General features: G+C 46.1%; 3 protein-coding genes and 1 pseudogene across 7 annotated transcripts; 3 read left to right on the forward strand and 1 right to left on the reverse strand.

Moving 5' to 3' along the window:
- Positions 1-28,869: 28,869 nt before the first annotated feature.
- LOC117077772 lies at positions 28,870-30,420 on the forward strand (annotated as a pseudogene).
- Positions 30,421-52,030: 21,610 nt separating this feature from the next.
- Positions 52,031-55,793, forward strand: HSD17B10 (hydroxysteroid 17-beta dehydrogenase 10). The gene is made up of 6 exons (XM_033201808.1): positions 52,031-52,135; positions 52,550-52,714; positions 54,640-54,804; positions 54,935-55,063; positions 55,145-55,253; positions 55,457-55,793. The coding sequence occupies exons 1-6, from the start codon at positions 52,109-52,111 to the stop codon at positions 55,645-55,647; spliced, it is 786 nt and encodes a 261-aa protein (XP_033057699.1). The 5' UTR covers positions 52,031-52,108; the 3' UTR covers positions 55,648-55,793.
- Positions 55,794-55,940: 147 nt separating this feature from the next.
- RIBC1 (RIB43A domain with coiled-coils 1) lies at positions 55,941-66,990 on the reverse strand. 5 transcript variants are annotated; one of them, XM_033201811.1, is made up of 8 exons: positions 66,628-66,990; positions 66,233-66,319; positions 65,984-66,018; positions 61,017-61,133; positions 58,990-59,071; positions 57,087-57,205; positions 56,265-56,659; positions 55,941-56,146 (listed from the first exon to the last, which is right to left on the reverse strand). In XM_033201811.1, exons 4-8 carry the CDS (start codon positions 61,131-61,133, stop codon positions 56,065-56,067), a joined length of 795 nt encoding a protein of 264 aa, XP_033057702.1. In that variant the 5' UTR covers positions 65,984-66,018; positions 66,233-66,319; positions 66,628-66,990; the 3' UTR covers positions 55,941-56,064. The 5 variants fall into 5 exon arrangements, with proteins under 5 accessions (XP_033057702.1, XP_033057704.1, XP_033057701.1 ...); XM_033201813.1 differs by lacking the exon at positions 65,984-66,018 and adding an exon at positions 58,455-58,792 and having other exon boundaries at positions 57,087-57,236; positions 66,628-66,989; XM_033201810.1 differs by having other exon boundaries at positions 65,984-66,074; positions 66,628-66,989.
- On the forward strand, positions 66,909-119,630 carry SMC1A (structural maintenance of chromosomes 1A). The gene is made up of 25 exons (XM_033201814.1): positions 66,909-67,139; positions 74,816-75,004; positions 75,115-75,227; positions 76,847-77,050; positions 77,144-77,382; positions 78,054-78,312; positions 78,406-78,546; positions 80,769-80,851; positions 81,004-81,211; positions 84,241-84,426; positions 84,525-84,704; positions 84,804-84,950; positions 85,064-85,201; positions 86,319-86,435; positions 86,537-86,643; positions 90,410-90,551; positions 94,451-94,602; positions 94,684-94,837; positions 96,155-96,265; positions 110,537-110,693; positions 111,133-111,287; positions 111,410-111,561; positions 112,709-112,778; positions 113,069-113,179; positions 113,611-119,630. The coding sequence occupies exons 1-25, from the start codon at positions 67,031-67,033 to the stop codon at positions 113,692-113,694; spliced, it is 3,708 nt and encodes a 1,235-aa protein (XP_033057705.1). The 5' UTR covers positions 66,909-67,030; the 3' UTR covers positions 113,695-119,630.
- Positions 119,631-142,745: the final 23,115 nt, after the last annotated feature.

Genomic DNA, 142,745 nt, shown 5'->3' on the forward strand with positions numbered 1-142,745 from the left:
ACACAGGCTGGAGTGCAGTGGCGTGATCACGGCTCACTGCAAACTCCGTCACCTGGGCTCAAGCAATCCTCCCGCCTCAGCCTCCCAAGCAGCTGGAACTACAGGTGCACGCCACCACACCTGGCTAACTTTTTTATTTTTTATTTTTTGTAGAGCTGGGGTTTTGCCATGTTTCCCAGGCTGGTCTTGAACTGCTGGGTTCAAGAGATCTGCCGACCTCAGCTTCCAAACTGCTGTAATTGTAGGCGTAAGCTACCACACCTAGCCTTGGAGGCAGCATTTGAGTGTGCTACTTCATTTTTTTTTTTTTTTTTTTTTTTTTTGAGATGAAGTCTTGCTCTGTTGCCCAAGCTGGAGTGTGATGGTGCAATCTCGGCTCACTGCAACCTCCGCCTCCTGGGTTCAAGCGATTCTCCTGCCTCAGCCTCCCAAGTAGCTGGGATTACAGGCACCCACCACCACACCTGGCTAATTTTTGTATTTTTAGTAGAGACAGGGTTTCACCATGTTGGCCAGGCTAGTCTTGAACTCCTGACCTCAAGTGATCCACCCACCTCAGCCTCCCAAAGTGCTGGGATTACAGGTGTGAGCCACCATGCCAGGCCTGAGTGTACTACTTCAAACCCATCTATAGAATCACCCAAGCTTCCCAGTTTTGAATAGAACCAGACAAGAGAAAGCTCTGCAATTCAGACTGCACTACAAGCTGCTCTTCCACTTGACCCAGCAGATCCCATGATACTTGAAGTGTCTGTAACAAATAAGAATATTGTATGGAGTTTGTAGCAAGCACCAACGAGAGAATCACAGGGTAAGCCTCTAGGACTTTAGAGCAAGCATGTGCTCTCTTTCACAGAAAACTATTCTCCTTTCAAGAAACAGCTCTGGCTTACTGCCGGGCCTTTGCAGAGATTGAAACACCTAACCATGAGCTATTAGGTGACCATACAGCCTGAGACTCTCATCATGAACTGGTATCTTCTTTGACTCACATAGCCATAAGCTTAGGCATGCATAGCAGCAATCTATTATTGGATGAAAATGGTACATAAAAGATGAAGTTGAGCAGGTCCAGAAGGTACAAGTAAGTTGCATGAGCAGGTAATTCAGACTCTTTTGACACCAACTCCTGTTGCTTTGCTTCCTCTCCTTCAATCCATGCCTATGATATCATGGAGTGTTCCTATGACCAGTTGACTGAGGAAGGAAAACTGAAGCCTAACTTATATATGGGTCTGCATGTTATACTGCTACCATCCAAAAGTAGACAGATGCAGCACTCCAGCTGTACTCAGGGGTGATTGCATGACAATGGTGAAAAAAAATCCTCTCCAGTGGGCAGAACATTGAACAGTATGTTTAATTGTCCTTTATGTGTCAAATAGAGATGGTCAGAAGTATAGATCTACACTGACATGTGGTTAGGGACTTGAAAAGAACAAGATTGAAAGATTGGTGACAAGGAAGTCTGGGGAAGAGAAATGTGACCAGCCTTCTCTGAATGGGGACAGACTGAAGATATTTGAGTCCTATGTAAATGCCCAGCAAAAGGCATACATTTTATAGGAGACTCTTATGAATCCAGAGGACGAAATGTCTCTGGATTGTCTGTTGATACGCATCAGCCTCTTTCACCAGCCACCCCAGTATTTGCTCAATGGGTCCACAAAGAAATAGGCCATGGTGGTAGGGACGGAGGCTATGCCTGGGCTCAACAACATGGACTTCCCCTTACCAAGGGTTGCATGGTTGCTGAGTGCCTAATCTGCCAACATGATCGACCAAAATTGAGTCCCTGATATGGCACTATTCCCTGTGGGGACCAGCCAACCACCTGGTGACAGGTTGATTACATTGGACGTCTTCCATCATGGAGGGGGACAGAGATTCAGTCTCACAGAAACAGATGTATTTTCTGGATATAGTTTTCCCTACTCTGCCCATAATCCTTGTGCCAGCACTACCATCTGTAGACTCTTCTGCACAGCTTTGCTTCTGGTTCACAGCAAAGCAAGCACAGCAATGGGCTCATGCCTATGGAATTAACTGGTCTTACCACATACCACATCATGTTAAAGCAGCTGGCCTAATTGAAGGGTGAAATGGCTTACTGAAACTTGGTTTTGATGCCAGTTGGGAAATAACATCTTGAAATGATGGGATACTATTTTTTGGAATGTAATATATACTTTGAGCTAGAGACTATTATACAGCACTATCTCTCCCATAGCCAGAATAAATGGGTCCTGAAACCAAGGGGTAGAAGTAGGAGTAGCTCCTCTCATTATTACAACTAATAACCTATTCAGAATTTTTGTTTCCTGTCTCAGCATTTGGAGCTTTGCTAGTTTGGAGATCTTAGTCCTCAAAGGGAGACTGTTTCTTCCAGGGGACACAACAGTAATTCCAGTGAATTGGAAAGTGAAAAATGTGGGACATTTTGGGCCCCTTATGCCAATGAAACCACAAACCAAAAAAAGGGGGTGAGGTAAGACTTAATTACTGGCTCGAGTGATTGATCCTAATTACTAAGTGGAAGTTGAGTTTTTGCTACACAAGGGAGGCAAAGAGGACCATGTCTGCAACCCAGAGAATTATCTGGGGTGCCTCTTAGTACTTCCATGCCTAATAGTAAAGTTTTGTTGTTGTTGTTGTTGTTTGTTCTGTTTTTTGTTTTGAGACGGAGTCTTACTCTGTCACCCAGACTGGAGTACAGTGGCACGATCTTGGCTCACTGCAACCTCCGTCTCCTGGGTTCAAGCGATTATCCTGCCTCAGGCTCCTGAGTAGCTGGGACTACAGGCGCATGCCGCCACGACTGGCTAATTTTTGTATTTTTAGTAGAAACAGGGTTTTGCCATGTTGGTCTCAAACTCTTGACCTTAGGTGATCTGCCTGCCTTGGCCTCCCAAAGTGCTGGCCCCCATAGTAAAGATTAATGGTTAAACTCCATTAAAAGGTTAAACTCCAGTAACTCAAAACAGGCAGGATGATCAAGGACTGAGACCCTTCCAGAATGAAAGTTTGGGCGACTCCTTCAGGTAGAAAAGAGCATCTGAGGTTCTGAATGAAGGTAGAGGAAATACAGATGGGTAACAACAGAAGAAGGAAGCCATAGATGTCAATTATAACCTTGAGATCGATTACAGAAGTGAGTACTATATTACCTTTCTTCATTTGCTTTCTGCTTGCTGTATGTATGTGTTTATTTGCATAATCTAGCCATGTTCTTTTTCTCTTTTTCCCATTTTATTTTATATACAAGAAGTTGGAAGTTAATTTTACAATTTACTCTTTAGGTACTAGGATATCAGTGGGGCCATGGCTAAATTTGAAGAGTAATTAATACAGACAGTGATGTGTCTTCTCATTTGGGTGAAAGGGTAACAACTTCTCTGTAAGAAGGATAGCTATATCTTGTTGGGTAGGAGTAAAGTTGTTTTATTCTCTTTTTTCTGAGACAGAGTCTTGCGCTGTCACCCAGGCTGGAATGCAATGGCGGGATCATAGCTCACTATAACCTCAAACTCCTGGCCTTCAATGATCCTCCCACCTTGCCCAAGTTGTTTTGTTGTACAAGAATTCAAATATGTGCACATGAAATCCAAGAAGTCAAAGGGGTGGACTGTACCACTTACCAATTTTACCTCTCAGCTTCAAATTCACTCTTCATGCCTGCTCTGTGAAAATAGATCTGGTCCCTTCACATGTTTCCTTTGCCACCTGGCACTGATGCTGTGCCAGTAGAGGGCACTGGAGAGACATTTCAAGAAGGAAAAAGGTTTTGCTTCCCAATGCTGGAGTGCCCACTTTGCAGGTTACTGCAGTGTCTGCAGCTTTCGATAGCAACAGGGTCCTACAACTTCTCCAGTGCCTGACTCCCACAGTGCATGGTGACCAGCAGCACCCAGTAGCCAGGAGCCTCCCCCTGGAATTCCCCATCAGATGGGTTAGTAGCAGTTTGCCTCTGGCTCCTGAAGCACTCACAGCTTCTCCATTTTCCAGCTTTTGTAGTGCAGGGCAGCCAACAGCACCCAGTAGCCAGCAACATCCCCTGGCACTCTCCCTCAGGTAGTTTTGTGGCAGAGTGCCTCCGGCGAGACACCTCCCCATGAACAGCTTTCACTGGCACTCTAGATGGTGGATTTCTGGCAAGTTCCAGCAAGCAGATTTCCAGCAAATTCTGCCATTCAATGAGTCACAGCCATATTCTCTCCAACAAGGACTGATCTCAACCCTGAACTAAGGTGGGTGCAGGGACAACAGGGAAGGGTCTTCCTTGGGTGCTCGATTTCAGTCACACTCATGCTTTCCTATGCCTTTTGTTTGTTTTTTTTTCCAGAGAGAGAGAGACAGGGTCTCACTCTGTCACCCAGGCTGGAGTACAGCAGAGCTGTGATAACAGCTCACTGCAGCCTCAAACTCCTGGGATCACATGATCCTCCTGCCTCAGCCTCCTGAGTAGCTAGGACTACAGGCACATGCCACCATTCCCCACTCCTATACCTTCTTGAATGTATGGAATATATTTATAACAGCTGTTTTCATGTCCTTTGTCTACTTATTCTATCATCTGGGTCATTTCTGGTTCATGTTCTATGGATTATTTTTCCCTCCATTATGGGTTGTATTTTCCTATTTCTTTGCACGCTTGATAATTTTTTATTGGGTACCAGATGTAAATGTTGAAACGGGAAAAGTTCCCTATCCCCCTAGCAGGGTGTGAGAGGAGGGTGTGGCTCGTTTCTTTGGTGCACCACTGCTCAAACCTCTAGGGGGAGCATGCAGATGGGCAGGTTGTGGGGATCCGGCCCCATGGCAGTGTCTAGGAGTGAGTGTTTACAGCTGAAGCCCCAGTGGGCATGTGTTACGATGTGCTCTTTTAGTTTTGCTGTCTGTAGGCAGTTTGTGTTAATCAGCTCAATTAGACCCTTTGCCTTATCCCAAGGACAGAGGGCTTTCTATATCCCCGCGTTCTTGCCTTGGTGTACTGGAAGAATCGGATCACATGTGGGCTTGGAGAATGAATGCAAGGTTTTTTATTGAGTGGTGGTAGCTCTCAGCAAGGTAGATGGGGAGGCCAGAAAGGGGATGGAGTGGAAGGTGGTTTTCTCCTGGAGTTGGGCCGCCCAGCGGCCAGACTCTCCTCCAACCCCCTGCCAAACTCCATGTCATTCCACCAGTAAGATGGCCTGCCAGCATCTGACGGTGCCTGTTGGTGTGCTCTTCTGCCAGTGTGCTCTTCTTGATGTCCAGCTCTTTGTGTCTGTGCCCCCTAGGGTCTCGGGTTTTTTTTTTTTTTGAGACGGAGTCTCGCTCTGTCACCGGGGCTGGAGTGCAGTGGCCGGATCTCAGCTCACTGCAAGCCCCGCCTCCCGGGTTCCCGCCATTCTCCTGCCTCAGCAGGAGATGGAATTTCACCATGTTGGCCAAACTGGTCTCAAACTCCTGACCTCGTGGTCCACCCACCTTGACCTCCCAAAGTGTTGAGATTACAGGTGTGAGCCACCACACCCAGCCTGCTTCATTCTTTTGTGGCTTCATTCTTTCGTTGCTTTGTGCGTTTTGTCCAATTCTTTGTGCAAAATGCCAAGAACCTGGTTGACTCCACTTTGTTCAAAATGCCCAATTCTTTCTTCAAAATGCCAAGACCCTCCACTGGTAACACCTGGATTTCAGATAGTTTCCTCATATATGTTTGCTGATCAGAATTCAGCTGAAGACTTGAAGGGAACCCCCTATAGATCTCCAGAGCTTTTTCTCTGTGTACAGCTCTCTCCTCTATGGTACTTTATGCTGCCCTGTGAATTCTGGCTGCTGTCGCTGCCAGAAACTCATTTAACTATGTCATCTAAATTCAGAGAGGCCACAAGTCTCTTTTTTAGTCCTCCTCACTGCCCCGCCCTGCCAACCAACATATGCCTGGAAACTCTCCAGGCCATCATATGGTTCACTCAGTTGTTTCTCTTCTCTCATGGGATCATGGTCCCATGCTTCCTGTTTTCTAATGTCTGGAAACCTTTGTTTCATTATTTGTTCATTATTTGTTTCATGTTGACATTAGACAACAAATTAGGTCCTATTTTACCTGGTTTCTTAGATGTTTAAGGCAGGGGAGTAAATCCAGTCCCTGTTACTCCATCATGGTTGGAAACACAAGTCTTCAAATGCCCTTTTCTGACCCATATCCTTAGACTTTGCCTTCCGGAACTCACACTCAGTCATCAGCAGAATCCATTAGTCTAGAGCTGAAGGATTCTTCTCTGAAGGTTGAGCTTGCCTTCTTGCTCCAATGGGAACATGAGTGGGTCTTCCTTGACAATACTGCAGCACTCTCAAGTAGTGGCCAGTTTTCTCTTCCACAGCTCTCATCACAGTGATTCCAGAGGCATAGGTGTCCTCCATGCACTTCATGCACTCCTCCCAGACCATGGTCCCTCTCTCCTCAGGAACCCCCCTACCTCTAGCTCCTCTGAGGCACAAGCATTAGACTCCACAGCCTTCTACTCATCTTCATCACAGTCATCTACTAAGCCCCTCATCACTCCCCTTTGGTTTATCCCTGGCTCACTGTCACGCTCTCCAATACCTCTCTTGTCCAGGACTCTTGGTGATTTCAAAATACACATTGATAGTGGATTAAGGCCAGGCACGGTGGCTCACACCTGTAATCCCAGCACTTTGGGAGGCTAAGGCAGGAGGATTGCTTGAGTCCAGGAGTTCAAGACCAGCCTGGGCAACATAGCAAGACCTTGTCTCTATTTTTTTTAAAAAATAAAAAATAAAGGCTACTCTGGGCACACTGTCTGTGGGGTAGCCCTGCTTCACAAGGAGCAGTTATTAAAAAAAAATAGGGGATTAAAAATCTACAGTCTGGCGGGCGTGGTGGTTCACGCCTATAATCCCAGTACTTTGGGAGGCTGAGGCAGGTGGATCACTTGAGCCCAGGAGTTTGAGACCAGCCTGGGAAACATGGCAAAACCCCATCTGTACTAAAAATACAAAAAGTAGCCAGGCGTCGTGGTATGCACCTGTAATCCTGGCTACTCAGGAGGCTGAAGCATGAGAATCATTTGAATCCAGGAGGTGAAAGTTGCAGTGAGCTGAGATCACACCACTGCACTCCAGCCTGGGCAACAGAGACAGACTCAGTCTCAAAAAAAAAAGAGTCTAACCCTGGGCTCTTTGTTCTGTGAGCTCTTCTCCACTGATATTGTGCCCACTCCACTTCAGCCACGCACACCACTGTTGTACCATTGACCTTGTGGTTAACAATAGCTGCAGCCTCTCCATAACCTCAATTTCAACATTTTCACTTGTTGACCACTACCTCTTCAACTTCCAGTTCACCTCCCCATTGTATTAGTTAGGATTCTCCAGAAACAGAAACAATAACTTGTAAAGATATATACATGTCCACATATGGGGGGAGATCTATTATAAGCAAGTGGCTCATACAATCATCAAGGCTGACAAGTCCCAGGACCTACAGGGTGAGTTGGCAAACTGGAAACCCAAGAGAGCTGATGTGTATTCAGTCCAAGTCTGAAGGTCTGAAACCCAGGAGAATCAATGGTGTAGTTCAAGCTTAAAGGCCAGCAGGCTTGAGACCCAGGAAGAGTCAATGTTTCAGTTTGAGTCCAAAGGCAGAAAAAAGCCGATGTCCCAATTAGAAATAGTCAGGCAGAATTCTGTCTTTCTCTGGGTAGGGGTGGGGGAGCTGGGGGAGGTGAAGGGTGGTCAGCCTTTTTGTTCTATTCAGGCCTTCAACTGATTGGATGTGCTACCCCACATTAGAGCCAGCAATCTGCTTTACTCAGTTTACTGATTTAACTGTTAATCTCACCCAAAAACATCCTCATAGACACATTCTGAATCACGTCTGACCAAGTATCTAGGCATCCTGTGGCCTAGACAAGTCGACACACAGAATTAACCATCACAATCCATCTCTTACAATGAGACACCTACATACATCCCCTTAAACCATACTTAATCTCCAATAAAGACAATAGCAAGGTCATAATTCCACCTGACATGATACAACTGTCCTGTGCACAATTGAAAAATGCATTAACCCCTTCTCCAAAAGATGTGAAGTCCTGAGCGACATTTATTCTTTTCCTTGATATTGTATAACTTAAATACTATGATGTAAAGTTAATACATCTTATATTACATGATATAAGAATAAGAGAGCGGGCCGGGCGCAGTGGCTCACACCTGTAATCCTAGCACTTTGAGAGGCCCAGGCAGGTGGATCACCTGAGGTCAACCCGCCTCCTGGGTTCAAGCAATTCTCCTGCCTCAGCCTCCCAAGTAGCTGGGATTACAGGCACCCACCACCACGCCTGGCTAATTTTGTATTGTTAGTAGAGACAGTGTTTCACCATATTGGCCAGGCTGGTCTTGAACTCCTGACCTCAAGTGATCTACCTGTCTCAGTCTCCCTAAGTGCTGGGATTACAGGCATGAGCCACTGCGCCCAGCCAAAAATAATTTTTTAGTAAGGAAGAAATACTCATACCAATTACCATCCTCATGTCTGTAACCAGTCATGTGGTCATAGCTGGTGTTCATAACTACCTTCTTCCACTAGCCAGTCCATACTCCCTTGCCTTCAGCAAGCACCTCAGCTGGTTATGGTTCTTGCCTGGTGGGGTGACCCAAACCTTCATTCCTGAAGGGTCTGGGCCATTTGTAGTCCTGCCTGGATTGGGTTGTAGTTTTTCAATGACCTTAATCACAGGGAATGGTAATATTTAGAGATGCCCTAAGGGATCGCCTGCATTCCAGAATACTCTTCTTCCCTCCATTATGGAGTAGTAGTCCAATGTCCCCTTGGTAGGCAGGATGGATCACCCCAGCCAGCATAACTCCCTTCTTTGCCTGTTGATTCAAAGACACAAGGAGACCGGGTGTAGTGGCTCACGCCTAAAATCCCAACATTTTGGGAGGCCAAGGTGGGCAGATCACCTGAGGTCAGGAGTTTGAGATCAGCCTGGCCAACATGGTGAAACTCCCTCTCAACTAAAAATATAAAAATTAGCCGGGCATGGTGGTGCATGCCTGTAGTGCCAGCTACTTGGGAGGCTGAGGCAGGAGAATTACTTGAACCTGGGAGGTGGAGGTTGCAGTGAGCTGAGATTGTGCCACTGCACTGCAGCCTGGGCAACAGAGCGAGACTCTGTCTCAAAAAGAAAAAAAAGAAAGAAAAGAAAAGAAAAGAAAAAACAAAGACACAAGGAGCCCAAAGTAGCCACAGACTGAACTTCTAGTTCAATGGAATCATTGTTGTGTCTCCCGGTGGAAGCCTTCCCTCCTCTGGGATTACCACCTCTAGGCCAGCAGAGGATGAAGTCATAAGAACAAGAAGCACCTTGTGGCCCAGTCAAATTGACAACTAAAATTAACCATCATACCCTTTGACCCCATTAGGACCTACAATTTATTGATCCTACTACCTTTTCAGTGTTTCACACCTCTCTCATGTCCTCATTCCCTCCTTACCCAGCTTAAATTCTAGAGTCCATAATTGTAGTTCCTCTTTTTTCATTGTTCCTCTCTTACTTCATTAACCCAACAGGCAAAACTACAGCTTAGCTTCTTTTTCTGGAGTGCAGTGGTGCAATCATGGCTCACCACAACCTTGAACTCCTGGTCTCAGTGATCCTCCACCTCAGCCTCCCAAGTAGCTGAGACTACAGGCATGCACCACCATGCCCTGTTAACATATATATGTGTATACATATATATATATATATATATATTAGAGACAGGGTCTCACCATGATGCCCAAGATGGTCTTGAAGTCCTGGCCTCAAGCGATCCTCCTGCCCTGGCCTCCCAACATGCTGGGATTACAGGCATGAGCCACTGTGCCCAGCTTCCAACTTGGTTTCTAAAGAAACCCTGGATGTAGCAGTGATCACCAATGGTTGCCACAGACCCAAAAGGAACACTGTGTATCACTGATGTGCATGACTATATTCTCTTCTACAGTACAGTGTGTTTTGGGATAACTTATTTAGCCATGTCTGGGTGGGTGTGAGCCCTGCCTGCATGCCCCTTGCTTTTCAGTACCTCTGCTTGTGTGTGTGTATCTATGTGGCTGCATCTGCACAGGTCTGTGTTTGATATCACTGTATGTCAGTCTGTGTGTGGCTCTGCCCGTGTCTATGCTAATGGACTGTGTGTCTCTATATGGCAGGTGGGTCTCAGTGTGACTTGTGTCTCTTTGTGAGTGACTGATGGTTACTGTACTGGGTATCTCTGAGTGACTGTGCCTGTATATGTCTCTGTTTGCTGCTGCCATATGTCAAAGTGTGTGTGTGTGTTTGTGTCTGTGCTTGTGTGCTGTGGGTTTGTGTGTGTGTATGTGTGTGTGTGGGGGGGGTATTGTATGGTCACTGTATGTAGGTATCTGAGTGACTTAGAGGCTGTGCCTGTGCTGGCTTCTGTCTATGCATCTGTGCCTCTGACTGAAGAGACAGAGAGAGAGCTGGCAAGAACACCTTGATCTAGAATCTTCTCCCCACCTACTCCCACAAGCCAAGACTGCCATCTTGCAGCCTCAGGCATGTGCCACAGGAGTGACCCACTGGGTAAGAGGCACCTGCCACCTGCACCCATGGCTCTCCTCAAAAGCAGGGCTTCCAAGGAGGGAGAGAAGGAAGGAAGGAGGAAGGAGGGAGAGAGAGAAGTGAGGTGGCCCCTTGGGGCTCTCCCAAGGGTTCAGGAAGACCTTACTCTACCTGTCCACCATCCCCTCTCCAGTTCCAACCCTGACTTTCCCAGCCCTCAAGGCATAAATCTATAGTGGCCCCACTCCAGCAGAGTCACCCAAGTGCCATAAACCCATACCTACCTCCTGTGCTCAAGGCCTTTCCTGCTGTCACCTGCACCTGCCCCACTTCAGGAGAGCCTCTCACCTCCCTCCTTTCCCCTTCACCCTGCTCCCCCAGCACAACCAGATTGGGCCAAACTGAAGTGTGTGCCTGGCAAAATCTGAGCCCCAAGTATTTTTGCCTTTATTGGAACTTTGTTACTAGCCAAGTTCATTCCCATCTCAGGACCTTTTCACTGTCCCTGCCTAGAACACCCATCCCCCAGACTGATGCACAGCTGGCTCCTTCAGCTTAAGGTTCCAGTCTCAGGTCATGTGTCACCTCAGTGAGGCCTTCCCTGTTCACCACTGGTGAGTGCCCACCCACCTCAGTCTGCTCCACCTCACCTCCCTGCTTCATTTTCTTCAGGGCATTACTCACTACCTGACATCGTCACTGCTGCCCCCACCAGAATAACAGCTCTCTGAGAGCAGAGATTTATGTCTGTTCTATTCATCATGGAGTCCCCAGAACCCAGGACAGGACACTCAATAAGGAATTGGTTGGATAAGTTAAAAGATCTCCCAGTATTAGATGCAGACTCCAATCTCCCCTCATCCCCGGCTGTTGATCTCGCCATCCATAGCTCCAAGGAAGGTAGGATGGACTGGACTGAAGGTGAAGTCACAGGACCAGTGAGGTCAAGGGCACCGAGCCAGCCTGCACCTGGCAGTTCCCACACCAGGCACCCTCCCTGCGACCACCCCCAGCTTCTAGGAACCTGACACGGGGCAGAGAGGGGCTGGTTAGGGATGTTGCCCTAACTATGCCTGCTCAGGTAGGCAATATGGATATGCTGTTTAGCTGAGAGGAGGCCTTTGCTGGCCTGGGGTAAGGACCAGGACCAGAGTCCCTCCAGAGAGGGTTCTCCTGCTTCCCCCACCCAACACAGACCCTGAAAGTGGCAGGAACGGAGGGACTTCCACCAGAGTTTTCAGATGCCCACCATGACCCTGGGGTAAACAATCATATTCACTTATGGTTTATCCTTCCTGTGTTTCTTTTTGCAAAAATAAGCAGGTATATGTCTATATTCTTATTTCTTCTTCACTACCACAGACTTTCTCTCTCCTCTCCTCTCCTCTCCTCTCCTCTCCTCTCCTCTCCTCTTTCACGGGATCTCACTCTGTCGCCTGGCTGAGTGGAGTGGTGTGATCATGGCTCACTACAGTCTCAACCTCCTAGGCTCAAGCAATCCTCCTACCTCAACCTTGCAAGTAGCTGGGACTATGAGGTGTGCACCACCATCCAGGCTAATTTTTAATTTTTTTTTTTTTTTGTAGAGACGAGGTTTCTCTATATTTGCCCAGGCTGGTCTCGAACTCCTGGTCTCAAATAATCCTCCTGCTTCAGCCTGCAACCTCCACCTCGTGGGTTCAAGCAATTCTCCTGCCTCAGCCTCCCGAGTAACTGGGATTACAGGCACCCACTACCACACCTGGCTAAATTTTGTATTTTTTAGTAGAGATGGGGCTTCACCATGTTGGCCAGGCTGGCCTTGAACTCCTGACCTCGTGATCTGCCCCAGCACTTTCTTTTTAAAACCCAATTGACTAAATGACCAATTCACCAAATCATCAAATCTCCTAGAATCCAAATGATAAAAGCTGACTTGCTACAAAATCAATGTGCTGAATTCTTGAGGATTTGAGGAAACATTGAGTTACCCTTTCAAATTTCGGGTTTCTTTCCCAGGTAGTCCTAAACACATTCAACCAAGTCTACGTTAATTCACTGCAGCTGTTTGGCAGCCAGAGGCAGCATAGTTGACTTGGTCTATTGGTGATTGAGCATCCAGGGGTGGATCCTGGACAGCAGGGTGGCCTAGAGCCAGGGTGGGGCTGGAGGTCAGGAAGTGAAGATGAGCCGTGGCAATGTCCATCTGAAAGTGGAACAAAAATTTTCCAAGCTACTGAGAGCCATGAACTGAACCCCACCCCAAGAAAAGGCTCTAGTAAATTTTCATGCTCTTGGATTGGACAATGGATTCCTAGCTATGACACCAAAAGTACAGACAACAACAACAACAACAAACAGATAAATTGGACTTCATCAAAATTGAAAACTTTTGTGTATCAGAGGACAGTATTAAGAAACTGAAAAGATAACCTCTAGAATAGGAGGAAGTATTTGTAAATCATATATCTGACAAGGGTCATGTATCCAGAATATATAAGGAACTCTTACAACTCAATGACAAAAACAAAAACAACCTGATTTTTTAAATGAGCAAAGGACTTGAATGGATATTTGTTCAAAGAAGATATACAAATGGCTAAGAAGCACATGAAAAGATGCTCAACATCACTAGTCATTAGGGCAAGGCAAATCAAAACCACAATGAGATACCACTTCATCACCACTTGGATGGCTATAATCAGCAAAACAAAATAAGTGTTGGCAAGGATGTTTAGAAACTGGGACCCTCACACATTGCTGGTCGGAATACAAAATGGTTCAGCCACTGTGGAAATAGTTGGGCAATTCCTCTAAAAGGTAACAATAGAGGCCGGGCGTGGTGGCTCACGCCTGTAATCCTAGCACTTTGGGAGGCCGAGGCGGGTGGATCACGAGGTCAGGAGATTGAGACTATCCTGGCTAACATGGTGAAACCCCATCTCTACTAAAAATACAAAAAATTAGCTGGGTGTGGTGGCATGTGCCTGTAGTCCCAGCTACTTGGGAGGCTGAGGCAGGAGAATCGCTTGAACCTGGGAGGCGGAGGTTGCAGTGAGCTGAGATCGCACCACTGCCCTTCAGTCTGGGCGACAGAGCAAGACTCCGTCTCAAAAAAAAAAAAGGTAAACAGAATCATCATATGATCTAGCAATTCCACTCCTAAGTATATACCCAAAATAACTGAAAACTGATACTCAAGTACATCTAACACATGTTCATAGCAGCGGTATTCACAATAGCCAAAAGGTGGAACCAGTCCAAATGTCCATCAACAGATGAATGGCTAAACAAATTGTGGTACAGTTAGAGTATCCCTTATTCAAAATGCTTGGGACCAGAAGTGTTTTACATTTTGGATTTTTTTGGATTTTGGAATATTTATACATACATAATGAGATATCTTGGGGTGGAACTCAAGTCTAAATACGAAATTCATTTATGTTTCACATTCACCTTATACACATAGCCTGAAGGTAATTTTATACCATATATATATGTGTGTGTGTGTGTGTGTGTGTGCATGTTGTTTTTTTTTTTTGAGACATGGTCTTGCTCTGTCACCCAGGCTGGTGTGCAGTAACATGTTCTCAGCTCACTGCAGCCTCAACTTCCTGGGCTCAAGCAATCCTCCCACCTCAGCCTCCCAAGTATCTGGGACAGCAGGCATGCACCACCACACTCAGCTAATTTTTGTCTTTTTTTTTTTTTTTTTTTTTTGAGACGGAGTCTCGCTCTGTCGCCCGGGCTGGAGTGCATTGGCCGGATCTCAGCTCACTGCAAGCTCCGCCTCCCGGGTTTACGCCATTCTCCTGCCTCAGCCTCCCGAGTAGCTGGGACTACAGGCGCCCGCCACCTCGCCCGGCTAGTTTTTTCTATTTTTTAGTAGAGACGGGGGTTCCACAGTGTTAGCCAGGATGGTCTCGATCTCCTGACCTCGTGATCCGCCCGTCTCGGCCTCCCAAAGTGCTGGGATTACAGGCTTGAGCCACCGCGCCCGGCCTAATTTTTGTATTTTTTATAGAGACAGGGTTGGCCATGTTGCCCAGGCTGGTCTTCAACTCCTGAGCTCAAGTGATCCACTCACCTTGGCCTCTCAAAGTGTTTGGCCAGGTGCAGTGGCTCACGCCTGTAATCCCAGCACTTTGGGAAGCTGAGGCAGGTGGATCACCTGAGGTCAGGAGTTTGAGACCAGTCTGGCCAACATGGTGAAACCCTGTCTCTACTAAAAATACAAAAATCTGCCAGATGTGGTGGCGCATGCCTGTGATCCCAGCTACTTGGGAGGCTGAGGCAGGAGAATTGCTTGAACCTGGGAGGCAGAAGTTGCCGTGAGCCAAGATCGGGCACTCCAGCCTGGGTGACAGCAAGAATCTGTCTCAAAAAAAAAAAAAAAAAGGTGCTGGAATTACAGGGATGAGCCACCGTGCCTGGCCAATTTTATACAATATTTTAATAATTCTTTTTTTTTTTTTTTGAGACGGAGTCTCGCTGTGTCTCCCAGACTGGAGTGCAGTGGCGCGATCTCGGCTCACTGCAAGCTCCACCTCCCGGGTTCAGGCCATTCTCCTGCCTCAGCCTCCCGAGTAGCTGGGACTACAGGCGCCCGCCACCACGCCCGGCTAATTTTTTGTATTTTTAGTAGAGATGGGGTTTCACCGTGTTAGCCAGGATGGTCTCGATCTCCTGACCTCGTGATCCACCTGCCTCGGCCTCCCAAAGTGCTGGGATTACAGGCGTGAGCCACCACGCCCGGCCTTATTTTAAATAATTCTGTGCATGAAACAAAGTTTGTCTTAAGTACTTATTTGTGGAATTTTCCAGTGTGGCATCATTTTGGATTTGAAAACATTTTGGAGTTTGAATTTCCAGATAAGGGATGCTCAACTTGTATATACATACAATGGAATATTATTCAGCCACGAAAAAGGAATGAGGTGTATGCTACATGATGCCAAAGATCAACAAAGCCAGATATTAGTTAACAGTGGTGAAACCCAGCCCGGCACGGTGGCTCACGCTTGTAATCCCAGCACTTTGGGAGGCCAAGGTGGGCAGATTGCTTGAGGCCAGGAGTTTGAGACCAGCCTGGTCAACATGGCAAAACCCTGTCTCTACTAAAAATACAAAAATTAGCCGGGCATGGTAGTGCACACTTGTAATTCCAGCTACTCAGGAGGCTGAGGCAGGAGAATCGCTTGAACCCAGGAGGCGGAAGTTGCAGTGAGCTGAGATCACGCCACTGCACTCTAGCTTGGGTGACAAGGGCAAGACTGTCTCAAAAAAAAAAGAAAAAAAGAAAAAAAGAAAGTCACGTATCATATGATCCCTGAATAGGTAAATCCATAAAGACTGAACACAGATGAATGATTGCCAGGGGCTGAGTGGGGCTGGTCTCAGGTAGGTGGTGCAAGAAATGGAGAGCAACTGCTTAGCCAGTATAGGGTTTTTCTTTGGGGCGATGAAAATGTTTCGTAACGAGATAGAAGTAGTGGTTGCACAACATTGTGAATGCACAAATTGCCACTAAATTGTTCACTTTGCAATGGTCAATCTTATGTGGGATTTCACCCCGATTTTTTTTCACCCCGATTTTTTTAAAAAAGAAGAAAAGGATCTAACTCCTTGTAGAGCCTGGGTGAGTGGGTTTTCTTTCAGATTATCACAGTAATTCATGAGCATGGGGATAAGTCCCATATCCTGAGGGGATTTTGATAAAAAGCAAAGTTTCTGCCTGCCCTTCTCAACCCCAGTTCCAGCCCCAGAGACAACCATTTCTACCTGTTCAACCTCTTTCTGATTTTAGTTCTTCCAGAGCTTTCTGTCATAACTCTAGACCAGCACTGTTCAATAAAACATTCAGCAATGATGGAAATGTTCTCTATCTACACTGTACAGTACGTTAGCCACTAGCCACATATGGCTATTGAGTATTTAAAATGTGGCAAATGGGCCGGGTGCAGTGGCTGACACCTGTAATCCCAGCACTTTGGGAGGCCCAGGCGGGCGGATCACCTGAGGTCAGGAGTTTGACACCAGCCTGGCAAACATGATGAAACCCTGTCTCTACTAAAAACACAAAAAAAATTAGCTGGGCATGGTGGCAGGCGCCTGTAATCCCAGCTACTTGGGAGGCTGAGGCAGGAGAATCACTTGAACCCGGGGGACAGAGGTTGCAGTGAGCCGAGACCACGCCGTTGCACTCCAGCCTGGACAACAAGAATGAAACTCTGTCTCAAAAAAATAACAAATAATAAAAATTAAATTAAGAAAAAATTAGCCAGGCGTAGTGGCTCATGCCTGTAGTCCCAGCCACGTGGGAGGCGGAGGCAGGAGAATCGCTTGAACCCAGGAGACAGAGGTTGCAGTGAGCTGAGATCATGCCACTATACTGCAGCCCCTGGGCGACAGAGCAAGACTCCATTTCAACAACAAAAAAGAACATTTGCTTTTTTTTGTTTGTTTTATGAGACAGAGTGAGACTCTGTCTCCCAGACTAGAGTGCAGTGGTGTGGTCTTGGCTCACTGCAACCTCCACCTCCCAGGTTCAAGCAATTCTCCTCCCTCAGCCTCCTGAGTAGCTGGGACTACAGGCATGTGCCAACACTCCCGGCTAATTTTTTGTATTTTTAGTAGAGACAGGGTTTCGCCATGTCGGCCAGGATGGTCATGATCTCTTGACATTGTGATCCGCCTGCCTTGGCCTCCCAAAGTGTTGGGAGTACAGGCATGAGCCACCGCGCCTGGCCGAACATTTGCATTTTTGTGCAACCATCACCACCACATATCTCCAGAACCTTTTCTTCTACCCAACCTGAAACTCATACCTGTTCAGCCATAACTCCCCATTCCCTCCTTCTCCCAGTCCCTGGCAACGACCACTCTACTCTGTCTTTAGGAATTTGACTAAGTAGCTCATATAAGTGAAATCACTTTGTGATTGGCTTATTTCACTTAGCATAAGGTCCTCAAGCTTCATCCATGTTGTAGCTTGTGTTAAATACTTAATCTAATTATTATTTTAAAATAAAGACGGGGTCCCACTCTATCACCCAGGTTGGAGTGCAGTGGCATGATCACAGCTCACTGCAGCCTCAAACTCATGGGCTCAAGCAATCCTCCTGCCTCAGCCTCCTGAGTAGCTAAGACTACAGGCGTGCCCTGCTAATTTTATTTTTTGTGGAGACAGAGTCTCATTTTGTTGCTCAGGCTGGTCTTGACCTCCTGGTCTTAAGCAATCCTCTCGCCTAAGCCTCTCAAAGTGCTGAGATTACAGGCATGAGGCACTGTACTTGACCATAATTTTAATTAATTTAAGTGTAAATAGCCACATGTAGCTAGTGGCTACTATACTGGACAGTGCAGCTCTAGATAATATGCTTTATCATTTTGTGTCAGTTTATCAACATGATATAAACTGTTGCATAGTAGTGAAAAAGGAAATTCTCCAACTGACTTACAGCAACTCAAGTACTGGGAATTTTCCTAGATAATGTTGATAGGATTTTATTTTGCACGCTCCTCCCATGCCACCCCACCTCCAGGAAAAGAAAAACAGAAATCAGCCGGACGCGTTGGCTCACACCTGTAATCCCAGCACTCCAGGAGGCTGAGGCAGGCAGATCACCTGAGGTCAGGAGTTCGAGACCAGCCTGCCCAATGTGGTGAAACCCTGTCTCTACCAAAAATACAAAAATTAGCTGGGCAAGGTGGCCGGTGCCTGTAATCCAAGCTACTCAGGAGGCTGAGGCAGGAGAATTGCTTGAACCTGGGAAGCAGAGGTTGCAGTGAGTGGAGATCATGCCACTCCACTCCAGCCTGGGCGACAGAGTAAGGCTGTGTCTCAAAAAAAGAAAAGAAAAAGAAAGAAAGGAAGGAAGAAAGGAAGGAAGGAAGGAAGGAAGGAAGAAAGGGAAGGAAGGGAAGGAGGAAAGGAGGAAAGGAAGAAAGGAAGGAAAAAGGAAAACAGAAATCATATTTAGGATTGAGGAAGTATGTTTTGGACCAAAATGTGCAAATAGCCTTTGAAGATGAGCTATGAACCTCACTTCTGTCTTAACATCCTGAGTGGAGGGTCTTTGAAATAAGATGCTCACCTGCCTCTGATAGACTGTGTGAGAGAATTATCTTTCTTTTTCATTTCTCTCTCTTCTCTTTTTTTTTTTTTTTTTGAGACAGTGTTTCGCTCTATCACCCAGGATGGAATGCAAAGGCGTGATCACAGCTCACTGCAGCCTCGACCTCCTGGGCTCAAGCTATTGTCCTGCCTTAGCCTCCCAGGTAGCTGGGACCACAGGCATGGGCCACCACACCTGGCAACTCCTGGGCTCAAGCAATCCTCCCACCTCAGCCTCCCAAAGTGCTGGGATTACAGGTGTGAGCCACCACGCCCAGCCTATCTTTTTTTGAGACAGGGTCTCGCTCTGTTGCTCAAGCTGGATTGCAGTGGTGCAATCATGGTTCACTGCAGCCTCCAACTCCTGAGCTCACGAGATCCTCCTACCTCAGCCATCTGAGTAGCTGCAACTGCAGGCACGTGCCACTGCACCCAGTTAATAGAATTATCTTGAGGGCTGAGCTGGGCTGGGGCTACTCCTTTGATATTCTGCCAGATCCATTAATTCATTCATGCATGTATTTATTCCATGGATGTTATGAACTGCTTAGCTCTGTACTAGGCTATGTTCTAGCTGCTGGGGACACAGCAGCACAGCAACGAGACAAGCCTCTGCCTTCATGAATGTCACTTTCTCACAGGACAGAGACAGATAATAACACAATAATACAAATAAGAAACTCAAGACAAGTGTGGTAGCATGTGCCTGTAGTCCCAGCTATTTGGGAGGCTGAAGTATGATGATCGATTGAGCCCAGGAGTTCAAGGCTACAGTGAGCTATGATCATACCACTGCACTCCATCCTAGGTGACAAAGCAAGACCTCATTGATTTAAAAAATAACAAATAAAAAATAAAAATAAGAAGCTCAGACCAGGCACGGTGGCTCACAGCTATAATCCCAGCACTTTGGGAGGGAGAGGTGTGCAGGTCATTTGAGGTTGGAAGTTGGAGACCAGCCTGACCAACATGGTGAAACCCCATCTCTACCAAAACCACAAAAAATTAGCCAGGCGTGGTGGTCCCAGTTACTCAGGAGGCTGAGGCAGGAGGATCACTTGAGCCTGGGAGGTGGGAGTTGCAAGGATCTGGGGTCATACCACTGCACTCCAGCCCAGGCAACAGAGCAAAACTCTGTTTCAGACAACAAAAAACAGGCTGGGTGCGGTGGCTCATGCCTGTAATCCCAGCACTTTGGGAGGCCGAGGCAGGTGGATCACCTGAGGCCAGGAGTTCGAGACCAGTCTGCCCAACATTGTAAAACCCTGTCCCTACTAAAAATAAAAAAAAATTAGCCAGGTGTGGCGGTGTGCGCCTATAGTCCCAGCTACTCAGGAGGCTGAGGTGGGAGAATCACTTGAACCCGGGAGGTGGAGGCTGCAGTGAGCTGAGATCACACCACTGCACTCCAGCCTGGCGACAGTGAGACTCCATCTCAAAAATGTCAAAAAAAAAAAAAAAAAAAAGACCTTTAAAATGACAGAGCCTCCACACTCAGGGACATACCACTCTCAGAATATTAAAACCTGACCATCAGGGAAGGAGGTTCACAAAAGTTGAGAGTCCCATCTCCTGGATAGCAAAAACACAAAAAGCCCAGAGACCTTATACCCAGGTAGAAAATAAAAAACTGACTTGGAGAATTCACAATCTAGAAAAGGGCACCAATAGCTTAGAAACCTCACACCTGGCTGGGCCCTGGCTCACACCTGTAATCCCAGCACTTTGGGAGGCAGAGGTGGGTGGATCACTTGAGCCTAGGAGTTTGAGACCAACCTGGGCAACATAGCAAAATCCTGTCTCTACAAAAAATACAAAAATATTAGCCAGGTGTGGTGGTGCGTGCCTACAGTCCCAACTACTTGGGAGGGTGAGGTGGGAAGATCCCTTGAGTCTGGGAGGTGGAGGTTGCAGTGAGCTGAGATCGTGTCACTGCACACCAGCCTGGGTGACAGAGTAAGACCCTGTCTCAAAACAAAAGGAAAGAAAAGAAAGAAAGAAAGAGAGAGAGGAAGGAAGGAAGGAAGGAAGGAAGGAAGGAAGGAAGGAAGAAGGAAGGAACCCTTACACCTTGACAGAGATTTTCCAAAAGCTAGAGACCTCACACTACGTGACACAAGCCACAAAGAGTTCAGAGATTTCACTCCACGGAACAAAGACCCAAGTAACTCAGATACCACACACCATGGTATAGAGACTCTCAAACAGATTAAAGATATCACAGCCTGGGCAGGTGCGGTGGCTCAAGCCTGTAATCCCAGCACTTGGGAGGCCGAGACGGGGGATCACGAGGTCAGGAGATCGAGACCATCCTGGCTAACATGGTGAAACTCCGTCTCTACTGAAAAATACAAAAACTAGCCGGGCAAGGTGGCGGGCACCTGTAGTCCCAGCTACTCAGGAGGCTGAGGCAGGAGAATGGTGTGAACCGGGAGGCGGAGCTTGCAGTGAGCTGAGATCCGGCCACTGCACTCCAGCCTAGGCGACAGAGCGAGACTCTGTCACAAAAAAAAAAAAAAAAAAAAAGAGATATCACAGCCTGTACAAAGACCCTCAAGCTACTCAGGGACCTGGTACTCTAGCACACAGAATCCCCCAACAGCTAATATCACCACATGATAAAATGCTCCCACCAGTCTTGAGATTTCACAACTGAAATACATACTCCCAAAATTACTTGTATATTTAACATCCTACAAAAAGATACTGAAGAGCTCATTGGCTGGCGCGGTGGCTCACACTTGTAACCCCAGCACTTTGGGAGGCTGAGGCGGGTGGATCACCTGAGGTCAGGAGTTCAAGACCAGCCTGGCCAACACAGTGAAACCCCATCTCTACTAAAAATATGAGAATTAGATGGGCGTCGTGGCAGGTGCCTGTAAACCCAGCTACTCGGGAGGCTGAGGCAGGAGAATTGCTTGAACCTGGGAGGCGGAGGTTGCAGTGAGCTGAGATCAAGCTACTGCACTCCAGCCTGGGTGACAGAGCTAGACTCCATCAAGAAAAAAAAAAAAAAGAAGAAGAAAGAGAAAAAGAAAGAAAGAAAGAGGGAGGGAGGAAGGAAGGAAGGAAGGAAGGAAGGAAGGAAGGGAGGAGCTCATTGACCTCACATTTTGGATATAGTCAATAAATCGGCTCAGAGACCTGGCATGTGGTAAATATGCCTGGAAGAGCAATGTGGCCTCAAACTCAGGAGAGAACCTCAAAAGTTCAGAAATGTCCACAGTCAGGGACACCAATCCTCAAAAATGGTAATCACCTCACAATGATGAAAATGGACCGCAACAAAGAGTTCAGAGAACTCACACATGATAAAAATAAACAGCTTATATGTTGCGGTAAACTGAGGAACAGAGAGACCAATATGGAGTACAGGAGGATTGTTGTTTATTTTAGGTACACACCGGCTCAGCTTTTTGGATATGAATTCACTGAGCCAGTGCGTACCTAAAATAAACAACAATCCTCCTGTACTCCATATTGGTCTTTCCATTCCTCGTTGACTGCAACATTTTTGGCGACCACAAGGACTGGAGAGGGCCCACGGGTCTCGAACCACCCAGAGAGGTTGGTTTACCTAACCACGGAAAGCATTGTCGAAGTAACCACTGAGCTAAAGCCAGCCCCCAGAGGCAAAGGAGACATTTAAAAAACATAATAGGCCGGGCGCGGTGGCTCAAGCCTGTAATCCCAGCACTTTGGGAGGCCGAGACGGGCGGATCACGAGGTCAGCAGATCGAGACCATCCTGGCTAACACAGTGGAACCCCGTCTCTACTAAAAAATAGAAAAAACTAGCCGGGCGAGGTGGCGGGCGCCTGTAGTCCCAGCTACTCGGAGGCTGAGGCAGGAGAATGGAGTGAACCCGGGAGGCGGAGCTTGCAGTGAGCTGAGATCTGGCCACTGCACTCCAGCCTGGGTGACAGAGCGAGACTCCGTCTCAAAAAAAAAAAAAAAAAAAAAACCATAATAATGCTTAAGAAGCCTGGGAAAAGAGTAACAGTAAAAGAATCTGTCTTTCTCTTTTCATTCTTCAACCTTGCTCTGGAAGTTGTGGGGGGTGGGGGTGTCTGGAGCCCATCCCTTTGGCCTTGGGTATTCGGACAGCATTATCTTATAACTGTCCTTGAAGTGAGCTTGCTAGGCAGAGGAAAACTTGTTCTTTTCTTTTTAACCCTTGCCTGCCTGTTACTTTTCTTGGAGTGAATAAATGCAGTACTTATTATTATTTTTATCATTATTTTAAAATTTCTGCCTCACATGGAACTCACATTCAAGGAAGTGTGAGATGTCACATGTTGGGAGGTAGAACCCCAAAGGGTTCAGAAGCCTCAGCCTGGCCTGTAGATCAGAGACCTGGGAAACAGCCTACAGTCTTCACACCCTGAAACTCAGACTCCCAAATATCCCAAGAAATTCATAGTCCGAAAGAAAAATATTTCAGTGACCTCACATCCTGTGACACAGGCTCCTAAACACCTCAGGACCTCATACTATTGGTCAGTAACCTCCAAATACCTCAGAAAGCTCACGCCTTGGAAAAAAATGCAAAGTACTCAAGGTCCTCACATTATTGATATGAAAGGTGTCATATTAGATATTGTGGACTGCTGGCCAGTTCCCACAATAAGGTGGTGAACCCCCTGGACCCAGCTTTCACTATCTTGTGTGTGTCTACTATTTCTCGACCTGTTGATCCACCTAGGAGCAAAGAGAGAGCCCCGTTGCATTGCGGACTACCGTGCACTGAGCCGAGGAACAAAGAAGGCCCACATTGGGCACCAGATATGTGGGAACTGGTCAGCAGCCCACAATACAACAGGGCTCTCTCTTTGCTCCCAGGTGAATCGGCAGGTCAAGAAATAATGGACACACACAAGATAGTGAAAGCTGGGTCCAGGGGTGTCACCGCCTTATTGCGGGAACTGGCCAGCAATCCACAATATCTGGTGCCCCACTTTGGGAGCCAGATATTGCGGGAACTGGCCAGCAGCCCTCAATGCAACAGGGATCTCTCTGCTCCCAGGCGGATCAGCAGGTGGAGAAATAATAGACACACACAAGATAGTGAAATCTGGGTCCAGGGGGGTCCCCGCCTTCTGGTCCCACGGTGCCAACAGTGCACTGGCTATGCCAGCATTTATTATTAAGTTTAGTGAGGGCGAGGGTAGGTTAGTGAGGGATTTAGGGTCATTTGATTATGAGGTGAGATGGTTACATGGGGATGAAGTAACTCTTTAACATGACATCTGTATGTAGAAGTACAGTATACAGAGATAAGAATTGACAATATAGTGTGTGCATCAGTCATTTCTAACAGAGCCTTCAAACAGGAACAGCAGTAACAGTTGTAGCAAAAGCTGGTTACAAACAATTCATAGAAACAGGACGTGAAGTTTAATTTCTAACAGAGCCTTAAAACAGGAACACAGTCTTTCCATAACCTATGATTAGCAAGATATGAATCAGCAGTAATAGTTGCAGCAAACAATTGGTTACAAACAATTCATAGAAATAGGACATGAAGTTAGACAACCGGTTAGACCAGAAATTCTCAGAAGGGAGTATGAACCCTAAAGAGGCCTAGAAGAGCCGTGGCAAGATGAGGGCGTTTATAGCCCTATCTTATCCATATGGACAGACGCCCCTCCATGCACCCGTTTATAGGTTCTCCATGAGGGTTGCATTCCATTCCCAGAGCTATGAACATCTGCTTATCTGGGATAGGAATCCTGGTGATGTGAACCCCCCTGACTGCACGTCCATTCATAGGCTCTCTGCAGGGGGAAGAACATCACGTGCTGTTGGTTCATTCTGGCAGTCCAACCTGGCATTGTCTTTACACAATCCTACATGCAATTTTGTGTTTACAATAATCAGAAGCATTTCATCTTTCATTCCATAGCAATAGTTTCAGGGGGTCTCCCTATAGTAGTGCACACCTGTAATCTCAACTACTTGGGAGGCTGAGGTGGAGGATTGCTTGAGCCCAGGAGTTCAAGACCAGCTTGGGTAACACAGAGAGATCCCATCTCAAAAAAAAAAAGAAAAAAGTCCTGGTGCAGTGGCTCACGCTGTAATTCCAGCACTCCGTGTGGCTGAAGTGGGAGGACTGGTAAAGGCCAGAAGTTCAAGACATTCATGGGCAACATAGCAAGACCCCATCTCTAAAAAAAGTTTTTTTGAGGTAGGGTATCTATCACTCTGTCACCCAGGCTGGAGTGCAGTGGCATGATCACGGCTCACTGCAGGTTGATGCTCAATTGATCCTTCCACCTCAGCCTCCTGAGTAACTGGGGTTACAGGAGTGCACCACCACTCCTGGCAAAAAAAATATATTTAAAAAGAAAAAAATCCCACAATTTTGCACAAAGGCCATTACAACCTTAAGCAAAAAATACTTTGGGGACATCTGCCTAGCAACTGCCTATCCAACTCTGGACTGGCATCACCCTTGTTACTGATCTTTGCGGCCAAGGATAATCATTTGAAAACAATTATGTAACTCTCCTCATTTTTCCTTTAAAAACCTTTGTCTTCCTTTACCTCCCTGAGTATGCACATAGTTTACTATGGCATACATATTCCCATTGCAATGCCCCATCCCTGAATGAATATTTCTCTTTCTTTCTTTCCCTCCCTCCCTCCCTCTCTCCCTTCTTTCTTTCTTTCCTTCTTTCTTTCTTCTTCCTTCCTTCCTTCCTTCCTTCTTTCTTTCTTTCTTTCTTTCTCTTTCTTTCATTTCTTTCTTTCTTTCCTTCCTTCCTTCCTTCCTTCTTTCCTTCCTTCCTTCCTTCCCTCCCTCCCTCCCTCTCTCCCTCCTCCCTCCCTTCCTTCCTTCCTTCCTTCCTTCTTTCTGTCTTCTGTCTTTTTCTTTCTTTCTTTCTTTTTGAGACAGAGTCTCACTCTGTCACCCAGGCTGGAGTGCAATGGCGCGATCTCAGTTCACTGCAACCTCTGCCTCCTGAGTTCAAGTGATTCTCCTGCCTCAGCCTCCAGAGCAGCTGGGACTACCGGCGCCCACCACCATGCCTGGCTAATTTTTGTATTTTTAGTAGAGACGGGGTTTCACCATATTGGCCAGGCTGGTCTCGAACTCCTGACCTTGTGATCCACCTGCCTTGGCCTCCCAAAGTGCTGGGATTACAGGCGTGAGCCACCACAGCCAGCCAAATATCTTTTTCTTTAGAAAGCCTCTCTGTCATTTAGGTTAACCCTGAGAGCAGAACCCCAAATAGTCTGTAGATATCACACCCTAAGACACAGATCCCTAAAGAATTAAGAGATCTCATACCTGAGACATAGTCCCTCAAATAAGCCTTACACTTTCCCCTGTAGATTAAGCCATTTGTTCTGTAAGGGGACAGGCTAGGTGGTCTAGGCAGTGTGGTTACTGTTTCCCTCCTCCAGCCAGCACCACAGGGGGCAAGAAGGAATCTTTCTCCAGATTCTCTCTGTTCATCCAGTGAGAGTCTGGTGAGGTTTCTGGAGTAAAACCTACAAAAGTTAGCCAAGCATGCTGGCTCACACCTGTAATTCCAGCACTTTGGGAGGCCGAGGCAGGTGGATTGCTTGACCCCAGGAGTTCAAGACCAGGCAGAGCAACATAGTGAGACCTTGTCTCTATTATAAATAAATAAATAAATAAATAAATAACAATTTTAGACTGGGCGCAGTGGCTCATGCCTGTAATCCTAGCACTTTGGGAGGCCAAGGCAGGAGGATCACCTGAGGTCAGGAGTTCAAGACTAGCCTGGCCAACACAGTGAAACCCCGTCTCTCTAAAAATACAAAAATTAGCTGGGCGTGGCAGCAAGTTCCTGTAATACCAGCTACTCAGGAGGCTGAGGCAGGAGAATAGCTTGAACCCAGGAGGCAGAGGTTGCAGTGAGCAGAGATTGCGCCATTGCACTCCAAACTGGGCAACAGAGAGAGACTCTGTCTCAATAATAATAATAATAATAATAAATAATAATAATAATTTTAAAACAACCTGCAAAAGGGTGGGAACTCCCCTATGACAGCAGTCCCCAAAAGCTTCACACTCTTTCCGTAGCCTGCACTCAGCCTCCAGAAATTCATCAACATTTCAAGTTCAAACTTCTGTCAGCTCATATAGCATCTGGTGGCTTCAGCCTGGAGTAAGCAAATGCCCTGGTCCTGTGTCTCTCTGCAGGTACTGTGTCTCTCTCCAGATTTCAGGATGGTCACCTGTCCTGTGATCTCAGTTCTCTGATGAGTTCGTGCTGTTGTTCATTTGCTTTCTGCCCAGGTTTTTTCTTGTGAGGTTAGGAGTTCTTTTTCAGTTCTTTTTATGTCCATGTTAAAACCAGAAGCCTTTTTATTTCTTTTTGATCTTAAAATCTTTTCTCCTTTTCCTCTCAAGCCAATATCTGTTGTTTTTATTTGCTCTTATGTTACTTCCAATTTGTTTGTTTTTAGAGAGAGAGTCTCAATCTGTTGCCTAGGCTGGAATGCAGTGGCGCAATCATGGTTCACTGCAGCCTCAAACTCCTGGGCTCAAGTGATCCTTCCACCTCAGCCTCCCAAGTAGTTGGGACTACAGGCACGTGCCACCACACCCAGCTTCCTTCTAGTTTAGTCTGCATTTATGAAATGACTTTTTGTTTGTTCCTAATTCTTTCCCAAATTCTATTCCCCATTTCTGATTTTTTCTCTTTCTGGTTTATGCTGTTCTTTCTTATCTTTTTTAATTTCTTAATCTCTTTGAGCTCATTTGGCAATATTAGGACAGAATTTTCATCTGTTTTGCAGGCACATCTTTCTGGCATTCTCCCATTGTCTGTAGTGAGGTCATTTTGCTCTGTTTTTCTTTTTCTTATAATAACTTTTTAAGGGATTTCACTTCCATCTTTTTATATGACGTTAATTTCTGGTATGTTTAGAAGGAAACCTCTTCTAAGTTCATGGTTATAGCTCCCTCTTCTGTTCTGTGAAGAGCTCAAAATGATGGGAGCTCACTTTCAGAGACAGCCAGGTTCTGTTTTCTCTCACTTTTATATGAACTTTGTTTTTCCTTTATTTATATGTTCCCCCTACTCACGTTGGATTCTATTTCCAGTTTTTCCAGTGTGCCTATTTTGGCAGTTCATGGGACCCAGACATTTCAGCCCTTTCAGAAGTATTCTTTATTTTTGTTTATGTTTTAAAAGTTATATTAATAAGTTATAAAAATCTATATCTGACACACACACATACACAGAGAGAGTGAAAGAATGAAAACACTCGAAGATTACATAATAAATGACTAATAACGACTAACGGTGGGGTGGACACTGGGTAGATGGACTGTGATGGCACGAAGCTTTCCACTGCCCTGTTTGTTTATTTGTTTGTTTGTTTGTTTGTTTTTGAGATGGAGTCTCGCCCTGTCGCCCAGGCTGGAGTGCAGTGGCGCAATCTTGGCTCACTGAACCTCTGCCTCCGTTCAAGTGATTCTCCTGCCTTGGCCTCCCAAGTAGCGGGGATTACAGACGCCCACCACCACCTCTGGCTAATTTTTGCATTTTTAGTAGAGACAAGGTTTCATCAAGTTGGGCAGGCTGGTCTCAAACTCCTGACTTCAGGTGATCCGCCCACCTTGGCCTCCCAAAGTGCTGGGATTATAGGTGTGAGCCACTGTGCCTGGCCCACTGCACTCCTTTTCACCTTTGCTTCTGAAGCATACGCATATCACATATTCAAAAATTAAGTAATTCTTTAAAAATGTGCCCACATACTGGGTATATACCCAAAGGAAAAGAAATCATTCTACCAAAAAGACACATTGCAGCACTAGTCACGATAGCAAACACATGGAATCAGCCTAGATGCCCATCAACAGCAGATTGGATAAAGAAAATGTGTCAGATATACACCATGGAATACTACACAGTCATAAAAAAGAACACAATCATGTCCTTTGCAGCAACATGGATGCAGCTGGAGGCCATTATCCTAAGCAGATTAATACAGGAACAGAAAAAAAAAAAAAAAAAACTACATGTTCTCACTTATAAGTGGAAGCTAAATACTGAATACACATGAATGTAAAGATGGAAAATAGGAGAAGCACGCTTACTTTGCACACCGAGCTCTGCGCTGTGGCCTCTGCTGTCTGCGTGAGGCTAGATGAACCTGGAAAGAAAATCCAGAAGGAGAGTCCAGAAAGGGAGGAAAGCCAGAGGAAAAGATGCTAGAACCATAGGAGAATGGCATGATTAACCTTCTAGATTATGAGCATGTAGAAGATGAAACTTTTCCTCCTTTCCTACCTCCAGCCTCTCCAGAGAGACAAGATGGTGAAGGAGCTGAACCTGATAAAGAATCAGGAAGTGGAGCACTTGTTCCTGTGCCTTCAAAGAGAGCAGTTAAAATAAATATATCCAAGCTGGATGCTCACAGATTAATTTCAGAGAGAGGGCTTCCAGCCTTAAGGCATGTATTTGATAGGGCAAAATTCAAAGGTAAAAGTCATGAGGCTGAAGACTTAAAGATGCTAATTAGACACATGGAACACTGGGCACATAGGTAATTCCCTAAACTGCAGTTTGAGGATTTTATTGACCGAGTTGAATACCTGAGAAATAAAAAGGAAATTCAGACCTGTTTAAAATGAATTTGACTTGATCTCCCTATTTTAAATGAATATGTTGTTAGCAATAATGATGAAGTTGGGGAAAATAATGGACATTGTGTAACTGCTGCTGTATTAGATCCCTTTCTGACAAACTCATCTGAAAGTGAGATGTTTGCTTCTGAGTCAAGTAGAAGCCTAACAGAAGAGCAACAACAAAGGATTGAGAGAAATAAACAACCGACCTCGGAAAGAAGGCAGGCAAAGCTGCTGTTAATAGTCCCTAGGAAATGATAATGTTAATGAATACACCCAGGGTACAGACAATTGAAGAGGTTAATACTGATGAAGATCAAAAGGAGGAGTCAAATGGATTAAACAAAGACATTCTAGACAATCTATGTAATGATGCTCCTGCCAATACTTTAAATGAAGAGAAGGATTTAAAATGAGAGGAAACACAGCTGGACCAGTCTTTTTAAGTGTGCAACAGTGGCCAGGCACGGTGGCTCAAGCCTTAATCCCAGCACTGTGGGAGGCTGAGGTGGACAGATCACCTGAGGTCGGGAGTTCCAGACCAGCCTGACCAACAAGGAGAAACCTCATCTCTACTAAAAATACAAAAATTAGCCGGCGTGGTGGCACATGCCTGTAATCCCAGCCACTCGGGAGGCTGAAGCAGGAGAATAGCTTGAACCCGGAGGCAGAGGTTGCTGTGAGCCAAGATCGCACCATTGCACTCCAGCCTAGGCAACAAGAGTGAAACTCCATCTCAAAACAAAAACAAAACCTGGGCGCAGTGACTCACGCCTGTAATCCCAGCACTTTGGGAGGCCGAGGCAGGCGGATCACGAGGTCAAGAGATTGAGACCATCCTGGCCAATATGGTGAAACCCCGTCTCTACTAAAAATACAAAAATTAGCTGGGCGTGATGGCACGCGCCTGTGGTCCCAGCTACTCGGGAGGCTGAGGCAGGAGAATGGCTTGAACCCAGGAGGCGGAGGTTGTAGTGAGCTGAGATCACACCACTGCACTCCAGCCTGGCTACAGAGACTCCATCTCAAAAAAAAGAAAAAAAAAAAAAAGGGCAACAGTAACTTGATGCTTCATCCAGAAATGTTACTGAAGCTAGATGGGTTTCCATTAAGAGAAAATGTATCTGTTAACTCCCCATTCTGCAAGCTTGGTGTTACTATGTATTTTTTCTCCTTTGAATGAAAATCCTTAGGTAGTAAAACTTTTACAGATTACTATTTAAAATCTGGTAATCTGGTATTTATTTATAATTATGCCTGTCACTTTAGTTGTCTATTCTCTTTAGTGTTTATTTTTATATAGATATGACTTCATAAAATGATTATTAGGTAATAAGCAGTTTCTGCTGCTGGTCTGCCATTGAATGCCTTGTTTTCACTAAATTGGGAGATTTTGTTGTTTTTTACTGCTCCTTACAGAGCAGGACTAACCCATGGACAGTGTGCCCAGAGTAGGCTGGGTGAAGCTTTTTTTGTAGTTTTGTTTTTGTCTTTGTTTTGTTTTTGTTTTTGTTTTTTTTATGAGATGGAGTCTTGCTCTGTTGCCCAGGCTGGAGTGCAGTGGCGCGATCTCAGCTCACTGCAACCTCTGCCTCCCGGGTTCAAGTGATTCTCCTGCCTCAGCCTCTCGAGTAGCTGGATTACAGGCATGTGCCACCATGTCCGACTAATTTTTGTAAACCTGGGTGAAGTTTTAAGGTACACATATATATTGAATATTAATGTCCATTTTTTAAAAGAAGTAAAAATAAAAATTATTGAAAACTAAAACAAACAAAAAAAGATGGGAAAAATAGACACTGGGAACCATTAGACGGGAGAGGGAGAGAGAAGGGCGTGGGCTGAAAAACCACCGTTGGGTACTATGCTTACTGCCTGGGCGATATGATGATTGGGACCCCAAGCCTCAGTGTCATGCAATTTACCCATGTAACAATCTGCGCATGTACCCTTTGATCTATAATAAAAGTTGGAAAAAAATCCACATTTAAATATCAGGATTTTTTTTTTTTTTTTGAGACAGAGTCTCACTGTGTCGCCTAGGCTGGAGTGCAGTGGTGTGATCTCAGCTCACTGCAACCTTCACCTCTTGGGCTCAATCAATCCTCCCACCTCATCCTCCTGAGTAGCTGGGACTACAGGCGCATGCCACCACGCCTGGCTAATACTTTTTGTAGAATGGGGTTTTGACTTGTTGCCAAGGCTGGTCTCAGACTCCTGAGCTCAAGCAATCCACCCGCCTTGGTCTCCCAAAGTGCTGGGATTACAAGCATGAGCCACCACAGCTGACCCTAAAATATCAGGATCTAATTGGGAAAAAAGAAACAAATACTACATGTTCTCACTTACAAGTGGGAGCTAAACATTGGATACACACAGACATAAAGATGGGAACAATAGACACTGGGGTCTCCAAAAGGAGAGAGTGAGGGAAGGGGGCAAAGGTTGAAAAACTACCTATTGTGGCTAGGTGCGGTGGCTCACGCCTGAAATCCCAGAACTTTGGGATGCCAAAGTGGGTGGATCACCTGAGGTCAGGAGTTCGAGACCAGCCTGGGCAACAGGCAAAACCCCGTCTCTACTGAAAATACAAAAATTAACTGGGGTGGTGGCACATGCCTGTAGTCCCAGCTACTTGGGAGGCTGAGGCAGGAGAATCCCTTGAACCCAGAAGGCAAAGGTAACAGTGAGCTGAGATCACGCCACTGCACTCCAGCCTGGGCAACAGAGCAAGGCTTTGTCAAAATAAAAATAAAAAAAAAAGAAAGAAAGAAAAGAAAAAGGAAAAAAGAAAAACTACCTATTGGGTGCTATATTCATTATTCAGGTAACAGGTACAATAGAAGCCCAAACCTCAGCATCATGCAATATACCTATGTAACAAACCTGTACATATACCCCCTGAATCTAAAAATTTTTTAAGTGCCAACATACTGTCATATGCTGCAGGTAGGAATGCAAAACAGTACATCTACAGAGGACAATTTGGCAACACCTATTTAAATTACAAATGCACATCTACCTACCCCTTAACCCAGCAATTTCATTTCTGGGAATATGCAAAATGGCACATAAACAAGATTATTCATTACAGCATTTTGATAGCCAGAAACTGAAACCAATCCAAGATGAAATCAAGTAGGGTACATGCATACAAAGAAATGCTAATGAGCTGTTAAAAAAATGGGGAAGCTCTCTATGTACTGATTTGTAATGATTTTCAGGATACATTGTTCATAAAAGCAAGGCACAGAAGGTGTAAAGAGTATGCTACCTTTTTAGCACATGGCTGTAATCTGAGGCAGAATTGCTTGAACTCAGGGGGCAGAGGTTGCAGTGCGCCAATCATGCCACTCCACTCCAGCCTGGGTGACAGAATGAGACTCCATCTCAAAAAAAAAAAAAAAAAAGACGACGAAGAAGAAGAAGAGTATGCTACCTTTTGTGTAAGAAAGGGGGAAATGTGTATAGGTACTTGCTTTCAGATGCATAAAGAAAAATTCTGGATGAATACACATTAAACTAACAAAGGTGATTACAGAAGAAAAGCCAACATCTTAGCCTGGAATACAAGCCCTTCTAGGATATGCCTTGAAAGTCAGACTGCCACTTTGGCATATGACGTTGCACAAATTATGTTTCCACAGCTCCAACACAAGGATGATGATAGTACCCATCCTCATAGAGTTGTGAGGATTAAATGGATTAATCTACACTAAGTGAATAGTACACAGTTAACATTCAATACGCCAGGCAAGGTGGCTCATGCCTATAATCCTAGCACTTTGGGAGGCTGAGGCAGGAGGATCATTTGAGCTCAGGAATTCCAGACCAGCCTAGGCAACATAGTAAGACTCTAAAATTTAAAAAATTTTTAAAAAATTAGCTAGGCAAGGTGGCACATGCCTATGGTCCCAGCTACTCAGGAGGCTGAGGTGGGAGGCTCACTTAAGCCCAGCTGGTCAAAGTTGCAGTGAGCTGTGATTGCACCAGTGCACTCTAGCCTGGGCAACAGAGACCACGTCTGAAAAAAAAAAAAAAAAAAATCAATAAACATTAGCTAATTTATAGTCACTGGTATCTGGCTCTAGTCGACCTTTCCATCCATGTCCTCAACAGCTCCCCTACAGCTGTGGCTCTCAAGCCCAGCTGCAGATTATGATTACCTGGGGGACTTTTAAAATATACTGATACCAGTATTCCACTACTAGACCATATAAATTAGAATCATCTTGGAGGATGGGAGGGGAGTAGAGGCCAGGGATTGATATTTAATCCTTTTTTCTTTTTAAAATGTATTTATTTATTTATTGAGACAGGGTCTCACCGTGTTGCCCAGGCTGCTCTTGAACTCCTGAGCTCAGGCAATCCTCCTGCCTCGGCCTCCACAAAATGCTGGGATTACAGGCATAAGCCACCGTGCCAGGCTTTTTTTTTTTTTTTTGAGACGGAGTCTCGCTCTGTCGCCCAGGCTGGAGTGCAGTGGCCGGATCTCAGCTCACTGCAAGCTCCGCCTCCCGGGTTCACGCCATTCTCCTGCCTCAGCCTCCCAAGCAGCTGGGACTACAGGCACCTGCCACCTCGCCCCGGCTAGATTTTTGTATTTTTTAGTAGAGGCGGGGTTTCACCGTGTTAGCCAGGATGGTCTTGATCTTCTGACCTCGTGATCCGCCCGTCTCAGCCTCCCAAAGTGCTGGGATTACAGGCTTGAGCCACCACGCCTGGTCATTTTTTTCTTAATTTAAAGTAAGTGTATTAAGAAAGTAAAGAAATAAAAAAAAAGATATTTTGCCCAGGCACAGTGGCTCATGCTTGTAATACCAGCACTCTGGGAGGTCGAGGCAGGTGGATCATTTGAGACCAGGAGTTCAAGACCAGCCTGGCCAATATGGCAAAACCTCATCTCTACTAAAAATACAAAAATTAGCCAGGTGTGGTGGCACATGCCTGTAGTCCCAGTTACTCGGGAGGCTGAGGCAGGAGAATCAATTCAACCCGTAGGTGGAGGTTGCAGTGAGCCGAGATCACACCACTGCACTCCAGCCTGGGTGACAGAGCCAGACTCTGTCTCAAAAAAAAAAAAAAAAGATTTTTTAAAAAAGTGCCCCAGATAGGCTGGGTGCAGTGGCTCACACCTGTAATCCCAGCACTTTGGGAGGCTGAGGCAGGTGGATCAGGAGGTCAGGAGACCGAGACCGTCTTGGCTAACACGGTGAAACCTCGTCTCCACTAAAAAATACAAAAAAATTAGCCGGGCGTGGTGGCAGACGCCTGTAGTTCCAGCTACTCAGGAGGCTAAGGCAGGAGAATGGCGTGAACCCGGGAGGCTGAGCTTGCAGTGAGCCGAGATGGCGCCACTGCACTCCAGCCTGGGTGACAGAGCAAGACTCAGTCTCAAAAAAAAAAAAAAAAAAAAAAGTGCCTCAGATAACTGTGATCACTCCTACCAGAGGATCGATTCCTTCACTGGGTCTGACACATGTCAAACTCATCCTGCCTCCACATCGTTGCTCACACTTTTCTTTCTGCTCCTGCCCCTTCTTGGGAAGCCTTCTTCTCCATCCCACATCCCTGCCTGTTGAAATTCTACTCATCCTCCAAGACTCAGCTTAGATGCCTCCTCTCCATAAGGCTCTCCCTGCTCTCCCTATATTCCTTGCTTTGATGATGCCTGGCTGCCTACAGAGTCGAGCCAGGACTTCTGGGTATGGCACACAAGGCCCCCATCTTTCCAGCCTCATCACCAGCTTCTCCCCTGCCACATATGTGTTCCATGTGCTTCTACCACCCTAAGCCTTTGCACATGTTCTTCCTAACTCCCAGCCTCAACCATGCCCTTAACCAACTCCTACTCAACCTTCGAGACTTGGTTCACTCATGCAGCCCTCCTGTGAAGCCTACCCTGAGCCCCTCTGCCAGTCTTTCCAAGGTAAAGTTAGGTGTTCTCTGCTTTCTGTTCCTTGGACTTATCTCTAGCATTTAGCCCATTGAGTTAATTGTCTGTACATATGTCCAGGCTGCCTGTTTGTCTGAGCTTCTTGAGGGCAAGGATTATGATTTTCTCATCTCTTTCTTCCCTGTAGCACAGGCACAGCATAAAGGAAGTACTTAGAGTGTTTGCTGAATTCCGTTACTCTGTAGGGGTTTACTGGTATTCATTGTGAAAATTGTTGGTCTCTCCTTCAAGTCAAAGCCCCAATGACTGAACACAATAGTGTAAGACTAGTATGAACAACACTAAGGAAAACGGATTATCACCTCCTTCATTTTAGCCCATTTCTGTTGATAAAATCTAGGCCTAAGATCTCAATACCTTATTTACATCGTATTATCAAGCCAGCCTTCAAGGTGTAAGATCTTATTAACATTAACAAGCCAGCTTTTGAGTTCCGCCCCCTCAGCCAATTTACTGCCTGACAAATTGCTTTGCTTAGTCAATGACTTGCAACCCCAGCTATACATTCAAACCAGCTGGGGAGCTTTTAAACATCCTCCTATTCAGTCCTCCCTCTAGGCCAATTATATTAGAATTTCTGGGGGTGGATTCCAGGCATCATGAGTTGGCGAAGCTCCCCAGGTGATCCCAATGAGTGGCCAAGGTTGAGCATGAGAATCACTGATAGATTTAAAGCTATACAACTCCTTCAACTGGTTCTGCCCCCTTTTCTTCTTCCCTTGTCTACCCTTGCTTTCTACCCTCTTCTCCGTGCTCCTTTCCTCTCCCTCCCACTTGCCTGCCCTCTGGTTACCCACACTTCTTGTCTTAATGATGCAACTCATGGTATTATCCAGATGGCACCCAAGCAGAGGAAGCCACAGTGAGTGAGGAGTCAGAAGCCTGGGGCTCTGCCCCTTTGTGGTCTTCACTTCACTCTCTGGGTCTCAGATTCTTCTTGAGTCCTGAGGGGGTCATGACATTTGTTGTGAGGATCATAGAAAATAATGGACCCTGAAGTCCTTGGATGCTGGAGAGCACCATGTCAATTAAGAGATATATAGAGCTGTGTGTACAAATATAGACAACGTTGAATGATAAAAAGCAACCTGCAGGAGGGGCCCCACAGTGTCAATACGAGTCTAAGGTTTCAAGACACACAAAACAAACCATATCATGTTCTTCAAATTACTAGAAAACATTTATGAATACATTCATATAAAATTGAAGGACAAAACATGCATGGGAATGAAAAACTCCAAATTCAGGACAAGGAAACTGAGGGCTCACAGGGGATGCACCTTGGGGACCTGGGGAAGGGAACTGAGGGATAGTCAACTGGATCTTTCATGCTTTATTTTTAAAAAATTAAATCTAGGCCAGGCGTGGTGGTTCACACCTGTAATCCCAGCACTTTGGGAGGCCGAGTTGGGTACATCACCTGAGGTCAGGAGTTTGAGACTAACCTGGCCAACATGGTGAAACCCTGTCTACTAAAATTACAAAAATCAGCCAGGCGTGGTGGCAGGAACCTGTAATCCCAGCTACTTGGGAGGCTGAGGCAGGAGAATTGCTTGAACCTGGGAGGTGGAGGTTGCAGGGAGCCGAGATCATGCCATTGCACTCCCGCCTGGGCAACGAGAGTAAAACTCCATGTCAAAAACAACAAAAAAATTAAATCCAAAGTAAACATGGCAAAATGTGAAGATCTGATATAACTGGGAGTGTTTTATGTTCTATCATTCCCTTCTGCACACTTGAAAAGAAGATAAAATATATACAATATAAATATAATAATATAAACTTTTTTTTTTTTGAGATGGGGTCTTGCTCTGTCACCCAGGCTGGAGTTCAGTGGCACGATCTCAGCTCACTACAACCTCCGCCTCCCGGGTTCAATTGATTCTCCTGCCTCAGTCTCCCAAGTAGGTGAGATTACAGGCAACCACCATCATGCCCGGCTAATTTTTGTATTTTTCGTAGAGACGATGTTTTGCCATGTTGTCCAGGCTGGTCTCAAACTTCTGAGCTCAAGCAATCCACCTACCTCAGCCTCCCAAAGTGCTGAGATTACAGGTGTGAGCCACCATGCCTGGCCTATAATATAAACATTTTTAAAGCAAAATAAATAAAAGGATTCTTATCATCTTGCCCTAGCTTAGTTCTGCTGTCCATCCTGGTATGGTGGCAGGAAAAGATAAATCTTGGAATTGACAGCTGCTCCAAATCCTTTTTGTAAGATAGAGATGCATAAATTGATAACTCAATGAATTTTTTCAAAAACTTGTCTGTTTCCTCTACCTGATTTTGGAGACATCACTGAGGACATTTTTGCATGTGCTGCACATATTAGTGCTTAATAAATGCTCTGTTGAAGAAATAAAAGGAGGCCAGGCACGGTGGCTCACGCCTGTAATCCCAGCACTTTGAGAGTCTGAGGTGGGCGGATCACTTGAGCTCAGGAGTTCGAGACTAGCCTGGCCAACATGGTGAAACCCCATCTCTACTAAAAATACAAAATCTAGCTGGGCATGGTGTGCATGCCTGTAATCCCAGCTATTTGGGAGGCTGAGGCATGAGAATCGCTTGGACCCAGGAGGCAGAGGTTTGCAGTGAGCCAAGATCACATCATTGCACTCCAGCCTGGGTGACAGAGCAAGACTGTCTCAAAAAAAAAAAAGAAAGAAAGAAAGAAAAGAAAAAGAAAAGAAAAAGGAATGTGAGAGAGACTGAGGAAGAACTTGAGTGGGGAGAGAGAAGGGAATGCAGGAGGAAGAGGGAAATAGGAGTTCAATCATCTGGATGAAGTCACTCTCAAATATCAATGAGTACCTGAACATATCATTCTTTCCCTTGTACAGCTGTCACTGCAGTTTCTCCATGGAGGTGCTGAACATGCCCACTGAACAGCCACTATGGGCCATTGTAATAAGGTAAAATAAACTCATTTTTCATTTCTTTTCTTAAGATGGCTTTCTTTTCTTAAGACAGCTGCCTCAGCTTTTTCAATAACCTCATAACTGGTCTGCTACCCTGGCAACTGCTAGCTCAGCGCCTGGCCCACAAGCCACAGCTAACCCATAGAACACCTTCATGCTATTTATTTTTATTATTGGGTTTTTTTTTGAGACAGAGTCTCACTCTGTCACCCAGGCTGAAGTGCAGTGGCAAGATCTTGGCTCACTGCAACTTCTGCCTCCCGAGTTCGAGCAATTCTCCTGCCTCAGCCCCCGGAGTAGCTGGGATTATAGGCGCACATACTACACCCAGCTAATTTTTGTATTTTTAGTAGAGGCAGGGTTTCACCATGTTGGCTAGGCTGGTCTTGAACCCTTGACCTCAGATGATCCTCCCTCCTTGGCCTCCCAAAGTGCTGGGATTACAGGCGTGAGCCACCGTGTCCAGCCCCTTTCATGCTATTTAGACAAAAATGCCTGTCTTAGTCTATTTGGGCTGCTATAACAACAACAACAACAGAAGAGAAACATAAACTGGGTAGTTTATAAACAACCGAAATTCATTTCTCACAGCTCTGAAGGCTGTAAAGTCCAAGATCAAGGCACTGGCAGATTCAGTATCTGGTGAGGACCCACTTCCTAGTTCATAGATGAGACCTTCTTTCTGTGTCCTCTCCTGGTGGAAGGGGCAATTGAGCTCCTTTGGGCCTGTTTTATAAGAGCACTAATCCCACTCATGAAGGTGGAGCCCAGCTCCCAAGGGGTCCCATCTCCCAATAACATCACCTTGGGGGTTAGGATTTCAACTTATGAATTTGGTGGGGGGGGGCACAAACATTTAGACCACAGCAGTACCCCTCTGGGCAGATGCAGCCCCTCTGGCTCACAGTTTGCCTAGCTTGTGGTTATTGGGAAAAGGCACCCTTTCCTGCTGACTGACATAGCCCTGTACCGGGATACACTGTACAACTTGGTGAACATAGTACAGGTGCAATTTTAGGTCCCTGTCCTCATCCCTTCAGCACAAGCTGCCCTTATACAGTGCAAATTTGCACGAGTTTATGGGGTGGGCCTGATGGCACATAGTCCTTGTGATCTGGCCTCTGAGTATCTCTAAGATCTCAGACTTCAATTGTCCCACCATCCCCTGCCTTCGTCTCACCCTGTTCACTGCTTTCATTGAGTGCTACCCGTGCTCCAGGAAGATGGGCCTTCCCTCCTGCCCTGGCAAAAGACAGGCCTAGTCCTGCCTCGGGGCTTTTCACTTGTTCTTCCCAGGTCTTTGTATTTCTGAATTCTCAGTTCACCAAAATAATCAATTCCTTCTCCCAACCTCCCTTGTCTTCAAATATCACTACCTGAAAGTCATTTACATGTTTATTGTTGGTTCCACACTCCCCCTCAAACTGGGCAAACTCTATGCAGGAACACTGCATTCAAACCCTTGCACTGAGAGACTTGACCAAACTTTGTCATAGCTTCTAGTAGCCTAACGCTACCGCTTGGGGCAGCCCAGCTCCCTTTTGAGTTCCAGTCTGAAAAAGCTCAGGGCTGTCAAAAGAGTGTTATCATTTGTCCTAGCCAACACCTGACAAGGATGGGTCCTGACCACCTTCTCCCTTAGCTCTAAGAAAAGTTTACCATTATGAGGCCGGGGCGGCTCACGCCTGTAATCCCAGCACTTTGGGAGGCCGAGGGGGGCGGATCACGAGGTCAGGAGATGAAGACCATCCTGGCTAACGCAGTGAAATCCCGTCTCTACTAAAAATACAAAAAAAATTAGCCGGGCGTGTGGCGGGCACCTGTAATCCCAGCTACTCGGGAGGCTGAGGCAGGAGAATGGAGTGAGCCCGGAGGCGGAGTTTGCAGTGAGCCAAGATCGCGCCATGGCCCTCCAGCCTGGGCGACAGAGCGAGATCTCAAAAAACAAAAATAAGAAATAAAACTCCTAGTCATGGACTGGGTGCAATGGCTCACACCTGTAATCCCAGCACTTTGGGAGGCCGAAGTGGGCAGATCACCTGAGGTCAGGAGTTCAAGACCAGTCTGGCCAACATGGTGAAACCCCATCTCTACTAAAGATACAAAAATGAGCCGTGTGTGGTTGCGCGTGCCTGTAATCCCAGCTACCTGGGAGGCTGAGGCAGGAGAATCGCTTGAACCTGGGAGGATGCAGTGAGCCGATATCATGTCACTGCACTGCAGCCTGGGCAACAGAGTGAGACTCCATCTCAAAAAACAAAACAAAACAAAACTCCTAGTCACCTCTGTGCAAATAAGATGAAGCTCAGCTCTTTCCTCTACTGTCAGTAGTTACTGAATAAAATCAGTTTTACTACTAACTAACGTTGGCTGTGTTTCTTTACCTTCACCCTCCTTCAGAGAGTTGCGGAAAGGGACCACATTTGTTTTGTTCACTGCTGAGTCCTCAGTGCCTCCGAGAACACTCAGCATAATAACATCTGCTGAATTATCAAATAAATGTTTGTTAAAATGCATATAGTGGGCCGGGCGCAGTGGCTCACGCCTGTAACCCCAGCACTTTGGGAGGCCGAGGCAGGTGGATTACCTGAGGTCAGGAGTTCAAGACCCGCTTGGCCAACATGGTGAAACCTCGTCTCTACTAAAAATAAAAAAAAAAAGCTGGGCGTGGTGACCCATGCCTGTAATCCCAGCTACTCGGGAGGCTGAGGCAGTAGAATTGCTGGAACCCGGGAGACAGAGGTTGCAGTGAGCTGAGATGGCACCACTGCATTCCAATCTGGGCGACAGAGCACAACTCCGTCTCAGAAAAAAAAAATGCATGTAGTGAAAGGCCCCAAGGCTGGAAGAGACCTTGGATCTTAGTCTCACCTTTTGTCTTGGTTAACTAACGTGTTGCCTGAGTCAGGCTGCTTCATCAACTCGGTCCAACTACTACTTGTATGACCTAGGGCAAGATTTAAAAAAAAAAAAAAATTGTAGCCAGGTGCAGTGGCTCACTCCTGTAATCCCAGCACTTTGGGAGGCCTAGGTGGGTGGATTGCTTGAGCCTAGGAGTTCAAGACTAGTCTGGAATACATGGTGAGACCCCTTCTTTACCAAAAAAAAAAAAAAGAAAAAAAATTAGCCAGGTGTGGTGGCACACACCCTGTGGTCCCAGCTCCTCTGGAAACTGAGGCAGGAGGATCACTTGAACCTAGGAGGTGAAGGCTGCAAGTGAGGCAAAATTGTGCTACAGTACTCCAGCCTGGGCAACAGATCAAAACCCTGTCTCAAAAAAACCCAAAACATTTTTTGGGGTAGAGATGGGGTCTCGCTATATCACCCAGGCTTGTCTTGAACTCCTGGTTTCAAGCGATCCTCCCACCTTGGCCTCCCTAAGTGTTGGGATTACAGGCATGTGCCACCTTGCCCGGCTGGGCAAGATATTTGACAAAGACTGTCTCCTTTGACCAAAACCTTAGTCAGGCTCCTTCATGTACTCTGCTTGACTAGGCCTGACCTGTCCCTGTAAAGGTCCTTATAAGGACTCTCTCTATCCTTATTGAATCTAGTTTGAGCAAGAATCCTGCTAGGTCAATTTAGGGGAAATTTCCCACCCTTGTTGTCTGACTACCCTGGATTCTTATCATCCTGGCCTGCCTTCAACAATAATCCTATCAAGTCAGTTTAGCCAGAAACCCCTTGTCCCAGATGTTTCCTCTTAGTAATTTCCCATCCACTACCCCACCCTGCTCCTTGGTTACAAATCTCCACTTGTCATTGTTGGACTTAGAGTTGAGTCCAATCTTTCTCCCACCGCAAGACCCCATTGCAGTGGTCTGCATACCTGTCACCATGGCCTTGAATAAAGCCTGGCTCTACCATCTTTAACAAGTGTCATGAATAACATATTTCTTTAAAAATATGTAACCTCTCTTTGCCTCAGATTCCTCCCTCACAGGGTCATTTGGAAGATTGAAATAGTGTGAGAGCGGGTGCTTAGGAAATGAGTTTCAATCTTGACCTCTACTGGGTCTCTCTTATTTGTTCTCTTCCCCAGAGCCGTTTCACTTGTGTTCAAAACAGTGCAGACTCTGGAGCCAGACTGCCTGAGTTTAAAGTCCTACTTTGCTTCTGACTAGTTGTGAGACCTCGGGAAGTGGCTTAACTTTTCAGTACTCACTTTCTTCATCTGTAAAACAAGGAAGATGGTAAAGCCTACCTCATAGGGTTGTTGTGAGGATTAAGAGTAAATATGGCCAGGCGCGGCAGCTCAGCCCTGTAATCCCAGCACTTTCGGAGGCCAAGGTGGGAGGATCAGAAGGTCAGGAGATCGAGATCATCCCGGCCAACATGATGAAATCCCATCTCTACTAAAAATACAAAAACTAGCCGGGCGTAGTGGCACATGCCTGTAATCCCAGCTACTCAGGAGGCTGAGGCAGGAGAATCGCTTGAACCCGGGAAGCGGAGGTTGCAGTGAGCTGAGATCGTGCCACTACACTCCAGCCTGGCAACAGAGCGGGACTCCATCTCAAAAAACAAAACAAAACAAAAAAGAGTTAATATGGGCTCGGTGCAGTGCCTCATGCCTGTAATCTCAGCACTTTGGGAGGCCGAGGTGGGTGAATCACCTGAGGTCAGGAGTTCGAGACCAGCCTGGCCAACATGGTGAAACCATGCCTCTACTAAAAATACAAAAATTGACCAGGTACAGTGGCTCACACCTGTAATCCCAGCACTTTGGGAGGCCGAGAGGGGTGGATCACCTGAGGTCAGGAGTCCGAGACCAGCTTGGTCAACATGGCGAAACCCCATCTCTACTAAAAAAAAATACCAAAAAAAAATTTAGCCGGGTTTGGTGGCACGCACCTGCAACTCAGCTACTTGGGAGGCTGAGGCAGGAGAATTGCTTGAACCCAGGAAGCAGAAGTTGCAGTGAACTGAGATCGTGCCACTGCACTCCAGCCTGGGTGACAGAGTGAGACTCTGTCTCAAAAAAATAAAATAAAATAAAATAATAAATAAATAAATAAGTACATAAGAGTTAATATGCTCACAACAGATCCTGAGACATGGTATGTGAGTTAAACAGTACCACTGGTATGAATGTTTCTCATTCATAAGAACCATTAGGTTTAAGGTCCCTGAAGCCTCTTCAACTTCACATCTGCAGAAGGAGCAGCCAGAAGCTCCCTTTCCTTTCCTTACATGGGTCTGGGGTCAAGGTAATTAACTCAGTCTCCTACTGTCTTAACTTCCTGAATGGTGGTCTGGAGTTATTCTTCTGGTGCTTGCCAAGGCCCATCTGCGGGTCTTCCTCAGTCTCAGTGGTAGATGAGGAAGCAGTGGTTTCCCCAGGCCAGAGACATCTCCACAGCAGGTCCCTCAATTCCACCCTGCCCAATGGGCCCTGCTTTTCGACTCAGAGGTCCCCAGAATGTGGGGTGGGCCTTTGGAGCTGACTGAAGGACTCCAAGGGGATGGGGTAGGGCGTGGTTACCGTCCAAATTTAGCCTTTAGTCAGGGAAGGGGGTGGTGGGGGAGTGGATGGTCTGGGGACGACTGGACCTCAGACTGGGTCCCTTGTAAGGATGTGAGGGCAGGCTCAAGAGGAGTTTCCTTCGAGTCAAACACATTCACTCCCCTCCGTCTTCTGGTTTTTAGTCCCCGCAGATGAGTCCAGGCGAAAGAAGCAACCACAACTGCCCGGCCACCTCTATTCCGCGCCAAACGAAACCGCCCCGGGGCGCCGCACGTTACCGCCCTCTGTGACCTGTCGCTGTCACACACTGAGTGAGTGTGAGAAGACGAGACCACGGGAGAAGGAGGGCGACAGCGGACACCAATATACACAGGTCCTTCATCCATAGCTCCTAATAGCCACCCGCTATGGGCCGGGCCTCCGGCCTGCCAACTGCCAGCTCCACTGGAGACACTCCAGTCGCACTGGGAGCGCCGTGTCAGCAGGACACGCATGCGCGGGCAGTACCTCCACTGGTGAGCCGTCTGACCCCGCCGGGGACCTGGCAGGGGTGGGGAGCGCATGCGCAGATGCCGCGCACCGCTCCCAAAACACTGGGTATGGGTGGCAGCTAGACTCTGGATCTGTGAATCTCGGTGCCCGCTGTCGCCCTCCTTCTTCTCCCGGGTCTCGTCTTCTCACGCTCACTCGGTCAGGTCTATAGTATAGCCTGGTACTGGAGTCTTAGTGTAAGTCCTTCCGTTTAATCAGCAGTCCCTCTAATATAGAAATGAATGAGTGAATAGCAAACATGGTAAATCTAAGGTGACTTTGCTTAAAGCGGGTGAGGCCAGTACCCTACCCTTGGTTCCGGAGGAGGCGTCTTCTCTTCCTCACCTTGAAGTGGCGGAAAAAAAGAACTTGTCTTCTGCTCGTGCCCGATCAGGGGCTCCCCACTGCACCCCACACCCACGCCTTTGGGACAGTCTCACATGGCGAAAGCGGCCTAGGGTGGAGGGCACGGCACTAAGCACGACCGTGACTACAGACTGACCACTTTTTTAGCTCAGGCACCTTGCTGACATGATTCGTTTCGGATAAGTCAAGTATTCATATTCCCACTTCACAGTGGAGGAAATTGAGCTGACCCCAAAGCTGCCCCTTTAGTGGATGCGTGATCAAGACTTATCACATAAACTGCCTTTAAGGGATGGCACCACCACCCCGCGGGTCCCCTACTTCTGGTTGTTGCCCAATCACACTGGCAGGGGTTTCACTGGCAGCTGCAGCCCCGCCCGGCTGACTCATCTTCCCCAATGCCATTTAATTCTGTTCCAAGTCTTTCCTAACTCGACCTTGGCAGGCGCGGAGCGGAAGGGATTATTGTCCTCCCGATTTGGGGCTGGGGGAGTTGGAAAACTAGTCTAACTCCTGGGCTGGAGAGCTAGGAAGCCCAAGAGGGCCAAGCCCTGGTGTCTGCCTCTGACGACGAGCAGAGTGGAGGCCCTCGTTTAGCAGGATGGATGGTGAGGAGTCTGGGAAGGAGAAGAATGGCTCAGCGCGGCTTGCCTGATCCTCCCTCCTCCCAGTACCCAGCCCCTGCTGGCGGCGGCTGTCACTCCTCGCTGTGGCGCCAGCTGGCTCCCGTTTCCCCGCCTTCATTCTACCTGCTTGCTCTCCTGCCTTCCTTCGGGCTTTTCACATCCTCTTCTTTTCCTCTCTTGCTCCCCTCCTGTTTGCCTTTCTCGACTTTCATATCGCCAGAAGATGGTCGCCTCCCTCCCGTTTCTCCCCACTCCGAATAAAAAACAGAAAACCCAACTGATCCTATACTGGTTTCCCTAAGTCTACAGATGACTCCTGGTTTTCTAGCTCACCTGCCTGGGGGGATGTGTAAACCATGAGGTGATTTTTCCAAGACTGTGAAGGGAAGGTGGGTACAAGCGGAACTGACACTGTATACTGATCACAACACTTACTGATTCCACCGGAAGATACAGGTTTATTGCTGTGTCACACATATGCATTCATTCACTCAGCAAACACTGCCATCTGTTCTATGCCAGCCTCTCTGTGTTGCGTAGTAAGGATACAGAGATCAGAATAGATCCCCAGTCTCTCAGGTGGGTAAGTGTTGGTTCAGAGCTGTGGGACCCTCAGAAGGGGCATCTCACCATCCTGGGGGTTATCTGTGGGGTAGGATTGCCACATTTAGCAAATAAAAATACAGGGTGCCCACAAGTCTGAATTTCAGATAAATAACAAATAGTTTTACAATATAAGCATGTCCCAAAGATTGCATGGGATTACTTACACGAAAAAATTATTTGGCCGGGCGCAGTGGCTCATACCTGTAATCCCAGTACTTTGGGAGGCCGAGGTGGGTGGATCATCTGAGGTCAACAGTTCAAGACCAGCCTGACCAACATGATGAAACTCTGTCTCTACTAAAAATACAAAAATTAGCCGAGTGTGGTGGTGGGCACCTGTAGTCCCAGCTACTAGGAAGGCTGAGGGCAGGAGAATTGCTTGATCCAGGAGGAGAAGGTTGCAGTGTGAGCTGAGACCATGCCACTGCACTCCAGCCTGAGTGACAGAGCGAGATTCCGCCCCCCCCCCCAAAAAAAATCTCGTTTATCTGAAATTCAAATTTAATTACTGAGCATCCTATACCTCATCTGGCAACACTACTGTGGGGGTATCAAGTAGTGTGTTGTTACTGGAAAGTATCATGTTATAGAGGTCAAAGTTAGCCAGCAGCCATTGGATTATGGAAAGCCTTAAAAGTGAGGAGGTGGGGGCCGGGCGTGGTGGCTCACGCCTGTAATTTCAGTACTTTGGGAGGCCGAGGTGGGCAGATCACCTGAGGTCAGGAGTTTGAAACCAGCCTGGCCAACATGGTGAAACCCTGTCTCTACTAAAAATACAAAAATTAGCCAGGTGTGGTCGTGGGCACTTGTAGTCCCAGCTACTCCGGAGGCTGAGGCATGAAAATCGCTTGAACCCCGGAGGTGGAGGCTGCAGTGAGTCGAGATTTTGCCACTGCACTCCAGCCTGGATGACAGAGGAAGACTCCCCCCACAAAAAAAAAGTGAAGAGGGGGCACTAAAGGATTTGAAAGCAAGTGATAACAGTAAAAATTGGGTTTTAGGAAGAGGCTTCTGCTGTTTCTTGGATGATCTTTTAAGAGCAACAACAGTGGAGTCTGACCAGCTGCAATTGTACAGGCAAGAGATTTTGGATGGTGATAATAGGAAAGTAGGAGGGAGGAGTGCCAGATTCAAAAAGTATGTAGGAGTTAAATCAGCAGGACTTGGCAGTTGCTTAGATGGGGTGAAGAGGGCATGAGTCCCAGGATCTGGCTTGGGTATCTAGGAAGTTAGTACTGCAACCAATTGAGATACAGCAGTTTTAGGGGACAATGGTTGAGTTTAATTTAGGACATCTGGTGTAGAGGGCCAGCAAATTATTTGCTATATGATTCTGAAGTTCAGTGGAGAAGATGAGCTCAAAGTAGAGACTGGGAAGTCCTCAGCAGAGAGGGAGTATTGAACCCAGGAGATGGATAAGCTCCCCAGAGAGGGGGCAGAAGAAAAAGAACCCAGGGAGGAGACAAAAGACTTTGACACTAAAAGAGATCAGATTTTCATTATTATGGTTGTTGCATATCTCTCAAAATAACATCACTATTATGGCCGGGCGCGGTGGCTCAAGCCTGTAATCCCAGCACTTTGGGAGGCCGAGACGGGCGGATCACGAGGTCAGGAGATCGAGACCATCCTGGCTAACACGGTGAAACCCCGTCTCTACTAAAAATACAAAAAACTAGCCGGCGAGGTGGCGGGCGCCTGTAGTCCCAGCTACTTGGGAGGCTGAGGCAGGAGAATGGCGTAACCCGGAGGCGGAGCTTGCAGTGAGCTGAGATCCGCCACTGCACTCCAGTCCGGGCGACAGAGCGAGACTCCGCCTCAAAAAAAAAAAAAAAAAAAAATAACATCACTATTTCAAAAGTCACGGTCGTCACTAGACCTGTGATAGAGCTTGCTATTTAATGTGTTAATAAAGAAGCACATATATTAACTACATTACAGAGTGTTTCTTATTATTTTGAAATTGTACCCCAATATAATTGGTTTCTTTTGTAATCCTACTTATAAGACTCATGCATCAGGGGAGTACGAGAAACCAGGAGAGTCAGCTTCCTGGAAGCCAAGTGGGAGTTTCTAGGAAGAGCGAGTGATGAATATGTCAAATGCAGCCAGAAAGTCTGATTACACAAGGCCTGAAAAATGGCAGTTGATTTAGGCAACAGTAAAGTCATCATAACCTGAGGCTGTCATCCTTCAGGCTCATTCAGACATCAGTCCCATTTATTCAAGTAGCAAACACTCAGCCAACATGCGTCCTCAGCATCCTCTCAAACGCTCACACAGTAATTTTCATGTCCCCTGCAGTCCTTCAGCGTTTAAAACCAATCATTCAGATTGTGCCCCAGTTCACTCAGAAATGACAGGCTCTGTATAAGCATCACTTGGGGTTCTTTTTTTCCCCTTACATAAATGACGATATAATTGAAATTCTTTATATTTGTCAATGTCACCTCAGAGCCAGCTGGAACCAGTGCAGCTCTGTCTTGCAGAGGTAACAGCAGGTGTCCACAAGAGTTAAATGGGTTATCTTGTGGTTTTTATCTCCCAGGAGTGAAGACCACCCAGGAGTAAAGACCACCTTTGTTTTTCTCTGTTCCCTGGAAGGGCTAATTTGACACAATGCTGCGTGTTGCTTGTTCTGGTGTCCTTGCTGGGCCCCTTTGCACACCTCTGGCCCTCAGGTTCGCATGAGATATGCATCCAAACTGTTGAGTATGTGCGTGTAAAGGTTGACATCACTTTATTCCCTATTTGTGTGTGTGTGTGTGGAGACAGGGTCTTGCTATGTTGCCCAGGCTGGTCTCAAACTCCTGGGCTCAAGACATCCTCCTGCTTCAGCCTCCCAAAATGTTAGGATTACAGGTGTAAACCACTGCACTCAGCCCCTATTCCCTATTTTCTAATGGTTTTGAGACGGAGGTGCATGCAATCAAGAGAGAGGATGCTCAATGGCAGAAATCCCCAAGAAAGCAGGAGGGGTTGGGATGCAAAACCCAGTGGAAGGGTGAGCCCTAAACAGGACTTCTCTGAGACCCAGGAAAGGATGGTGCGGGTGGGAGACAATTTTGGAGGTGGTAAGAGAGAAGTATTCACTAATGGCTTCCATTTGCTCTAAAAACAGTTATTTTAATTGTGCATCCCTCAGAACCAAAAGAAGTTCAGAGAGCTCTCTCTAAACACAGTTCTTAACCCACAATCCAAAGACCCCTGAGGAGTCAGTGAATAGAATTCAAAGAGCCCATGGACTTGGATAGAGGGGAAATTGCATCATTATTTTCACTATTGCTAACAGAAATATAGCATATCTTTCTAGGGGATGTGGGTAACAAACTGCAGTAATACTAGCACTCATGACTTTGACACTAAGAGAGATCAGATTTTCATTATTATGGCTGTTGCATATCTCTCAAAATAACATCACTATTTCAAAAATCATGGTCGTCACTAGACCTGTTGATAGAGCTTGCTATTTAATGTGTTAATAAAGAAGCACATATATTAACTACATTACAGATGTGTTTCTTATTATTTTGAAATTGTACCCCAATATAATTGGTTTCTTTTGTAATCCTACTTATAAGACTCATGCATTATTCCGGGAAGGGATTCCTCAGACTTCGCCAAACTGCCACAGGTGTCCATAGCATAGAAAAGGATGAGAAACACTGCTCTGAAGAGTAACCATAGCTAACATTTATATAGCTCTTGCTAAAGACCAAGCACTGTTCCAATACCTTTTTAAATATATAGTTGTTAACTATTTATTCCTACAACTCTACGAATTTGATTATACTCATTTTACAGAAGAGGAAACTGAGGCACATCCGTTGAGTAACTTATCCAGGGTCGTTCGGCTATTAAATAATAGAGCTGAGGCTGGTGCGATGGCTCATGCCTGTAATCCCAGCACTTTGGAGGCCGAGGCAGGGCGGATCACCTGAGGTCAGGAGTTCGAGACCAGACTGGCCAACATGGTAAAATACCGTCTCTATTAAAAATATAAAAATTAGCCGGGGGTGGTGGTCCATGCCTGTAATCTCAGCTACTCTGGAGGCTGAGGCAGGAGAATCGCTTGAACCCGGGAGGCGGAGGTTGCAGTGAGCCAAAATGCGCCACTGCACTCCAGCCTGTGCAGCAGAGTGAGACTACATCTCACAAAAAAAGTGGTAGAGGGGAAGTGATCCAAGACAACTTGAGAACATGGTCAGAGAGAGAAAAGATGGTGTGTAGATGCTGGGGAGGGCAGGAGGTTATTCCAGGGAATGACAAGTGCAATAATGTGGCCTGGACGTGTGGTTAGAGAAGAGGTGAAGGCTTCCGGAGTTGGGCAGGTGAAAGAATCATGAAACTGGGCCTGGAAATTCTTCCAAGATTAATTCATTAATTCATTAATTCATTTATTTAACACATTTGTTTTAAGCGTCTTCTACACGCCAAGCAGTGTTCTTGGCATTGGGTGAACCAGCTGAACAAGCCCCTGGTGCCATGGGGCTTACCTTCCAGCAGGGGGAGAACTACACAAACAAGGCCAGGTTAGAGGAGCGTGCAGGCTCACAAGCCTGTAGGCACAATCCTGCAATGCCAAAAGTTCTGAAAGCATAAGGTTGTTTTTCATACTTTGGAGCCCAAACTCAATAGGTGACAAAACCTGACCTGCAGTAGTGTGAGGCTATTTATAGTCTTTATTCACACTTGGTGTGAATTTTCATATCTTTCACTTCAGAAATATTAATGTTTCATTACCATGCTCCAGGCCTTTCTCAATAGATATATAATATAGACTATATAAAGAGTTATGTTTGACTAGTTTTTTTAAAGAGTTATGTAGTATCAGTTACATGTCTTCCTTTCTCAAATTGAAAAAAACTCTGAATTCCACAGCACATCTGGCCCTAAGGCTGGAAAATGGATTATGGACATGCAAGTGCTATGAAGAGAATTCAAATATGCAATGGGATAGTGTCTAGGTGGCTACAGTTTGGATATTTAGGGAGGACCCCTCTGGGAAGGTGATATTTAAGCTTAGTTCTGAATGAAAAAAATAATAAAGGCAGTCATACAAAGATCAGGGGAGAGCATTCCAAACAGAGGGAGCAGCTAATGCAAAGATGAACACAAAGGAGGCAACTGTGGCTACAGCATATTAGGCCGGATGAAGAGTGCTATAAATTGATGGAAGTACTTCATGTAGATAGGAAAATTGTGAGTCCGGTGTGCTAAACCCTTTGGTAAATACTGTGTAGTGATTATGAGTGTGGTGGCTGTCAACAACTAGAAGGCCTGGAGGGGAATCTTTCTGGGTGAGAAAGCAGGTGGGGGGAGATATTTTAGATAGAGAAAACATAAAGAAGTTATGAGGCTGAAATGGTAGGCTAAGATTTATGGCCTCAAGACCTTGGTTTGAGGAAAAGTATAGAAGGAAGACAGATTAGATATCTGGGGCTCAAGACTCTAATGGCATAGCTTCTGGTAGCTGGCTGAAAGATGTTCTAGGATGACCAAGACCTGGGTCTTAAATAATAGTCTCTGGTTGAAGTCCAATCTGCAGTGTGTGATCTGGGCTTTTGGACTTAAAATAAATTAGACAAAGATAGAAGACAGTAGCAACGCCTGAAATGATGAAAGATGTTTTTTGCCTCTTTAGGTTTGTGCTTCTCAGCAGCTGTCCTAGAATGTCTGTCTCCAAGCGTCTCTCTTAGCGGCTCTCCACATTCATCTCTCTGTGATCCTATCTGGCATCTCTCTTCCTATCTATCTCAGCCTCAACATATTTCTCTTTACATGGGTCTCTCTCTGTAACTCAGACTCCTCATCTTTGGATCTCCTTGTCTGAATGTCCCAGAATCTGGTTCCGTCCATTCGTCTGTGTCTGTACTGTAATTCTCTTTCTCCAACTGGACTGTGCCCTCCTGGAAGGCATGAATCTTTTATTATTCCGCTGGGTATCCCAGGTGCCCCGCACACAGTCTAGCATATAGGAGTCTCAAATACATTCATATTCGAAGGCAGGCTTTTTCAGAGGAGAAAGGCACCCGTTCTCAATATCCACCCCTCTTCCCCCACGCGGAGCGGGCCACTTGCCAAAAGGCCAGCTAGAGAGTAGGGCGAGGGGTGTTGCGGTATTGCACTGCTGCTATTGGTCTCTTTCCCCAGTTGAAATAACTCTCTGGGGATACCTTAGCAGGAGGAATTCGCCCTCTGACCAAGGTACTAAAGTACCAGGCCACGCCCCCACGTCTCACGCGGCAGCGGCAGACGCTCCGCTGCATCGCAACCGCCCCTTCCGCCGCTTCGCCTCGGCCAATCAGCGAGCGCCTGCGCGCCCATCCCGTGGAGTGGCCGCGACAAGATGGCAGCAGCGTGTCGGAGCGTGAAGGTAGGTTCTTTGCCTCTGTTGCTTGCCCTCCTTTACCGGCCGGGTCAGCGCGGCCGTGGAACTAGGAGAAAGAGATCGGTTTCGGGGGAAAGGGTCATGCTTATGTAGGCCTGGTATTGTGGCGTTGGGCTCAAGAGGTGAAAATCAACACTCCGCGGCGCATCTATCTGTCTGTCTATCATCTATCTATCTATCTATCTATCTATCTATCTATCTAGGGTCACGGGACGGGCTGTCTGGGGATGAGATTCCCCCTGCCCCCGAGGAGAAGCGGCACACCTGGTTTACCCGCAGGGGTGACCACTACCGCTCCCCTCCCCCCTTCTCCTCAGAAGCCTGGAGAACAGGCAGGTGACAGCGTGGGGATGGTCTGGTCAATGTAACAGCTGACCCTGACCATGTCCCTTTTGACAGGGCCTGGTGGCGGTAATAACCGGAGGAGCCTCGGGCCTGGGCCTGGTCACGGCGGAGCGACTGGTGGGGCAGGGAGCCTCCGCTGTGCTTCTGGACCTGCCCAACTCGGGTGGGGAGGCCCAGGCCAAGAAGTTAGGAAACAACTGCGTTTTCGCCCCAGCCGACGTAAGTGGGGTCACCTCTCTCCCAGGGTGTGCATGAGGTCACCAGTACCAGCCTGGGAACCTGTGGGGGTCCCTCCCATAAGGGTCTCCTCTATGGGGGCGGTGGACCATCTCCTTGTCTCTTTTGGCCTGAGCCTTCAAGCACTGTGAGACCACCTGTGATAAGGATTTCTAAAGCTGGGATTCACAACAATGGGGATGGGGATTGGACATAACAATCTCTGGAGGAGTTATGTATGGTTTGAAAATGCTGGCTCAAGCCTGTAATCCCAGCACTTTGGGAGGCCGAGACAGGCGGATCACGAGGTCAGGAGATCGAGACCATCCTGGCTAACACAGTGAAACCCCGTCTCTACTAAAAAATACAAAAAACTAGCCGGGCGATGGTGGCGGGCGCCTGTAGTCCCAGCTACTCGGGAGCTGAGGCAGGAGAATGGCGTAAACCCGGAAGGCGGAGCTTGCAGTGAGCTGAGATCTGGCCACTGCACTCCAGCCTGGGTGACAGAGCGAGACTCCGTCTCAAAAAAAAAAAAAAAAAAAGAAATGCATATTGTGGCCGGCGCGCGGTGGCTCAAGCCTGTAATCCCAGCACTTTGGGAGGCCGAGACGGGCGGATCACGAGGTCAGGAGTTCGAGACCATCCTGGCTAACACGGTGTGAAACCCCGTCTCTACTAAAAAATACAAAAACTAGCCGGGCGAGGTGGCGGGCGCCTGTAGTCCCAGCTACTCGGGAGGCTGAGGCAGGAGAATGGCGTAAACCGGGAGGCGGAGCTTGCAGTGAGCTGAGATCTGGCCACTGCACTCCAGCCTGGGCGACAGAGCGAGACTCCGCCTCAAAAAAAAAAAAAAAGAAAAAGAAAAAGAAAATGCATATTGTGCCTTGTAATTTTATATTTACAAAGTCAAAAAACTTGTTTTCATGAAACAAACTACAGAAAGTAAAACTTGATGAAATCATCTTAGCAGGTAAGGATACAAAAAAGCTAGTTTATCTTCCTATCAATAATTCTCACAACAGGGTTATTTTTTATTTTTATTTTTGAGATGGAGTCTCGCTCTGTCACCCAGGCTGGAATGCAGTGGCACAATCTCAGCTCCTTGCAACCTCCACCTTCTGAGTTCAAGCGATTTTCCTGCCTCAACCTCCCAAGTAGCTGGGATTACAGGCACCCGCCACCACGCCCAGCTAAATTTTTTTGTATTTTTAGAAGAGATGGGGTTTCACCATGTTGGCCAGGCTGGTCTTGAACTGCTGATCTCAGGTGATCTGCCCACCTTGGCATCCCAAAGTACTGGGATTACAGGTGTGAGCCACTGCACACAGCCTCACAACAGGGTTGTATTAGTGCTCTGATCCACAGCAATTAAGAATTCAGGAGCATGTGAATTTATCAAGAGGGTATGATTTGAAAAATGTTTGCAACATTGCTCTACATTACCTAATATTTTCACCTTTGACCTACTCTCTCAATTTTTTTTTTTTTTTTTTTGAGACAGAGTCTCACTGTTGCCCAGGCTGGAGTGCAATGGCACGATCCCAGCTCACTGCAACCTCTGCCTCCCGGGTTCAAGCAATTCTTCTGCCTCAGCCTTCCAAGTAGCTGGGATTACAGGCATGTGTCACTATGCCGGCTAATTTTATATTTTTAGTAGAAACGGGGTTCACCACATTGGCCAGGCTGGTCTCAAACTCCTGATCTCAAGATGATCCACCCGCCTTGGCCTCCCAAAGTGCTGAGATTACAGGCGTGAGCCACTGCACCCAGCCTATCTCTCAAGTTTTACAAACTTTTCTCTTGGCCTCTCCCTTCTCACAAATCTCTTCTCACCCAAGGCTGGGCATGCCCTGCCCTGCCCTCCCTCAAGTTTAGTGGTGAGAGTGTGTGCTGGGACATGAATACTTTCTCCACTTCTCCCTTTGAAGGTGACCTCTGAGAAGGATGTGCAAACAGCTCTGGCTCTAGCAAAAGAAAAGTTTGGCCGTGTGGATGTAGCTGTCAACTGTGCAGGCATCGCGGTGGCTATCAAGACATACAACTTAAAGAAGAACCAGGCCCATACCTTGGAAGACTTCCAGCGAGTTCTTAATGTAAGGCCTTGGAAGTTCTCCAGGGATAGTGGGAGTAAGAGGTGTCTGGCTGTGGAGGACCCCAAAGTTTTTAGGGGACAAAGGCTTCTTCTGCCTCAGGTCCTATACTATGTCTCCACCTGTCCTACAGGTGAATCTCATGGGCACCTTCAATGTGATCCGCCTGGTGGCTGGTGAGATGGGCCAGAATGAACCAGACCAGGGAGGCCAACGTGGGGTCATCATCAACACTGCCAGTGTGGCTGCCTTCGAGGGTCAGGTATGTGGGCAGGGGCAAGACTTATGCCTCCTAAGTGACTTGTTGGGGCCCTCCCACCTATGACCTCTACTCTTTCTCCAGGTTGGACAAGCTGCGTACTCTGCTTCCAAGGGGGGAATAGTGGGCATGACACTGCCCATTGCTCGGGATCTGGCTCCCATGGGCATCCGGGTGATGACCATTGCTCCAGGTAGACGTATCCCCTCTCTCCGTCACACCTGGGATTGGGTGGGATCCATGGACAGTTGAGAGGAGAAGGTATCCACCACCTAAGCAACAGCAGCCTTTTATCTTGGGCCCCAGGGAAGCACCGAAGTAGTAGGGCTAAAGTGAGGAAGAACCAGGTAAATATGAAAGCAAGGGTGAGTCTCTGAATTTGGCTATATTGTTTAGGTCTGTTTGGCACCCCACTGCTGACCACCCTCCCAGAGAAAGTGCGCAACTTCTTGGCCAGCCAAGTGCCCTTCCCTAGCCGATTGGGTGACCCTGCTGAGTATGCTCACCTGGTACAGGCCATCATCGAGAACCCATTCCTCAATGGAGAGGTCATCCGGCTGGATGGGGCCATTCGTATGCAGCCTTGAAGGAGAAGGCAGAGAAAACACACGCTCCTCTGCCCTTCCTTCCCTAGGGTACTACTCTCCAGCTTGGGAGGAGGAAGCCCAGTAGCCATTTTGTAACTGCCTACCAGTCGTCCTCTGTGCCTAATAAAGTCTCTTTTTCTCATAGAGTGTAGGCAGTGTTGTGTGCTAGGGGCCTGGCATGGGAGAGAAATGTGAAGGCTGTGACAGGGTTGGATGCTCAGAGCTCCAGGGTGGGGTGGGAAAGGCAATACCTTCATAATACTTTTGGTCCTGTCCTGTTACAACACGTGGACTTGATTTTGAGTGAAGAACTTTATTACCTAGGTTAGAAGGTGGGAGTATGGCAGCATTTTTCTCTTTGACTCCTAACTGACTGTGAGCTTGATGGAGGAGAAGGAAGAGATAAACATCTTGAACTTAGCGGCTGCTGGTGTTAAACTGCCGGTGATACTGGGCTGTAGGTTGATTGGTATAGATTACTGAATTCAGGTAATCCTGCCTGTGAAAGAAGTCCAGAGGTCTCAGCTGATGTGGGCCTTTCCCCTCTCCCTGGTTCCTCACCATCCCTCTTCTCCCTCCCTTGGCATTTATCTCCACCACCACCACCTAGAACTCACTGGGCTTTTTGCTCATTAGCCAGCTGCTGGTTGAAAGAGCCTAGACCCCTTTGAAATACAGCACACAATTCCCTCTCCTGCTCTTCTAGCTCCAGCAATGCCTGGGCTGAACTTGTGGTCTGGCTTTTCCATTCAGTATCCAGTGTTTTCTCAGCCTGACGGTGAGCTTCCTTCTTAGAGCGTTGTACTTCCTGCTCTTTCCTGATGGCAGCTCGCTGCTCTAGAGTCATGCCCTTCCAGCAATAGGGCAGGACCCGGTGGGGAGCTGTATGGTGTTGGGCGACCTGGGGGTTTTCAGTCAGTAGGTCACTTGTGCTCTGGTGCCGGATCTCCGCAAGGTTGGCCTTCTTTTCACGCTGACGCTCACAGCGCTGACGCCCAGCCTGCACAGCTGCCTGGTGGAGCCCCCAAATGCAAACATTTGGGTGCCCAACCTCAGGGAACTCTGTCACAGGGGAGAGGGGAACATGGCCCTACTCTTCCATCTCAAGGAAAGAAAGAACACATACTACATGGCCTTTCAATGCCCCTAACGTATGTGTTGGGGATAATGGGCAGGGAACTTCTCTGCCTTCAGGAAACCTTTAGACTGAGAAGTGGACGATGAGAGGGCAATGTTCTGTTCTCAAGTCATCCTGCTTCTGGAGGTGGGGAGAGGTGACTTTTACCCTAAGAGGGGCCTTTGGTGAAAGGGGAGTACTCAGATGAGAGGGCTGATGCTGATTGAAGAGGGGATGTAAGAGGAAGAATGTGGCTGAGGTTCCCCAGGACTTTGTTCAGCAGTTGGGGAGAGCCCAGGGTACTGGATGGCTCAGGCCATACCTGTGCTTTGTTGGCGTTGGCCATGGCACACATCATGGCCGCACGACAGGACTCCTCCAGCCTGGCCAGATGGGTGGCCTGCGCGTCCATGGCGAGGCGCAGCTGGTTACTGAGCGCATCTACACAGAGAAATATGGCCGGGGTACTGTACTGGCTTGCTCCATTCCTGTTTCATTCATCCAGCCATTTGTTCAGCAAGTTTTGTGTTTGTGTGTGTACGAATGTTTAGCAGGGGGGTAGTGTCTGAGTTGTAGGGATGTGGAAGGAACTACTTCCACATCCCTTGGCTAGGATAGCCAAGGTGCAGCAACAAGGATTTCTCAAGTGCATAACTAAAAGATGCCTCCAATGGACCTGGGTCCCAATATCAGCTCTGTTGCTTCTGAGCTGTGTGATTTTGGGTAAATCATTTCATATCTCTGAATCTCAGTCTAAGGGCCATGTGTTGGGTTCTAATGATACCATTGAATTAAATCCTGTCCTCAGATAACTCCCTGTCTAGTTGGGGACACAGATCAAACTAGATAGACCACAATCTGGCAAGAGCAATGGCAGGGATGTACATAGGGTATTAAGAGGATTTTGGGTGGTGGAAAAGAGGAAGGTTTCCAGGAAGAGGTGATCCTTGAAATACATTTTGTATACAGGCTAAAAGAGCAAAGGGCATTCCAGGCTGAGGGCATGGCATGAGCAAAGGTACTGACAATTTGTTTCTGCTTCAGCCACACTGAGCTCCTTGCTGTTCCTAGACCCGTCAGACACTGTATGGAGATGGTAGACCATGAAAGAGATGGTTTAATCTTCAGTAGTCTGACATTTTAGGGAGAAGACAGATATTAACACTTTTCACAATTAGCTACAACTACAATAGTGGTCCAACAGAACAGAGGTTGTAACAGGGTTGATGTGAAGGGTGAACAGTGCAAGTAGATTAAGACATGGTCCTTGCCCTTGAAGGGCTTCTTCTAATGGAAGAAAAGGATGTGGCCACAGACAATATCATAATAGTAGCTACTCTGTGTGTTATAGATTATTATTCTCATTTTAAAGATGAAGAAACTGAAGCACAGAAGGGAAAATTCATTTGCCCAAACCAGCTAGTAAGTGGCAGAGCCATTAGGTCTGTCTGCACTGTGCTGCCTCCAGGTAATAGAGTGCCAAACTAATTAAGAACAATGCTACACTGTCAGTTACTGAAGGAAGTCAGGGAGGTTGGGGTCTGCACAACCTAACATTTCAGCACCAACCCTATGGATAATTGGACCTCCTCACACAGTTCTGGTCCCCTGGGTACTGTACTCAGCTTAGGACAGATCCCCACTAGGCCTCAGGTCTCGGAGTCTGGAGGGTTGGGCTGCTTACCTGCACAATTTCATCAACCTTGGCTTGCTGTTGCTCCTGCTGCTGCCTTTCCAAGTTGTACCTGAACTGCCCCTGCTGCATTCTCAGCCGTGTGGCCCTGTCTAGGTCTTCCCCAGAGAAGTACTGCAGGCTGGCTGGACCAGGATAGGTATTACTGTAACTAAGATAGGTTGGAAGCCCCTTCCAGACTTGGTCTGGATCCCAAAGACTAAATTCACGCCCGTTCTTGAGCTGCTGCTTCTGCTCCCGAAACTCCTGGACTTTCTTGGCCAGCCGACGTGTTCGATCTGCCTCTTCCTCCTCTAACATCTGGACTACCACATCATACTGCACCTGGCTGGTACCTAGGGGTGGTGAGCAAAGATATGGAGAAGATACCCCAGGAGGGACAGAGTCCACTTAGCATGGCCTCTACTCTCAAGGTCCATCCGGTTTGTCCCACCCCAGGCCTCAGGCCACACTCAGAGGCAGAACTGCCCTACCTCAGCCCAGTCGAGCTCTTTCTTTACACCCTTGTCTGACCCTGGCTTTGGGCTTTTACCATAAGCTGCCTCCTTGCTTCTTTCTGCTGCTTCCCGACGCTTTCGGTCTCCTACCTGGTTGTTCAGGGCCTGGACATCCACCTGATCCCAAAGAAAGGAGCACAATCAGAGTAGGAGCCCAGCAGGGGGCCTTCAATGTCCTACCACAAACTTCTTAGAACTTACCTGTTTCAGAATCCTCCTGTAGCTCCCAAGTACCTACTGGATAAAGTTCTAGCTCCTGAGCATGGTTTGCAAGCCTCTCCATGGTCTAGCCTCTGCTTCCTTCTCTGGCCTCATCTCTTAGTACCCTCTTCCCCTGTCCCATCTTACCCTTCTGAGCTGTGCTTACAGTTCCCTGAATATCTAGGCTGTTTGAACCAATAGCCTTTTCTCAAGCTGCTCCCTCCACTTGAACCACTTTCCTCCCCTCTTTTACACAAATTCCAATTTGTCCTTTGAGACCAGCTCAGCCTTCACCTTCCTGACCCCTCAGGCAGGTTCTACTCCCATAGAATCTAGAACCCACTGTCTACATTATATTGAAGTTGCCTCCTGTATTCTCTCCTCCACCAGACTGTGAGCCCTTTCAGGGCAGAAACTGGGCCTTAGTCATTTCTGTATCACCACTGCCCAACACAGTGCTAGGCACAGAACAGGCCCCGAGGAAATGCTTGTCAGCTTGTCAGCGGGATCTCAATCAGACCGCTAATACCATAGCCAACTTCTTATGGCAGGCACTATGAACTGGTTTTCAAAGCTGCCACTGTGTGTTAATACCCACCTGACTTCCTTCAGCCTCATTTTACAGAAAAGGAGCCTGGGGCTCAGAGAAGATAGGTGATTTATCCAAAGCCACACACACAACAGTCCAGACCTGTCTTAAATAGTTACGGGGTCTTTTCAGAATACCCATGATGCATCCCCCCTCTATCCCCTCACCTAACAATCTTTGTTTCTTTTTTTTTTTTTTTTTTTTGAGACGGAGTCTTGCTCTGTCGCCCAGGCTGGAGTGCAGTGGCCGATCTCAGCTCACTGCAAGCTCCGCCTCCAGGTTCATGCCATTCTCCTGCCTCAGCCTCCCGAGTAGCTGGACTACAGGCGCCCGCCACCTCGCCCGGCTAGTTTTTTTTTTTTTGTATTTTTTAGTAGAGACAGGGTTTCACTGTGTTAGCCAGGATGGTCTCGATCTCCTGACCTCATGATCCGCCCGTCTCGGCCTCCCAAAGTGCTGGGATTACAGGCTTGAGCCACCGCGCCCGGCCTGTTTCTTAAACTATCAATATTTTCTTTTTATTTTGATTATAATTCATTTATCACATTTCAAAATCATACAAAAAGGAATACAGTTTAGTGAGGAGTAAGTGTCCCTTCCGTCTCTGTCTCTCAGCCTGGTTAACAGTTTCTTAACATAGCCTTGCAGAGATAGTTTAGGTATATGGAGTAATTTTGAGACAGGGTCTCACTCTGTTGCTCAGGCTGGAGTGCAACGTTGTGATCTCGGCTCACTGCAACCTCCTCCTCCTGGATTCAAGTGATTCTTGTGCCTCAGCCTCCCAAGTAGCTGGGATTACAGGCATGCACCACCATGCCCAGCTAATTTATGTATTTTCAGTAGATACAGGGTTTCACCATGTTGGCCAGGCTGGGCTCAAACTCCTGATCTCATGTGATCTGCTCGCCTCAGCCTCCCAAAGTGCTGGGATTACAGGTGTGACCCACTGCAACACCCGGACTCCAAACATTCTTTAGGCATCTTTTAGCTCCATGTTTGCTGTCCCTCAAGAACCAGGTCACGTGGCCCAGAGCTGACTGGAGAAGGGTCAGCCGTCTCCCCTAGTCTCTTCCCCTGCACTGACCCATCGTTCTTTCCCCAGCTCTTTCCAGGCCTGTAGGGATGGGTGCCTTCTCTCCCTTTCTTCCCTTCCCACCATAGGGGCCGGCTTGAATCAGGAAGGGCTATCATGGGCACTGCTTGCACATTCCTCTCCAGGTGTAAGAGTGAGGTGGCCCTGATCCTGAGCAACAGTCCCTACTACCCACTCACCCCCATGACTCGGTTCCGCACATTGAAGAATCGGTTTTGTCGCTCTTTTTCTCGATTTCTTCTGGCCTCGATGGCTGCTGCTTCCTTGGTATCTGTTGACTGGTTTATGTTATACATCTGGAGCAAAAGGGAGGTGGAATGGCCCATCAGTGCCGACCACCATCTTTGACTACACGCCACCCCCATTCCTTTCTCCCTATTTCAGCAGTTATTGATTCCTACTGATTTTACTTCCTGATATATTTCATATCTGTGCCTCCCATCTCTGCTGTCACCAGCTTAATTCAGGCCTCACAATCTGGTGTCAGGAAATATCTCAGGAGCCTCACTGGGTTCTCTTGCTCCAATGTTACCCTCTCTGCACTGGATTTCTCTACACTGGCTACCAGTGTAGAGACAGGGTATCAGAGTGATCTTTGGGAAGCAAATCTGACCATGGCACTCCTCAGCATAAAGCTTTTGAAAACACCTTTAAAGCAAATGGCTCCCCAGTGCTTATAAGGCCCAACCCCTTTACCAGATTTATAAGGTTCTTCATGATCTGACCCCTGCTCACCTTTCTAAGCCTCAAACACATCTACGACACTCCTTTTCATTATACTGTACTCAGTTTTCTTATTTCAGTTAAGTGGCACCACCATTCACCAAGTTGCTCAGGCCAAAACCCTAGGAGAGATCCTTTTATCCTTCCTTTCCCTCCTCTTCCTCTTCTTTGAAAATACCCTAACCACAACTGTCTCCATGTTGGTATTCCAGCTTCCGCTATTGACTCCTATAGCCCAATCACCGAAACCAGAAGCAGCTTTCTTTTCTGAAATATATGTCCCCCTCTTTTTTTTTTTTATTACTTTTATTACTTATTTTCTGGTCAAATGAAAGGCTAGAAAGCTTAATTTGCCTGTGTTCCTTCATATTTTGGGAAGCTCACTTTTGGCATGTAACCCAGCCAAAGCTGCAGTCAAAAAAACTTTAGCAAACATAAATCTGATCATGTCTCTCACCTGCTTAAATCCTCCACTAGCTTCCCACTGTACTTAGAATCAATCCAAACTCCTTACGGTGGGCTTTCAAGATCTAGTTCCTGCACACCTCTCCAATTTGTCTCAAACCACTGTCTCCCTTGCTTACAGTGCTCCAGGCACGCTGATCAGTCCTCCACACAGTAACTGTTCCCACCCCAGGGCCTTTGTATGTGCTGTTTCCTTTGTTTGGAGCATGATTCTTTAATTCTTCCTATAGCTATTTGGATCTTTTTGGTGTGGTGTGTGTGTGTGTGTGTGTGTTGTGTGTGTGTGTTTTGGTTTTTTTTTTCCATTTTGTAACTGTGAAGTAGTTGATACATACAGGAGAACATATATAACCCATATATGTAAGTTAGGATGCATGATAACATAGAAATCCATGAACTAACTCCCCAGCTAAGAAACAGAACATTATTGATACCACTGAAGTGTCCTGAGTCTCTTCCCCCTCATCCTTACTCCAAGAGCATTTCACACAGTATCCAAATGTGTTACCATTCCCTCGCTCTCTCTCTCACTATGTTGCCCAGGCTGGTCTTGAACTCCTGGGCTCAAGTGTTCCTCCTGCCTCAGCATCCTAAAGTGCTGAGATTACAGGTGTGAGCCACCTGTAATGCCCGGCCTGACAAGTACATTTTTGATGGAGTTCTGGGGATGAAACTCTGATTGAGGTGGGCTCAAGAGAGACTAGGACTGCAGGACAAACACTCAGCTATTTTTTTTTTTTTTTCCAAGAGAAAAAGACAGAAGGACCTATAGATTTTAAGATTTATATATACAGGGTGGAAGTTTCTCTAGTATATACCTAGGAGTGGAAGTACTGGATCATAGGTATATGCATATTTAACTTTACAAGATAGTGCTAAGTTGTTTTTCAAGGAGATTGTAATTTACACTTTCACAATAGTGTATAAAAATTCTAGTCATTACACATTGTCACCACCACTTGGTATACCAGACTTTTACATTTTTGCCAATTTGTGGGTACAAAATTATAATTACTTGTTTTAATTGGAATTTTCCTTAATAAAGTTCTTTTCATGTGTTTTTTTTGACCATTTTTATTTACTTCTCTTTGGAGTGCCCTTCATATCTGTTCATTTAAAAAAAAATCAGGTTGTCCTTTTTTTTTTTTTTTGAGAGTGTCTCACTCTGTTGCCCAGGCTGGAATGCAGTGGCACGATCTTAGCTCGCTGCAATCTCCGCCTACTGGGCTCAAGTGATCCTCCCACCTCACCCTCCCGAGTAGCTGGGACTACAGGTGTGACTAATTTTTGTTTTTGTAGAGACCGGGTTTCTCTATATTACCCAGGCTGGTCTTGAACTCCTGGGCTCAAGCAATCCTCCCACCTCAGCCTCCCCAGTTGTTGAGATTACAGTGTGACCACCATACCCATCCAGGTTTTCCTTTTAAAATTAATTGTAGGAGTTCCTTTAATATTCTATACATTAATCATTTCTTTGTTTAAAAGTGGGAAATATCTTCTCCAAATTTGTGACTTGTTTTTTCACTTGAATTTTTTTTTTTTTTTTTGAGACAGAGTCTTGCTCTGTTGTCCAGGTCGCAGTGGCGCAATTTCGGCTCACTGCAGCCTCTGCCTCTTGGGTTCAAGTGATTCTCCTGCCTCAGCCTCCTGAGTAGCTGGGACTACAGGCACACACCACCACACCCAGCTAATTTTTATATTTTTAGTAGAGATGGAGTTTCACCATGTTGGTCAGGCTGGTTTCGAACTCCTGACCTCAAGTGATCTGCCTGCCTCAGCCTCCCAAAGTGTGGGATTATAGGTGTGAGCCACCGCACTGGCTTTCACTTGATTTTTAAGGTAATAATTGATACATACAAAGCAATGTGGTTAATATACATGTAGGTTCTGAAGCACATTAACAAAATGAACACCTGTGGACTCTACACAAATCTTGGAAAATAGAACATTATCAATATTTTAGAAGCTTTCTGTATGCACTTACCACATCTTTTCACTTCCTTTATGGTGAATTTGAATGTAGTCATACTTACCCATCTTTCCTTTGAGCTTAGTAGTTATTAAGAAATCCCTCCCTATCCGGAAGTCATAAGATTTCTCCTATATTTAAAGTTTTGCCTTTCTCATTTAATTTTTTTTTTTTTGAGATGGAGTCTCACTCTGTCGCCCAGGCTGGAGTGCAGTGGCGCGATTTCAGTTCATTGCAACCTCCGCCTCCCGGGTTCAAGCAATTCTCCTGCCTCAGCCTCCCAAGTAGCTGGGACTACAGGCACCCACCACCACGCCCGGCTAATTTTTGTACTTTTAGTAGAGACGGGGTTTCACCATGTTGGCCAGGCTGGTCTCAAACTCCTGACCCGCCCGCCTTGGCCTCCTAAAGTGCTGGGATTATACGCATGAGCCACCATGCCCAGCCTTATTTAATTTTTTATTTTTTAGGCAGAGTCTCGCTCTGTCGCCCAGGCTGGAGTGTAGTGGTGTGATCTCCGCTCACTGCAAGCTCCACCTCCCAGGTTCACACCATTCTCCTGCCTCAGCCTCCCGAGTAGCTGGGACTACAGGCGCCCACCACCACGCCTGGCTAATTTTTTGTATTTTTAGTAGAGACGGGGTTTCACCATGTTAGCCAGGATAGTCTCAGTCTCCTGACATCGTGATCCGCCCGCCTCGGCCTCCCAAAGTGCTGGGATTACAGGCGTGAGCCACTGTGCCAGGTCCCATTTAATTTTTTTAATATAGATGGGGTCTCACTATATTGCCCAAGCTATTCTTGAACTCAAGCAATTCTCCTGCCTCGACCTCCCAAAGTGCTGGTATTACAGGCATGAGCCACTGTGCCCGGCCTCATTTAGGTTTTTAATCCACTTGGAATAGCATTTTGTGTATGGTGTGAGATAAGAATCCAATTTAATTTTCCCAAGTGCCATCTCATCTTTTTTTAATTTAAAAATGTATTTTATTTTTGGCCAGGCGCGGTGGCTCACGCCCCAGCACTTTGGGAGGCTGAGGCAGGTGGATCATGAGGTCAGGAGTTCAAGACCAGCCTGGCCAACATGGTGAAACCCTGTCTATACTAAAAATACAAAAAAATTAGCCGGCGTGGTGGCAGGCGCCTGTAATCTTAGCTACCTGGGAGGTTGAGGCAGAGAATAAAATGTATTTTATTTTTGTTTTAGATGGGGTCTCTCTCTGTTGCCCAGGATGGAGTATAGTGGTGCAATCATGGCTCACTGCAGCCTCGAACTCCTGGGCTCAAAGGATCTTCCTGCCCCAGCCTCCTGAGTAGCTGGACTACAGGTGTGTGCCACCATGCCTGGCTAATTTTTAAAATTTTTTTGTAGAGATGGGGTTTTGCTATGTTACCCAGCTCACCATCTCATCTTTTAAAAGGGAACAGTATTTCCCCATGGATTACATGATGTTGCTGTCCTTTAGCCATTTTATCCCCTCAGCCTGATTGTTTCTCCCAAATGAACTTCATTTATGGCTCCCCTACTAGATTCCATCTACCAAGCTTCCTCCCTTTATTTATTTTTGAGACAGGGTATTGCTCTGTCACCTAGGCTGGAGTGAAGTGGTGCAGACACCACTCACTACAGCCTCAGCCTTCCAGGCTCAAGTGATCCTCCTGCTTCGGCCTCCTGGGTAGACCACAGGAGAGAGCTGCCACACCCAGCTGATTTTTAAATTTTTAGTAGAGATAGGGTCTCACTATGTTGCCCAGGCTGGTCTTGAACTGCTGGTCTCAAGTGATCCTCCTGCCTTGGCCTGCCTCCCTCACGATGGGATTACAGGTGTCAGTCACCATGCCCAGCCACTTCCTCACTTTCCTGGACTTGTCCTAAGTCTTTAGGACTCTTTCTAGCCTTCGGACATAATTTAATAAATAGTTAAAGGAATAATTATGGCAACCACCAGATCCTTTCCGTGTTTAAGTCTGAGAATGGCACCAACTTACCTACTGTTTCCACCTGCCACCACAGTATAAGGTCACTGAAGGGGAAGATTCAGCAGACATTTTAAGCTTCTTGGATTGCTAAAGCCCCTGCCTTATTAATGATAGAGAGCAGAGAGGGAAGAGAGGTAAGGTGGCATCGTAGTATAGAGCTGTGGGAATGGGATGGGGGAGAGGCATGGAGGGAGAGGTAGGTGGAGGTGGAGAGCACCGGCTTAGGGACCCTGACTCCTGGGGGTTCACACAAAATACCTTTCTCAGTAAGGAATCCCGATTTTGAGCTCTTAGGTTGGCTCTGCATGCAACCTTGTTCTTGGTTACGGCGGCAGTTTCTGAACTCTGCTTGGTAGAACAGGAGGGAGGTAGCGGATAGGGGTAGTATCTCAGGCCGTAGCCTTCCCCAGCCTGTATCCCTGTTGCCTGGGAATAGCCCCAGCTCCATTCACACCCCATCCGCCTTGGCATCCCGTCCCACCTCCAATCCCACCCCACCATTAGCAAAGTCTGAGCTCACCTAACACTGAATCCTCCCGTTGGCCCCTCATTCTCGTCCAGCCCTCCGCTCCCCCCGGGTCTTTCCAATTCCCGCCCCTGTCCTTGTCCTAGCCTTGAAGGCTGCCAGGCTGAAGCGACAGCCGAGCTCCCACCTTCCTCTTGCCCTGAGGGGCATAATCCTGCTGTGACTTCTGTCTCAGCAAGCGTGAGCTCAGGTCTCCCCCGCCTCCTTGAACCTCAAGAGCTGCTCTGACTCCGCCCAGCACCAACTCCTCGGAGGACCTGGTCCGCAGGAGCAAGTGTTTGTTGTTGCCATGCAACAAGAAAGGGGGCGGAGGCACCACGCCAGTCGTCAGCTCGCTCCTCGTATACGCAACATCAGTCCCCGCCCCTGGTCCCACGCCTGCCGGAAGCCGAAAATCTCGTTAGGCCTGGAGGTATTCTCGCGACATTTGCCGGCTGCCCGGCTTGCACTGCGGCGTTTCCCGCGCGGGCTACCTCGGTTCCCGAGCGTACGGCGCGGCCTGTCCTACCGCCGCGGGCGCCGCGGCCGTCATGGGGTTCCTGAAACTGATTGAGATCGAGAACTTTAAGTCGTACAAGGGTCGACAGATTATCGGACCATTTCAGAGGTTCACCGCCATCATTGGACCCAATGGCTCTGGTGAGATAAACCTGGCTGCGGCCCTGCGCACGTCCCGGCCTGGACCCCTTATCCGGTTCCGGAGTAGTACAACCCTGCTCATGTAACCTGAAACGTCGCGGACCCTTACGGGTTCCTTGCCCCTCCAGAGGGGGTTCTGCTCGAACCCACTCTCCCCACGCGGGTGCTCTAACTCGGACCCCTTCCAGGTGTCACTTGCCTCTTCCTGCGCGGCCCCCGCCCCGGCCGAGTGGTACGGGCCGAGCTGCCAGTTACCCCGCCTACTTCCCCCTCCCGACAAAGGAGGCGCGTCTGGAGCCGGCTTCCCGCCAGCTGCCAGTCCCCCGCCTCGCGGCTCCCCGCCGGGCCGACTGGAGGCGGCTTCCCAGACTTATTTGACCTCCTCCGGAAAATGTGGGGACGCTGGTAGCTCTCCCGTAGCTTTCGGTCCCAAACGGTGCACTTCTGTTTCAGCCCAGCGTCTCCTCTCGCCTCGCATTGGTACACTCCAACTATTTCCTTTCTACTCTTCTCCGGAGCGGCAGTTTTGAATTTCAGACCCAGCCCTCTAGACTTTAGAGTGCTTGAGGTCTCGATCCCCACCCCCAACCGCTATGTCAGAGGTAGTTGCCTCGAACTCGCCCCTTTCCTACCACCGAAACCGTCAAAAGCCGAAATTGATTTACCAAATTTGTTGAATGCTTATTGTTTATCAGGAGTTATTCAATTGCAAGTTGTGGAAACAGCGAAGAATAGAATAAACCAACTCTATGCTCACAGGGAACTTATATTCCAGAGGGGAAAGAAGATGGAGAAAATAAGATGGTTTTAGGCTGTCATAAGTGCTATACAGGAAATGAGACCGGTGGATGTGATAAAGTGACTTGGGTGGTGTCTTTAGAAAGGATGGTCAGGTAAAGCCTCTATTTTATATCTTAACTTCCCAACTCTAAACGATATACCGTGGATCCTCTCACCTCAGATGTGGTTCATTGGAATCCTGCTGTATTCTTCCACCCCAGAGATGTTCTAACTGAATCATATCTTAGCCTAAGAGGCTGCCCTTGCTGAAGTAGCACATACGGAGTGCTTTTCCTGGAGACTGAGTGTCTCAACAATGGCACTATTGACGTTTCCAGCGAGATAATCCTTTGCTGTGGGATGTGCCCTGTGCATTGTAGGATGTTTGACAGCATCCTTGGCGTCTACCTGCTAGATGACAGTAGCACCCCTACTCCCCAGGCGTGACAATCAAAACTGTCTCCAGACATTGCCAGATGTCTCGGGGGTGAGTGTGACTCCCCCAAACACCCAAGTTGTTTGGGAACCACTGGCCTGCAGGGCTAATGCTTGGTGTCCACCCGGTTTCCTAGGGTTTTAGTGTAGTGGCCCCTGTTGAAAGAGCTAGGATGTACCTCTTGGCATTCAGTCCCCTCAGCATTAGTAGATTTGTATTCCCAGCTGTTCTGAAAAGGGCCATGGCACTCCCCCAGTTGCCCCCGTTCTTCAAGGCCCACCTCTACAAGCCATTCTTTTAGTCCTTTTGGTGAATTACTCTTCCTCTGTGGCATACCGTAGACACTTGGTACACATTAATGTTTATTAAGTCTTATATTGATGGTGCATGTTTTTGTATCTTCATTGGCCTGTGAGTACCCTAAAGCGACATTCCTTGAAACGTACTGGTGTTCAGTCCATATATATATTACAAAAATGTTTACCATATTGATTGTGATTAGAGAGGCCTGTGGTTGTGAGATGTTGTTGTCATCCCTGGAAATGATGGGAGAAGCCCAAAGGTTGGATATTGGTTCTTCCTAAAAGGCTAACTCCTGGTCTGCATGATGTGCTAGTCCTGCTGTGATGAGGGAGACAAGAGTTGAGTCCAGACTTAAGATAGGACTAATTAATTGAGTACCTACTCTGTGTGTCAAGTATTTTATTTATTGGGACCCTATTTTTTCTTTTTCTTTTTTCTTTTTTTTTGAGACAGTCTTGCTCTGTTGTCCAGGCTGGAGTGCAGTGGCGTGATCTTGGCTCACTGCAACCTCTGCCTCTTGGGTTCAAGTGATTCTTGTGCCTCAGCCTCCCAAGTAGCTGGGACTACAGGCGTGCGCCACCCCATCTGGCTAGTTTTTGTATTTTTAGTAGAGAGAGTGTTTTGCCCTGTTGGCCAGGCTGGTCTCAAACTCCTGGACTCAAGTGATCTGCCTGCCTCAGCCTCCCAAAGTGCTGAGATTACAGGCATGAGCCACTGCACCCAGCCAAGGGACCCTTTACATTTAAATTCTCAAAATGACCCTAGGAGGGAAATGCCAATAGCTTCTTTTTTTTTTTTTTTTTTGAGACGGAGTCTCACTCTGTCGCCCAGGCTGGAGTGCAGTGGCCGATCTCAGCTCACTGCAAGCTCCGCCTCCCAGGTTTATGCCATTCTCCTGCCTCAGCCTCCTGAGTAGCTGGGACTACAGGCGCCCACCACCTCGCCGGGCTAGTTTTTTTGTATTTTTCAGTAGAGATAGGATTTCATCGTGTTAGCCAGGATGGTGCGACCTCCTGACCTCATGATCCACCTGTCTCGGCCTCCCAAAGTGCTGGGATTACAGGCTTGAGCCACCGCGCCTGGCCAATAGCTTCTTTTTATACATGAGGAGACTAAGGCACAGAGGTGTGATGACTTGTCCGTGGTTCTCAGAACCCATGCCTGTGCTCCTGCCACTCCAATAGAGAAGTATGTGCCACACATATTTTTAGACCTGTGAGTTGTGATTTTTTCATTTTTTTTCCAGGTGAGGGAATGGAAGGTCACCTAAGAAGTAGTGAAAGTAAGATTAGATCCTGGTCTGTTGGTTCTAAGCCGAAGCTTTCAAGCTTTTTTTTTGGGACGGAGTCTCACTCTGTCACCCACGCTGGAGTGCAGTGGCATGACTTCGGCTCATTGTAACCTCTGCCTGCTGGTTCAAGTGATTCCTTTTTTTTTTTTTTTTTTTTTTGAGACGGAGTCTTGCTCTGTCGCCCAGGCTGGAGTGCAGTGGCACAGTCTCAGCTCACTGCAACCTCTGCCTCCTGGGTTCAAGCGATTCTTCTGCCTCAGCCTCCTGAGGAGCTGGGATTACAGGCTTGCACCACCATGCCTGGCCAATTTTTGTATTTTTAGTAGAGACGGGGTTTCACCACGTTGGTCAGGCTGGTCTCAAACTCCTGACCCTGTGATCTGCCCACCTGGGCCTCCCAAAGTGCTGCAATTACAGGTGTGAGCCACCGCGCCTGGCCTTTTTTTTTTTTTTTTCCCGGAGTCAGGGTCTTGCTCTGTCACTAAGGCTGGCATACAGTGGCACAATCATGGCTCACTGCAGCCTCAAGTTTCTGGGCTCAAGCAACCCTCCCATCTCAGCCTCCCCAGTAGCCAGGACACCTGGAGTGTGCCACCATGCCCAGCTAATTTTTGTAATTTTTGTAGAGACGGGATTTTGCCATGTTGTCCAGGCTGGTCTCAGACTCCTGAGGTCAAGTGATCCACCCACGTCTGCTTCCCAAAGTGCTGGGATTACAGGCGTGAGACGCCGTGCCCAACCTAATCATAGTCTTATACCGTCTCCATGGAAGGACTTGGGCTGCTATTTTTATGGCTGAGTAGAAAGGTGTTGGAAATCAGATCTTCAGTTCAAAGTCATATAATATAAGTTGTTTAGGGACAGTCTTTTTTTTTTTTTTTTTTTTTTTTTTTTTGAGACGGAGTCTCGCTCTGTCGCCCGGGCTGGAGTGCAGTGGCCGGATCTCAGCTCACTGCAAGCTCCGCCTCCCGGGTTCCCGCCATTCTCCTGCCTCAGCCTCCCGAGTAGCTGGGACTACAGGCGCCCGCCACCTCGCCCGGCTAGTTTTTTGTATTTTTAGTAGAGACAGGGTTTCACCGTGTTAGCCAGGATGGTCTCGATCTCCTGACCTCGTGATCCGCCTGTCTCGGCCTCCCAAAGTGCTGGGATTACAGGCTTGAGCCACCGCGCCCGGCCGGGACAGTCTTGAGATAGAAATTATAGAGACTAAACTGTTCCTCCTTATCCACCAGCCCGACTAAACTTTTCTTTTCTTTTTTTTTTTTTTTTTGAGACAGAGTCTCTCTCTGTCGCCCAGGTTGGAGTACAGTGGTGCCATCTCAGCTCACTTAACCTCCATCTCCTGGGTTTAAGCAATTCTCGTGCCTCAGCCTCCTGAGTAGCTAGGATTACAGGCACACAATCGTGCCTGGCTAATTTTTGTATTTTTAGTAGAGACGGGGTTTCACCATGTTAGCCAGGCTGGTCTCAAACTCCTGACCTCAGGTGATCCACCTACCTCGGCCTTTCAAAGTACTGGGATTACAGGCATGAGCCACCGTACCCGGCCTCAACTTTTAAAATAATATCTATGTTTTTGGCCCGGAATGGTGGCTCATGCCTGTAACCCCAGACTTTGGGAGTCCAAGGTAGAGGATCTCTGGAGCTCAGGAGTTTGAGACCAGCCTAGGCAGCATAGGGAGACCCTGCTTCTACAAAAATCCAAAAACTAGCTGGGCGTGGTGGCTCATGCCCATAGTTCCAGCTACTTGGGAGGCTGAGACAGGAGGATCACTTGAGCCAAGGAGGTCAAGACTGCAGTGAGCTGTGATACTGCTACTGCACTCCAGCCTGGGCGACAGTCAGACCCTGTCTCAATAAATAAATAAATAAGGTCTGGGCGTGGTAGCTTACGTCTGTAATCCCAGCACTTTAGGAGACCGAGGTGGGTGGATCACTTGAGGTCAGGAATTCGAGACCAGCCTGGCTAACATGATGAAACCCCATCTCTACTAAAAATACAAAAATTAACTAGGTGTGGTGGCACACTCTTGTAGTCCCAGCTATTCAGGACCACTCTTGTAGTCCCAGGCTATTGAGGCAGGAGAATCACTTGAACTTGGTAGATGCGATCTCAGCTCACTGCAAGTGAGCCCAGATTGCACCACTGCACTTTAGCATGGGCAATAGAGCAAGACTGCATCTCAAAAAATAAATAAAATAAATAAAACCTTTTTTGTTTTCAGATTCAAAATAAATAAAATAAATAAAATCTTTTTTGTTTTCAGATTCTAAAATGAAGAAAATAAAAGCTGTAACTCCACTACTGAAAAGATAGCCACTGTTAATGTTGAAAACCTTATTTATTTGAATAGCTGATACATGCACGTGGTATACAATTTTAAAAATCCTTAAGGATATACAGTAGTAAAAAGAAGACTCCCTTGACCCTAGCTGCTTAGTTTCCTTTTCAGAGGCAATCACTGCTGTGCTGTTTACATTTTCATATATTTGTTTCCTATGCCTTCTCTTCTCCCAAGTTTTATTAAGAAAATTTGCAAGCATATATGTGCATTACTTAGTCATTTGGAAGTAAATTACAGACTCAATTACATTTCACCCCTAACTGCCTCAGCATTCACCTCTTAAAATCATCATTCTCCTGTACTACCACTATTCAATGATCACAACTAAGAAAATTTCCTCATGTCATCAATTATCCAGTTTATATTTAAGCTTCCTTAACTTGCTCCCCAAATGTCTTTTTGTTATTTTGGAACCAGAGTCCAGTCAAAGTTTGTGCACTGTTTGCCTATGTCTCAGAAATCTCTCATGTTTTGGAATGGTTTTCTCAACCTTTTTTTTGGGGGGGGACAGAGTTTTGCTCTTGTTGCCCAGGCTAGAGTGCAATGGCGCCATCTTGGCTTACTGCAGCCTCTGCCTCCCGGTTCAAGTGAGCCTCCTGCCTCAGCCTCCTGGTAGCTGGGATTACAGGCGTGTGCCACCATGCCCAGCTAATTTTGTATTTTTAGTAGAGACGGGGTTTCTCCCTATTAGACTGGTCTGGAACTCCCACCTCAGGTGATCCGCCTGCCTCGGCCACCCAAAGTGCTGGGATTACAGGCGTGAGCCACTGTGCCCGGCTCAACTTTTCTTTTTAGACACTGACTTTTTGAAAAGACCAGGCCATTTGTCTTTGAGAACATCCCACATTCTGTGTTTGTGTTAAGATTTCCTCATAGAAACCTTACTGTGTTCCTCTATATTGTATTGCTGTATTTCCTAGAAACTGGAAGATAAATCTAAAGGCTTGTTTAGATTCAAATTAGGCTGGATATGGTGGCTCATGCCTGTAATCCCAGCTCTATGGGAGGCCACAGCAGGAGGATCACTTGAGGCCAGGAGTTAGAGACTAACCTGGGCAACATAGCAAGACCATGTCCTTAACAAAAAATTAAAAAAGAAAAAATAGATTCAGGTTAAATATTTTTGGCAAGATACATCATAAATGATGCTGTGTGCTTCATATTGTATCAAAACAGGAATATGCTCTTTTTTTAGATGGTGGTAATATATAGATAAAATTTCCTAAATTAGCCATTGTTAAAGGTACAGTTCAGTAGTGTTAAATATATTCACGTTTTTGTGCAATACCATCTCTAGAACTTTTTCATCTTGCAAAACTGAAAATCTATACCCATTAAAAACCCCCAGGCCTTGCCGGGCGCGGTGGCTCACACCTGTAATCCCAGCACTTTGGGAGGCCGAGGCGGGCGGATCACAAGGTCAGGAGATCACAAGGTCAGCAAGACTCTATCTCAAAAGAAAAAAAAAGACTCCCATTTTCCCCTCCTCCCAGCCTATTTTTAAATTTTACTTTATATTATTATTATTATTTTGAGATTGAGTCTCACTCTGTTGCCCTGGCTGGAATGCAATGGCACGATCTTGGCTCACTGCAACCTCCACCTCCCAGGTTCAAGCGATTCTCCTGCCTCAGCCTTCCAAAGTAGCTGGGATTACAGGCGCCCGCCACCACGCCCAGCTAAGTTTTGTATTTTTTTTAGCAGAGACAGGGTTTCATCATATTGGTCAGGCTGGTCTCGAACTCCTGACCTCAGGTGATCCACCCGCCTCGGCCTCCCAAAGTGCTGGGATTACAGGCATGAGCCACTGTGCCCGGCCCACTTTATATTATTTTAACATCATTGAGTTTTGTGTCTTGTTTGTTTCACCTATTGTAGGCTTTTGTCCATGTCATTAAAGGTTGTAAAACTATCCATTCTGTGAATATGCCATTTCTTTAGATTGGGTTCTAGCTTCTTTTTTTAAATTATTCTTTCCTCTTTTTTTTTTTTCACTATTTTTTTAAAGAGAGTCTTGCTATGTCACCCAGGCTGGAGTGCAGTGGTGTCATCATAGCTCACTGCAGCCCTGAACTCCTGAGCTCAAGCAATCTTCCCTCCTCAGCCTTCCGAGTAGCTGGGACTACAGGCGCATGCCACCATGCCCAGCTAATTTTTAAAGTTTTTGTAGAGACTGGGTTTTGCCTTGTTGTCCAAGCTGGTTTCAAACTCCTGGCCTCCAGCGTTCTTCCTGCCTCGGCCTCCCAAAGTGCTGGGATTACAGGTGTGAGTCACTACGCTTGTCCTGGGTTCTAGCTTCCGGCTGCTATATAGTAACTGCAAGAGGACTGTTTTTCCTAAGCCTTTGACCCAGAGGTTTGGTTGTGCTCAGTCTTTATGGGGACAGAGGAGTAGTCTCACTTCCCATTAGTCTGAGTACTGAGTGATTAGGGGACATTCTTGTTCGTCTCAATATCTTTATTCCTTTTCCTCTCCTCTTCATCCTGACTTTCCCTCTACTGCCTTGTCCCTCTTCCCTTAGGTAAGTCAAATCTCATGGATGCCATCAGCTTTGTGCTAGGTGAAAAAACCAGCAACCTGCGGGTAAAGACCCTGCGGGACCTGATCCATGGAGCTCCTGTGGGCAAGCCAGCTGCCAACCGGGCCTTTGTCAGCATGGTTTACTCTGAGGAAGGTGCTGAAGACCGTACCTTTGCCCGTGTCATTGTAGGTGGGTGAGGCCAGGCAGAAGGCTCTCCTTGGGTCCTGGGAGGTGGCTAGACTAGTGGACTGGAACAGGAAGGGGGCCTGACCCTTGCCAACTCATGCATTGTCTTGTAGGGGGTTCCTCTGAGTACAAGATCAACAACAAAGTGGTCCAACTACATGAGTACAGTGAGGAATTAGAGAAGTTGGGCATTCTCATCAAAGCTCGTAACTTCCTCGTTTTCCAGGTGGGCGTTTTTAACAGTTATTGGCTATCCCGTTTTTGCCAGACCGTGTCCCATCCCCACTGTGCCTGCTCCATCTCAGGCTTTATCATCTCTCACTTGAACTAATGTAGCACCTTGTTCACTGAGCTTCCCGACTTCTCTGGCCCCTGAGCCAGGTTCATCTTATGAGGACACACATTGTTTTGTTTCCCCTCCCTTTTTTCCTTAAAGCATTTCAGTGATTCCTTATTGCCTTACAGTGGTGGTTCTTAAACTAGTCTCCAGACCAGCAGTATCAATATTACCTGGTAACATGTTAGAAAATGCACGTTCTCAGGCCCTACCCTAGACTTCCCGACTTGGAAGAAACTGTGGGGTGGGGCACAGCAATTTGTGTTTTATCAAGCCATCCAGGTTATTATGATGCTGGCTGAAATTTGAGAACTATTGCCTTAGGATGAGATCCAAACGCCTAAGCCTGTCATTCAGGAAACACCATCATCAAAATCCAAATACCATCTGCATGTTCTTCTCCTCTAGCCTTGCACTCCAGCCTACCTAAATCATTTATGGTTCTGCAAATTCACCTGCTTTCTTTGGCCTGCAGGTCTTTGCATATTTATTTTCCTCTACATAGAATAACTTTCTCTCTCTCTTTTTTTTTTTTCTTTTTGAGACGGAGTTTGGCTTGTCGCCCAGGCTGGAGTGCAGTGACACGATCTTGGCTCACTGCAACCTCCGCCTCCAGTGTTCAAGCGATTCTCCTGCCTCAGCCTCCCAAATAGCTGGGACTACAGGCGCCCGCCACCACGCCTGGCTGATTTTTATATTTTTGGTAGAGATGGGGGTTTTACCATTTTGGCTAGGCTGGTCTTGAACTCCTGATCTCAGGTGATCTGCCTGCCTCAGCCTCCCAAAGTGCTGGGATTACAGGTATGAGCCACTGCACCTGGCCACCTTTTCTCTTTTATTTTCTTGGTTAGTTTCTCTCCATCTTCCAAACTCAGCACAGATGTCACCTTTGGGAAGCCTTCTGAGATAGATATCCCTATCAGTCTCCTACCCCCAAGCTTCATTTTGTCCTTTTCCTGTGCTGCTTCTGTTACTGCACGTAACACTTTCTTGTCTTTGTCCCTTTGGCTCCCTGTGCTCCTCAGAGGGCAAGGAATTTGTTCTTTTTTTTTTTTTTTTTTTTTTTTTTTTTTTTGAGACAGAGTCTCGCTCTGTCGCCCAGGCTGGAGTGCAGTGGCCGGATCTCAGCTCACTGCAAGCTCCGCCTCCCGGGTTTAAGCCATTCTCCTGCCTCAGCCTCCCGAGTAGCTGGGGCTACAGGCGCCCGCCACCTCGCCTGGCTAGTTTTTTGTATTTTTTAGTAGAGACGAGGTTTCACCGTGTTAGCCAGGAGGGTCTCGATCTCCTGACCTCATGATCCGCCCGTCTCAGCCTCCCAAAGTGCTGGGATTACAGGCTTGAGCCACCGCGCCCGGCCAGGAATTTGTTCTTAAAGCCCAATGTGAAATGTGGCACCAGGGGCGTGGGAGAGAAAGTTGGTAACTTTTTCTGGATGAAGGAGTGGAAATGGGTAAGGTGAACTGGGCTGGCTGGGGTCTGAAGTGGAAGAGTGTTTTGACCTTTACTAGGGTGCTGTAGAATCTATTGCCATGAAGAACCCCAAAGAGAGGACAGCTCTATTTGAAGAGATTAGTCGTTCTGGGGAGCTGGCACAGGAGTATGACAAGCGAAAGAAGGAAATGGTGAAGGCTGAAGAGGACACACAGTTTAATTACCATCGCAAGAAAAATATTGCGGCTGAACGCAAGGAAGCAAAGCAGGAGAAAGAAGAGGTAGGTGGCCAAGCTACCTCTTGGCTCTGAGGGACCAGGATGGAGCCAGTGCCTTATCGGTGCACCCCTGCCACCATTCCCCTGTTTGCACAGGCTGACCGCTACCAGCGCCTGAAGGATGAGGTAGTACGAGCTCAGGTACAGCTGCAGCTCTTTAAGCTTTACCATAATGAAGTGGAAATTGAGAAGCTCAACAAGGAACTGGCCTCTAAGAACAAGGAGATCGAGAAGGACAAGAAGCGTATGGACAAGGTGGAGGATGAGCTGAAGGAGAAGAAGAAGGAGCTGGGCAAAATGATGCGGGAGCAGCAGCAGATTGAGAAGGAGATCAAGTAAGAGGCAGACCCGGGCCTGCGACTTATGGGAAACCAAGAGGCCGTGCTGTTTATTAGGGTTCCTCCGTGCTGTTTATTAGGGTTCCTCCGAGCCCGGAGTTCAGTACCCATACTCATTTCTCTGTTATTCTCCTGACTTGCTTTTGTAAGAACCAGACACATTTCTTGACTTGCAGTTTAGACAAATAGAATATTTAAGCACTCAGGCCCTGGGTAGACAGGTGCTCAGATGAGGGAGAACTCAAAAGGGGTGGTGGCCTTGCCAAGAAGGAGGAAACAGTGTGAGGCCTAGCAATGGAGTGGCTGAGAAGGCCTTCCTAGAAGAGGGAAACTGAAGCTAGAAGTTTAAAGGATAGGAATTTGAGGGGCCAACTAAGTAAATACAGGATGTTCTTGGGAGCTGTTAATGAGCATCCTGGCCAGGGTTGAGGCAGAGTTGGTAGCTTTGCCTTATGGAGTTGCTGGCTCATAGATCCTGAAAGTCATACCTTTCAGGGAGTAGTCAGACTGCCCCTTTTTTTCAGGATCTGTGGGGCATCACGCCCTTGTTCTTTTAGGTAATTCCCTGAGGTTGGCTCAGGGGCTCAAGCTCCCCTTTGGATGAAAAGCTTGGGAACCCTCCCTTCTTCCATAGTGCTCACTGGTTTCCCCCATCCCTCTGGCAAAAGGGAGAAGGACTCAGAATTGAACCAGAAGCGGCCTCAGTACATCAAAGCTAAGGAGAACACCTCCCACAAAATCAAGAAGCTGGAAGCAGCCAAGAAGTCCCTGCAGAATGCTCAGAAGCACTATAAGAAGCGTAAAGGTGACATGGATGAGCTGGAGAAGGAGATGCTGTCAGTGGAGAAGGCCCGGCAGGAGTTTGAAGAACGGATGGAAGAAGAGAGTCAGAGTCAGGGCAGAGATTTGACCTTGGAGGAGAATCAGGTAAGCTCTGGAAGGGGTTGACAGGGAGGAGATCCCTGGGCTGACATCTGCTGACTTGGTCATCCCTATTCTCCTTCTCTGTCCCTAACAAAGGTGAAGAAATACCACCGGTTGAAAGAAGAAGCCAGCAAGAGAGCAGCTACCCTGGCCCAGGAGCTAGAGAAATTCAATCGAGACCAGAAAGCTGACCAGGACCGTCTGGATCTGGAAGAACGGAAGAAAGTAGAGACAGAGGTGGGCTATAGTTATAAGATTAGGGATGATGGTCCACAGAAAAGGATACAGGTTGAGCATCCCCAATCCAAAATAATCCAAAATCTGAAACGTTTCTGGTCTCAAGCATGTTGGATTAGAGTTACCCAAGCTGTAATGATAGTCTTTTTTTTTTTTTTTTGAGACAGAGTCTCACTCCTGCCCAGGCTGGAATGCAGTGGTGCGATCTCGGCTCACCACAACTTTCGCCTCTCGGGTTTAAGCAATTCTCCTGCCTCAGCCTCCTGAGTAGCTGGGACTACAGGCGCGTGCCACCATGTCCTGCTAATTTTTGTATTTTTAGTAGAGATGGGGTTTCACTCTGTTGGCCAGGCTGGTCTTGAAATCCTGACCTTGTGATCCGCCCACCTTGGCCTCCCAAAGTGTTGAGATTACAGGCGTGAGCCACTGCACCTAGCCATGATAATCTTAATGATAATGACAATAGCTCACATCTGTTGAGCACTTACTGTATGATAGGCAGTGTTCTTTACATGTATTCACTCATTTAATTCTTCATTTATGATTACCTTTATGGAATGGCTACTGTTACCCTATTTTACAAATGAGGAAATTACAACACAGAGTAATTTGCCTAAGGTCACAAGATTATTGTTATTTTTGAGACAGGGTCTTTCTCTGTCACGCAGGCTGAGGTGCAATAGTGCAACCATGGCTCACTGCAGCCTTGACTTCCCAGGCTTAAGCAATCTTCCAACCAGAGCCTCCCGAGTATCCAGCACTACTGGTGCTTGCCACCATGCCTGGCTGCTTTTTTTTTTTTTTTTTTTGTAGAGACAAAGTCTCATTCTGTTGCCCAGACTGGAGTACAGTGGCATGATTTCAGCTCACTACATCCTCTGCCTGTCGGGTTCAAGTGATTATTTTTTTTTATTTTTATTGTTTTTTGAGATGCAGTTTCTCTCTTGTTGCCCAGGCTGGAGTGCAGTGGCGCCATCTCGGCTCACTGCAACCTCTGCCTCCTGGGTTCAAGCAATTCTCCTGCCTCAGCCTCCCGAGTAGCTGAGATTACAGGCACCAGCCACCATGCCCAGCTAATTTTTGTATTTTTAGTAGAGACGGGGTTTCACCTTGTTGGTCAGGCTGGTCTCGAACTCCTGACCTCAGGGGATCCACCCGCCTTGGCCTCCCAAAGTGCTGGGATTATAGGTGTGAGCCAACGCACCCGGCCCGGTTCAAGTGATTCTTGTGTCTCAGCCACCCGAGTAGCTGGGATGACGGGTGCCACCACACCTAGCTAAATTTTTTGTATGTTTAGTATAGATGGGATTTTGCCGTGTTGACCAGGCTCATCTTGAACTCCTGAACTCAAGTGATCCGCCTGCCTTGGCCTCCTAATTTTTTTATTTTTGTAGAGTCAGGGTTCTACTGGTTGCCCAGGCTGGTCTTAAACTCCTGCCTGCCTCTGCGATCAGCCTGCCTCGGCCTCCCAAAGTGGTGGGATTATAGGCGTGAGCCACTGTGCCCGGCCACTCACATAACTATTAAGTGTCAGAACCAGACCCTGGGCAGTGTAGCTCTAAAGCCCACACTCTTACAAAATATACTTCACTTACTGCCTCCCTGATATCAATATTGTAATAACAACAATGATAGACATGTCGTAGTGTCCTAGGAGTGTACAGTGTTCCAGGCATTCTGCTAAGCACTTTTAAATATTTAAAAGAATGTTGGCCAGGCCTGGTGGATCACTTGAGGCCAGGAGTTTGAGATCAGCCTGAGTAACACAGTGAGACCCTGTCTCAAACTTTAAAAAATAATAAAATTTTTTAAAAGAGGAATGTGATAGTCATTAATATTAATAGCAACCCTATTATTAAGCACTTAATGTGTATTCTATGCAGTGGAGATTACCCACATTTTGCAGATGAGGAAACAGGTACAGAAAGGTCTGTGAAGCTTTATCTTGATTTGAGCCTCCATGGTTGGTGAAGAAGATGCCTTGGCTGAGTAGAACACCTGTGAGAGGTTCTGGAGATCTGGGAGGCCCCCATCATCAGTTAGTAGATCCAACCGAACACCATCTATGTCTGCTTTTTAGTAGGCCTCCTATATTAGTGACAGATTGTCCTGGACTGTTGGGCTCTTGGATGAGTGGGCACATAAGGGGTGTTATCTAGGGCTCCCGTGGTCTTGGCGTAAACTTGTACAGCCCCTGGTGATGGAATACATTTGTTTCCCAGGCCAAGATCAAGCAAAAGCTGCGGGAAATTGAAGAGAATCAGAAGCGGATTGAGAAACTGGAGGAATACATCACCACTAGCAAGTATGTAGCTCTGCAACTGTCCCCCTTACTTCCAGGCCTGTTCTTGTGACCCTACCTACCTGCCCATCTTCATGCAGGACCCCCAGAGCCTCTCTGAGCCAGGAGTATTTTCTCACCAGCAGGAGTAACTCCTGTGTGCCCTCACTTTGTAGGCAGTCCCTAGAAGAGCAGAAGAAGCTAGAGGGGGAGCTGACAGAGGAGGTGGAGATGGCCAAGCGGCGTATTGATGAAATCAATAAGGAGCTGAATCAGGTGATGGAGCAGCTAGGGGATGCCCGCATTGACCGCCAGGAGAGCAGCCGCCAGCAGCGAAAGGCAGAGATAATGGAAAGCATCAAGCGCCTTTACCCTGGCTCTGTGGTAAGAGCAGAGGGGGAACTCATTTCCTGAGTACTTACACTCACTGTCACACGATTTTCCCAGCAGCCCTGTGCAGACCAACTTGCCAATCCCATTTTTATTGTCAGGGGAAATGAGGCTCGGAGAGGTTTAAAAAAAGCACCGCTTCTAAGTGGAAGAACTGCAGTTCAAACCCAACTTGTTCTCCTAAGCTCATGTTCTTTTTTTTTTTTTTTTTTTTTAATTTTCAGCCTGTCATATTAGGCAATCATATTCTTTTCATCATAACAATACGTCTTCTGAAGGGTTTGTCTTGCTATGTCCATGCCTCTGGGAGGGGAATTGGAAAACCAGGAAAGATTTTGGAAGCAGGTGGGGCCATGGGGCTGGAATTACTCTCCCAGGAAGTAGCTCTGCAGTCTTCTCTATGGGCTCCGTTGGCATGTATTAACTGGCCCAGTAGCTTTTAGGGACATCCTGAGCTTTATCAGACCTCTTGATCTTTTGACCTCTTTCACCAAATCCTGAGTTCCCAGGTTCCTTGAATATTATCCCATACCTGGGTTCAACTTAGTTTGGTTCCACTAATATTTCCCTGTCACTTCTCTAGAGGCTCTGCTGGGGAGAGAAGTATGATTAGAGTCAGTCCCTGCCCCCTTAATCTGATAGTTCTTAGAGAACCAGGCTTGGTTTTGGAGACAGGGGGAAGGGAACTGGTAAAAGATTAATTGATTGATTGATTGATTGATTTTGAGATGGAGTCTTGCTCCTTCGCCCAGGCTGGAGTGCAGTGGCACAACCTTGGCTCACTGCAATCTCCGCCCCTAGGCTCAAGCAATTCTCCTGCCTTAGCCTCCCAAGTAGCTGGGATTACAGGTGCCCACCACCATGCCCAGCTAATTTTTTTGTATTTTTAGTAGAGACAGGGTTTCACCATGTTGGCCAGGCTGGTTTTAAACTCCTGACCTCAAGTGATCTGCCCACCTCAGCCTCCCAAAGTGGTAGGATTACAGGCGTGAGCCACCACGCCCAGCCAGATTTATTTCACTAAGTACTTGTGAAAATTTGAAATAATATATGTAAGATATTTGGCATAGTGCCTGGGTGGCGGTGGTCTGTAAAATGGTAAATGAGGTTTAGAAAGATGATTCTGGATTCAGACACGACTGCCTGAAGTCATTGCTTGGGAGCCATAATAGGCTTTTCCTTTATAGCATGGGGGCTGTGTTCTTCTGTGAGATAGGAAAAACCGAAGTGTTTTTTCTACTCTCACACCAGCACAACGCTTCACTTCTGACACCAGAAGTGTGGGGGTTTTTCCTTACACACCAAGCAATTCTCCAGCAGATACCAGCTGGGTGACCTATAATTCAATTCAACTCTGACACTATTTATCTGGAGATAGCATCAGATCTCATGGGTTAGGGGCTCAGTCCAAGACTTCAGATGCCAATTGCAAGTCTCAGGTTGTGACTTGTGGTTCTGACTGACCTGCTGTAAATTACAGTTCCTGAGAATCCCTCCCTGGGTTCGATTAATTTACTAGTGCGGCTCACAGAACTCAGGAAAATGTTTTACTTATGTTTACCCTTTTATTATGAAGGATATTACAAAGGATGCAGAGAACAGCCAGATGAATGCATAAGGCAGGGTATGGGGGAAGAGGTGTGAAGCTTCCATGCCCAATCTGGGCAAGCCACCCTCCAGGTACCCCCACACGGGGGCTTCATTACGTAGGCCTGATTGATCAAATCATCAGCCATCGGTGATCAGTTCAAACTTCAGCCCCTCTCCCCTCCTGAAGGTTGTGGGGGTGGAGCTAAGAGTCGCAAATCTCATCCTGCCTTGGTCTTTCTGGTAACCAGCCCCTATCCAGAAGCTATCTATGGGCCTCTAGCTATAATCATCTCATTAACATACACAATGCTCATTCCTGAGATTCTAAGGGTTTTGAGGGTTGTGTGTCGGGAACTCGCGCGTAGAAGACTAAGTATATATTTCATAAAACACCACAGTCCACTTTGATCTTCAAACACAGATCCTTTACATCAGAACAATCATGTAATAAATAGAAAGAGGCTGGGGGCCAGCGGATCACGGAGGTCAGGAGTTCGGGACCAGTCTGGCCAACATAGTGAAACCCCATCTACTAAAAATACAAAAATTAGCTAGGCATGGTGGCGGGCACCTGTAATCCCAGCTACTCAGGAGGCTAATCACTTGAACCTGGAGAGGTGGAGGTTGCAGTAAGCCGATATTACGCCCCTGCACTCCAGCGTGGGCGACAGAGTGAGATTTTGTCTCCAAAAAAAAGTAGAAAGATAACTGGTACATTACTAGAATCCCATTTAATTAATAATTAGTCTAGTCCATGATCATGTCATGATTTTGTTTCCTAGGGTGAGGCCATTCAGGTTTGCAGGCTTTTATTCAATCTTGTTAGGTTCCAAAACGAGGAGTATTCTCAGCAAACATAGCTTCACACTTTCGGGCATCTGGGATAATTGTGCTAAGAGACAGTATCATCTCTTGCTCTGAACCTGTTTTGAGGTGTTATACTGAGTTTCCCTCATTACATAACTCATTTATTCATTTCTTTACCTCCCTTCTCTTACCCAAACTTTTCCACCGTTGGAAGGGACATTAGGATTGGCCACTATGCTGATCTAGAGTGCACACAGCAAGCTAGTCTGCAATTGCCTCCTCCTCAGTCCATACAGTCCCATTCAGTTAAGGTAGGGTTACTTGGGTACAGAACTAGTGGGCTGTCTTTTTTGTTTGTTTTGAGACAGGGTCTCATTATGTTACCCAGGCTGGTCTTGAACTCCTGGACTTAAGCGATCCTCCCACTGCAACCTCCAAGTAGCTAGGATTACAAACACACACCACCATGCTTGGTATTGGGTTATCTTAACCACTAGGCATACAGTTGCGTTCACTTCCTGATATGGATTCTAGTCTGTCCCCTTTCCACACTGGGAATTAGGATTCCTGAGCCAGCTCCCAAAAGCTTCATTCATACTTCAGTTTTCCCTTCCTACTTTACTCAGTACGGCCGCCTCATTGACCTGTGCCAGCCCACACAAAAGAAGTATCAGATTGCTGTAACCAAGGTTTTGGGCAAGAACATGGATGCCATTATTGTGGACTCGGAGAAGACAGGCCGGGACTGTATTCAGTATATCAAGGAGCAGCGTGGGGAGCCTGAGACCTTCTTGCCTCTTGACTACCTGGAGGTGAGGCTTGTTGGGGATTGGGTCAGGCCAGTGTTCAAGGGCCCCTCTTCTAGTACTCCCTGTTTGTGTTCTGCCACTGACTGAGCTTCTCCCCACAGGTGAAGCCTACAGATGAAAAACTCCGGGAGCTGAAGGGGGCCAAGCTAGTGATTGATGTGATTCGCTATGAGCCACCTCACATCAAAAAGGCCCTGCAGTATGCTTGTGGCAATGCCCTTGTCTGTGACAACGTGGAGGATGCCCGCCGCATTGCCTTTGGAGGCCACCAGCGCCACAAGGTGTGGATTTTCTTGCCCAGGTTGAAGCTGGACAGGCTCAGTACTGGAGATTCATTTGTTCAGCTTCTCCCCCTCTTCTCTTTCCCCTGCTGTGTGTAGACAGTGGCACTGGATGGAACCCTATTCCAGAAGTCAGGAGTGATCTCTGGTGGGGCCAGTGACCTGAAGGCCAAGGCGCGGCGCTGGGATGAGAAAGCAGTGGACAAGTTGAAAGAGAAGAAGGAGCGCTTGACAGAGGAGCTGAAAGTAAGCCACAGGCAGTGCTGTTTTTAGCAGTGGGAGTCCTAAGCCTAGGTCCTTACCTTACTCCTAGGGCTAGGAGTCCTTACCACCTAGCCCTTCTTTCTTGTTCCCTTCAGGAGCAGATGAAGGCAAAACGGAAAGAGGCAGAGCTGCGTCAGGTGCAGTCTCAGGCCCATGGACTGCAGATGCGGCTCAAGTACTCCCAGAGTGACCTAGAACAGACCAAGACACGACATCTAGCCCTGAATCTGCAGGTGGGGCCTGGCCTTCAGCCCTGTTCTCCAAAGGCCATCCACACATTCCTGGCCTAGGTTTCTCTGAGGGTGGGGAACTTGTTTCACTTCCCTGTCTCCTCCCAGCCTGCCGCAGGAAGCCAAGTATAGCATAGAGTCAGACAGCCAGGGATTCAGAGCTTGGCTCTGCCTTGAGTATGACATTAGGCAAGTAATTTCACCTCTCAGTGTCAACCTTCACATCTTAATCTGTGAAATGCAAGTTAAGATAATACCTACTCGGCTGGGCACGGTGGATCACCTGAGATCAGGAGTTGGAGACCAGCCTGGCCAACATGGTGAAACCCTGTCTCTACTACAAATATAAAAAATTAGCTGGGCATGGTGGCAGGCGCCTGTAGTCCCAGCTACTTGGGAGGCTGAGGCAGGAGAATGCTTTAACCTGGGAGGTGGAGGTTGCAGTGAGCCAAGATTGCGCCATTTTACTCCAGCCTGGGTGACAGAGCGAGACTCTGTCTCAAAATAATAAATAAATGATACCTACTTTATAGGGTCATTATGAATGAGTTAACATGTAAAGTGCTTAAGATGCTATGTGTTCGGTTTATGTTAGGTGCTATGTTGCATAATTTGTTCATTCAGCAAATTTGAATTTTTGAAAGTGAGCTGTGGGCATTTCAGTCCCTGCTTGTGGTAGTGGTGGGGTGGGGGGCGGTACTGTTCTAGGTATATTAATGCTTTTTTTTATTATTATTATGGAGTACTTCCCCATACCACCCTGGAGGTCTTATATGTGTAGTGTGTGTTTTTATATCTATTTCTAAACTCAAAAACCCTAAACTGAATTCTGAAACAACTCTGCCCCCAGGGGTTATGGATCAAAGATTGGGACCTATACCTAATGATGTTTACCATGTGCCCAGCCCTGTGGATTGAAGCTGGCTGAACTGGATGCCAGGGAAGAAGCCATGTGATGGTTTCTGTGCAACATCATGGAGACTTGACTAGGGCAGTAGTGCTAAGCCAGGTTCTCTCAGATGTGGAGAGCTAGCCCTTCCTGACTGTGGGACCAATGCAGCCAAGGTAGCTTTCCTCCAAGGAGCCTGGCCTGTTTTGTTCTCTCAACCCATTGCTGTAGGAAAAATCCAAGCTGGAGAGTGAGCTAGCCAACTTTGGGCCTCGCATTAATGATATCAAGAGGATCATTCAGAGCCGAGAGAGGGAGATGAAAAGACTTGAGGAGAAGATGAAACAGGTTGGTGGGTGGGGCCATGCCAGCGTGTGCATCAGGGCAGGACTGGGACTGGAAGAGGACAGACTAAAAGGGCCGATGCCCTCCCTGGCTTCTCTTCTCAGGTAGAGGATGAGGTGTTTGAAGAGTTTTGTCGGGAGATTGGTGTGCGCAACATCCGGGAGTTTGAGGAAGAGAAGGTGAAACGGCAGAATGAAATCGCCAAGAAGCGGTAGGTGGGAGGTTGGTAGAAGAGATTGGATGCCCTTGAGCCTCTAACCTGAATCCTTGGAAAACCAGATGCTGTCATAGGCAAGGGTCAGCTCTTAGAACTATGTGGTTTTGTGAGGTAGGCCTTAAAGAACAGAAATCAGGAGGGCAGTATGGCATGTTATAGTGGTTAAGAGTGCTAACTCGAAACTTGATTTCCTGGATTCCTGGATACAGCCCCAGCTCCACAATCGTTATCTTTGGCAGTGACTTGACTTCTGTAAGCTGCAGGATCTGCAGAATGGTATAATGATACCTATCTCATGGCATTGTTGGGAGGATCAGGTGAAAATAATTCTTTTTTAAGATTACCTGTTTTACTATTTTTTTCCTGAGACAGGGTCTCACCCTGTTGCTGAGACTGGAGTGCAGTGACAACCTTGACCTTCCCAGGCTCAGGTGGTCCTCCCACCTCAGCCTCCTGAGTAGCTGGGACTATAGATGTTTGCCATCACACCCGGCTAATTTTTGTTTTTCTGGGTTTTTGTTGTTGTTGTTGCTGTAGAGATGGGGTTTTGCCATGTTGCTCAGACTGGTCTGGAACTCGGGCTCAAGTGATCCTCCTGCCTCAGCCTCCCAAAGTGCTTGGATTACAGGTGTGAGCCATAGTGCCAGCCTTTTTTTTTTTTCTCAAGATGGAGTCTCGCTCTGTCGCCCAGGCTGGAGTGCAGTGGCACGATCTCGGCTCACTGCAGTCTCCGCCTCCCAGGTTCACGCAGTTCTCCTGCCTCAGCCTCCTGAGTAGCTGGGACTACAGGTGCACTCCACCATGCCCAGCTAATTTTTTGTATTTTTAGTAGAGATGGGGTTTCACCATGGGCCAGACTAGTCTCGAACTCCGACGTTGTGATCCGCCCACCTTGGCCTCCCAAAGTGCTGGGGATTACAGGCATGAGCCACCACGCCTGGCCCCAACCCCCGCCTGGCCTTTTTTTTTTTTTTTTTTTTACCTTTTTAAAAGGTATTTAGAGCTTACATAGCATCTACTAATAGCAAGAATTGTAGCTTTTGTTGTTATTATCATAATGCGGCAATGTGAGGTGGAGGGAGGCGGGAGATTAAATTCTTGGTTGAAACAATAGCCAGAAGAAAATAATCTTCTCATTTTTCCTCACTTTAGTTGATTCATTCATTCAACAAACCTTTGTTGAGTCCCTGCCTTGTGCCAGGTTGTCTTGTGCTAGGTATTGGAAGGGAGACAAGGGAGATGGAGGTAAGACAGATGAAACACAACACAGTCTTTGCTGAAGGACGTCATCCCTTTTAACCTGGGCTTCAGTTAGCAGTTTAGCGCTTTGCCCATACAGTAAATATTCATTGCTGTCCTACCTTAAGCTAGTCTCAAGGGATACAGAATTGAATCAGACTCTTGTTTCTTTCCTCAGGAAACTATAGAGTACTGGGGGAAACATCAATTGAGGACAGTGTGATCAATGGTATAATTATGGTAGATACAAAATACTGAAGAAATTTTCAAGGAACTGCAAATCAACAACAGGAAAAATAAAATCAATGGCAAGAAACCCAATAGAAATGTGGCAAAGTACTTATGATATCTAATGCAATGAGAAAAGTTAAAAAAAACAAAAGTGGCAAAGAATATAGATAGGCTTTCATGGAAAGAGAAGTTCAAGTGGCTAATGACCATAGGAATTGAGGTCTAACCTCTTAATCAGAGAAATGCAAATTAAAAAGTCTAACAGTATTTGGTGGAAATCTATAGATGTTCTGTGTAGTATGTGGGAAAAAAAAAAATATATATATATATATATAAAACCTATGGGTATATATCCCAGAGAGAGTCTTGCCATAGGGTCCCAAAGAGACACACATTCAGTGTTACTCATCTTGGCATAACTTGTAGTAGTGCGACATTGGTGGCAATGTAGATGGCTATTACTGGGGGAAGCATAACTCAAATGAATATATAGACTGGAGTACTATGTAGGAGTTCACAGCAAGAACTAGATTTGTGGGCAGTAGTGGATAACTTATAAACCGGATATTGACCAGAAAAAAGAATAAAGTTTATAACACAGTAGATTTGTGTAAATTTTAGGTCTAAGACATTTTACAAGGATATGCATTTTTAAGGAATGCATGTGTATATGTCACTTGTGTATGTTCACAGTAGGGAGGTCATGGGAATGGAAATTGGGGATTGAAACAAAAGGACAAGGAAAGTCTTGCCCAGGCAGTGATGATAAGTGTGTTATGAACTGTGGGATATGATTAACTCGCTTCTGCACCTAAGTCTAAAAACGGAACCCAACAAAGTGTAATAGAAACTAAGAACCTGCTCAGAACCGTCAGGAAAGGTTTTACAAAACAGGGAGTGATGACTGGAGACCTGAAGAGTGAGTAGGATTTAGCCAGCCAGGCAGCAACAGTAAAAGGGAATTCCAGGCAGAGAGAACAGCATGCTTGGAGTTATGAGAGAGCATGCCTTGTTCTGGATACTAAGTAATTTTTAATGTCGGAGCATAAAAGCAGGGTCAGGAAGAAGGCGGGGAGTGGTAGAGAGGTCAGCAGGGGCCGGATCACAGAGGCCTTTATGAGTCATACTTAGGAGATTGGACATAAAATTGCATAGCTCAAAATTATAGAGTTAGTTACATTTCATTTGGATTATAGTGGCTAATAGGTTTAAGCTGCTAGCATGACATCTGGCAGCATCTGTCACACCATATTGGGAGTTGAAGAGGGCAATTGGAAGTTAGTCCTGCCTGGCCTGCCAGTGCCTGTGTATGCTGGTTGCATACTCTGAGTTTCTGAAGAGATGGAGAGGAGGACAATAGCAGGAATCCAGTATTTTCTGCATGTTTTTGTACTACCCAAGTTCTGCCCTTTAAGAGGTTTTGGGACTTTGGGGCAGAAGTTGGGATGCTGTAATTGAAGCCCTTGGACAAAAGTAAGCTGAGTACAGTCAATATACCTGGTGATAATGGCAACTAAAATTAATTGAGTATTATCGTGGACCTGGTGTGGTTCTAAGGACTTTATACATATTAACTCATTTAAAAATCTCCCAATAACCCTGAGGTAAGTACTGTTATTATGTCCATTTTGCAGATGGGGAAACAGGCCTGGAGAGTATAACCAACTTGCCTGAATCACACTACTAGTAAGTGGCAGAGTTGAGATGCCAATCTTCTTAATCCACTATATTGCAGTGGTGGTATACTAGAAAAGCCCGAGTTTTGGTGTTAATCTGGTTTCAGTCTCACATGTGCCATTTACTAGCTGTGTGGCCTTGGGCAAGGTCTTTTACCTCTTGGCCTAAGTTTTCCCTCATTTGTAAAATTAGGATAATAATGCCTACTTGCAGAGCTGTTGATGTAGAGGATTAGAGATAATATATGTAAAGTACATAGAAGCTTAATAAATAGGAATTACCATAGCTGGTAGATTCAGATGGACTCTTTTATGCTCCTTTGTAGGAACTTTGAGGGCGCTGGGTCTCCAGTGTTTAAAGGGGATAAGTAAGGTTTGGCTGAATCTTCCCTGCCTTATACCATGTCTACAGGGCTAGGCTGAGGAACTTATTTCTTCAGCTTCAGGGGACCGTTTTATGTGCATATGGATGGATGAAGCAGGTTGTGACTGAAAATCAGTAACTCTTGGTCCCTGAGCCCTGGGTCTAGTTTCCCTTTCTTCCCATAGTTGGATTTTGTGCATTGGTTATCTCTGGCTGAGATATGGTGATTCTCCCCCCACTTTATACACAGTTTGGAGTTTGAGAATCAGAAGACTCGCTTGGGCATTCAGTTGGATTTTGAAAAGAACCAACTGAAGGAGGACCAGGATAAAGTACACATGTGGGAGCAGACAGTGAAAAAAGATGAAAATGAGATAGAAAAGCTCAAAAAGGTAAGAAGGAAGATTAAAAGACAGACTAACAACTGGGAGGAAAAATGGGAAGAAATATGACAGAAAGATAATGTCCACAACTTAGAAATTTCTCATCTAAACCAATAAGAAAAATACCAAGACCTAACGGGAAAAATGGATAGTGTCACAGACAGTTCAAGAGGACTTTCAAATAGTCCCTAACCATACAAATAATTAGTCTTACTAAAAAATGCAAATTAAAGCAACCGTCAGATGCAATGTATTTTCTAGTAACATCACGGAAAATGTAAAAACAAAGGACACAATGCTTAAATACCAGCCATGGTATAGGAGACCAGTATTCTTTTTTTTTTTTGAGATGGGGTCTTGCTCTGTTGCTCAGGCTGGAGTGCAGTAACACCATCTCAGCTACTGCAACCTCCGCCTCCTGGATTCAACCAATTCTCCTGCCTCAGCCTCTCGAGCATTTGGGACTACAGGGTGCATGCCACCACCCAGTTAATTTTGTATTTTTAGTAGAGATGGGGTTCACCATATTGGCCAGGCTGGTCTCGAACTCCTGACCTCGTGATCCACCCGCCTCGGCCTCTGAAAGTGCTGAGATTACAAGCATGAGCCACCGTGCCTGGCCAGGAGACCAGTATTCTTAACGTAATGTGGCACCATCCTTCAAGAAGCTTCACAATGCATTTATACCCTGTAACTCAGTAATACCTGAGGATCATCCAAAATGCTGGCAAGGCTTTATGTGAACACTTTGATGTTTTTTTTTTTTTTGAGACGGAGTCTCGCTCTGTCGCCCAGGCTGGAGTGCAGTGGCTGGATCTCAGCTCACTGCAAGCTCCGCCTCCCGGGTTTACGCCATTCTCCTGCCTCAGCCTCCCGAGTAGCTGGGACTACAGGCGCCTGCCACCTCGCCCGGCTAGTTTTTTTGTATTTTTAGTAGAGACAGGGTTTCAACCGTGTTAGCCAGATGGTCTCGATCTCCTGACCTTGTGATCCGCCTGTCTCGGCCTCCCAAAGTGCTGGATTACCGGCTTGAGCCACTGCGCCCGGCCATTTGATGTTTTTAACAAGCATTTTTATAGTTCCAAATTGGAAACTACTCAGTGCCCCTTGAAAGTGGGAATTTAGCAAATCATGCAACATTTGTAAAATTGTTTATGTAGTGTCTTCAAACTTTAGTAATACACAGACCTTTTAAAGGAAAAGTAGTCCCTAAGATTGCCATTGTTGCCTTAAATCCGTGATGTTACTTACGTATATACAAATATATATACTTGGAACACTTAACCAAATGCTAAGACTAAGTTAAAAATTAAATACTAGCAAAATGAGCAAAATTTAGATTGACCTGTAAATTCAGTGCAACAAATGATGATGTTTTGCTGAAACCTAGTCACTTCACAGTGTGACCTGTGCTACTGACTGCTACAGCTCAGTTCTTTTGAGCTTAGCATGCCTGTGCCACCATGTATTGTGTGATGACTCAATTTTCCTCACACTCTTTCTCTTTAAACTACTATGAAGCCTTTGTTCCTTACATCATTCCCTCCGCAGGTGATTTGGCCTTCACTTGGTTTGAACTTACTGTTTGACTTTCGTCTGCCTATGTTTGTTGCTTGTTTGTGTGTTTTCTTCATTAACCCCTGATGATTAAAGTATTCTCTTTGGTGTCTGACATTTTTTTTTTTTTTTTTTGAGACGCAGTTTCGATCTTGTTGCCTAGGCTGGAGTGCAGTAGCATTCGGCTCACTGCAACCTCTGCCTTCCGGGTTCAAGCGATACTCCTGCCTCTGCCTCCCGAGTAGCTGGGATTACAGGCGCCCACCACCACGCCCGGCTAATTTTTTGTATTTTTAGTAGAGATGGGGTTTCACGATGTTCGCCAGGCTGGTCCCGAACTCCTGGCCTCAAGTGATCCACTCGCCTCGGCCTCCCAAAGTGCTGGGATTACAGGTGTGAGCCACCATGCCCAACCTGGTGTCTGAAATCTTAAATGCACTTGTAGCTTGGGCAGTAAAATCCTGAGGCAAGACAAGTTAGATACCTAGATGATTTGGGATATTACATATATGCAATTTTTTTACTTTTTATTTTGAAATAATTTTCAACTTTGCAAAAAATTGCAAGGAATAATACAAACAACTCCTATCTACCCATCACCAAGATTCATCAATCATCAACATGTTGCCACATTATCTTTTGCATTCTCTCGCTCTCTATATATGCTTATTATGTTTTATGAGCCATTTGGGAGTAAGTTGCAGATATATCCCCTTTATGTGATTATTATTATTATTATTATTTATTTTATTTTATTTTTTTTTTGAGATGGAGTCTCGCTCTGCCGCCCAGGCTGGAGTGCTTTGATACTTTGATGCTTTGATCCCAGTGCCGGATCTCAGCTCACTGCAAGCTCCGCCTCCTGGGTTTATGCCGTTCTCCTGCCTCAGCCTCCCGAGTTGCTGGGACTACAGGCGCCCGCCACCTCGCCTGGCTAATTTTTTGTATTTTTTTTAGTAGAGACGGGGTTTACTGTGTTAGCCAGGATGGTCTCGATCTCCTGACCTCGTGATCCGCCCGTCTCGGCCTCCCAAAGTGCTGGGATTACAGGCTTGAGCTACTGTGCCCGGCCTATTATTTTTTTTTTTTGAGACGGTCTCACCCTGTCGTCCAGTTTGGTGTGCAGTGGCACGATCTCAGCTCACTGCAACCTCCGCCTCCCGGGCTCAAGTGATCCTCCCACCTCAGCCTCTCAAGTAGCTGGGACCATAGGCGTGCACTACCACACCCAGCTAATTTTTGTATTTTTTTGTAGAGACGGGGTTTTGCCTCGTTGTCCAGGCTGGTCTCGAACTCCTGGGCTCAAGCAGTCTGCCTACGTTGGCTTCCCAAAGTGCTGGAATCACAAGTGTAAGCCACTCCACCAGGCCCCCTTTATGTGACTTAAGATCAAAATGAAAATAAAAATTTTCCTTTTTAAAAATCAGAACTTTATACATAAGGCTACGATCCCCTTTGGCTGATCCTAGTCCCCTTCCTCTTGCCAGAGGTGATTCTTCCAGACCCTTTAAGGATTTACTTAAATACTTGTATATTTACGTATGTGTATTCATAGAAAATGCACAGTATTGTTTGTGTGGGTTTAAAAAAAAAAAAAAAAAATGTTACTATACTGCACATGATAGAAAGTTTTGATGTAGAAAAAAATGCTCAAATATAACATTTAGTCAGAATACAGAGTTTTTTTTTTTTTTTTTTTTTTTTTTTTGAGGCGGTGTCTCGCTCTGTCGCCCGACTGGAGTGCAGTGGCCGGATCTCAGCTCACTGCAAGCTCCGCCTCCCGGGTTCACGCCATTCTCCTGCCTCAGCCTCCGAGCAGCTGGGACTACAGCGCCCGCCACCTCGCCCAGCTAGTTTTTTGTATTTTTAGTAGAGACGGGGTTTCACCGTGTTAGCCAGGATGGTCTCGATCTCCTGACCTCGTGATCCGCCCGTCTCGGCCTCCCAAAGTGCTGGGATTACAGGCTTGAGCCACCGCGCCCGGCCAGAATACAGAGTTTTAATTACAATCCAGTCCCAACTATGTAAAGCTGTCTGTAAATAATGCTGAGAGAAAATGTGCTAGAATGTTAATGATTATCTGATGAGATTGTGATTCCCCCCTTAATACTTTCTCTATACTTTTAACTTTTGTGCATACACTAGATCACTTGTAAAATTGGGATGTGTGGGAGAGGACAACCAAATTTTAAAAAGATAGGAGGCTGAGGGGTCATGGGGGTGTGAAAGCAAAGCTCGTTGACGAGTGACTCCAATAAACTGCCTAGTAGGGAGGGTGGGAGCAGGAGAATATCCCAGGGTAAGATGGGGAAAGTCTTCACCTATTGTCCTGTTCCCACTGCTGGGACCAGGAGGAACAAAGACACATGAAGATCATAGATGAGACCATGGCTCAGCTACAAGACCTGAAGAATCAGCATCTGGCCAAGAAGTCGGAAGTAAATGACAAGAATCACGAGATGGAGGAGATTCGTAAGAAACTGGGGGGCGCCAACAGGAGTGGGTTCAGGCCTGGGGTGGGAGGACATAGATACAGCAGGCAGCCTGCCAGATTTGGGTCTCACCTAGCCCCTGACCTTTTTAGGGAAATGACCCATTTACAGAAGGAGGTGACAGCCATTGAGACTAAGCTTGAACAGAAGCGCAGTGACCGTCACAACTTGCTACAGGCCTGTAAGATGCAGGACATTAAGTTGCCACTGTCAAAAGGCACCATGGATGATATTAGTCAGGAAGAGGTGAGTATTGTGGCTGGTGGTGGGAGTGGGCTATGAACATCATTAACCAGGGATGGGGAGTGAAAGTGATCAGGAAGGGCAATGAGAGAGAGAAACATGGTGGGCAGATGGTGAAGGGACATGAAAAGGGATGCAGGAGAGATGAGGCAAGGTGCAGTGGTGAATGCAGGTGAGGCGAAAGGTAATAATAGCTTTGGTGTGAGAGAGAAGTTGAATTGGGAGTAGAACTGCAAGCCAGTGAGTGGGTGGTGAAAGAGTTGAGCCAGGAAAGAATGAAGTAATTCATTAACCTTAGGGACCTGAGCTATATTAGCTCCAGCAGGTGACATAAATTGATAGGAGTGGGAATTGAGGGACATTAGCCAAGAGCAAAGGAAGACAGAACGCTGGGGGACCTGAGGATGATAGCTTAGCTGCAGTGAGCGAGACTGGCCAGGAGAGGGTTGGGTAAGGGACATCAGCAATGCAGAGGTGAGGAAGTTTAGTTACAGGAAAACCAGAGATACTAGCCAAAGAGAGCAGTGGAAGCAAAGATTTGTAGCAAGGGGATGGGAAATGTTACTGAGAGGGGGTTTGCATATATTAATATCTGTCTTAGACCTAGTCATATATCTCAGTCCCATGTGTCTTTCTCCCTCCTCACTTTCCAAATGGCATTTCAGTTTAATTCGGTAAAATATTTTGAATACCAGAAATGTTCTGGGCATCATGGTAGCATGTGACATAATTACCCCAATCCTAACCACAGGCCTGCCAGACAGACATTATCCCCACATTACAGGTGAAGAAACTGAGGATCTGAGAATGTGACTTGCCCAAAATCACAATGTTAGTAAGTGGTAGACCTCAATTTTTTTTCTTTTGAGATAGAGTCTTGCTTTGTCGCCCAGGCTGAAGTGCAGTGGCGTGATCTTGGCTCACTGCAGCCTCTGCCTCCCAGGTTCAGGTGATTCTTGTGCCTCAGTCTCCCACGTAGCTGGGATTACAGGCATGCACCACCACTCCTGGCTAATTTTTGTATTTTTAGTACAGACAGGGTTTCACCATGTTGGCCAGGCTGGTCTCAAACTCCTGACCTCAAGTGATTCACCTGCCTTGGCTTCCCAAAGTGCCGGGATTATAGGTGCAACCCACTGCGCCTGGCCATAGAGCTCAATTTTGAACTTGAGTCATTCTGCCTGCAAAGCCTGTGTTCCTTCTGCCGTGGTGCTTTCTAGCAAGGTGCTTTCTCAAAGATGGAAGGCTGCAAAGGAGCTCCCTATAGAGGTGCCCTCTCATGGCCAGTCTGCTCCACTTGACTCTCCATTGCCATTGCAGGGTAGCTCCCAGGGGGAGGACTCAGTGAGTGGTTCACAGAGAATTTCCAGTATCTACGCACGAGAGGCCCTCATTGAGATTGACTACGGTGATCTGTGTGAGGATCTGAAGGTGAGGATCAGCCATGGGTATGTGGAGGTGGGAGTTGGGTGGGAGTGGGACCATCTTCCTAGCTGTCCAGAGAGGGAGTTAGCCCACTGGGGAAAGCTGGCAAGGGAGGGAGTATTGAGTTGTGAGGCAGGATCTCCCCCTCATATACACACAGACATGCACATTCCCTACCCCACACCCCGAGTTGCTCCTGCCCTTTCCTGCTATCAGTCTTCCCCTTACATGTGTGTATATAACTAAGCTAAGCCTAGGTACACACAGAGAAGAGACTTCAGTGGCGGGGTCCAGCCCTAGCGTGGCCAAGGTACCCAAAGGGGAGAGCAAGGTGGCGAGAGACAATAAAGACACCAGACACAACATGCAAGAAGACACAGACAAGACTGCAGCCCCGTAAGGGGCTGACAGCCCCGAATGATTTTTACTATAGGCTTATATAGTATTTTATAGAACAATTGTCAATCAGTAGAGCATCAGGTGATTACATAATTTATATAGAACAATTGTCAATCAGCAGAGCTCAGGGTGATTACATAATTATATATAGATTATCAGGATATTCTCAAAGTTCTCAAGAACAGTTCTCTTCATGGATGGTCAGTTGTGTTCTTCTTTCTTGGTTACCCTTTTGAGGAATCCTGATTTTCTTTCTATGGAACTAGATAGGCAAGCTTAATGGTTAACATAACAAAGTCTTATTTCAGACTTGGTGGCTCTTGCGGTTACAGGTGCTAAACAGGACTATTGAAGTAAACCTGTGTGGCCTGAGGAAAAGGTTGCAGGGACAATTACAGCAGCACAATTGTTTATAAGCTTTGAACTGACGCAGCAGTTTCTTAAAGTGTATAGAGTGCAAAGTTATATTTTAACATTGATTGTGTAACTATGTACAACAATTTTTTCTTTCTTTTGTAGGGCATCAAGTTTACATCCTTGTCTTCTTTTTTGTATCCCACAAACTCAAATTTTTCATGGATTAACCTTTTATTTATTTACACCATTCTTTCACTATATATATAATCTCCTGAATATGAAATAAGATGGGAACTTTACCATGACAAATTGTGCATATAATTTCTGCCTTTAGGGAGATATCATATTCCTTTCTCCTTATGTGTTCCCATCACATACCCCCACTGGCCATTAACCCATATTGAAGGGACAGGCCAGGGCCAAATTTTCTGAGGGTAATGTGGTGAGATTTCTCTTCTATCTTTTTAGCTCATGGGTATTGCCTCGTTTTCCAGGATCTGGAGTGGGGTGGGCAGTACTAATACCGAATGAGTAACACTCCCCAGACCTCACCGTGAATCCCCTCCAATAGTTGTCTGCATATATATGATCACCTGAATGCCAAGCAAAATAGCACAGATTATTCCAGCGATACAGAAGAGCCCATCAGCACCACCTGCTGCATAGGCCTTGGAAGTGGCCTTGCCAACATCCAGAGGGCTCTGAGCCTTGCTCAGGAGCAGCCTTATGCGATCAGGGTCCGGGCCGTCCCTCTCCTGCATGGCCTGCGCCACTTCAGTACAGTGAACAGATTGATCTTAGGTGTTCCTTAGGGCTCTTTCCTCCTCACTTGGCATTCTTTCATCCTGGCTATCACTTCACTTCCATGGCTTCCACTGCAATCTCTATGCTAGGTCCCACAGGTACCTCAAACCCTAGCCTTCCTCCCCATATTTACCCATCTCCTCAGTCCCACTCACATGCTCAGCCAGAAATCTGAGCCTCATCCTTGACTTCTCCCTCTTTCACTTTACGTAATCAATTAATTACCAAGCCCTGTGGATTCTGCTTCTTAAATATCTTTCTTTTTTTTTGAGTCGGAGTTTCGCTCTTGTTGCCCAGGCTGGAGTGCGGTGGTGTGATCTCGGCTTACTGCTACAACCTCTGCCTCCCAAGTTCAAGCGATTCTCCTGCCTCAGCCTCCCGAGTAGCCGAGATTACAGGCACCCGCCACCATGCCCAGCTAATTTTTAGTAGAGACGGGGTTTCACCATGTTGGTCAGGCTGGTCTTGAACTCCTGACCTCAGGTGATCTGCCCACCTTGGCCTCCCAAAGTGCTGGGATTACAGGTGTGAGCCAGTGTGCCCGGCCCTAAATACCTATTGAATTCTGGTTTTTGTTTGCACTGTCTCTAATGCAGGCCACTTTCATCTCACATAGCCAACTACAGGACCTCCTAAATAGTTTATGATGTGTTTCAATCATCATTATATTCAGGAGGATTTGATTTTTTTAACTTACGGAAAATTTCAAGCATATGGAAGTAAAGAGATGATAATAATGAACTCAGGCACTCATCTTCAACAGTTAAGCAATCTGTTTTTATACCCCCCATTGGAGTATTTTAAAGAAAACTCTAAACATTACTCCATTCATAATTACCCCAGCATGTATCTCTAGAATATGAGAACTTTTAAGAAAAACAACTACAATATTATACCTGAAAATATTTAACAATAACTCCACAATATCGTCTAATCAGTAAATGTTTAGATTTCCATGAAAGTCCCATAACTTTTTTTTTTTTTTTTGCAGTTTATGTGTTTAGATCAATAATCCAGTAAGGTCCCTATGTTAAAATTGGTCTCTGCTAGTCTGTAACATTTTCTTCTTCGTTTTTTATTTTATTTTTTCCTTCCTGTTTATCTGTGGAAGGAACTGGGTCATTGGTAGTATAGAATTGTCTGCATTCTGGATTTGCTGATTATGTCCTCGTGATGTCACTGAACATGTTTTTCCATTCCTTGTATTTCTTATAAACTGGTAGGTAAATCTAGGGTTTGATTGGATTCAAGTTCTTTTTTTGGCAAGAATATATCATAGGTGGTACTATGTACTTGTGAACTTCCTTCTGCATCACATCAGTAGACACCTGATGTCGGTTCTCACTTTCTTTGTAATGTTAAAATTGACCAGTGTTCAACATTAGCTATGATATTCTTGCCAAAAAACAAACGTGGATCTGATCAAGCTTCCGTATCCACTAACTATCAGAAACACTGGTGCCAGAGGAATATTAAAAAAGCACATGAGGGATGGGCGTGGTGGCTCACGCCTGTAATCCCAGCACTTTGGGAGGCCAAGGGACGTGGATCACCTGAGGTCAGGAGTTCGAGACTAGCCTGGCCAACATGGTGAAACCCCATCTCTACTAAAAATACAAAAATTAGCCAGGCATGATGGTGCACACCTGTAATCCCAGCTACTTGGGAGGCTGAGGCAGAATTGCCTGAACCCTGGAGGAGGAGGTTGCAGTGAGCTGAGATTGTGCCATTGCACTCCAACCTGGGTGACAAGAGCGAAACTCCATCTCAAAAAAAAATGCACAGGGATGTGGTTAGCCAAATCCAGATTGGGAAAATCTTTTTTTTTTTTTTTTTTTGAGACAGTCTTGCCCTGTCACTCAGGCTGGAGTGCAGTGGCGTGGTCTCGGCTCACTGCAAGCTCCACCTCCCGGGTTCGCGTGTTTCTCCTGCTCAGCCTCCCCGAGTAGCTGGGACTACAGGCGCCCACCACCACACCCGGCTAATTTTTTTTGTATTTTTGGTAGAGATGGGGTTTCACTGTGTTAGTCAGGATGGTCTCGATCTCCTGACCTCATGATCCGCCGCCTTGGCCTCCCAAAGTGCTGGGATTACAGGCGTGAGCCACCGCGTCCGGCCTGAGACTGGGAAATTCTAAAGGACAGAAGACCTGATGTCTTTTGTAAATAAATGGGGAGAATAAAATAGAGAAGGGGGAGCTGTTGCAGACTAAAAGAGACAAATCAACCAAATGAAATGTGTGGACCTCACTTGAATACATTACATAGAAAAGAAAGGGAGAGGACCTTATAAAAGTAAATGAGACTTGAGACATATCAGCTCATTGCAATGTGTGCACCTTATTTGGAACCTACTTTGAAAAACCCGTAAGAAAAAGGTATAAAACAGAGGAATTTGAACACCAACCAGGTTATTTATGATGTTGGGAATTTTTATTTTTATTTATTTTTTTATTTTTTGAGACGGAGTCTTGCTCTATCACCCAGGCTGGAGTGCAGTGGCATGATCTCGATTCACTGCAACCTCCAACCCCGGGTTCAAGTGATTCTTCTGCCTCAGCCTCCTGAGTAGCTGGGACCACAGGCGTGTGCCACCATGCCTGGCTAGTTTTTTGTATTTTTAGTAGAGACACGGTTCACTGCATTAACCAAGATGGTCTCGATCTCCTAACTTCATGATCCTCCCACCTTGGCCTCCCAAAGTGCTGGGATTACAGGCATGAGCCTCTGTGCCCGGCCGCGGGAATTGTCAAAATTTTTAAGTGTAATAGGGGTATTACTATTTTTTTTTTAAGTCCTTATCTTTTATAGGAGTGATTCTCATTGAGAGGGTAGATTTGTCCCCCCAGGGAACATATGACAATGTCTGGAGATACTCTTGTCATGCCTACTTGTCATAACTGGAGTAGAGGGGTTACTACTGGCATCTAGTAGGTAGACACCAGGGATGCTGCTAAACATCCTGCTGTGCACAGGACAATCCCTACAGCAACGAACTACCTGACCCAAAATGTCAATAGTTCAAGACCCTGTCTCAAAAAATAAAAAAATAAAAAATGTCGGCCAGGTGTGGTGACTCATGCCTGTAATCCCAGCACTTTGGGAGTCCAAGGCAGGATGATTGCTTGAGCCCAAGAGCTAATTTTTAAAAATTAGCTGGGCATGATGGCATGTACCTGTAGTCTCAGCTACTCAGGAGGCTGAGGCAGGAAGATCACTTGATCCTGGGAGGTTGAGGCTGCACTGAACCTAGATCACACCAATGTGCTATATAGCCTGGGTGACAGGGAGACGCTGTCTCAAAAAAGAAACTTCAATGTTTAGATGTCTTTTATGTTTCAATTTGTTGGAGTCATTTTTTTTCTTCTTCTTCTCTCTTTTTTTTTTTAATGTAGAGACAAGGTCTCACTATGTTGCCTAGGCTGGTCTCGAACTTCTGGTCTCAAGTGATCCTCCTGTTTCAGCCTCTTGAAGTGTTGGGATTACAGGTGTGAGCCTCTGCACCTGGCCCATTTTTCTTTGTTTTTGTTTGAGACAGAGTCCTACTCTGTCACCCAGGCTGGAGTGCAGTGGCATGATCTCAGCTCACTGCAGCCTCTGCCTCCTGGCTTCAAGTGATTCTCCTATCTCAGCATCCTGAGTAGCTGGGATTACAGGCGTGCGCCACCATGCCCAGAAATTTTTTAATTTTTTTTTTTTTTTTTTGAAACGGAGTCTCGCTCTGTCGCCCAGGCTGGAGTGCAGTGGCCGGATCTGAGCTCACTGCAAGCTCTGCCTCCCGGGTTTATGCCATTCTCCTGCCCCAGCCTCCCGAGTAGCTGAGACTACAGGCGCCCACCACCTCGCCCAGCTAGTTTTTTTGTATTTTTTAGTAGACACGGGGTTTCACCGGGTTAGCCAGGATGGTCTCGATCTCCTGACCTCGTGATCCACCCGACTTGGCCTCCCAAAGTGCTGGGATTACAGGCTTGAGCCACCGCGCCTGGCAATTTTTTTAATTTTTAGTAGAGATGGGGTTCTGCCACGTTGGGCAGGCTGGTCTTGAACTCCTGACCTCAGGTGATCCCCCTGCCTTGGCCTCCTACAATGCTAGGCTTACAGGCATGAGACGCCACACCCAGCCCCATTTTTCTTTTTTTTTTTTTTTTTGAGGCAGAGTCTGGCTCTGTTGCCCAGGCTGGAGTGCAGTGACGTGATCTCGGCTCACTGCAAGCTCCGCCTCCCGGGTTCACGCCATTCTCCCGCCTCAGCCTCCCGAGTATCTGGGACTACAGATGCCCACCACCATGCCTGGCTAATTTTTTGTATTTTTAGTAGAGACGGAGTTTCCACCATGTTAGCCAGGATGGTCTCAATCTTCTGACCTCGTGATCTACCCACCTCAGCCTCCCAAAGTGCTGGGATTACAGGTGTGAGCCACTGTGCCCGGCCCCCGTTTTTCTTCTTGATGCTCACATTGTTCATCCTTGGCCAGTGGGAACCACTTCAAGTTTATTTTTTTGTTGTTATTTTTTAGATTTTTATTACGGAAAATTTTATATGCAAAAGTAAAATAGTACAATGCTCCCTCATATAGCCATCACCAGTTTTAACAACAGTCAGCTGCTGGCCAAACTTGTTTAATGTGCACCCCCACACAGTTTTTTTTTTTTTTTTTTTTGAGATGGAGTCTCACACTGTGGCCCAGGCGGTGCAGGGCACAATCTCGGCTCACTGCAACCTCCGCCTCCCAGGTTCAAGCGATTCTTCTGCCTCGCCCCCGAGTAGCTGGGAGTACAGGCGCCCACCACCTCACCTGGCTAATTTTTTTGTGTTTTTGGTAGAGACGGTGTTTCACTGTGTTGGCCAAGCTGTTCTCGAACTCCTGACCTCATGATCTGCCCGCCTTGGCCTCCCAAAGTGCTAGGATTACAGGTGTGAGCCACTGGGCTCGGCCCCCCCACACTTTATTATCCCTCCCTACCCCTAGGTTATTTTAAAATTAAATTCTGGACCAGGTGCGGTGGCTCACGCCTGTAATCCCAGCACTTTGGGAGGCCGAGGCAGGCGGATCATGAGGTCAGGAGATTGATCCTGGCTAACACAGTGAAACCCCATCTCTACTAAAAATACAAAAAATTAGCTGAGCGTGGTGGCACATGCCTGTAGTCCCAGCTCCTCGAGAGACTGAGGCAGGAGAATCACTTGAACCCGGGAGTCAGAGGTTGCAGTGAGCAAAGGTCATGCCATTGCACTCCAGCCTGGGCGACAGAGCAAGACTCCGTCTCAAAAAAAAAAAAAAAAGAAATTCTGGACATCATACTTCATTTGCACATATTGCAGGATACATCTCTGAAGAGATAGGAATTCTTAAAAATAATTAGAACCATTACAAAAAATAATTTTTTTTTTTTTTTAGACAGAGTCTTGAACTATCACAGGGGCTGGTGTGCAGTGGCACAATCTTGGCTTTCTGCAACCTCCGCCTCCCGGGTTCAAGCGATTCTCCTGCCTCAGCCTCCTGAGTGGCTAGGATTACAGGCGCCTGCCACCATGCCCAACTAATTTTTTGTATTTTTAGTAGAGATGGGGTTTCACTATGTTGGCCAGGCTGGTCTTGAACTCCTGACTTCGTGATCCGCCCGCCTTGGCCTCCCAAAGTGTTGGGATTACAGGCGTGAGCCACTGCACCTGGCAGTAATTTCTTAATACAATAAGTAGTGTTACACATCCATGATGGTCACACGCAAACACACACTCTACCTGCTTGAATTGGAAGTCAAATAAGATGATTGATCGATAGTTATTGGATGATTGATAAAGCCATTAGTTGATATGTCACTTGAATCTCATTTAACTTACAGGATCCCCCTCCACCTGTTTTTATTTTTCTTTGCACAATTTTTTTGTTGTTGTAGAAATTGACTCATTTCTTCTGAAGGATTGTTCACATTCTCTACTTTGCTATTCTGTCCTGTGGTGTTTAAAATGTTCCCTTCACCCCACCCCCCAAAAAAAAACCCCAAAATGGTTCTGTTATCCTCTATAGTTCTTGTGAGTAGTTAGATGTAGATCAGTGCTGTTCAATAGAGATAAAATGTGATCCACATGTGTAATTTTCGATTTTCTTTTTTTTTTTTTTTTTTTTTGTGACGGAATCTTGCTTTGTTGCCCAGGCTGGAGTGCAGTGGCATGATCTCAGCTCACTGCAACCTCCGCCTCCCGGGTTCACGCCATTCTCTTGCCTCAGCCTCCCGAGTAGCTGGGACTATAGGTGCCCACCACCACGCCCGGCTAATTTTTTTTTTTTGTATTTTTAGTAGAGACAGGGGTTTCACCTTGTTAGCCAGGATGGTCTCAACCTCCTGACCTCGTGATCCACCCACGTTGGTCTCCCAAAGTGCTGGGATTACAGGCATGAGCCACAGCGCCCAGCCAATTATCGATTTTCTAGTAGCCACATTTTAAAAATAAAAAGACAAAGGTGAAATTAATTTAATATTATATTATGTTTAGCCTGGTATCCTCAGGAGTATCATTTCAATGTGTGAACTATATAAAAATTATTGATGAGATATTTGATGATCCTTTTTTGTACTGTCTGCAAAATCTACTATGTTTTACACTTATAGCACGTCTCAATTCAGATGCTAAAATTTCCTCAGAAATACTTGATCTGTATTTAGATTTCCTAAAATTTACAATTGAAAAAGGAGACCCACATACCCAAGTTGTTCCAAATATACATCAAAGTTTTCCAGTAACTGAATTGAATATCAGGTTTTCAGTTTAAATGAACTAAAGTTTCATAAAATTAAGATTTTATCTCCTCAGTTGCACTAGCCAAATATCACATGCTAAGTAGCCACATGCGACTATTGGCAACCAGATTGGACAGCACAGAGGCTTGGTTAGATTCAAATTTGGGGGTTCGCTTGTTTGTTGTAGCTACGACTCCACAGGTGGTGGTGGTACTTCCATCAGAAGGTACATAATGTCCATTAGTGGCTCTTTCAGTATGGTTTGCAGCCATGCTTATTATTGCATAGATCCATTAATTAGTCAGAGGTTGCAAAATGGTCACCTTAGTCTATCATTTCTGTGTTTACTAGCTGGAATACTATAGATATTTCCTCTCATCATTTATTTGGTTATTCTGAGATACAGTTTGTATAGGAAAGGCAGGATATATATGCTTGATTCCCCCCCCCATCAGTTTATAAAATAAGGAATTGCTTCCTTAGCTTTCTCAAGATTTGTCCACTGAGTTCTCATATCATTATGAATTTAAATATATTTTGTGTCTTTCAGTCTGTTTTGGTTATTATCCTTCTTGGTGCTCAGGTTGTCCCATCTTTGGCCAATGGTAACTCATTCAGTTTGGCTTCTGAATTATTTCAACACAACCCTGGTAGTCTTTGATATCTCCCTTACTTTCCAATATGTCCAGGCTCATCCTCCCTATTTTCCACCCAGACCTGGAATCAGCTGTTTCTCCAGGAAGCTCTGACTTCCTTTAGTGGGAAATGCTATTATTTAGCAACTACCATCTGGATGTTGGAGTGTTCATGATTGCTGGGTTTGTTAGTGCTTCCAGAACTTTTCAATAGATTGGGCTATTAAATGTGTTGTTTTTTTATTATTATTTTGATGGAAAAATGCATCATGAATTCATATTGATACTTTGAATTGAAATTGTAATTTTTAGTTTAACATTGATTTTATTTTGAGTCTCCCAGTTGTTGCTGAAAATCTCAGTTCCTAGCAACACTAACATAATAACACATTTACTTTATCCTACTATGTATATAATAGTTTGAAAAATCACAATACGATATTATTAGTAAAAGGGCCGGGTGCAGTGGCTCACGCCTATAATCTCAGCACTTTGGGAGGCCAAGGTGGGCAGATCACAAGATCAGGAGATCGAGACCATCCTGGCTAATATGGTGAAACGCCATCTCTACTAAAAATACAAAAAATTAGCCGGGCGTGGTGTCGGGCGCCTGTAGTCCTAGCTACTCAGGAGGCTGAGGCAGGAGAATGGTGTGAACCTGGGAGGTGGAGATTGCAGTGAGCTGAGATCGTGCCGCTGCACTCCAGCCTGGGCCACAGAACAAGACTCCATCTCAAAAAAACAAAAAAGATTTTATTAGTAACAATTTGATTATTGAATGTAATTTTAAATAGTTTAAGATTTTCTGAGATTCTTTTTATTATTAAGCTAAAGAAAGCCTCATTGGGCATGTATAGTCATGTTCCTATGTTTTAAAGTAATTTGAAAGGATTATCTGAGTGTTTAACCAGCTTAATATATAGTTAGGTTTCTTTGTTTTCGTTTATTTTTCATTTTTAGGGGTTACTCTTTTTAGCATTTTGATTTTTTTTCCAGCTTTAATTTCGAAATGTTTCAAACCTATGAAAAACTTGAAAGACTAGAACAGTGAACACTCATATGCCTTTCACCTTAGATTCACCAGTGAATATTTTACCACATTTGCTTTTTCTCTCATCTTTCCCCTCCTTCCCTTTTGCCTCCCATTACATGCAGTTGTTTTGTTTTTGCTGAACCTTTTGAAGGAAGTGTGGCCATGATACTTCAGCCCTAAATACTTCAGCATGCTAAGAGCAAGGGATTGTCCTACTAACCATAATTTCATATTATACCTAAGAAAATGAATAATTAGGTTTCTTAATATTTAATCTTCAACCCATATTTAAATTTCCCTAGATGTTCTAAAAGTGTCTTTTGTAGTTTTTTTTTCTTTTTGGAACTAGTATCCAATCAAAATTTATGAATTTCTTTTATTTATTATGTCTCTTTAGTTTCTTTTAATATGGAGCTATCCCTTTACCTTTTATCATGGCATTGACTTTTTTTTGTTATTTTTTTATTTTTATTTTTATTTTTTTTTGAGATGGAGTCTTGCTCTGTCGCCCAGGCTGGAGTGCAGTGGCATGATCTCGGCTCACTGCAAGCTCCGCCTCCCGGGTTCACGCCATTCTCCTGCCTCAGCCTCCCGAGTAGCTGGGACTACAGGCGCCCACCACCACGCCTGGCTAATTTGTTTGTATTTTTAGTAGAGACGGGGTTTCACAGTGCTAGCCAGAATGGTCTCGATCTCCAGACTTTGTGATCTGCCCACCTCAGCCTCCCAAAGTGCTGGAATTACAGGCGTGAGCCACCATGCCCAGCTGGCATTAATCTTTTAAAGAGTCTATGAGAGTTTTTGTGGAAAATGTCCCATTATGAATATGTTCTTTTTTTTTTTTTGCAATATTATTTAACCTGTTCTTCCAACCCTTGTATCTCCTGTAAATTGGAAATTTCATCCAGTCTGGAGGCTCAATGGATTCATGTTAAGTACTTTTTGGCAAGAACATTTCATTAGTGAACTTTATGTGGCATCCCTCCAGGAGGTACATCATGTCAGGATGTGCCCACTATTAGTGATACTGAGTTTGATCCCTCAGTTAAAGTGTCAGTTGCTAGGTTTTTCAACGCTAAATGTACACTTTTGCCTTTGTCATTAATTAGTAATCTTTAGAGTGATGCTTTGGCATTTTGAAAAATTTTTTACCCAGTGGTTTTCACATTTTGATTTAATTTTGTTTTAATAGTTATATATAACATCTTTATGTGTTTCTAAAACCAAAAATATAAAACAAGGTACATGAAGAGAATTCTGCTTCCATTCCTGTCCCTTTCACCTCTCTTTCTCGATAGATAACCCTTTAATTAGTTTTTGGATTATTCTTTTTGTTGTTGTTATATGTTTAAAATACAAATATATTTGTATTCCCATTACCTTCACTTAAATAAAAGATAGCATACACTATTGTGTAGCTTTCATATCTTACTTAAAAACCTATCCTGGGGCCGGACACGGTGGCCCATGCCGTAAGCCCAAGCACTTTGGGAGGCCGAGGTGGGCGGATCACGAGGTCAGGAGGTTGAGACCCTCCTGGCTAACACGGTGAAACCCTGTCTCTACTAAAAATACAAAAAAAAAATTAGCCAGGTGTGGTGGCGGGCGCCTGTGGTCCCAGCTACTTGGGAGGCTGAGGCAGGAGAGTGGTGTGAACCTGGGAGGCGGAGCTTGCAGTGAGCTGAGATTGTGCCACTGCACTCCAGCCTGCCAGCCTGGGCAACAGAGTGAGACTCTGTCTCAAAAAAAAAAAAAAAAACCTATCCTGGAGACCACTCCAAGTAGTGTATAGAGTTCTTCATAAGGGCTTTTTAAAATGTACATACGTTATGTCCTTCTTATTCTTGAAATCATTCACTGGTACCTCACCTTTCTCAGGATAAAGTCTAAACCTTATAAGGCCCTTTGTAATCTGGCTTTTACTTGTCTATCTAGCATCTTCTCTTTCTGTGCCCTCCCCCAACACACTTGTACACATGCATCAATGCACACGCATGCACATACACACACAATTGCTGCTACTGCCATATTGTTTTGTTTTGTTTTTTTTTTTTGGCAATTTCTTTTTTTTATTATTATTATACTTTAAGTTCTAGGGTACATGTGCATAACGTGCAGGTTTGTTACATATGTATACTTGTGCCATGTTGGTGTGCTGCACCCATCAACTCGTCAGCACCCATCAGTTCATCATTTATATCAGGTATAACTCCAATGCAATCCCTCCCCCCTCCCCATGATAGGCCCCGGTGTGTGATGTTCCCCTTCCCGAGTCCAAGTGATCTCATTGTTCAGTTCCCACCTATGAGTGAAAACATGCGGTGTTTGGTTTTCTGTTCTTGTGATAGTTTGCTAAGAATGATGGTTTCCAGCTGCATCCATGTCCCTACAAAGGACGCAAACTCATCCTTTTTTATGGCTGCATAGTATTCCATGGTGTATATGTGCCACATTTTCTTAATCCAGTCTGTCACAGATGGACATTTGGGTTGATTCCAAGTCTTTGCTATTGTGAATAGTGCCGCAATAAACATACGTGTGCATGTGTCTTTGTAGTAGAATAATTTATAATCCTTTGGGTATATACCCAGTAGTGGGATGGCTGGGTCATATAGTACATCTAGTTCTAGATCCTTGAGGAATTGCCATACTGTTTTCCATAAGACAAGGTCTCACACTGTTATCCAGGTTGGAGTGCAGTGGCACCATCATGGTTCACTGTAGTCTCGATCTTCTGGGCCCAAGCAGTTCTCTCACCTTAGCCTCCCAAGGAGCTGGACCACAGGCATGTGCCACCATGTCTGGCTAATTTTTTTTATTTTTGTAGAGACGGAGTCTCCCTGTTTTGCCCAGGCTGGTCTCAAATTCCTATTCTCAAGCGATTTTCCTGACAGCCTCCCAAAATGCTGGGATTAAAGGCGTGAGCCACCATTCCTGGCTTGATTTCTCTTTTGAATTCTTTTCAATTCGATGAATGGACCATGAGCATCCTCCCCTGGCTATTTTTTGTAATGCTCCCAACTGCATAGAAGTCTGTTCCTGGCCGGGCATGGTGGCTCACACCTGTAATCCCAGCCCTTAGGGAGGCTGAGATGGGTGGATCAGTTGAGCTCAGGAATTTGAGACCAACCTGGGCAACATGGCGAAACTCTGTCTCTACAAAAAATACAAAAGTTAGCCAGGCATGGTGGTGTGTGTCTGTAGTCCCAGCTACTTGGGAGGATCACTTGAGCCTGGGAGGTAGAGCTTGCAATGACCAGAGATCATGCCATTGCACTCCAGCCTGGGTAATAGAGCGAGACTCTGTCTCCAAAAAAAAAAAAGGTGTATTCCTTTTCTCTGTCTTCACTTGTTCATCCTGTAGTCCTTAGCTTAAACATATTCCTGGAAGCCTACCTTAATTTTTATCACCCGATGAGGTAACCAACCAGAACGCCTCAATGCAGGTCACATATTTCTTATTCTATACACTAGTGGAATCCCTCCCTCTACTTATTATACTTATTTATACCCAAAATACCCTAGGCTCACTAAACATAATAGTACTAACATTCACCACTCAAGAACTGTCAATCTCCTGATCTTTGAGTTAGGAGTCTCAGTCCTCCTGAGTCTGAGTTAGGTGTCTTTCTTGTGAACTGATTCAACATTGCCTGCTTATCATTGTTTTCACATTCATCCTACAGTATTCTGGTTGTTTACTTATGTGCATTCCTCTGTTAGACCCCTGAGCTCTGTGAGCACAGAAACCAGGGCTCATAGGACAGGATGGCCCCAGTGCCTGGCACTTGGTAGGCAATCAGTAAATATTTATGGACTGAAAGTGGCAGAAAGGCACAAGCCCAGACATGCATTGCAATATCCATAAGAACTAAAACTAAACTCAAATGGAATTTGCTCAAATGTAGTGATCTAAGCAGAAAACGTGAATTGCCTTACTTATTGTGGAGCTGTAAGTGGAGTCCAGAGCAGCCAGTGTGGGAGCCTCCAGGTCACCCTGGGGTGGTACTGGCTCATGGCTTGGGCTGAGAGCCAGAGCGGGGCACCACCAGCTGCTCCTCCTGAGAGACAAAGAGGTCGGCAGGGCCTGGGGAAAGGGCTAGAGATTAGAAAGCAGCCTCAGCCTATAATTTCCAGAGATGGGGGAATGGTTACTATGGGTAGGATCTGATGGAAGGAACCAAGCTGGAGAAGAAGAACCTGCCCTCCATATAGGAGCAGGCACCCAGGCCACACTCAGTCATCTCTTGGTGGGGGCCTGGGCACAGGGGCCAGGCCCTTCTTGATGTTGCTGGGCCTGGGGCTTACAGGATGCCCAGGCTGAGGAAGAGATCAAGCAAGAGATGAACACACTGCAGCAGAAGCTGAATGAGCAGCAGAGTGTGCTTCAGCGTATTGCCGCCCCCAACATGAAGGCCATGGAAAAGCTGGAAAGTGTCCGAGACAAGTTCCAGGAGACCTCAGATGGTAAGATTTACCCTTCTACTTGGGCCTATGATAAGGACAAGAGGCTAAAGGTATGCCACGGGCCTGCTGTACATCACAGCAGTTCCTGTTCTGACATGCTTTCTTACTTAAAACTCCCAGGAGCCCTAAACAGTAGGGGTTATTACACCTGCTTTATAGAACAGAAAATTGCTGAGGTTCCCAGAGGGTAAATGACCTGTTCAAGGTCACATAGCTGGTTGCTGGTAGAACACAGGGAGGAATCCATATTTGTGTGGCTGCAGGCCCCTGTTTCTTACTCTGCATTGTTTCCAGTGGCCAGTCCACTGGATACAGATCCTTCTGGGACCCTCCTCAGGCATTCCTCTCTCTCTCGGTGGGATGTCCCTGCTCTGGATTGTCATTTGCAGGTCCTTCTTGCCAGGGCACTGAGGGGGTCACCTGTCTTTCTTTCTGGCAGAGTTTGAAGCAGCCCGAAAGCGAGCAAAGAAGGCCAAGCAGGCATTCGAACAGATCAAGAAGGAGCGCTTTGACCGCTTCAATGCTTGTTTTGAATCTGTGGCTACCAACATTGATGAGATCTATAAAGCCCTGTCCCGCAATAGCAGTGCCCAGGTAGGCTGGAGCCCCTTACCCAACCAGCTGCTACCATCCTCAGTTATCTTTCCCTCTAGGCTTCCTGTCCCTATCTCCATCCAGACTCAGATACAGATCCTGACCCATCTGCCTTCCCCTAGGCATTCCTGGGCCCTGAGAACCCTGAAGAGCCCTACTTGGATGGCATCAACTACAACTGTGTGGCTCCTGGGAAACGCTTCCGGCCTATGGATAACTTATCAGGCGGGGAGAAGACAGTGGCGGCTCTGGCCCTGCTCTTTGCCATCCACAGGTAAGGCTGATCCCCTAGGTCAGTTGACGAAGACTGAACTAAGGCCACCAGAGGCTCTGGGGCCCAAGGATACGCAGAGATCTGCAAAGGTGAAGATGGTTTGGTGGAATCTGGATTGCATCCCTGTTTCACTATCTACTGCAGCGTATCTGGCTTTGGTTTTTCTGGACCTGTCTTCCCCATCCACCCTCATCCGCTTAGCATGCCCTCACCGGCCTCTGCATGTATTCAGTCCCACCTCCAGACTTTTGCTCACAAGGTTGCTGGCTAATAATCCCTTTCCATGTAAATCTAGGTTGATCATCACCTTTCACCCCTTCACCCTTTCTCATTCTCCTCCCCTTCCTTTAGGAAGCCCTCCTTGATCACTGTGTCATACCCTGACCTTCCCCTCCTGAATGCCAGTACTTGAGTCTGACTCCTGCAGCTTATATTGCTTGATTGTACAGCATCAATTTCTTGAGTGCTGCTCTGTACCAGACCCTGCGGAGGGATTAGGGACACAGATGTATCAGACAGGGTCTCCGGCCTCGAGGAGCTCACAGTCTGGTACAAGCCAGACGCATAAACAGACATGTGCTAAGTGTTGTAACTGGGTGAGCATGGGTGCGATGGATACACAGAGGAGGTACACTTAACCCAGTCTGTGGGGAGGGTGTGGGTAAGCCAGGGAAGACTTTTAAGGACAGGTGCCACTTGAGCAGGAGATGTAAAGGATGAGTAGAAGTTTGCCAGGGAGACCAGCAGGCATTCTAGGCTGAGAATGCAGCATGTGCAGAGGCAAGGAGGCATGACAGAGCATGCTGTGATGGCGTGTGTTTGGAATGGGGTGGACCTCTAGGTAGCTCGATCATTACGACTAAAACCTTGGACAGCTTTAGCTCCCCAGCCAGCCTGGAAGCTCCTGAGGGGACCATGTCTTCTTGTGATTCTGTAGGAACCTGGAACACAGGGCTGAGTGCAGAGGGGAGGGCTTTGTTGATGTATTGGCTTGTAGGGGCTCAGGCAGCTTTGAGACCTGGGTGTTTTAGTCTCTGAAGAAGTGGAGTGGGAAGCTGGCCTGTTTGATGGGTCCTGGGGCTGTCCCACCCCGCCTTGCCACCCCCTCCCCACCTCAGTGTCAGCTCACCTACTGGTTCCCTCCCAGCTACAAGCCAGCCCCCTTCTTCGTCCTGGATGAGATCGATGCTGCCTTGGATAACACCAACATTGGCAAGGTGGGTGCAAAGAAAGTGGGGCCTGGGAGGGATGCCCCCAGGTCGGGGCTGGGTTTCAGGGAGCAACTCCTGAGTGTGCCCTAGCCGTTCCTGCTGCCTGCTCTCTGTGCCTGGGAGGCTGGGCCCAGAGTCATCCATGCTGTCGTAGTCAGTAGTCTCCTTCTCTCAACCTCTCTTTTCCCCACCTTCCTCTCCCTACCCTACCTCTTCTGCCTTCTGGTTGTGGCTGGAAAATACAGGGGACTGTTAAGGTTTGAGCCTTGCTAAGTGCCTGGCGGCCTTTCCCACAGGTGGCAAATTACATCAAGGAGCAGTCGACTTGCAACTTCCAGGCCATCGTCATCTCTCTCAAGGAGGAGTTCTACACCAAGGCCGAGAGCCTCATTGGAGTCTATCCTGAGGTAGGGCGGGCCTGGCTCAGGAGCCAGCCCTACTCCCTGCCTGATTTCCCAGGGCAGGAAAGGAAGGCTGCAGAGGAGGGGAAAGGAGGTGGGGGAGCATAGGGAATCAGGTCCTGAATGGCCAGTTGGGCTTGTTGGAGCCCTGCCTCTGGAGGTTTACCCAGCCCAGCCAGGCAGGGCCGTTGCATTTGGGGACAGGTGGAAAGGTAGGCAGAGGCAACCAGACAGTGGAGAAAGGAGGAGAGTACAGAAGTAGGCAGGGAGAGAAGGCACATGGGACTGAGCATATCCTCACACCCAGAGAGAACCATTGACTGGGCTTTGGGCAGGTATGTAGGGAAGAGGGTTTGATGCCCCTGATCCTGGGGCACTAGACCCCTCTTAATTCTCTCCTTACAATTTTATTTTTCTTTTTCTCCCTCCTCCTTCAGCAAGGGGACTGTGTGATCAGCAAAGTCCTGACCTTCGACCTCACCAAGTACCCAGATGCCAACCCCAACCCCAATGAGCAGTAGCAGTAGGTCTGCCCTCCCACCCTGTCTGGATCCCTAAGCTGTCCCTCTCCCAATCTCTGGATATCTGACTCCCAACCTTCCCCCTACATCCTGGCCCTTTTTGGTGTAGTCATGGGATTTAGGCACTGCTAATCAAGCATGAAGAGGAACAGAGGTGATGTTAGGTCTGGAGCAAAAATTCCTGAACGACAGGGAGTACTCTGGCCTCTGGAAGGAGGTGCTGAGCTGAACAGGGCCATCTGTTCATCACACACACCCCCTTCCTCCCCCTCATCACCCATAATCGTGGGCCCCTTGGGCCTCTTGCCCACTGTGTGTGTGGGTATGTATGTGTTTATGTATGTATCCGCATGTGTGCATGTGAGTATGTTTGCAAAATAATAAAGGATATTGGAGACCTGTTTTAGAAGGAGCCTAGGCTGAATTTGATTCCAAGAGAGCTTAGGATGACAGCACCCCTGAGCTGGGCAAAGGTACTCAGGACCTCATAGGAGTCTTAGGCAGTTACCTGAAACTGCCTTCATTCACTCATTTGTGTATTCATTCATTTATGTATTCATCAGACACATACCGAACACCCTCTATTTGCCAGGCTCTGTGCTTATAATACAGAGTTGAATCAGACATGATCTCTACCCTCCTAGTAAGGAGATACAATGGGTTCATGAATGACTATAGTTAGCTGAATGTCATATGTACTTTGAATTTGAGAAGAGGGTGATCCCCTCTAGGCTTCCTGGAGGTCACATTTAAGCTAGACCTTGACAAATTGGTAGGATTTGGTCAGGCACTAGGAGCAGAGCATGAGCTCTGGGGACAGACAGTTATGGGTTCTGGTCCCACTTTTTATCACTTACTAGTTGTTTGACCTTGGGCAAGTCATTTGACCTTCTGTGCCTCAGTTTCCTCAACTGTAAAATGGGGCTAACAATATTACCTACCTCATAGGATTTAATGATGTCAAGCTCCTCACTGGAGGCCTTATCCCTTCATGGAGCCCACTAGGTGCCGACCCCTCAGAATATAACCCTCATGCCTGGACCCCTGAGAGCTTCTGATCCCAGCTATTAGGGACAGAAGAAGCCTCCAAATCTGGAAGGTGCTGAATGCCCTGCTGACTGGGAAAGTTTCAGGGCACTGATGGGGTCTACCTGATAAGTGGAGGGCTGAGGAAACCTGTAGCTTCAATCATGTATGGTAACCGGGTGCCTGAGCCCCAGTCTGGATTGTGAGGAAATAGGGGAGAGGTAGCCTGGGCCACATCCCAGCCTAACACGTGTGAGGTTCATTTTAGGAACTAACCTCATTAGCTATAAGGATCATGCAGAGGCAGCAAAGCCGGGTGTGATGAGCTCAGCCTTTACTCATTCACATACACCATCACACTTCACTTCTGATCTGTGTATTGCTTTTTTGCTTTTTAAAAGTTAAGTCCATTTTAATTACCCAAATAATGCATGAATTCATTCTCCTTTTGAGAAATTAGATTGTTAAAGATAGTCTCATTCAGCTATCAACCACTCCCCCTCTTGATCTTTTCCCTCTTAGTGGCTGTTGTTTGTTGTACTTCCATTTAGACTTTGTTTTAATGCTTGTACGTACATAATATGAACTCATTGGAATATTGTGTGTTTAATGCAAATGGTATATTGAATTGTTTAGCAATTTGTTTTCTTTGCTTAACGATGTTTTTGAGATCTGTGCATGTCACTTAATGTAGCTCAATACATCTTCTGTAATTGCTGTATAGATTGCCATCATATGATTACCGCATTTTACTTACGCATTTCTCTTGTTATGGACATTAAGACTGTTTTCAGGTTTTGCTATTACAAAATACTACACAGGAGCATCCCTATGCCTGTGTGAAAGTGTATGTGTGAAAGTTTACCTAGGGTTGATTCCTAGAAGTGGAATTGCAAAATCATAGGATATTTATATATTGGTTTTTAATAATACTTCCAAATTGCCCTCCTGTACTATTTACTTAGTATTTTTCTTGAGGTTGATCTGAGGTCTAACATTGTTATCCTATATCATTTTCATCCCAAGTAGTGATATCTGTGAAATCACAGGTTTGATATGTGCTAATTATGTATTTTTCTAATACATATTAAAAGACATAACTATCAAAACAAAATAATTTGTCTGTTTTCAACCAAAGAAGTCACGTACCACTGGTGGTACTGTGTGCCATAATTTGCAAATGCTGGCCTTTATGGAAGAGTCACAATTCGGGGGTCAGACCTGGTTCAAATTCTAGCTGTAGAAACTTGGGCAAGTTACTTTACCTCTGAGCCTAAGTTTCCACATCTGTAAAAAGAGATAAGAAACACCTACCTTGCAGTAGTGAAGCAAAGAGAAAATTAAATATATATGAAGCAATTTGACTGGCATCTAGATCATTCACAGCCCTTTAAACGTCACCTTTGCTATTCTCCCCACTTTACAGATAAGGAAACTGAGGCCCAAAAAGATTTGAACCCAGGTCTTCCAAGTCATTCAAGTGCTTTCTCCACTGTACAGGTGGTTATCAACCTTGACTGCACATCAGAATCGTTTGTAAAGCTTTTTCTTTTTCCTTTTTAAAAGTAAAGCAATATATACACAAGTAAAAAATAAAATAGTACAGAAGGGCTTATAATGAGAAGCAGCAGTTCCCTGCTTGCACCCCCACATCCAAAGGATGTGGAACTCTTTAAAAATAAATTGCTCTGGTCCCGCCTCTGACATCTGATTCAGTAGGCGTGGATAATAACCCAGATAACCCCTACCTCACAGGATAAAAAGTATTACATGAGCTGCCTTAGGCTAAGGCCCTGGCACACATGTGCTGCAAAGGAGCTTTGGGGACTTAAGTCCTGAGGATCCAGGAGGTGAGGTGACTTGTCCAAGATTACACTGGTTTAGTGGCAGAGCCTAGACTTCCACTTGGATCTATTTAGTGCTTGCCCCCTGCTCTCTCCTGTTGTGCCCCACCACCTCCGGGCATCACAGTGCAACCCTTGTCAGTGAAGGCTGTGCTCGTGGGAGGCCAGGCACCACAGTGTTTCCAAGAGCAGGCTGGATCTGAGTAGATTCCCTAGGGCTTGTTGGAGGAACTAGTTTCACTCCCTTATACTGTGGACACAGTAGCCTTGCTCTAGGGAGTTGAGTACTCCACAACAGTGTCTTAAGTTTAATTGGGCACTTCCCTCTGGAAATCACAGTGTTGTGCACCAGGAACACAAAGATGAGTCAATCTTGATCCTGCCTTTGAGGAGCTCACTGTCTAGTTGGGGAAACAATTTGTAAAACAGCCATTAACCATACAGTGTGATCAACACTGTGACAGGAGCACAGGAGAAACATCTAGCTTATGTGACGATTCAGAGAAGGCATCCTCTAGTCTAGGTGGTGACACCTGAACTGAGTCTTAGGGGCTGGTAGGAATTAGCCAGTTGAGGAAGTATAAGGAATTTCCAGATATCGGAAACAGTATGCATGAAGGCAAGAAACAGCAAAACAAATACTGAAGCATGAAGATTCCTGGGGTGGGGGAAAAGGTAGAGAGGAACCAGATTGGAAGAGGGTCGTAAATGCATGGCTACAGAATTCAGATTTGTCTTGTAGGACTGTGTGGTTCCCAAACTGGCTATATACCACAAACAGGTGGGGCATTCTGGGCCCCAGCCTCTAAAAGTTCAGTAAGTCTGGGGTGAGGATTTGGAATCCTGAATGCTTATAAAGGTTGCCACATGACTAGGGTACAGCCAGATTTGGAAAGCATAGCTTGAAGGCAGTGAGGGAGCCATGAAATGGTTTTTAATAGGGGGACTCCAGATCAGATGTGAACTTAACCTGTTTCTGGCTGGCTAGCCAAGCAGCATGGAAAACAGATTAGGTTAGATGTTCATGCTGTATGTGCCCATACTGTAGTTTCCCTGTTAATAAGCTTACACTACTATATTTGCTCATTTTGTCTCTGAATAAGCTTTAGGCACCACAAGGGTGGGCCTGGAGATATTTTGCTTACCAGTATAGCCCCTGCAAAAAGCACAGTGCCTGACACAAAACAGGCACCCAGTAAAGTTCTTGAATGAATGAATGCATGAGTGAATCCATTTGTGAGAGAGCGAATGGAGACAGGGGGATTAGTTAGGAACCTGGAAAAAGACCAGGAGGCCTGCACTAGGGCAAAGGCCAGTGGGAATAGATTGGAGGTGTTAAGGTGTGAACTATTAAGGGAAGATGATAAACTGAACTTAATGACTGATTATTGGATGTGGAGGGTGACTGAGAGGATAGAATGAGTACCCAGGAATAGCTAGGATTCCTACCCTATCCCAGTCATCTCTTTCCTTATCCATCTCTGAAACAGAATCTCCTTACATCCTCCTCAGCAATTGGAATTCCTCAAGTTAGACAGACATTCTGTGTGCTGTGTGGTCTCTCACTGCCCCCCACCACCACACCCCTCCACAAGCCATTGATTCATTCATCCAGTTCAATAAATCTTGGCTAAGCACCTCCAGTGTACAGTAAGGCTCTTCCAAGCCAGGACTCTGACTCCCTCTTTCCTACCTCAAGAGATGTTTTTGAGGGCTTTCCCAGGTAAGAGACACATCCCTTATACAATAACTTATAGTAAAATACCCAGAATGTCAGACCTGTAGGGAAGACTGCCCAAACCCCTTCTGAGGTCCTCAAGAGGGGAATTAACTTCCTAAGGTCCCACTGCTAGGAAGTGTCAGAGCCAGAAATGGAACCTAGGTTTCCTTTCTATGTCATCTCTAGAGTCTTGATCTTGATATACCCCATTGTAGATCAGGACAGGCAGAGGTGGTCAGGGAGAAGGTGGGACTTAGGTTGAACCTTGAAGGTCGATATATTGGACAGGTCAAACAAGATGCTTGCCAATTACACTGCCCCCTTCTGGAAACGCTTAGCAAACCTGCCATGCTTGCAGTCCCTTCTAAGGGGTTTCTTTAGCATAAGTTGCCATGCTCTGTACCATGTGACCTCACAATCCTGGCCACAGATAGCTAGATGTGGATAGTGTCTGATTCAAGGGCAACCAATCTATGCTGGCCAGCGGCCTATTAGCTGGACTGGCATAAGGACTCCACCTTACAGGGATGGCATGTATCAAATGGCAAACGCATGAAACAACCAGATCTTTCAGGGAGGCAAAATGTGAGATAGTCAGAAGAAGTGAACAGTTAATTAGAATTTACTGAGGCATTAGTGGTGGATGAGGGGTGGCCAGAAACTAAACAGCAAAAGCAAAGAGAAAACTGCAGAAACCATAAGTAAGCAGAGGTCATGAGACATTTGTATAATGAGATCACGGGGCCACAGGGTGGCAGAAGCCATGAAGCAGCAAGGCAACAATGGGCTAAAAGGACGCAGAAGCCATGAAGCAATAGGAGCCACAAGGAACAAAAACCATGAGACAAAATGACTATGAGATCCACAAAGCAGCAGAAGGCTTGAAGAGATAAGATCATGAGACAGTAGAAGCGATGAGACTGCAAGAACCATAAGGCAGCCAGAACCATGTGGCAACATGGCAACAGGAATGGAAGAGGCAGCAGGAGCTACAATGCAGAAAAGCCATGGATTAATAGGAACTGAAGCCCCGGGAGCCATGAAGCTTCAGGACCTATGAGGCAGAAAAAGCCATGGGCTAGCGTCGAGGGGGGCAGAAAGAAGTTAGTCAGTACCAGTAGGAGGAGTATAAATACAGCCAGAAAGGAGTTGAGTCACCAATTTGGGAAGCACTAGAGAAGGGAGCAACAGATGCCTGCAGCTGAGGGGGTGACAAGATAAGCCAGGCTCTAGAGCTGCTTTGGATCATGAACCATTTTCAAGTTTCTGTTCTTCCATGAGGCTGCCTGTGTAGCTGTCGTCTTCCTTATTTCCCTGTGAATGCTTTAATAAATCCCCATCACTAACCTGAATGTGTCTTTGTTCCTTGGAATCTAAAAGAGGTTAACACTGTGGTGTGCAGTTTAGATGGGTGGAAAGCAGGGCAGGAGGTCTTCCTGGTGGGTTTGAAGCAAGACACAGAGGTGGGAATTCACTCATCCTTTCCTGCCTCACTGGCATGGGCACGGGCACCTTTCATTCACTTACTTGGCTTATTTTATCATTCATTCATCCACTCATTATTCATTCACTTATATATGCACTAACTCACAACTTGACTCACTTACTCATTCATGCATTAATGTAAGCATTTACCAGTTCATTGCTTTTTCCTGTATTCACTCATGCATCATTTTTCCATCCATTTGTTCAGCAGGATATGTTGAATTCCTGTCATGTGTCAGGCCCCGTGCTAGGTTCTGGGAATAAGATATACATGCCCTCCAGGAATTCTTGGATTAACTGGGAACTCAGATAAGTAAGCAGTTCAGTGCACTAAGTGTGGAAGATGATACAATGGAAGTCTAGGTGAGGCAAAGTGAGCATATAAGAAGTATTAGCTGGTTCTCCCTGGAGTGGGAAAGCCTTTATAGAGGATGGGACACTTGAATTGAGTCTTGAAAGAGGAATTAGTGCTTACCACATGGAAAGGGAGTAAAAAACATTCCAAGCAGAGGAGCTGCCTAAGCACAGTTAAGAGTGTGAAAGTGCATGGATTTCAGGGAGGAACGGGGCATCACCCCATGCAGTGGAGAAGTGGAATCCAAGCAGTCAAGCTTTGCTTTGAGCTATGGAAGCTGTGGAAGGGTTTGAAGCAAGGGAGTAACCGGGCCAGATTGGTATTTAGGAGGACCACTCTGTTAGCTGGGGTGAAAGAAGGTTGGGGGCATGAAACACTGACCTAAAGAATGTACTTCAGGCTGGGCGCGGTGGCTCACGCCTGTAATCCCAACACTTTGGAAGGCCACGGTGGGAGGATCACCTGAGGTCAGGAGTTTGAGACCAGTCTGGCCAACATACCGAAACCCCATCTCTACTAAAAATACAAAAATTAGGCCAAGCACGGTGGCTCATGCCTGCAATCCCAGCACTTTGGGAGGCTGAGGCGGGCGGATCATCTAACGTCTGGAGTTCAAGACCAGCCTGGCCAACATGGTGAAACCCCATCTCTACTAAAAATACAAAAATTAGCGAGGCGTGGTGGCAGGTGCCTGTAATCCCAGCAACTTGGGAGGCTGAGGCAGGAGAATCACTTGAACCCGAGAGGCAGAGCTTCCAGTGAGCCAAGATTGCGCCATTGCACTCCAGCCTGAGGGACAAGAGTGAGACTTCGTCTCAAAAAAACAAACAAACAAATTAGCCGGGTGTGGTGGCATGCGCCTGTAATCCTAGCTACTCGGGAGGCTGAGGTGGGAGAATTGCTTGAACCCAGCACTCCAGCCTGGGCAACAGAGTAAGTCTTAAAAAAAAAAAAAAAAAATGGTATTTGCAAAAAGTACATTTGCCAAGTGCGGTGGCTCACCCCTATAATCCCAGCACTTGGGAGGCCAGGGCGGGTGAATCACCTGAGGTCAGGAGTTCGAGACCAACCTGGTCAACATGGTGAAACTCTGTCTCTACTAAAAATACAAAAATTAGCCAGGCGTGGTACCACATGCCTGTAATCCCAGCTACTAGGGAGACTGAGGCAGGAGACTTGCTTGAGCTCAGGGTGCAGAGGTTGCCATGAGCCAAGATTGCGCCACTGCACTCCAGCCTGGGCGACAGAGCAAGGCTCCGTCTCAGAAAAAAAAAAAGAAAAGAAAAAAGTACATTTAAGTGTCATAATCAGAGGCATAAATGAAGACTCGTAGGAACCCCCAAGGGGAGAGAGAGTTCTACCAGGGGACAAGGAAGACTTTTGGAGGAGGTGGAATTTGAGCTGAGCCTTAAAAGGGAGGATTCCAAGTGGTGGAGATAAGGAAGAAAGGCTTTCCAGGCCTGGGAGACATAAAAATAAGAAGGTGGGAATAAATATTCCCTGTTTGGGCTAACAAATACTCCATTTTTGACTAAAGCAAAGAGGCTTCACCTAAGGGAGAAGCAGGAAGACAGACTGCAAGGTTTCCCAAACTTTATTATATTCTGCCACAGTAGGTCTGGAGGGATAAGGGAATTTGGGGGGAGGAGGGTTGTGGGCAGGAATGTCCTTTTTAAAATTTTTTTCTCGTTTTAAAATAGAAGTAATCCATGTACCTTATTTAGAAAACTCAAATCAGTAAAGTCAAATCACTACAGACGGACTCGTGAAAAGCAAAAGTCTACTGCCCCACACATCCCCACCCCCACTCTCACTTTTCGCAACCACTTTTAGTTATTCTGATTTTTATCTCCATACCTCCATAATATGTGGGCATTAAAAAATCATTACTTTCAGACATTACCCGTTGATGTCCTGCTATGAGAGATAAGGATTTCTTTCTTTTTTTTTTTTTATTTGTGTGTGTGTGTGTGTGTGTGTTTGAGACAAGAGTTTCACTCTTGCTGCCCAGGCTGGAGTGCAATGGCTCCATCACGGCTCACTGCAATCTCCGCCTCCTGGGTTCAAGCGATTCTCCTGCCTCAGCCTCCCCAGTAGCTGGGACTAATGGTGCGCGATACCAAGCCTGGCTAATTTTTGAATCTTTAGTAGAGATGGGGTTTGATGATGTTGGCCAGGCTGGTCTCAAACTCCTGACCACCTGCCTCGGCCTCCCAAAGTGCTGGGATTACAAGCGTGAGCTACCGCGCTCGGGCTGAGAGATGAGGATTTAGATAATTTACATCAAGTTCAGCTCCTTCCTGCTTCTAGTATAGTTTAGTTTTTCTGTGGGTTATTGAGTAATGCCTTATTTCCTGTTCCATGAACTACAGACAATACTTCTAAACTAGAACTTTGTTAGATGAGAGAATACCCTTTCCTATAGCCCCCTTCCTCACCATTAACCTCCCAGCTTCTGTCATCTGGTCTTTTATATTGTCAAAACATAACGTTAAATTCTGTTCCATAATCATAATTGAGTTTTTTTATGTTTGTCTATAGTTGGGTTCTAAAAGTTGAAAAGCAATAAACAGCTGTTAATATGACTATGTATTCTTCATTGCAGAGCAAAGCAATGTACTTTTTTATACTTTTTCCTTGTAGCAGCTTTCTATTTTTTCTGAAGTTTCTAATTCTGTTTTTCCTCTTTATCATATATTCCTTTTTTTTTTTTTCCTCAAAATCTCCATTAGGAATTCCATCAAGTCTACTTTTTGCCCCCTCAGGAGACCTTCCCAGAGCCCTCAATCTCCTTTTCAAATCTTAACTAGTTGCTTTCTTAGGTCTGATGCATAGCTGTCATCTTGTGGCTTCTCTTCACTGCTTTCTGTGGTTATATCCACTGTTTGCTCATTCCCAAGGTTTTTGTTTTGTTTGTTTGCTTGTTCCATTGTTTCGATGAAGCACATCCTCAAGTAAGTTTCTCAGAAAGGTTGTATAGGAAGTAGACTTCCTGAGTCTTTGCATGTCTGAAAATATTTTTTGTTTGTTTGAGACAGAGACTCGCTCTGTCACCCAGGCCGGAGTGCAGTGACACGATCTTGGCTCACTGCAATCTCCGACTCCCGGATTCAAGCGATTCTCCTGCCTCAGCCTCCTGAGTAGCTGGGACTACAGGCGTGTACCACCAGGCCTGGCTAATTTTTTGTATTTTTAGTAGAGACGGGGTTTCACCGTTGTTAGCCAGGATGGTGAAAATATTTTTATTCCATCCTCACACTTGGCTATAAAGTTTGAAGAGCAATGTCATTTTCCCTCAGAACTTTGAAGGTATTGTTTCACTTTCTTCTAGCATTCAGTTTTGATGAAAAGATGCGTGATAGCAGTCTGAGTCTCATTGCTTTATAATTAACTTTCCCCATCACTTTTTCTCTTCTTTTTGGGACCTCAGTGACACAAATGTTGTATCTTTTATAGTAGCCTCACAGGTCCCTGAGACTCTGTTCATTCCCACCCCCCAACCCCCGGTTTGTTTTCTAGATTGAGTAATTTCTTTTTTTTTTTTTTGAGACGGAGTCTGGCTCTGTCTCCCAGGCTGGAGTGCAGTGGCCAGATCTCAGCTCACTGCAAGCTCCGCCTCCCGGGTTTACGCCATTCTCCTGCCTCAGCCTCCCGAGTAGCTGGGACTACAGGCGCCCGCCACCTCGCCCGGCTAGTTTTTTGTATCTTTTAGTAGAGACGGGGTTTCACCATGTTAGCCAGGATGGTCTCGATCTCCTGACCTTGTGATCCGCCCGTCTCGGCCTCTCAAAGTGCTGGGATTACAGGCTTGAGCCACCGCGCCCGGCCTAGATTGAGTAATTTCTATTGTTCTATCTTCAAGATCGTTGATTTTTTTCCTCTGTCCTCTCCATTTTGCTGTTAGCCTATCTGTTGAGGTTTTTGATTTTTTTGTATTTGTCAGTTCTAAAATTCCCTTTTGGTTCTTCTTCATATCGTCTATTTTTTTGCTGACTGTTCCTACTTGTTTTAAGCATGTTTAAGCAAATTGTTGAGGCATTTTTATGATAGTTCCTTAAAAGCTCTTGTCAGATAATTTTAACATTTCTGTCGTCTCAATGTTGGTGTTTATTGAGCATCTTTTCTTATTCAAGTTGAGATTTTCCTGGTTCTTGGTTTGATGAGTGATTTTTGATTGAAACTGGGCATTTTTGGTATTGTGTTGTGAGACGGAGCTATTTAAATACTCGATTTTAGCTTGCTTCCTCAGATACCACTCTGGCAATGGAGAGGGCACATTGCCTCATTACTGCCAGGTGGGAGTAGAAGTCCAGATTCCCCACTCACTCTCTATTGATACTTCACCGGGAGGGTTTCCTAGTTACTGCTAGGTGGGAGTGGGAGTTCCAGCTGCCTGTGCAACCTTCTCTGACACCACCCCAGCAGAAAGGGAGGGGACAACCAGTTACAGCTAGCAAGGGTGGAAGTCTAAGCTTCCCTCTTGGCCTTTGCTGGTGGATAAGAGTGGGACTACAGCTTTCTTCTGTGGTGTTAGAGCAGTTATTATCTAATTGTTGGCTTCTCTAGCCCTAAGTCTGGGATATATGAGACAAAAAACAAACTCAGTGAACTCACCGGTATGTCACTTCTCTGCTACCAAGTTCCCTACCCAGTTTGTTGCCTTCTATCCACCTTTCAGATTTTTGTGTTTATACATAATGTCCAAGTTCAATTTTAGGTGTATTTGGCGAGAAGCATAGGGAAAAGTACTTCTACTCCATCCATCCCTTCTCCTGTTTTTTTGTTTTTGTTTTTGTTTGTTTGTTTGTTTGTTTTGAGATGAAGTCTCGCTCTTGTTCCCCAGGCTGGAGTGTAATGATGTGATCTCGGCTCACTGCAACCTCCACCTCCCAGGTTCAAGCGATTCTCCTGCCTCAGCCTCCCGAGTAGCTGGGATTACAGGCGCCTGCCACCACACCCAGCTAATTTTTGTATTTTTAGTAGAGATGAGGTTTCACCATGTAGGCCAGGCTGGTCTTGCACTCCTGACCTGAGGTGATCCACCCGCCTCGGCCTCCCAAAGTGCTGGGATTACAGGCGTGAGCCACCACACCTGGCCTCCTGTTATTTTTTAAGAATTGTATTCTTGGTATTCTGAAACTTAATAATTATGTGTTTAGGTTTCAGATCTTTTGTCATTCATTGTGCTGGTCATTGTTACATCCCTTCATTTAGAAGTCTTTTAACTCTGGGAAATTCTCACATGTTATGTCTTTGATCTATTCCTTTTCTCCATTTCCTTTATTCTCTCTGGAAATCCTTAATGTTCGATGTTAGATCTCCTGAATTTATCTTTTGTAATTTTTTATCCACTCTCCTATTTTCCATCTCTCGCTCCCTTCCTCTTTCCCTCCCTCCCTCCCTAGGTTTGTCCCTCTCTTCCTTTCGTTTTTGTTTACTTTCTGAGAGAAGACTTAACTGTATCTTTCAACCCTTCTATTGCATGCCTTTTCATGTGGCAATCACATTTTATATTTCTTAGTATTCACTCGTGTTCTCTTTTCCTTTCTTATTGCATGCTGTTCTTGTTTTATGGATGTACTATCATCTTGAATCTGAAAATAATAGGTATTTTTATCTTTCTTTCTGTTCTTTGAAATACCTATTTCATTTGAATTATTTTTTCCCTTGTTTACTTATTTTGGTCTCTTTCAAGTTGCAGTCTTTTCTCAAATGCCTAGTGATCCATAGTTGTTTGCTGATGTTTAAGAATGTAGCAATAAAAATCTGATCAGAAGCTCTGTGTATGGGGGCAGGGTTAGGCAACTGGTGGCCTTCCTTTAGGATGACTAGAGAGCTAACTTGCTATGCTGCAGAGTCCCTGAATGCCAGAATGCTAACATCTTTTCTCTGAGGTTGTTCAATTGCCTTAGCGAAGAACCCTTTGGTTTTTGCCTAATGGGTAGATACCTGGCTGCTGTGAATTGTGCACAAGGGAGGGGAAGAGGGATTCATGGTTTGATATGCAGCTTTCCCATTAAACTCCCTATTTTCAGCCCCACATTTGACTCCCATCCTTCATCATACCTGGCATTGTCAAGACCAAGACACTCCAGGCTTCTGCAGGGAAAGAGCAACTTCTTCCTCTGAAGCATCACCTCCTTGCATACTCCAGGCTGTGGCTTCCTCCACCATGCTCCATCAGTCACCATTCCTCCATTTACTTCCTATCTTCCAGAAATTTGTTGAAATCTCTCTTTTGCTGATGGACCTGTTCCCAGTCTCTTCATCATTGTGTATTTATACCCTTTTTAATCCTTTACAATGATTTTAGCAGGGTCTCAGGAGGAAGTGGAGAAAAACACATGGTAAGTCTATCATCTTGACCTGGAAATCTACTAGTCTACTTTTAACTGTTTGGGTTTTTGTTTTTTGTTTTTGTTTTTTTTTTTTTCCCAGTAATTATCTTTATATCTCTGAATAATATACAGATTTTTCTTTTTTTTTTTTTTTGAAACGGAGTGTTGCTCTGTCACCCAGGCTGGAGTTCAGTGGCATGATCTTGGCTCACTACAACCTCTGCCTCCTGGGTTCAAGTGATTCTCCTGCCTCAGCCTCCCGAGTAGCTGGGATTACAGGCGTGCACCACCACACTCAGCTAATTTTTGTATTTTTAGTAGAGATGGGGTTTTGCCATGTTGGCCAGGCTGGTCTGGTGATCCGCCCGTCTTGGCCTCCCAAAGTGCTGGGATTACAGGTGTGAGCTACCGTGCTCAGCCAATGTACAGATTTTTCTATTTATCAACTTTTATTGTTCAATTTTAGTCATTCTCTTTTTTTTTTTTTTTTGAGACGGAGTCTTGCTCTGTCGCCCAGGTTGGAGTGCAGTGGCTGGATCTCAGCTCACTGCAAGCTCCGCCTCCTGGGTTTACACCATTCTCCTGCCTCCGCCTCCCAAGTAGCTGGGACTACAGGCGCCTGCCACCTCGCCTGGCTAGTTTTTTGTATTTTTTAGTAGAGACGGGGTTTCACTGTGTTAGCCAAGATGGTCTCGATCTCCTGACCTCGTGATCCGCCCGTCTCGGCCTCCCAAAGTGCTGGGATTACAGGCTTGAGCCACCGCGCCCGGCCAGTCATTCTCTATTAACTTCCTGCTATTTATACCACCCAAATGCCTTTCCCATGCCTCCAATATAGCCATGTCACTAATTATGTATCCTCTATTCCTTATCTTTCTACCTTTATAGACTTACTCTCCCTTTTCTCTCTTGTAACTTGTCATCTGCACTTTTACTTTTCTATTAACAAGGTTAATAATATTTATACTCTGTTCTATAACCATAATTAAGTCATCCATACTTTGCCAGTAGGTCATTCTAAAAGTTTAAGGCAATAAAGTGTTTACATTATGATGGTGATGTAAATATTGTTCCAGAAAGATCCAATTAGTATATTAGGATTACATTGCTTTTCTTATACAGCTTTTTTCCTTAGAGTTTCTAATTGTCTTTCTTTTTTTCCTTGCATTATCTGACTTTATCACCTTCTTAAGTTATTCCAAATTCTCAAGGAAAGTATAAAATCATTTGAATCCCCTTTTTCCCCAGATACCTTCTTCCTGGAGTCCTCCGTCTTCCTGTTCCAATTTGGACTGATTGCTCTGTAGGCCGGCGGTGCAGCTGTCATCCTGGGACGTCCCTTCATTATTCTGGGTTGGACCCAATCTTTCTTGGACCCCATATCTTCCTCTTTCTTAGTTTACTCCCTTGTAGTGGACATTGTAGTTGTTCTGCAGCATCCATTCCACTCCTCTCCGCTGTGTAACAACTATGGGATGTGAGTGGGATTGACCCCACCACCAGCTCTAGGTGTAGGCCTTTATTGGTATAAACTGATCTGAGTAATTTCACCCTCCTAGCCACAGTGATGACTGGTTCAGGGATGACCCAATCACAATGAGGCTTAGGACTTTTATTCAGCTTTTGAGGGAGGAGATGATCTATCTTCCCTTGGATAAGAACAAAGAAGCATGTAGCCTGGTGGCTGCTGTTAGCCATCTTGTGACCATGTGGAAGGCCTACCTGAGGATGGAGCTGAAAAATGGAGGAGGCAGAGCCAAGAGAATCACAGAAATGGAACCATATTCCGGATCATGCCATGCCTGAAGTCTCCCTGCCCGTGGACTATTCAGTTAAGTGAGCCATGAATTGCATGTACTATTCAAGACGGCTTGAGTTGGGTTTTCTATTGCTTGCCCCTGAAAGCATTCTAATTTATGTTTTTGGTTTTTTCACTCTGGAAAGGGGATGGGTGCATGTTTGGTTTATATGAGGTATATTTGCACTGTATTAGGTGGAAGCTTTTTTTAAAAGCATAAGTACAGGAGGAAGGCTATGTGTGGATGTTGGATGACCAGAGGAGTGAACTCTACTGTTCTCTAGCATCTAATTTCCCATGCTGCTTTTTGGGGGAATCCCTCCCAAATTGGGAGGCATGGCCCTATTTCCCACTATGGAAACTGATGGTGGTCAGGTGTTTTCTTTCCCAGCCCGCCAGGCAACAAGGGCTGAATACTCTGTTCATGGCCTTGAATCTGGAACCAGCAACAAAAAGAAGGCAGGAATATACAAAATTAACAAAAGGATGATAGATTAGAAGAATACATAAGGAAGATAGTAAACCCAATAGGAAAATGGGCATAGGATATGAAGAGTAATTATAGAAGGGGAAACTTGAGTTTATACAAGGGGAAACTTGAATATATTAAGAGCTTTTTCAACTCTGCCAATAATTAGAGAAATGAAATTAAAATAATAATGAGAAGTCACTACAGGAATGGTAACATGTAGAAGGTCAGATATTATTAGGGCTGATGAGGATGTGAGGAAAAGGGCAACCGTGAGTTGGAATGTAAACATAACGGGTATTCCAGAGAGAGTTTGGCAGCACCCATAAAATTAAGTATGTGAATACCCTACAACCCAGCAATCCTGCTTCTGGCCATATTTTCCAGAGAAATTCTCACACAGGTCTTAAGAAAATATAGTTGAGGTTGTTCATTGCAGCACTGTTTGTGGTAGTGAGGAATCAGAAGCAATCAGGTGTTCACCACCATAGGACAGGATAAACAAACTGAATATTCATAGGATGGAAAACTATAAAACAAAAGTAATAAACTAGATTTACATATAGCCACATGGATAGGTCTCTAAAATCCCCAGCATTGAGAGAAAAAAGTAAGAAACAGGATAGTATTTATAGCACAATTCCATTTACAGAAATGTAAAACAACACTGTGTATTTTCATGGATATGCATATAAATAAACATATGGAAAATGGATTGAAAGTATACATACATTAATTACACTGGAGAGGCTCACTAAGTTGGGCAGGAGAATGAGAGTGAGGATAGGGACTGTTGGGGAAGAAGAAGAATAGAACAAATAAAGTAAAAGAGCAGCCTTCAGTGAACTAGTGATAATGTGCCATGAATTGCAGATTATGATTAACTAAACTCTGAAGTCCACAACAAATAAACCAAAACAACAGATGTGAGGATGGTTGGAGCTCCTTTGCAGGGGCATGTGCCGGTAGGATAAGGTCCACTGGTAGGAGCAGTACGGGGAGCAGTGCCAACAGCAGCTTTCTAACCAGGCTGTTTCTACAGTAGACACTTAGCTGTGGTTCCTGCTGCCTGCCTTCCTCGCTTCCACTCATGTTCTCAGCCTGATTCTCCAGACTTCTATGAGCTACCTGATAACTTCACAATAAATCTCTTTTCTAGGCTGGGCGCAGTGGCTCACAGCTGTAATCCCAGCACTTTGGGAGGCCCAGGCGGGCAGATCACCTGAGGTCGGGAGTTCAAGACCAGCCTGACCAACATGGAGAAACCCTGTCTGTACTAAAAATACAAAAAATTAGCCGGGCATGGTGGCACATGCCTATAATCCCAGGTACTTGGGAGGCTCAGCAGGAGAATCATTTGAACCCAGGAGGTGGAGGTTGCAGTGAGCTGAGATCACACCATTTTGAGACGGAGTCTCGCTCTGTCGCCCAGGCTGGAGTACAGTGGTGTGATCTTGGCTCACTGCAACCTCTGCCTCCAGGGTTCAAGTGATTCTCCTGCTTCAGCCTCCTGAGTAGCTGGGACTACAGGTGCACACCACCACGCCTGGCTAATTTTTGTATTTTTAGTAGAGATGGGGTTTCACTATGTTGTCCAGGATGGTCTCCATCTCTTGACCTCCTGATCCGCCTGCCTCAGCCTCCCAAAGTGCTGGGATTACAGGCGTGAGCCACTGCACCTGGCCACATCGTACATTTTGTTGGAGAACATCCTCGAGTAACTTCTTAAGAAAGGTAAATTTTGGGGTCTTTACATATCTGAATATGTAGTCATTATTTTACCTTCATATTTCAATGATAGTTTGGCTTTAGAATTCTATGTTAGAAACAATTTTTCCTCTGAATTTTGAAGATACTGCTTTAGCCTGTAGTGTCGCTGATTAAAAGTCACATGCTAATATTATTCTCATTCCTTTGCTGGCAACCTGTTTTCTCTCTATCTGGAAGCTTAATTTTTTTTCTTCATACTTAGTGTTTTGAAATGTCACAATGATGTGCCCAGCAGTGGGGTTTTCCCTCGTTTACTTTGCTGGGCACCTGGTGGGTGGGCCCTTTCAATCTGAAGACTCGTGTTCCCCTGCTCTGAGAAGTTGCTGTTTTATTTCTTTGCTTACTTTCTCCGTTCTTTTTAGAACTCCTGTCCGTTGGATATTGGATCTCCTGGATGATTATCTTCTCGCATATGTATTTTCCATGTCTTTTGTTTTTTTAAATTCTATATTATGGGACCTTGTTTTGACTTTATCTTCTGCTGGACACCTTTATTTTGGCAGTCATTTTCATTTCTCAGCATTCTTATTCTCCAGAGATGCCTTTTCATAATATCCTTTTCTTCTTTTTTTTAATGGATGAACTATCATCTATGTATGTGTACTTAATAGAACTTTACTGGCATCTTACAGATAACAGAAGATAATTATCAGGCCAGACAGGAAACATTTCAAAGATACCAGATATAACCTCTCCAGGAGAAGGTCACTTATGCCTTTCTGAGGAGGGCTGCCTGCTGGCTGTTCCTCTCCATAACCTCCCAGTTTCATACCATGTGTGGGCAAGATTGTCTTCCACCACCATATGGCTCTCGCCATGTGCTCCCTGCCTGCAATCCAGATCTCCAGCTCTCACCATGGCATCGAAGAGAGGAGGCCATTTTCACATTCTCCACTCCCAGGCCAACTGCATTTCCTGCTCCCATGTAACACTCGCCATATCAATTTTCTTTCTGGGATTCTGACACACCTGCCTCACAGTGGTGATCCGGGCTCCGTAGCCCATAAGAGGCCATCACAGTACTCAGCAGCACATGTCACAGAGTAGGTTGTTTTAAAGTTAAATAGCCATGTATGTAGTAAGGCCAACAATCCAGCCTCATTCCTTTTTACAGTGCTTCCTCCAACAGGAGTCAATAGCAATTCAAATCTGCATGTCTCCTGATGTGGTCCCAATGGGGTATCTTCTGTGAGCAAAGGCCTGAGAAAAAATATGCACACATATCTCTCAAAAACAAACAATTTTCAGTTGGGCATTTTAGTCCCAACATGAATTGGGACTAAACATGAATCTAGCCCCAATTCATGTTTAGGATAAAAAATTAACTCAGTGGAAGCATAGTACTATAAAGGACACTCAGATAATATCAGTACACAGAACATTTAACATTCTAATCATAGTGGATATCTGCTGAGTGCTTACTCTGTGGCAGACACTTGAGTTACTTTCATTTCATAAATAAGGAAAATGAAGCTCCTGGGTGTCATTTGCCCAGGGTCACAGAGCTAATAAATGGCAGACAGGAAATTGCACCAGGACTGTCTAACCACAGTCACCCCGTGTTAACTGCTACACAGAGCTGTCCTGGTTTCCATTGGCCACATTCAGGTTAATAGTGATAGCACAATTTTCTCTAAGATCAGTAGGTGTATACCTGAGATACCTCAGTCTAAGTAAAGAGCATATTCTGGTAAGTTTGCTTCCAAGGTGAATTGCTATCTTTTGCTCTGGAGATAGAAAACTATTACCAGCATTTATTTTTAAGATTTCTTTTTTCATAGAAACCATAACACTTTATTTTTTAATTTTAATTTAATTTTATTTATTATTTTTGAGACAAGTCTTGCTCTGTCGCCCAGCTAGAGTGCAGTGGTGCAATCTTGGCTCACTGCAGCCTTGGCCTCTTGGGTTCAAGCGATTCTCCTGCCTCAGTCTTTGGAGTAGCTGGGATTACAGGCATGTGTCACCATGCCTGGCTAATTTTTGTATTTTTAGTACAGACAGGGTTTCACCATGTTGGCCAGGTTGGTCTCAAACTCCTGACCTCAGGTGATCCGCTCGCCTTGGCCTCCCAAAGTGCTGGGATTACAGGTGTGAGCCACCATACCCGGCCTAATTTTTAATTTTTATCAAAGGAATACATATACATACTTAAAAAAAAAAACAGTGCTAAGATATGCCTAATAAAACCCAGCAATATCCTGTCTTCCTCCTTCCCACTGCCAGTCCTGCTCCCTAGAGGCAACTACTTCCAAATCCCTTGTTCCTTGCCACCTCCCACTCAGAGGCTGAAGAGCCAGATACTTTCTTAGCCTCCCTTGCAGCTAAGGATGACTACGTGACCTGGCTTTGGCCAGTGAGAAGTTTGGCTGAGGGCCTTCTAAAAAAGTGTTTGCTTTCCTGAGCAGAGGCACACATAGCTGATGTTGTCGCTTCTTTCTTTCTGCTTTGAATATAGTCATGCCATCTGGAGCTGTGATAGCCATCTTGTGACCATGTGGGGATGAGCACGAGGAAGAAGACAACATGTGAAGGGAGAAAGTCAGAAAGAGCCCAATTTCTTGATGGCATCATTGAGCAGCTGAACCCGTGCCACAGTTCCTGTTAACTGAAAAAATAAATAAAGCCATATGTGTTTAAGCCACTATCAGTTGAGTTTTTTGTTACTTGTAGCTGAAAGGATTTTTAACTGATGGACCACTATGGTTCCTCATTATATCCTCCCTCACTCCCTCCCTCCCTCCCTTTCTTCCTTCCTTCCTTCCTTCCTTGTCTCACTGCGACACCCAGGCTGGAGTGCAATGGCGCGATCTTGGCTCACTGCAACCTCCGCCTCCCAGGTTCAAGCATTTCTCCCGCCTCAGCCTCCCGAGCAGCTGGTATTACAGGCGCCTGCCACCACACCCAACTAATTTTGTATTTTTAGTAGACACAGGGTTTCACCATGTTGGCCAAGCTAGTCTCAAACTCCTGACCTCAAGTGATCCGCCCACCTCAGCCTCCCAAAGTTCTGGGATTACAGGCGTGAGCCACCCAGCCTGGCCACCATTATTTCCTAATTTAGCAATTTGAGACATTATCTCTTGACATCTTATGGTAGAACAGGATTTACCTCTTTTCTATCTCTTCCACACACACACCCTACTTTCCCTTCCTTCATTCTTCCAATATGTTTATATCCCAACTCCTAGTAAATCAGTAGTCACTACACAGCCAAGAAGTATACTATAATTACCTTTTTTTTCATTTTTTTATATTCCTGATTTTAATAATTGCTTGGTCTTTTCCCACACTTGAAATGTGCCTAGTCTTAGTTTTTCCCATTTGTTTCATCAGTTTGTTCATAAATCTTTTTTCTTCACAAATGTTCAAACCTATCAATCCATTGATTTTTTTTTTTTTTTTTTTTAAGACAGAGTCTCGCTCTATCCCCCAGGCTGGAGTGTAGTGGTGCAATCTTGGCTGACTGCAACCTCCACCTCCTGGGTTCAAGCGATTCTCATGCCCTAGCCTCCTCCAAGTAGCTGGGATTACAGGTGCCTGCCACCATGCCCGGCTAATTTTGTATTTTTGGTAGAGACATGGTTTCACAATGTTGGCCAGGCTGCTCTCAAACTCCTGACCTCAGGTGATTCGCCTGCCTCGCCCTCCCAAGTGCTGGTATAGGCGTGAGCCACCGCGCCCAGCCTGGCCCATTGATTTAAGAAGAACACAATAAAAAGTTGAGCTGGACATGGTGGCTCACACCTGTAATCAGTGCACTTTTGGAGGCCAAGGTGGGAGAATCGCTTGAGCCCAGGAGTTTGAGACCAGCCTGGGCAATACGGAGAAACCTGGTCTCTATTTTAAAAATAAAATAAAAAGTTGATTAATTTGGAGCCCTGTGTAGGGGCAGGTGTTTGTCAAGTCCCTTTAAAGTGACTGAGTAAGGACCTGTACAATCTGCTGGAGGACCCCTAAGTATGGAAAATAGAGGCCTTTGCTTTGGGACTGTTTGGTTTCTTTGGAGAACCCGCTGATATTTTGCTGGAGTGTAGATACTTGTTGGCTGGTGTGATTTCTACCCATGAGCATGGGGGAGATAAGGGGGAAATTAACTATTCCAACATGAGTTGGGGGACATTAACTGTTCCAACACACACTTTCACACACTTTCAATTATGTTTGAGGCTTTGAGTCTTGCTCCCACCATCAGGATACCTTTACTGCACCTCTCTAGGATTTGGCAGGGTAGATGAGCTCTCTCCAGTGGATCTCTTCCCACATGTGGACTCTGCTCATGCCTTTCCCCGCCCTGCTTTCTCAGTTACCATCCCTCCCACCCCGTTTCTGCTTGCCAGAAAGTTGTTGAAATCTCTCTCCCATTGATGGGAGCTCCTCCAGTTTTCTTTGGAGTTGTGAGTTTATACCCTTGATCCTTTTATTTTGTGGAGTCTTAGGAATTAGAGGAGACAAATGCATTCCACCTTCTTGAATGGCAGTACTATCTGAATTTCAACTGCTCCAGATTTTCTGGAAACACCAAGTCTGTAGACCAACATTTGCGAACCATTGGCAATAGAAGAAGCCTGGGTTTGGGAATCTGACGGGTTTGGGTTTGAATTCTGACTCCTTTTTTTTTTTTTTTTTTTGAGATGGAGTTTTGCTCTTGTCGCCAGGCTAGAGTGCAATGGCGTGATCTCGGCTCACTGCAACCTCCGCCTCCCAGGTTCAAGCAATTCTCCTGCCTCAGCCTCCCAAGTAGCTGGGATTACAGGCAACCGCCACTGCGCCCAACTAATATTTTTTGTATCTTTAGTAGAGATGGGGTTTCACCATGTTGGCCAGGCTGGTCTCGAACTCCTGACCTCAGGTGATCCACCTGCCTCGGCCTCCCAAAGTGCTGGGATTACAGGCGTGAACCACTGCACCCGTTCAAATTCTGACTCTTTGGACTTCCTTGCTCAATTCATATCCATGGGCCTCAATTTTCTTCTCTGTAAAATAATGTTCCAGGTAAAATATAGTCCCAGGTAGAACAGTCATGTCTACCTGATAGGGTTCTGGGAAGATTTTCTTAGATACTGTATGTAAAGCATCCAACACAGGGCTTGGTATACAGTAGGTGTCAAAAAAATAGGAGTGATCACTTTTTTTTTTTTTGAGATGGAGTCTCACTCTGTTACCCAGGCTGTAGTGCAGTGGCACGATCTCAGCTCCCTGTAACCTCTGCCTCCCGGGTTCAAGCAATTCTCCTGCCTCAGCCTCCTGAGTAGCTGGCGCTACAGGCGCGTGCCACCATGCCCAGCTAATTTTTTTGGAGTGATCGCTTTTTAATGGAAGCAAGCGGCAAATGTGATTGGAAAGATTTGAATCAGGGTTTTGGAGGGCCTGGAATACCAGGACTTCTTCTTGTGACACTGAGAAACCTTGACCATCTTGTGAGAATCTATGAGATTGTTCCCTCAGTCTGGTCTGAGGAGGGAGCAGGAAGCCCTTGGCCCAGCAGCTCTTGGGTTAAAATGTTCGTCTGCATCTGAGTTATTTGTAACCCGTTGTCATGGCAACAAGTTTGGCAGCAAGTCAGTGCTGCAAGCTCCTGACAGTGCGGAGGGGAGGGCAGTGGGAGAAGACGGAAGATTTGGAAGGGGGGTGGTCTGTGACCAGCGCCTCACTTTCCTCTGATTTGTCTGAAGCTTTTCAGCTGGAGATGAGAGTGACCGTCCTCTAGGGAGAATCATTGGACGCTGGAGACTCTCCTCCCCAATCTCCTGATATTTCAGATATGAAAATAGGGCCAGAGAGGTCCAGCAGCTGGCTCAACACCACACAGCAAGTCAGAGATAGGACTAGACTTTTCTAAAAAGGACTTAGGGCCATGGAACTGAAGCATAACAAACCAGGAGGGGACCTTTGGAAATGTTTCGTCCACCTCCCCACCAACACACACATGCCTTTTTGTGTTGTTCATATGAGGAACCTGGACCCAGAGTGGTTCAGAACAGACTCAGCTTCACACAGCAATTCTGGTGGTGACTTGGGATCAAAACCCAGAGGACTCGGGCCTCACAGACCTGGGTATTTCCTGAGGAAGTGGCAGTCTAGGAGTCACAGTCCAGAGAAGCCCCTCTCTGCTGACTGCCAAGACAGGGCCTCCCAGAGTAACACTGATTTGACTGCCTTGGCTTCTGACTGCCTTGGCCTTTGAGCTCCTCAAATCCAACACGCATGTGTCCGGGTCACATTCCCCTCCCCTGCGCCCTCTTTTTCTGCATGTATGTGTGTCCTCCTGCCTGTGACATTGCTGTTGCCCAAATGGCAGCCCAGCCCCACCCCACCCTGGACCAAACACACCTGCCACATGCTTCCCATCCATATTGCCTACAGGGCTAGGCATTTCTTGAACATTCTCTTATGTAATTCATTCCTCCCAATTATCATTCTCCATCTCCCAGTTTAGCAGGTGGAAACCTAAAGGACCAGAGAAGAATAGTGACTGGCCCAAAGTCACACAGTGAGTCTTAGCCCGAATCCCTCCTCCTCATAATGATCCTTCTCATTTTACATGTTTCTGCCCATTCTATCCCACACTGATTTCTCAGCGCTCAGAGTTCCTCTGGCACTTATCTTTGTCTTAATCACCCCCTTAAACTTGTGCAATTTCCTCTGTGTTCTCTGCCTTATGTGCAGCCTAAAATTCTCCTGTCTCCTCATAGCTGATTCCTCACCGAGTCCAGTTGAGTCTCTCCTTTTTGTATGTCAAATCTACCTTCTTTCCTCATCTTCTGCCACTATCCTGTTCCAGTCTCAACATCCCTCACATGAATGACCCCAAATCTACTCCCTAGCTTCCAGACTGGCCATTTTCAACCTAATATTCGGCACACCACCAGTGAGAGGGCATTGATGCGAGTCAACACAACCTTTCCTTCTATGACACTCCATACCCCACAGGGTAAAGTCTAGCTGCTTGATTGGTAATTAAGGTCACATAAGTTCTGGCCCCTGTCAGACCTCTTGAGTCTCATCACCTGCCACTCTTGGCCTCACACCCTGTGCTCTGACCACTGAGCACATAACTATAAGTGCAACTAACTACAAGTGTTTCCTAGACTGAACGAGTTTTGTTTTGTTTTTTTTTCCCTAGGTGTCTTTGCAATGTCTTCTGCATGAAAGGCCTTTCACACTGATACCCAAACCCCATTAACTCAGCTGTTCAAGTGTCACTTTATTCATGCAGCCTATGTTTGTTCCCAAGTTGGATGGGATCCCGTCATCTGGGCTCCCACAGCGCCCCTCTGCTCCTGTACGGTGCAGAATTGTTGTCTGGGGCTCTCTCCTTTCAGACAGGAAGCTCCCTGAGGGCAGGAATTCTATCTCCAGCAAAGCCCAGCACCTGGATGGTCCCAAAAGGAAGGGTCGGCGAATTTTCATTGAAGGAATCCAGGAGCATGAATGGCTGAATGACGAATGAAATTTCTTTTCCGCTCGTTGATTGCGCACTCTAGCCCGAGGGCCTGCGTGACGTCACTTCTTGCCTAGCAACAGTTTTCCCTCCGCCCCGGTCGTGGCTTATGGGGGCGTGGCTTGTGTCAGCTGACGCAGGGTAAGATGGCCGAGCAGCTCAAACCAGGTAGATCTTCAGCAGGGAGGCATGGTAGAAGTGCGGATAGAAAGTGAGAGCCTTATGAAGAATGTGATGTTATTTCCCCTCCCCCGATAGGTAAGAAAACTCAGGCACAGGGAGACTTAGGTGACTCGCCAAAGCTACACAGCTAAGTACCGATGTGGTGGGCGCCCAACTCTGATCAACTCCGTCACTTTTCACATTGTCCCGACCTCTCAGCATTCCCTTTGGACAACAGGGTAGTTAATGGCGAAGCCGTGCCTGGAACCTGGGTCTTACAGAAATAACTGTCAAGGTAGAAGAGAGAGAAGAAATTATATTTTGAACACCTACTGTGACTTTGTGCAGTGGATGGCCCAGAGGTAGAATGCCAGGCCAGACGGGGCACTTTTTACATATTTAAAAAGAAAAAAAAAAAAAAGCCTGGGCCTGGTGGCTCACACCTGTAATCCCAGTGCTTTGGGAGGCGTAGGCGGGTGGATTACTTGAAGACAAGAGCTTGAGACCAGCCTAGACAATATATTGTGACCGCGTCTGTATAGTAACAACAAAAATTATCCAGGTGTGGTGGCACACGCCTGTAGTCCCAACTACTTGGGAGGCCACGGTGGGAGGACCACTTGAGCCTGGGAGGTGGAGGCTGCAGTGAGCCGAGATCACACTACTAGTAGCACTCCAGCCTGGGTGACAGAGCAAGACCCTGTCTCAAAAAATTCTTAGGAACTCCTTAAAATATATAGACATGTGCAAATGTTTCTGATGTTAGAAGTAAAATTCATTAAATACATTTGAAATTTTGTCTTTGGGTGTAAAGAGAGTAGAAATACAGGAGAAAAAATAGAATTAACAAGCAAAAGGAATCAAGAGAGGAGCCTTGAACAAACTAATGATGACTTCTGTCCCACCGGAAGTAATGTGTTCATTGATGAAAATTTAGGGAAAGAAAAACTTCCTACCGTCTAAATACAACCAATGTTAGCATCTTGGTGTATTTAGGCTTTTATCTAGGCCTAGAAAAACCATATTTGGGATCATGCTGTATGTTCAATTACATACTGCCATTTTCACATAAACATTTCCCATTAAAATTTTTATAAACATCCTTTAAATGGCCACAAAATATTCCATTGAGTGGATATACTTACGGAATTCCTTTCTGTGTGGGTTTTGGCATTTATATTATTTTTTTCTTGCTTTCTTTAGGTTTGTTTGGCCAGGTTTTAGGTTTGATTTTCTCTGTGTCTTATTTTGGGAGATAGCATAGAGAGATTGTTGTTTGAGAGAAGTAAGGGACAGCAGGGTAGGCTTTTGGGAAGCGATAGTATTTGAGGGGAATTTTGAAGCATGTAATGCATGCATAGGATAAAACCTTCAAGTGACACAAGAGGTTATACAGTGAAAACTGTCTCTTTCTCACTGCTTATCCTCAGTTCCCCAGATCTCCACTGGGGCTCTCCACTGTTACCAGTTTTTTGTAGGACCTTTGTGTGAACATTCTAAGGCTACACAAGTGTGTGTGGGGGGGGGGGGTGTCTATTTTTTTGTCATTTTAAACAACTTTATTGGGATATAATTCATTTACCATACAATTCACCCCTTTAGAGTATGGAATTCAATGGCTTTTAGTATACCCATAGAGTTGTTCAATCATCACCACAATCGATTTTAGAATATTTTTCATTGCTCCTGTCTGTTTTCACACTGCTATAAAGAACTGCCAGAATCTGGGTAATTTATAAAGAAAATAAGTTTAATTGACTCACAGTTTTGCATAGCTGTAGAGGCCTCAGGAAAATTACGTGGTGGCAGGGGAAGCTGGCACGTCTTACATGATGGCAGGAGAGAGAGAGTGCGTGTGAAGGAGGAATTGTCAAACACTTATAAAACCATCAGACCCCGTGAGAATTCTCTCACTATCATGAAAACAGCATGGGATAAACTGCCCCCATGATCCAATCACCTTCCACTAGGTCCCTCCCTCGACATGTGGGGATTGCAATTCAAGATGAGATTTGGGTGGGGACACAGAGCCAAATCATATCAACTCCAAAAAGAAACCTTATACCCCTTAGCCATAACCCCCCAGTGTCCCCATTTCCCATCACCAAACAACCACTAATCTACTTTCTGTCTCTGTAGATTTTCCTGTTCTGAACATTTCATATAAAAGGAATCATACAAAATGTGACCTTCTGTGATTGACTTCTCACTAGCATGTTTTCAAGGTTCATACATGATGTAGCATATATCGGTATTTCCATTTCTTTAATAAAAACATAGAGACTTTATTTTTATTTTTTGTCTGTTTGTTGTATGAGACAGGATCTCTCCCTGTTGCCCACGTTGGAGTGCAGTGGTGTGATCATGGCTCACTACAGCCTTGACCTTCCACCTCAGCTCCCTGAGTAGCTGGGACCACAGCCATGCACCACCACACCCAGCTAATTTTTAAATTCTCTGTAGAGACGGGATCTCCCTATGTTGCCTAGACTGGTCTCAAACTCCTAGGCTCAAGTGATCCTCCCATCTTGGCCTCCCAAAGTGATGGGATTACAGGCATGAGCCACCATGTCCAACCCTAGACTTTATTTTTTTGAACTGTTTTAGGTTTACACAAAAATTGGGTGGAAAGTGCACAGAGTTTCCATAAACACCCTCACCCTACTACAGTTTCCTCTATTATTAACATGTGATACATTTGCTAAAACTGATGAGCCAATATTGGTACGTTATTATTATTATTATTATTTGAGACAGAGTCTCACTCTGTCACCCAGCCTGGAGTGCAGTGGTGCGATCTTGGCTCACTGCAACCTCTGCCTCCTGGGTTCAAGTGATTCTCCTGCCTCAGCCGCCTGAATAGCTGGAATTACAGGTGCGCACCACCACACTAGGCTAATTTTTGTATATTTAGCAGAGAAGGGGTTTCACCATGTTAGCCAGGCTGGTTTTGAACTCCTGACCTTGTGATCCACCTGCTTTGGCCTCCCAAAGTTCTGGGATTACAGGCATGAGCCACCGTGCCCAGCCCGGTACATTATTATTAACAAAAGTTCATAGTTTGCTTTAGGGTTCACTCTTGGGGTTGCACATTCTGTGGGTTTTGACAAATGTCTAATGTCATGTGTCCACCATTACAATATCATACAGAGTAGTTTCATTGCCCTAAAAAATCCTCTGTGCCTGACTGGGCGTGGTGGCTCCTGCCTATAATCCCAGTACTTTGGGAGGCCAAGGCTGGTGGATCACGAGGTCAAGAGATTGAGACCATCCTGGACAATATGGTGAAACCCTGTCTCTACTAAAAATACAAAAATTAGCTGGGTGTGGGAGGCTGAGGCAGGGGAATTGCTTGAATCTGGGAGGTAGAGGTTGCAGTGAGCCGAGATCGCACCACTGCACTTCAACTTGGCGACAGAGCAAGACTCTGTCTCAAAAAAAAAAAAAAAAAAAAAAAAAAATCCTCTGTGCTCTCTACCTATTCACCTTTCTCCTTCCCTCAAACCCCTGGCAACTATTGACTGACCTTTTACTTTTCCATAGTTGGCTTTTCCCGAATGTCATATAGTTGGAATCATATAGTATGTAGCCTACAGTATGAAGAAAGGATTGGTGTCCTTCACTTAGCAATATGCATTTAAGGTTCCTCCATGTCTTTTCATGGCTTGATAGCTCATTTTTTTTTTTTTTTTTTTTTGAGACGGAGTCTGGCTCTGTCGCCCAGGCTGGAGTGCGGTGGCCGGATCTCAGCTCACTGCAAGCTCCGCCTCCCAGGTTCACGCCATTCTCCTGCCTCCGCCTCCCAAGTAGCTGGGACTACAGGCGCTCGCCTCGTCGCCTGGCTAGTTTTTTGTATTCTTTAGTAGAGACGGGGTTTCACCGTATTAGCCAGGATGGTCTCGATCTCCTGACCTTGTGATCCGCCCGTCTCGGCCTCCCAAAGTGCTGGGATTACAGGCTTGAGCCACCGCGCCTGGCCTGATAGCTCATTTTTTATTGCCAAATAGTATTCCATTGAATGGATGTACCACAGTGTGTTTTCTCAGTCACCTTGGTTGCTTCCAAGTTTTAGCCCAAGTTTTAGCAACTTTGAAAACAACTGCTATAAACATTCATGTGCAGATTTTTATGTGGACATAAATTTTCAGGTCATTTTGGGTAAATACCAAGAAGCATGATTGCTGGATTATATGGTAAGAGTATGTTTATCTTTGTAAGGAACTATTCCAACGTGGCTGTACTATTTTACATTCCTACTTTGCAATGAGGATTCCTGTTGCTCTACATTCCTTGTCAGCATTTGATGCTGCCAGTGTTTTGGATTTTAACCATTCTAATAGGGGTGTGGTGATATCTTATTGTTATTGTAATTCTCAATTCCCTAGTGATACATGATGTTGAGCATCTTTTCTTTTTTTTGTTTTTTTTTTTTTTTTGAGACAGAGTCTCGCTCTGTCGCCCAGGCTGGAGTGCAGTGGCCGGATCTCAGCTCACTGCAAGCTCCGCCTCCCGGGTTTATGCCATTCTCCTGCCTCAGCCTCCCGAGTAGCTGGGACTACAGGCGCCCGCCGCTTCGCCTGGCTATTTTTGTATTTTTTAGTAGAGACGGGGTTTCACCATGTTAGCCAGGATGGTCTTGA

This window comes from Trachypithecus francoisi, unplaced genomic scaffold (genome assembly GCF_009764315.1).
Source record: "Trachypithecus francoisi isolate TF-2019V2 unplaced genomic scaffold, Tfra_2.0 Lachesis_group6, whole genome shotgun sequence".
NCBI lineage: Eukaryota > Metazoa > Chordata > Mammalia > Primates > Cercopithecidae > Trachypithecus > Trachypithecus francoisi.

Coding starts and splice junctions, on each gene's coding strand:
- HSD17B10 (XM_033201808.1), top strand. CDS start 52,109: ATGGCAGCAGCGTGTCGGAGCGTGAAG. Junction 52,136..52,549: donor CAGCGTGTCGGAGCGTGAAG/GTAGGTTCTTTG, acceptor CCCTTTTGACAG/GGCCTGGTGGCGGTAATAAC. Junction 54,805..54,934: donor ACTTCCAGCGAGTTCTTAAT/GTAAGGCCTTGG, acceptor CCTGTCCTACAG/GTGAATCTCATGGGCACCTT.
- RIBC1 (XM_033201813.1), bottom strand. CDS start 61,133: ATGTATAACATAAACCAGTCAACAGATACCAAGGAAGCAGCAGCCATC. Junction 59,072..61,016: donor TGCGGAACCGAGTCATGGGG/GTGAGTGGGTAG, acceptor CTTTGGGATCAG/GTGGATGTCCAGGCCCTGAA. Junction 57,237..58,454: donor AAGCCAAGGTTGATGAAATT/GTGCAGGTAAGC, acceptor GGAGCAAGCCAG/TACAGTACCCCGGCCATATT.
- SMC1A (XM_033201814.1), top strand. CDS start 67,031: ATGGGGTTCCTGAAACTGATTGAGATCGAGAACTTTAAGTCGTACAAG. Junction 77,051..77,143: donor CAAAGCAGGAGAAAGAAGAG/GTAGGTGGCCAA, acceptor CTGTTTGCACAG/GCTGACCGCTACCAGCGCCT. Junction 113,180..113,610: donor TCATTGGAGTCTATCCTGAG/GTAGGGCGGGCC, acceptor CTCCTCCTTCAG/CAAGGGGACTGTGTGATCAG.